The sequence below is a fragment of the Cantharellus anzutake genome (genome assembly GCF_015039405.1).
Source record: "Cantharellus anzutake strain C23 chromosome Unknown EI90scaffold_138, whole genome shotgun sequence".
Taxonomy (NCBI): domain Eukaryota; kingdom Fungi; phylum Basidiomycota; class Agaricomycetes; order Cantharellales; family Hydnaceae; genus Cantharellus; species Cantharellus anzutake.
In genome coordinates, this window is record NW_024067088.1 from 53,959 (window position 1) to 196,379 (window position 142,421).

Here is a 142,421-nt window from a genome sequence, read left to right on the forward strand (position 1 = left end):
CGATGAGAAGGGAGCGGACAGCAAGTTCACCCATTAATCCCTTCTCGACTAAACCCGCAAGACACAAATCCTTGCTCAAAGTCTCCAGGACTTAACATAACCGTCCCTTGGGCGCATAGGGATGGTACAATAACCGTGCAGCGCCCAAAGCTAAATCGGTTCTGATGGCAAGTGTGTAAAGAATTGTGTTGGCATCCGAGACGCCCGTGAGAAGTCTCATATGATGGGAGATGCTCCGCTCGGCTAACTTGGCGGCCTCAGCACCCACCAGAACAATATCGAGACAAAGCCGCTGCGAAAGCACAGCAAATACATGGTCCTTGTTCACAGCATCGAACCCTCCGAGTCCAACATCAGCAGTGGTGAGCTTGTAAGCTGCAACGTTGATCTGTTCATCGCCTGACCTGGGCAGCATTGCGCGCCACCTAGCAGAGTCGAGTGAGTAGTTGTCCTTGTAATTTGGGGGGAAGGGACGTATATCGGCTGATATGCTCCAGTGTTTTGAAATGACCCATCTTGGTGGGAGTGGAATTTCGGCCTGCTCACTCGCGTACTGATCGAAACCAAGAGCAAAGTAGGGGGGCTCTAGTCTTTGTCGTTCCTCTCTGATTCTTGTGGAAATCACTGTGCGAAATGATAAGCCCTAGCCAGGGAACTATGGTAAACACTCACTGCCTTGAGGACGAGGTGCAAGAGACGTTAATTTTGTCCCCATAAACACATACCACTTTTTCTGTAGCTAAACAAATCGACAATTCCAGTAGAGAACAAGAACGGGATTTACTTCTTTGGCTCGTTCTATCACTCTTTCAAAGAACTTCACCCGGAAATTTCTTATGCCCTTCCCCTCCATTCCCTGGTGCCAACGGCCAAGGACCTCTTCCCTCGTGCAATTCCCATCACCAAGAATACTTTCGAGCAAGGCTAACATGGTCTCATGTACAGCTGCAAGGAAACCAGCGATACCCGAAACTGCGCTGATACTCAGGTAATTATGAATCTTGAGCTCATCAAAATAGTTGCACACGGGCCCGTCCGCTAACGGGTAACCCAAACTACCGGGGGGACGCAGACATATAGGGAGGGTAAATATTCGTGAACCAACCTAGAGCAAAAAATGATCATATTTCCTTTCAGGATCGGGGGGACAAACACACCTCCGTGATTTCCCAGTGCCAGAGCTTTGGACTATGGAGATGGATTTGGCATAACGTAGTTAGTTGAGGTTGCCCTCCTCCCAGTCGTTCGGTCAAGATGCTTGATGAAAGAGAGAGAATAAAACGCGCATGGTATGCGGCAGCAAGATCTGCCAGTGACAACTAATCAGAATTCTGGAGAAGATTGTGATTCTCAGACTCGCCTTTTTCGACCTCAAGCCTGTGTACAGAGACACATACGTATGGAATGAGGCCGGCGCGGAACAAGCGTACTTATTGTAATAGTAATGAAGGGCTTCCCCACTGGGTTCTGCGAGTGATAGCTTCACATACGCTATATCATCGATTGATAATCATCAGTGCCCGACGGAGTGCTGGTTGGTACGCACCATATCTGATCAAGGGATCCCATTTCCTCTGTCTGAGAGCGTCTGCGATCAGATCCTTACATGTTCTGCGCTCAACGTCGCCGTGGCTTTCCATAATCGACGCCAGCTTGGTTTCTGGAATGACTTTCACATCCGCCTGTACCAGGCACAATGAAAGACCAGACATGATGCCACAAAAGAATCCACTCCACGCCTCATGGTCTGCGCCTAGACAAGACTCCTGGCTCTATGACTTCGTGGCTGGTGCCACGAACCTCTCGACGCTAAGAGTGTGGGGACAGACTTGAGCAAGAAGAGAAAATGAGGGACAAGATCACGGCTAGAATAGTCGAGATGAAAACTAGAGAACACTCTATTAGGCTGTGACCTGTGTTGACCCCATGGGAGATGAAACAAGACGGTCCGTACGTCCGAACCATTACAGGGAGTCTCAAACCTACATGAGGAGGCGATGGTCTAACCTAGTAATCAATTGTCAAGGTATAGAAAATGAACATGAGCAGCACACCTTGGCGCATGAATCGGGAAGTGAATTCCAATTAGCGGCTTCAGCATGTGGGAGTGTACTCAGGAATTCAAGAGCCTGAATTCAATCGGCTAACGTGAGCGCTCTTGAGAAGCAGATTCTTGGAAATCAATGTCTTGGCAAGTGTCTACTTCTACCAGGTGCAGAAAGGCAAGCATGACGCACAGGCACATGTCCCGGGAAATTAGATCAAAATATGGTCAACTTGTCATTTGTCAGGACAAATGGGCAGATCACGATTATATAATTCCCCATATGACAAACGCCACTTTGCGGCTTTTGGGTCATTGGCATTCCGAATCCTAGCTGCAATGGTAATAGTTCATCAGGCGGTGAAGCGTGCAAGCATTCTTCCACGGAGCTACATTAATTCAAGCCTGGGTGTTATGTTCGGACCCCAACATGTCCGTACAGTCGCTGAAATGAAATAGCCTTATCTGGCTCATCACACGGGCCCCGCTCGTGGCTGTTCAGTTCGGAGGATTCAGTGAGTCTGGTGTTCTCCGACATGTCTTCCGTCTAGCTCAGGCCCGTCATCTTTCTTCCCCGCAGCGGTGGAGGGCTCAATGTTGCTTTTGCTCGACTCAAATTTTCAGTTTCAATAACTCTATCTGCTCCAGCAGATGACCGCCCCCACGTTACACTGTGGGAAGTAAATGGCCGTAAAAAACCATTTTTGGTCTGGTTTTTGACCATCTACCACTGTTTTCGTGCCTTGCGTGCTGCCCATACGCTTGCCATATTTCTCTTGTTTGCGCTCCAATCACACCGCCTCACCGCCTCACCGCCCTACCTCCCCCACCGACGGTGATCATGCGGTACCGCCCTCCCGATTACCACATGCGCTCGCACACTTGGGTTTGGGGCGGTTGGAGTGGACCTCAACAAATTCTTGACTTCCAAATGCTGGCCTTCCCCGTCCAGAGCGCTTGTTCTCAATTTCCGATTCTGTTGTCCGGCTCCAACCAGCACTCTGGGAGTGTGCATCTTGATGTTCTTAGGTTTCTTCATATCTCTAGAGCCGAGGTGAACTAACTTGCGCCTGGCGACTACCCCCGGGCCCCTCATTAGCATTGAATCTCCGCACACGCCAATCTTCTATAAAGAAACAGCGTTGCGTATCGCTTGTGGCTTTGGACTAGCATGCAGTAGTTTTAAGCATTGGAGTATTCACTATCTGTCCAAGCCTTTCCGTCATGCTCCACTCTCCATCTCTTGTCAACTATAGACCTCTGTAATCCAAACTTGTTGTCCACTTGCAACGATATTCTTCCCTCCAAATTACTGACATATATTTACCTTGGCTGCGGCCAACGACCGGCTTTGTTATGAAGGCCCAGAAAAAGTACAACCGGGGAGTTCCAGGACAAGATGAATACCGCGCTGGGAACGATTGACTAGCATGGAATCTTGCAGTCCGTTGACGGACCAAGAGATGCATTATGGGTCTGCCACCCACTCGGATACCCCATACGGATCGTCAATCTAGGCTTCCTTCCACTTGTGTCTACTAGGTTACAGATGGGCCTGCATGCAGCGCGTTATGTAGGGCCCGTGTTATCGGGATGTATTATTTTTCCCGGGGTAGTACACGTTACTTACCTATAAACCTTCATAATGCTTGTCAAGATTTCATGGTGGGAAAAATGCCTGCGGAAATACGTGGTGGAAGTGTTGCTATGGCTCAGGGGAACGAAGTACACGAATCCCAACAGTGATGATACAATGGCTTTGCTCACCGACCGGCATGAACCTGCTCCATGATATATCGAGATGTAAATAGACGCCCACAATTCGAACAGCTTCCATCATAATTCTTATGACGCTCATTGCAGGGACAGCTCAGGGATTGGAGCGAGTTACTTTTAGTGCACGATTCAGGAAATGAATCCCAACTATATTAGCGGCTTCAGCAGGTTATAATCGAACCCAACCAAAAAGTCCGAGGACAATGAGCAAATCAAGAATTCAAGAGCAAATGTACGTACAAAGACCAATGAATTCGGTCGGCTATAAGCGCTAGCGCTCCGGAGAAGCAAATTAAACAAGTGTCTACCAGGTGCAAAAAGGCAATGCACACCATATGGGCATGTGTTTCGGGAGATTAGATTGAGATATGGTACAAATGCGCAGTGCCAGTGTCGACGCTCTACATCAGGATTATTTGATTCCCCATACGATAGCATAACGCCGCTTTCGGACTGTTGGCACTCCGAACCATAGCTACAATGACAGCAGTTCATAATTTGATCAACGGGCCAGAACTTTCGAACGAGGAAGAAGGGAACTTCTGAGACCACCGCCGCACGAGCCAGTTCCCTCAAGTGGGCAGATGGATAGGATGTAACGAGAAATTGCATCGCGCGCATTCTCGGAAGCGAGATGTCGTATTTCCATTCGGCTGTGTGCCTACCGTATTCAAGTTTCCAATGAACTGCCAGAGAGAACTTAAAAGCCACAGGAGTGCAGTGCTACACTCAAGAATCCCTTACATAACCATTGTTCTCCAACTGTATCGGTTAGATGCCATCACGCGCTATCGATAGAACGGTGCGCGCTTTACTTGATAGAGGCAAGAAGCCAGCAATACAATCCCAAAGTGTAGTCGGTTCGCGAGCGCTACGTCCATCGCACCCAAGTATTTCAGCAGACTTTATAGACTCAATTAAAGTCAGAAAGGACAGGCGAACTGCCGTTAGGAACAAGGTCAACATAGAACACGGGCAATTGCGCAGAGAGATCGTTCGAGTATCGTGAAGGCCAGTCCACCACCGTAAACTGAATGACTGAGCGATAGAAACCTAGAAGAGAACACTCCCAGATGGCGAGACAACTGGTGGGTCCGACTTGTTGGTGTCCCACCCAGCATCTGATATGGAGGTGGTGGACAGACGTATCTGGCGGACTGTGCCCAATACACAAGTTGGGGCGCGTGGGAGCCAAGTGAAAAATTCTGCCTATGTCATCTGAGTGTGGAGAAAAGAATCGTAAATTGGTGCCAAAGGAAAGGACCAAGGGTGCGAATAATTCAACTGGTGACGGTGTCGGACGGGATCCACGTGTGCGATTCTGGCACCCTATCTTGACTAGTAGGTCAACGAAGGCAAGAGCACACCGGAATGCATGTGTATACTCCACAAATGGCGAGAGACATGGGCGATTGAGAGTCGACAATTGTAAGCAAGCAGCAATGGTCCGATTCGATTGTGATCATTTTCTAGGGGATATAAAAGTAACATGGGCTGCATACCTTGACGAGCACACCCTGCCACGCACTTACGTGCATCAGGGGTCAGCAGTGTTTCCTCCCTCGGCTTTTCCTCTTGATATTATACTATGGGACTCATGATGAGATCGGTGATTGCTCGCACACCTGTCAGTTTCGCGCTAATGAGTACACTCGTGTGCCAGTCGGACTGAGTTAACGAGAACAGCCGATGAGTACATTAGCGGAGAAAACATCTAGGCCTGCCACTCACCCGGATACCTTGCGCAAGACACCAGGATCGTCAATGCAGGCTTCGTTCCATTTCCTTCGGCGTATCGATTGGATTCCAGACTGTCCCGCACACAGCGCACTATACAGGGGCCATGTCATTAGGATCGATTATCCCTCCGGAATACACATAACTTACCCATCAAGCTTCATAATGCATCTCTTGTTCCGTCAACGTGCCACAAAATTCCATGCTAGTCAAGTTGGGAATCGTTCCCAACGTGTTATTCATCTTGTCCTGAAATTTCCCGGTTGTACTTATTCTGGGCCTTCGTTAATCAGCTCAACAAAGCCGATCGTTGGTCGCGGCCAAGGTAAAGTATGTCAGCAATGGCGCTCATCAGAGGGAATCATATCGGTGCGAGAGTGGACAATTCCAAGAGCTTGAATTTGCAAGTGCATTCCCCCGGAATTCAAACAAAGACGATGAGACAAGAGAGAGAGGATCACGACGGAAAGGCTTGGACAGGTAGCGAATACTTCAATGGCTAAAACTACTGCATGCCAGTCCAAAGTCACAGGCGATACATAATGCCGTTTCTCTATATATAGAGGACTGGCGTATATATGTGGAGATTCAATACTAATGTGGGTACGGTATGTGGGGTTCATCGCCACTGGCCTGAGGCGCAAGTTACTTAGTTGTCCTCTAGAGATATGGAGAAACCCCAAAACGGCCATCAAGACGGACCAGACAGAGAGCGCTGGTTGGAGCCAGACGACGGGACCGGAAATTGGGAACAAGGGCTCTGGACGGAGAGGTCCTTGCATGCAGTCACCTAACTGACTGACTCATCACGGGATCAATGTAGGTTCTAAGTATCCAGCCTCGACGCTTTCAACCACCAATGCCCCTCCAAGGACAAGTCTTTGGTCTCGGATTGGTCATCTTTCTTTCCCGCGTGGCGCTCAAGACCACTTTGCTCAACTCAGGTTTTCAATTTGAACAACCTCCTTCTACTCCAACGATTGCCTCCATATGGTCTTGAAAGGTTGGGAGCCACGGAAGCGAGGAGTCATTCCTATCTCCCTATCTGTGTAGATGACTCGTATACTGAATAATGAATCACAGAAGCTTGCAGCCCAAACTTGTTCACTATCCCGTTGGTGGAGAGATCCGCACCCGCTTCCCAACCTCCAATAGAATTAACTCCGAATCTTCTGTGCACCCATCCGATCCCCGTTACATTAAAATAAAGTCCGGGCCTCGGAGGATTCATTTCCCCATGCTTTGTGATTTTTGGTGCCATTACATTGACGTCATATGCTTTCACGCGAATTTCTGGTCGTCATCAGGCCGCCCCAGCTTATCTGGATATGAAATTCCGCATTGTCCGACCATTGTTGGAGGCCATTGCATTCTACCGCAGAATAAGCCAGGGCCATTCACTTCAACTGAAACATAAAAGAGACACCAGCACAAGGACGGTAAATGAGAGCGAAGATGATGAGAGTAATTACCATTGGGGCGCAGGCGTCGATCTGCAAGCATTATACGGATACGACATTGAGACGATACAACGCTTCGCCAACCATGCAAAACGAGCCCAGATATTCGAAAGAGTCCTTAATCAATACAACAGCGGGGACGACAAGTCACACTGTATGTACATAACGTACTCTTGTGAACGCCTTGACGCGCAATCAACCAACGTACTAGCACCAGGACTTCCAAGCGACGACAAAGCAGGCCCTTCATGTTCGGATCCGGGTCTGAGCAGATGTCCTGTGGGTCTGAAACTCATCGTGTAGGCGTGTGGCGCAATCTCATAAAGGAGACATCAGATTGGCTTCCATTAGGGTATGTGCATAATGTCTGGCGCGGCGTACTGGCACTAAGGTAGTGTCACGGTGGTCCCCAATGTAGTGATACAATGGCTCACCCTCGCAACCGCGCTGGCTACCTCACGGCTTTGCCACTGGCGTCGATTTCCGGGTTGCCAATGCTAATATTAATATGATTCTGAAATTGACAAAGAGTTCACCGTCGGAGCAACATACCTCCTCGTGCTGACCACCCAGCGAAAATAATTCGCAACGTTGGATCGGCTGAACACTACATGACATCGACTGAGGTGTCCCAGCCAGTGATAAGCCTCTGCAGATGTGAAACAGCAAAGCGTAATTGTGAGAGCGCCAGGACTGCCGCGGCGAAATATTCTAGCAAAGACCACGTAATCGATCACTCTGCAGGAAAAGACAAGACCAAAATTTCAAACGGAATAGGTCATAGAAAGGAAAGGGACTGCTCATGTATGGCGAGAGACTAGATGCCCTGTATGTACCATCGCAAAACGGACGACGTATCGCTGAAGCCAGAAATTAGCCACCACTCCCCAGACATTCCCGGTGGTATCCAAGCCAAATCAAATCAGAAAAGTGCCCTAGATGCGTTCAGGAAGCTGCCACGAAAATAGAAATGCATTCGGGTACTGAGCCTTACTGTTTCTCGTTATGCAGAGCGAGAATACTATGTGTCTACGATTATGTTATACTATCCTATGTGGGGGATGAAAGACGTCCAGGATGTAGTTCGGTAAAGGCCCGGGGGTGGAGATCGCAAAGACGTAAATGTGAGAGTGAACAGGATAACCCGAACAATAGCAAAAAAAAAACGCGGAGAGAATTCCGGAGGACATGTGTATCCCTCTACCCTTTCCCATGGCCCATGCAAAAGGGCCAGGGCTGACAGTGATAATTATCGCAAAAATGCGCCACAAAAGTTTCTCCGCACGCGTCGGAAACGGAAATGACCAGGCAAGACAATGAACCCCACCAAAAACGACACCAGTGATTCCAAGTATCCATGCAGGATTTAATGCCACGATCTTCGCCGCAAAGGAAGTCGGATTTGCGGGTAGTACTTGATCAGTGATGGCATCAGAATTTAAGGGATTGGGGTGAGTCTCTTCCGTTACATGGATGGGGAAATGGACGTCCAGTGGTTTATGCCACCACAAAGCACAAAGAAGGATGCTAAGTGCCGCATAGGCAAAAGTCATCGTTTCCAGTTGCGACCTGGGTAGATGACTTGCCCACCGTCCAACATACTGAATGGTGAACCACAGTAACTGGAGGACGATAATGGATTTTGCAAAAAAGTTGCCTTTACTTCTGTCGAGGATCTGCTCCCTTGTTACTGCGACCTTTCTATCATTTCCTGACTTGTCGATTATGCCGGGGTATTTCTCAAAGAAAGTAGAAGGATCTTGACTTTCATGCAGCTCCACTACCTCTTGTGTGAAAGAGTCGAAGAAGCCACCCATAGTAACAAAATATGAATGGATCCTTGTGAAAGATCGATGTCAGGAGCTTCAACTGAATTGAATTCAGCGCAAACCTTGAATTCCAGCACACTTTTTTGATATTTTCCACGCCGTGGAAAACTCAGTCCATGCAACCATAACAACCACCTCCGGCAAAACCAACGTCATCATCATTTGAATCTTACGAGATGATAGCGGTTGGGGCTCCCAAAGTGAATGTTGCTTAAACAAATCTGGATGAATTGCTGTCCAAACACAAGCGAATATCGTAAGGAGGCAGCTGTATACTATGCTCCACATAGTCCGACAGTGGCGCAGATCGTTACACGCATCCGAGTAATTTATGGAGAAAGCTGTACTGTTGGGCGGGGGATGTTGAGAGATAGGTGCGGCATGGATGCTTTGCGTGAGGATAAAGCTGACGAGAGCGGTTGTCATTGTGACGGACATGATGAAGGTTTGGACACTCAGCTTGTGAACTTTATACCGCAGCGGGACAAGGCAGTATAATGCTTCATCGAACACACGGCTTCTAGTGTCCGAACAAACATTAGTAAGGATTCCAAATCCAGCTCACTCTCACATACTGCAAGGGGAGCAGGTGAAAAAAGCAACCTCATTGTGGAGTGTCTAATCCGAATTAACTTTGTTGATCAACTGATAAGATACATGCGATCAGCGAGTTCAAAAGACCACTTCTGAAAGTCCATGTGGACAGCCAGTACTCCCCTCAAGCGGGGAGATGAATGGGATGTTAAGTGAACCGAGGAGGCGTCTTGCGAGAGCGAGTTGCTCTCGAACAGAGCAAAACTATGAGAATGAAATCGTATCACGCGAGCGCGCGCATTCTCGGAAATTAAATGCCGTACTTCCATTCGAAATAACATGCTGCCGTGCGCTAGCCTCGAGGCGAAGTACTTAAGTTCCCAAAGAACCTTCCGCAAAAGCCACAGGGGTGCGGTTTGTCAATGGCATGTTCAAAAATCCCTTACCCAAGTTAGAAATAACAGAATTGAACTACCATTGGGAACAAGAACAAGATCGATCACAGGCTATTGCCCAGAGATCGTCTGAGTACCGTGAGGACCAGTCCACCACCGTAAACTGAACGACTGCGCGATAGAAACCGAAATGAGAACACCCCAGATGCCAAGACTGCTGGTGGGTCCGACTCGTTGGTGTCCCACCCAGCGTATGGTATGGAGGTGGTGGACGCGGACGTATCTGGCGGACTGCGCCTGATACTGCGTGGGAGCCAAGCGAAAAATTCGGTCACACATGCCATCTGAGTGTGGAGAAAAGTGATGCCAAAGGGATTCGAAGAACTCCACTGGTGCCGGAGGGGATCCACGTGTGCGATTCTGGTCCCCCATCTTAAGAGCACGCCGGAATGCATGTGTGTACTCCACAAATGGCGAGACGTGGGCCACCGGGAGTCGACGATTGTTAGCCAGTGGGCTTTTGGACATCTGATGATCGATTGGACAAGGTGAATGCATGGCCAAATAATCCGGCGTGTAGCAATGGTCCGACCCGGTTCTGATCGTTTTTCCAGGGGGTAGAAAATTAACAGGGGCTGCACACCTTGTCGAGCACACGCCACGCACTTGACGTACATCAGAAGTCAGCAATGTTCCCCACCTCACTTTCTTCCCTTGAAAATTGTGTTATGGGACTCAAGTTTCGCGCTAATGAATACACTCGTGTGCCAGTCGGACCGAGTTAACAGCGGAGAAAACATCCAGGCCTGCCACTCACCCGGATACCTCACACAAGACACCAAGATCTCAATGCAGGCTTCGTTACATTTCCTTCGGCGTATCGACTGGATTCCAGACTGTCCCGCACACAGCGTGCTACGCAGGGGGGGTGTTATTGGGATTGATGGAACAACACATCACTTACTAGTACCCGTCAAGCTTCGTAATGCATCTCTTGTTCCGTCAACGTACCACAAGATTTCATGCTAGTCAAGCCGTCAATCGTTCCCAGCGCGTTAATCATCTTGTCCTAGTTGTGCAAGTTCAGGGCCTTCGTTCATAAATGCAACAGAGCCGAGCGTTGGCTCCAGTCAGGGCAAAAATTTTCCATCAGCGGTGAGGAAGTATGAGTGGACAATGCCAAATGTTTGGATTCGCAAAGCGCATTTCCACAAGCAGATCGAGAGTCGAACTAACGCAGACTAGAATAGAATAATACTCAGTCTCGCGGTTGTGAACGCAATGAGAACTGTAATTGGATATCTACCTAGAATAGAATAATACTAGGTGAAGGTTTTAGAACAAGTAAACGAGTGAATATGATAAAAGATATACCGACCTCAGTCTCGCGGTTGTGAACGCAATGAGAACTGAGGACGTCAGCGAAGAAAACATCGAGCTTTTAAGCGTCGATTAATCGAGTGTAACAGGAGTGAGGATTATTACAAATAAAGGAAAGTGAGGCGACCAACAGGTCGGAAAAAGGAAGATAAATGCTAAATAAACATGGAATGATCAGACAGTAGAGACCGACTAGAAATAAACCTAACATCAATCATCGGGCGTCTCACCGAGATAATGTAGGTCAGGTATCCTTGCGCTAAACGTCGAACCAACCGTTGCTGTCTTACAACACGAACATGACAGAAGATCTTAGGCAGCCACTGGGAAAGGGGCACTCAAACTACTGGAAGCCAGCCAAAACCACGTAACACTGCCAATGTCAATCCTAAATAGGTGAATGCACAGACAAGGAGGACAGCCCAAAGGACCGCGTGACCCAAGGGGATGAGGGGGTTCCGGGGGTCAGAGACAAAATGGCAATTGCTTATGCGGCCCGCTTCCACGAGCACCAACGCATGCAATGGTGGGAGAAACACCTGGGGGAATACGCGGTGGAATTCGAAGCGAGTCAGAAAAAAGGGAACGAATCCCCCCCGTGACGATACAGTAGCTTCAGGCAGTGATTGCTCACCGACAGACATGTTAAGGTCCATCGAGAAAATGTAACTAAAGGCCCACAATCCAAACATCTGGAAGGGTTGCATGCTCGTTGCAGCGACAGCCCAGGGATGGAGCGAGTTGCCTTTACAGCAGGGGACAGAAAAATCTGCCGGTTGGGATTTCAACGTAAGTGATCTGAGTGGAGTCACCCGCTTCCAAAATTGGCATGTTTTGAACATTTTAATGGAAACCCCAATGGCACTGTGGAACCCCCCTAAATGTGGTGCTCAGATGCTAGCGGTACTGCGGTGACAACCTCCATCTTGTCCAGCCAGCATGGGGAAACATCTTGAGCCCGGTGCAAAAGATATCTTGGTCTCGCTATCTTCGAGGCTGACTCAACAGGAGATTGCCCAGGTCTCGGGAGTGTCCGAACGCACTGTTCGGAAGTTGCTTGCTGCTCCCTATGAGCATCGCCGTTGCCAGGATGAGACACGAGGGCGACACCGAATGCTTAGTATTGGAAATGGCGAGTCACCGGAGATATCCGGGACATATGTGGAGGATAATGTGGAGGATGTGACTAAGCGCTTGCGTAAATGCCGCGCATAGGAAGCTCCGGATTGCCGATGCATAGTATAAATATGGGTGCTTTAGCACCATATGTTCTTTAGTTACAGTTTCTCTTCTCATTTCTATATTACATCTGGATTGCGAGTGAACCGCTGAAGTGGGTTGCCATATATGGAACTCCGGATTTACAACACTTAGTTTTCATGCAGTGAATGTAACTCTGAAAGCTACATCTACATTGACTGTTCTGGCTCACAATCTCAAGTTCCTCGACAGCCTCATTGAACAAAAGCCGGATTTGTATCTCGATGAATTACAGGCCACACTCAGAAATGAGCTTGAGATCGAAACAAGTACCCGGACAATTTCCAGAGAGCTACACAGGCGTGGTCTCACCCGGAAGAAGGTTTGTCTTCCCCCACCCGACTCACTTTCAAAGTCTAAGTACCCATTTGCCAGCTCCAGAAGCCAGCAGCTGAACGCGATGAACAGCTGCGAGCTGATTTCAGGAGGTATATGAGGGCAACTTACCACGCAAATCAACTTGTCTTTGTTGATGAGACAGGGGTAAACCGTCACACATCCTCGCACACATATGGCTGGGCACTGTGTGGAGAGAGAGTGTGCCGACGCGATTTTTTTGTGCGTGGTACCAAGTTCGTACTGAACCTCTATCTGGGAACTTTGATGCTTAACTTTTACTCAGATACTCTGTTCTTCCTGCGCTGTCAGTGAATGGAATCATTCATGTCGATATTCAGAAAAACGCGTATACTGCTGAATCATTCAACAACTTTATTGCTTCAATTCTTATTCGCATGAACCCATATCCCCAGCCACAATCTGTCCTGGTTATGGACAATGCCTCAATTCATAAGTCTGAGGCACTTGCAGAAATGTGTTATGAGCGGTGCGCATGGTTTTCAACTTAGACTCAGTAATACTCAAGATATTGCAGAGGTGTCAAGCTTGAGTTTCTTCCTCCCTATTCCCCCGACTTCAACCCAATAGAGGAGGCATTTTCAACAATCAAGCAATGGCTCCGGAGGAACCGAGACTACGTTGATAATGAATTTTCGTCCGAGTCATTCCACCGAGCAGCAGACCTGCTCATAAGAGCCGTCTTCTCTGTGACCACTCATCAAGCGCGCAGATGGTTCCATCATTCAGGTTACCTTTAATGACTTCATTTGTTTTGCTATACTACACTATGCGCAGAAACTATGTACAATATACTTTGTGTGTGCAGAAACTTGAATATACAGAGTGAGTAGAAAGTTGGAATACACATGAAGTTCTCAGAAATTTGTCGTCAGTAGACACTCATATGGTACATTGGAACCATTGCAGAAAATCACCATATTTCCTCCCATGGGTCATCAAGTGGTTCATCATGAATAATTTCACCGGATGCGTCATCGGACGCAAAATCAGAGCCAGAATCAAGAAGGTGTGTCACTGGTGGTGAGCATAGTTGAATGCACGCATTTGGAGAGCTTGAATCAGAGGAAATTTCGATAAGTGGGGGTGAGCCTGGCTTGCCCTGGTGTTCTGCACAAGAGCAAGGTGCGGTGCGTGAGACCGACGGGGTTTGGGGGACACTTGCATGTTGCGAAGTTGAAGCATGTTTGATTGGACTTGGAGAAAGATCAAGAACATATGTGCGAGTCTTTGGACTCGGAGTCGCTGGGACAAGAATGACTGGCCTATTCTCCGAGGCAGCAGATGAGCGTGGGAGAAGAGTTTGATGACGACCCAGGGGCTGTTTAGCCTCTTTGAAGTGCTTTGAGGGCACTTGTTTCTTGGGAATAACCTCACCAAGAGGCTTCCTGCGCTTGGCCAGCATCAGTGTCGGAGATGGAGGGGTAGCAGATCGTGGCCGCCTCCGGGTGTGGGAACCACCCTGTACGGGTTTGAGAGGTGAAGCACTGAAAAGATGGCTCTTGGGTGGCTCAGTAAAGGAAACTCCTTTGATGCCATCAGTCTATGGAATTGGTCAGTCTCAGTGGGAAGGCATATGAGCGTGAAATGAACATGCCATTGCTCTTGCCCAGACAGTGAGTGCCTCATCACTGACAAGCAAATGGCGGAACTCCACAGCAGGGTGACGATAGCAGTGTTGTGCACAAGTGTGGCACCAGAGCCTCTTACAGAGTTCTTCATAAATTGATTGATGTGTGGACGAGTGCTGCATGACGGTCGAGGCTGTGGCTGTGCGGCACTTCTTGATCGCCACGCATTTAAACTCCTTTTTGACTGCATCCTGGAGCCACACATGGTAAGACTTGTGTAGTATATCTATAGCACAGTAGATTAACCTTGTTAATAATGCGTAATTTCTTCGACTTGTATGCTCGGGATTGAATATCACGCTGAGCCTCAATTGCACGAGCAAAATCTTTCACATCATGAATCCGAGTGAAGATGCATTCCTTCTCATCAGACAGACGATATCCAATCTGGTGGACAGAGAGTTCCACCTTCATCCTGCCTAAAATCTCGTCAAGCACTTCTTGCGCTGATTGGGATTTCGAGTCAGGAAGATAGACTGTTTCATTCTCTTTCTTCGGATCCATCGTGTTCAACATGAATTGATACTCGAATTCTAAACAAAAGTGAGCTTGAAAAGAGGTAGTAAGATGCTGGGACATACCTTTCGCGCCCTTCTCATTAAGTTTCTCTTTTTGTTTTCCCTTTAACTTGTTGTCCTTCGATGCAGCTGCTGGCCCAGGGGCTGACCCCACTGCGGGTGGTTCAGTGTGGGATGAAGGCTGATGGATTGCACTGGCATATGCGGGCGCTGGATTGAGCACAGTGACAGGACCCCATTGACCAAGATAGATGGGGGCATTGGACGCGGGTGTCTGAGTTGGAAGGGGGTGGATGGGTTCAGCGGAATATGGAAATTGGCCACTATCTTTTGCAGCAATGTATGCCTGAACACGGGCGCGAACAGGATCATCGGGTGATTTGTCTTCCCCTGGAAATAAAAAGCGTCGCCAAGGGTCAGATTAGGAGGCTAAGGGAACCAGACTTACAATTGTTGGGGATCCTGACTGGCATACCGGTAATGTCGCCACCACCATCTGAGAGAGCATTCAAGGTAACTTCTGAATCATCCGGAAGATAGTCAAGATGTCCATTTTCGATAAAATTGTAAACCGCTTCTTGACGGCTCTTTGGCAATGGTTTATCCTGAGTCAAGCCTAGAAGATAGGCCATATTCCAGGTACGTCGCTGGTCCTTGTTCTTGACATAGTAAGCCTTATCGAGCTGTCCAGTGTTCGACATTGTAAGTAGCTGAGAACAGAGCTAGCCTCCAACCCCGCTGTCATTCCACATGTCTTATATACCATGCCGGGCATCGTTCAGCTCCACAACACTCAACGTCATTGCCATTTAACTTATTCTAGGGTGGTGACTATCACCATCATTGCCGAGGGTGGGGACCCCGGCGTTGAGCTGTTCATCCAAATAAGGAAACCCCTTTTGTGAGGCCACGATCTTGCCAACTTCTTTAGGCAGATGATTGACCTGCCCCACTTACCCGTTCGAATCGCAACCGGCAGATTTTTCTGTCCCCTGCTGTAGTGCATGAGAATGCCAATTAGCGGCTTCAGCATGTGAGAGAGTACTTTATTGTGGGGCCGCTTCGTTCAAATGAATGATATCAACCCCGAAGACTTGCACGATAAGTAGAGGATCCTGTCGCCTCCACTGTGCAAATGCCGATGTCGGAGAAAGGCAACACCCGCTCGTGGCTGTTCAGTGTGGAGAAGGTTCAATTCAGTGGCTCCAGCGTTCTTCTCCTCGGGCCCGTCATCTTTCTTTCCCGCAGCGATGGGAAAATGTTATTAGAACTGTAGTACATGCTCTAGTCATCAGGACCCGACGTCCATTATCTATTGGGAAGAAAACACAACGCTTCGAAGGCACTAACCAACAAGCAGCCTGAGAAGGGAGTAACTAAGGAACGACGTTGGCCAGTGGAGGGGCGACAGCAAAGCACCAAGCGCCAGTGGCGGCCCTTTGGTGGCAGGTTCTTTGAGCGGGCCGGTGAGTCACTTCAACAAATGTTACTTTGTTCGACTCAGATTTTCAACTTCAAACCACTCTATCTGCTCCAATAGATGGCTGCATACGCGTTGTTGGTGTGATATCGAGAATCTCATGGTCTCTTTTTGCAAGGGAAACGTTGTCAGAGCGGAAGTCGCCGCATATGTACACCAAAATTCATCCCATTGCTTGCTCCACCATACCTAGTACATAGAGGATGCCACACTTCACGTCATCACAGCACTCCATCCAATCTATAATCATCGTCCTGCTTTTTGCACGCCCACTAAACCGACATCATTTCTCCAACGCAGACTGTCTGGTTTCTTCAACACGAGCGTTACAGGGGGGTAGCCCCCCAATTCCTACTCGGCATTCAGTGGACAAATCCCATTCTCGTGTCGCCCCATCCATATAGGGTGGACAAGACTACTAGCAAGATGGACCTTGTGACGCACAAGGCCCAAGACTAGTTCATTCATTCACTAGGTTGAGCAGTAGCGTGGAGAAGTTGGATGTTGTTTCTTTTCGTCAGCATATGGTAAGTAGCATTGCACAATATCGAAGCTGATTCCAGTGTAACCAAAGATTCACCGAAGCTCATGGCACATGCACAAATTTCGACAGGCTAGCAATATTCCCCACCGATTCACATCGCGCACGCTGCTGTGTCCATATTCCGGGTTTCGGACTTGGTGCACCGAACATGGAATGAGGGCCTTGCGACGACGTGGCGTTGGCTCTCTCTCGCCTCGAGTCTTTGCAAAGGGATGGTGGCGTGTTACGACGTTCAGCGTTTCTGATCCTGGCTCCGTCTCAAACTATGAATCCCTTTCCATTTCTACAAGTCCACTTTCACACCGCCTTCGTTGAGGCTTTGAATGGTATACCCCTCTTCGACTCAGCCTCACAATCTATCATCCAAACTTTGAGCTGCTAGATGATCACGACGACGAGCTCGCACTACTGAGCAGCCAACCAATATTCACTCAGCCGTTGCACATTAGATCCGGCGATTCATACAGTTTTATTGCCTCTAGACTATCTGGGTTGACCTGAGAAGGAATAGCCTTCCATGCCGATGGGTGTCACAATGCGACGGTGAAGGATGTAGGGAGTTGATAGGCAACTAGTAGCTAGTTAAAAAAGGGGAAGGCAAGGACAAAGGGGGATAGTATGGCGAGAAGTCTTGTAGAGGAACCTCATTCGATCCGTGCGTTTGTGGTGATGGTGCAGGATAGTTGTGATGGACGCATCTGGTGTATTTGTGTCCGAATACCACTAGACTGTTCTTGTTATGGAGAGCAACGATACTATGTGTCTACGATTGCGTTATCCTAGGTGGGGGATGAAAGATGTCCAGGATGTAGTTCGGTAAAGATCGGGGGGCGGAGACCGTAAGGATGTAAGTGTGAGAGTGAACAGGATAATCCGAGCAAAAGGATAGAATTGTATGGGGAGGGCTCCAAAGAGCATGCTTATCACATCCCCCCTTTTCCATCTTGCCCAGCCCCATGCATAAGGGCCAGGGGTCACGGTAATAATTATCGCAGAAATGCGCCACAAAAGTTTCTCCGCACGCGTCGGAAATGGAAATGACCACGCGAGGCAATGAACCCCACCAAAAATGATACCAGTCACTCCAAACATCCATAAGAGTTGCATATTCATGGTCTTCGCTGGATTGGAAGTCGGATTTGACGCGGTCTCCGTTTTCGACAGTCCCTGATCAGTGATGGCATCGGAATTTGGGGGATTGGGGTGAATTTCTTCCGTCACAGGAATTGGGAAATGAACATCCAGCGGTTTATGCCACCACAAAGCATAGTCAAGGATGCTAAGTCCCGCATAAGCGAGAGTCATTGTCTCCAGTTGTGACCTGGGTAGATGACTTGCCCACCGTCCAACATACTGAATGGTGAACCACAGTAATTGGAGGACAGCAATGGACTTTGCAAAAAAGTTGCCTTTACTTTTGTCGAGGATCTGCTTCCTTGTTACTGCGACCTTTCTCTGACCTCCCGACTTGTCGACGATGCCGGGGTATTTCTCAAAGAGAGTAGAAGGATCTTCATCTTTGGTTGGCTTCACCATTTTTCGTTTGGAAGAGTCAAAGAAGCCACCCATCATCACAAAGTATGAATGGGTGAATGACCATCCTTGTGAACAATCGGTGTCAGGCTTTAACTGAATTGAGCCTTTTTGCCATTCAGCGCACACCTTTGATTCCAGCACACTTTTTTGATATTCTCCACGCCTCGGAGAAGTCAACCCATGCAGCCGCAACCGACATCTCTGGCACAATCAACGTCGAAATCATCTGGGTGCCACGAGAATTCAACAGGGCGAGCAACCAATCCGAATATTCATTAGGCACATTTGGATGGATCGCTGTCCAGATGCAGGCAAATATCGTAAGGAGGCAGCTGTACACCATGCTCCACATAGTCCGACAGGTGCGCAGATCGTGACAGGCATCCGAGGAATTTATGGAGAAAGCTGTACTGTTGGGTGGGGGATGTTGACAAATAGGCGCGGCATGGATGCTTTGGGTGAGGATGAAGCTGACGAGAGTGGCTGCCATTATAACGAAGATGATGCAGGTACAAAGGAAAAATGGACACCAAGCCTCTGAGCTTTATACCACAGCCGGACGAGGTAGACCGATTCTAGCATAGTTTCTGCAGACACGTCGTAAGGATTCCAAATTCAGCTTACTCTCGTATACTGCAAGGGGAGCAGGTGGTTGAAGCAACCTCATTGCGGGATAGATGAATGAATGTTAGGTGAACCGAGGAGGCAACATGCGAGTGCGAGTTGCTCTCGAATGGGGCAAAACTAAATAGGTATGTAATGAGAATGAATTGTATCGCGTGGGCACGCATTCTCGGAACTGAAATGCCGTACTTCCATTCGAAATAACATGCTGCCTGCTTAGGACTGGTCCCGAGGCGAAGTACCAAGGTACCAAAGAACCGTCAGGGCGATTCAAGGCACACATTGAGTCAGACAGTGCAGAGGAAGGCCTGGAACCAGTTAACCTCAAAGACGATACTGTACATACACGACCAACTACCGGATGGGGTTGGAGCGTCACGCCGGGAGAGTAAACCGGCTGCTCCTGATGAGGTGTGACAGACAACCGGTGATAGCGGTGCATGTGCGACATCCGCAACAGCGGTATGTGCGTGAGAGTGACGGTCTCCGATGGTGAAGTCAGTCTTAAATCCGAATGAATTTCAAATCATATTATAATAAATAATTATACTCCGTTTTTGGGCTACTTTCCCAAAAATTGAATCAAATGCACAGCCACACCTTGGCTCCCAAAAAAAAGCGTGACAATGGGACAACAAACCGGATCCCCGGTGTCACGCGTCACAAACACGGACTTACACCCGGACCGCAAGGCTCGCGTCACGCGTCACCGGTAGTTGGTCGTGTACGTACAGTAAATTGGGTCATTAGTAATCAGGATAGTTACTACTTGGTGCGTAAACGTCTTGATTTGTCATGGATGATTACTGCATGCTCATATGTCTACGCATTGGTACGATTAACAATCCACTTGACTTTCCTGGCTCGTCGCACCGTTCTTATTGCCCCCTTAAGTATGATCGGCGACATGCAAGAACGATTGGCGGAGAAAATTTGTCTTTCCCCCGCACACCCGATTACATAGACTAGAGTGCCCTGGGATAGTAAGTAACTGGTGGAACGGCTGCATGACGCGCGCGCAGCAGAACCCGCTGCTCTTGATTCTCATCTTGCACGTTCAGTTTGGCGAATCGGAATTTTTGCGAGGGGGCCAGTTATTGTAGGAATTATCGTTACTACGCAGGTAATGTACGTACATAATGTGAGTCAAAATGAAAAAAAGAAAGAAAGATAGAAATAGGAAATCGAGTAGGCAAGACTCCAGCCTCTATCACGAAGTTCGGTGCCCAGAACGCCAACCTAATTTTGCACGGCATCACCTCAAAATTTCCACGTCCACTTATTTGGATCCCCATGCCTCAGCATCCAAGATCCGGACTCCACAGAGTCAGCAAAACCAAAGCAGATCATTACGCAACCGCTTATTCACCAGAAACCGACTGTCCTATGAGCATTTTCCTCGCAATCTAATTATCATAGGAGGAGTTGAGTGCATGCAGGTTTTTAGGAGGGGGGGAACACATTTAGAGCCCGAGTTCGCATACCGAAGGATCCGATTCGCAAACCAAATTCAAAGCGGTTGGCGGCGCGAATTGTGTGGGGTATTGAGCACGAAGTCGCGAATAGCTGAGCAGATCAAGCTTTTCTGAACTTCAGATCTAAACAAGAAACCATAGCGCGCGGGCGCGCATATCTGGAAATTAAACACCGTGTCCCGATTCATTGGTACTTGGAACAAATACACGCGCTGCACCAGCCTCAAGGCAAGTAAATCCCATATCTCAGGGACTGCCGGAGAAAGGTAAGCTGCCCAGAGAGTCCCTGTTTAATCAACGCAACTCAGGAACCGTCGCCAGTCAGCACATGCCACCACGACTTTCAATTTTCAAATCATCAGGGCCTGTAGACTTTCGCTCGGTGTAAGGGCACAGGTGTCATTTTTCTTTAGTTGCCAAGTAATCCCCTAGTTGCAGCCACTACGGAGCAGACCTGTAGAGTATCATCGGATCCATTCATTGTCAAGATGGGCCGAATCCGGAGTCAAGTATCTCCTACTACGTATATCGTATCTGGCTCATGAAAGCCGGCTACGTGACCCCAAATGGCGACGGCTCTTCTCGGAGGGTAATATCGTCAGCTAGATGCTATCGCGCTCTATATGTGTTGCAGTACATGCTGCATCGGAAGATGAATGACAGAAGACAGCGATAGGTTGGCACTACAATCCCAAAGTAAAATTGGTTCCTAAGCGCTAAAGTATCTTAGCAGGCTTCATGGAATTCCCTCTAAGTTAGAAAAAAGGGATAGGATAGAAAAGGTGGACTACCATTAGGAACAGGGCCCCAGAAAATAAGAGTACTACGGAAGTCGGAACACATCTCAGAGTTCGTCCGAGTACCGCGAAGACCAGACTGCCACGCTAAACTGGATGACTGACTGATAGAAACCTAAGAGAGAACGCTTCACAGATAGCGAAACTACCGGTAGGTCCTGGGGTCCAAAAAGGATCTAAGGGTCTGAGCGACTTAAAACTATTTGCCAGTGCCGGGAAAAATCTATGGGTGTGATTGTGGTACCCAATCGCGATGGAGAGTCGAGGATTGTTAGCAAACGGGCTCTGGACACCCAGATGATGGAATACATATACTTGAGCTCCATAGTGCATCTCTTGTTCCGTCAACGCATTATAAGATCTCCAGCGCGTTATTCATCTTGTCCTGGAGCTTCCAGGTTGTGCAAGTTCTGTGCCTTCGTTCATAAACGCAACAAATCCGAGCGTTGGTTCCAGTCAGGGCATTCCTCTAGGAAACACAAGCAGATCGAGAGTCGAACATGATAGAAGAGCCTAAGGAGGCGCTGGGAAAGGGGCGTTCAAACTACTGGATGCCAGCCAAAGCCATGGCCGATACGTAACACTGCATCTTAATGGAAGACTAGGTGTGGGGAGATTAATGCTGACGACCTGGCGCTTGGTTCTCATCTGGAGATATGAGGAAACGCAAATACCGCCATCAAGATACACCCAGACGGAGCAGAGTCCCAGACTGCTGGTTGGAGCTGTGCAACACAATTGGAGCAAGGACTTGTGGACGAGGTGCTGAGACGTTCATGATTGGAGGCGATCAGTGTAGGAAAGGTCGGATGAAGATTTGTGATTCTGTACATGTGCCAATCTCAATCCTAAATAGGCGAATGAAAGGACAAGGAGGGCAGCCCAAAGGCCGGCGTGAACCAACAGGATGAGTGGGCTTCGGGGGTCGGAGACAAAATGGGGGGGAGAAACACCTGTGGAAATGCGTGGTGGAATTTGAAGCGTTTCTACATGAGTCAGAAAAACATCGATAAAATGCAATTAAACGCCCACAATCCAAACATCTGCATGCTCATTGCAGGGACAACCCAGGGATGGAGCGAGTTGTCTCGAGTGCATGTGCATGAGAATGCCAATTAGCGGCTTGAGCATGTGAGAGAGTACTTTATTTGTGGGGCGCTTCATTCAAATGAATGACATCAACCCCGAAGATTTGCACCCTAGGGGCGACCAGGGAATAATTCAGTCGCTAGCGCGTTTAGAAATCAATGTCTTGGCGAGTGTCTTCCGGCAGCAAAAGGCGAGTATGAATGCACGCCGCACAGGCACATGTCCCGGGAAATCATTAATAAAACTTGTCATTTGTCATGCTCAGGACAAATGCACAGTGCCGACGCTCTACATCAGAATTGTTTAATTCTCCATGTGACAGCGCAACGCTATTTCGCCGCTTTCGAATTGTCGTTGTGGTAATCCGAATCCTAGCTGCAATAGTAGTCGGTGAAGTTGCGAGTGTACCAGCAATTTCCCGCAGAGTTTCGTGTTCGGTGTCTTTTGACAAAGAGCCTAATGAAAAGCCGACAGAGTCACCGAGTTCTATCTCGACAGATTTCCTGTAAGTCTCGAATAAGAGAGGACGAAACATGAACAAAGGAATTTGACTACTACCAACCATAGTCAAATCCGAGTCGGCAGAGCGAAAATGAGGGTTTCAGGGTTTGAAAGCCGTACTAGATGAATGGTGAAGGCAGTGCTGCTCCACAGTCTTGCCAACACCGGAAAACCGCTGGGTGCGCATTTTTTGCAGATTGGATACGGGCAACAACGGTGCCGGCATACAGAGCACACTTCCACACGAGGAATCAGCTTATGTATTCAACCTCGGTTGTTCTTTGGTTGTTCTTACATTTCCCAGCTTTATTATTCCATTCGTGGGGCCTCCACTGATCACCCTGCGGCCATTCATAAACGAACTGCGACATATGCATTCCATAATCGGGCAAAGGACCGCTCGGACCAACGAGTCGTAAGACTGGTCTAATAGAGGCTGGTGACCTGCCTATAAGACCGGTCTGACGGTTGAAACCCAAGTCTTAATGCTCATGCAACGTATGGAGAGACACGGCATTTCGCCCACGCTATGTGCATTCATTACCTTGTTAGTTTCGTTCTGTTCGAATGGACCTGAAATGACACGTCACAGCCTCCCCAATGCATCTGTGTCTCCGTCGGTCTGTAGCATAGCCCAATGTAGTATAAATACACATTAGCTAGGCATTTATCCGTCTCGTCTCACCTTAAGTCGCGCTTTATAACACGAGTCTAGCCGCTGCGCGCTGCGTCCATATCGGGAAAGTCATAACAACATATGTATCTCACATGACACCATCCTCGGCACCATTCCCTTGCTTCAGCGAGTTGACATAGAAAATCTGTGTGTCCGATTGTTGGATAATGACGCGGAGGGTAATGTGATTGTCCAAAAATGGCAAAAAATAAATGGTGAGCGTCCAGTGAGCTCACAAACTAGGTGTCCAAATCTTCATTATTGCACCTCAGGCTGCATCGTCTTTGTTACAATGGCAGCCGCTCTCGTCAGCGTTATCCTCTCCCAAAGCATCTATGCCGCACCTCTTTCTCAACATCCCCCACCCAATAATACAGCTTTTTCCATAAATTACTCGGATGCGTGTAACGATCTGCGCAACTGTCGGACCATGTGGAGCATGGTGTACAGCTGCCTCCTTACGATATTCGCTTGCATCTGGACAGCAATCCATCCAGATGTGCCTAAGCAATATTCAGCTTGGTCGCTCCGATTTAAATCTCGTAACATTCAAATGATGTGGACGTTGGTTTCGCCGGAGGTGATTGTTGCCGCTGCATGGGATGAGTTCTCTGAGGCGTGGAGAATATCAAAAAGGTGTGCTGGAATTCAAGGTTTGCGATGGCAAAAAGGACTCAATCCAGTTGAGGTCTGACATCGATTTTTCACAAGGATGGACATTCACCCATTCATATTTTGTTATTATGGGTGGCTTTGTCGACTCTTCCAAACGAGAAGCGGTGATACCAACCCAAGACGAAGATCCTTCTACTCTCTTCGAGAAATACCCCGGTGTAATCGACAAGTCCGGAGATCATCGAAAGGTCGCAGTAACGAAGGAACAGATTCTCGACAGAAGTAAAGGCGACTTTTTTGCAAAGTCCATAGTCGTCCTCCAGTTACTGTGGTTCACCACTCAGTATGTTGGGCGGTGGGCAAGTCATCTACCCAGGTCACAACTGGAAGCGATGACTCTTGCCTATGCAGCACTTAGCATCCTTGTTTGTGCTTTGTGGTGGTATAAACCACTGGACGTCCATTTCCCGATCCATGTAACGGAAGAGACTCAAACCATTCCCTCAAATCCTGATGTCATCACTGATCAAGTATTGCCCAAAACAGGAACAGGGGATGCCGCAAATCCGTCTTCCTCCACAGCGAAGATCCTGGAGACAAATCCCTTATGGATACTAGGAGTCACTGGTGTCATTTTTGGTGGGATTCATTGCCTCGCCTGGCCATTTCCGTTTCCGACACGTGCAGAGAAACTTTTGTGGCGCATTTCTGCGATAATTATTACAGTGGGCCCTGGCCCTCTAGCATGGGCCATGGAAAAACAGGAAAGGGATGAAGGCATAAGCGCGTTCCTTTTAGGTCTCTCCATGCTTTTTTATCCTATTGCTCGGATTATCCTGTTTACTGTACTGGCACGACCAACAACCGGTCGAGGACCTTGGATTGAATTGAAAATCAACACGATTGAATTGATTAGCAGCCTCCGGCAACTCCCGGAGGCCGTGGGAACCGGTTGTTGGTCGTGCCAGTACAGTACTCTCACATTTATGTCTTTGCGATCTCCACCCCCCGGCCTTTACCGAACTACATCCTGGATGTCTTTCATCCCCCACCTGGGATAACCGTAGACACGTAGTATTGTTAATAAGTAACAGTAACTCTAGTATTGGGACAAAAATACACCAGATGCATCCCTTGCAGCTTGAGCTTGTGAGCGAGAACTTAAGTGCAACCGGGAAGTTTCAGATGAATAACGCACTGAGAGCGATTGACAACTTGACTAGCATGGAATCTTGTGGTACGTGAAGCTTGATGCGTAAGTGGTGTGTATTCCGGAGGGATGATCAATCCAAATAACACGGCCCCTGCAGACTGCATAGCGTGCTGCGTGCAGGACAGTCTAGAATCCAGTCGATGCGCCAAAGGAAGTGGAACGAAGCCCACATTGACGATTCTGGCGTCTTGCATGCGTGAGGTATCCGGGTGAGTGGCAGTTTCTCCGCTGGCAATCATTGGTTGTTCTCGTTAACTGACGCACGAGTGTACTTATCCATCAGCGCGAAACTGACAGGTGCGTGCATGAGTAATCACCGATCCCATCCTGAGTCCCATAGCATAATTGGAAAAAGTGAGGTGAGAAACATTGCTGACTTCTGCTGTGCGTCAATTGCGTAGTGTGTACTCGTCAAGGTATGCAGCCCATGCTAATTTTATATCCCCTGGAAAAATGATCACAACCGAATCGGACCATTGCCGCACGTCGCCCTGTCCAATACATCATCAGAGTCTGCTCGCTAATAATCATCGACTCTCGATCGCTCATGTCTCTCACCATTTGTGGGGCAGTGTGCTCTTGCCTTGGTTGACCTACTAGTTAAGATAGGGTGCCAGAATCGCACACGCGGATCCCGTCCGTCACCAGTACTCGAGTTATTCAAACCCCTCGGTCCTCTCCTTTGGCACCAATTTACGATTCTTTTCTCTACACTCAGATGACATAGGCAGAATTTTTCGCTTGGCTCCCACGCACCCCAACTTGTGTATTAGGCACAGTCCGCCAGATACGTTTGTACTACCGTGTTCACCGCCTCCATACTATATGTTGGGTGGGACACCAACAAGTCGGACCACCGGTAGTTTCGCTATTTGGGGAGTGTTCCCTCTTAGGTTTCTATCGCTCAGTCATTCAGTTTACGGTGGTGGATGGCCTTCATGGTACTCGACCGATCTCTCTGGGCAATTGCCCGTGTTCTATGTTAACCCTGTTCCTAACGGCAGTTCGCCTGTCCTTTCTAACTTAATTGAGTCTCTAAAGTCTGCTGACATACTTGGGTGCGATGGATTTAGCGCTCGTGAACCGACTACACTTTGGGATTGTATTACCAGCTTCTTACCTCTATCAAGAGAAGCGCGCACTGCCTTATCGATATCAGGCGATGGCATCTAGCCGATACAGTAGGAGAACAATGGTTATGTAAGGGATTCTTGAGCGTAGCGCCACATCAATTTAACGAATCGCACCCCTATGGCTTTTGAGTTCTTTCTGACAGTTCTTTGGAAACTCAAGTACTTTGCCTCAAGGCCAGTGCATGGTAAGTACGCAACCGAATAAAAATACGACATCTCATTTCCGAGCATGCGTGCGTGAAGTGATTTCTACCTTTTTAAATTTGCTCTGTTCAGAAGGACCAGAAGGCATCTCGCATAATGCCATCCTCAGTTTGCTTGCTCACTTGCCATCCTATTCATCTGTTCGCTTGAAGGGGCTGGCTCCGCAGTGAGATGTTTCCTGGAACTTCTATGGGGGTTTCTTGGTCGTTCGAAAGTTCTGGCCTTTTGAACTCGCTGATCGCATGTGTCCTAGCCATGTGTTCGATGAAGCATTGCACTGCCTCGTCCCGCTGCCGTATAAAGCTCACAAGCTGGGTGTCCAAATCTTCATTGTACCTGCATCATCTACGTTACAATGGCAGCCACTCTCGTCAGCTTTATCCTCGCCCAAAGCATCTATGCTGCACCTATCTCCCAACATCCCCCACCCAACAGTACGGTTTTCTCCATAAATTACTCGGATGCGTGTAACGAACTGCGCACCTGTCGGACTATGTGGAGCATGGTGTACGGCTGCCTCCTTACGATATTCGCCTGTGTTTGGACAGCAATCCATCCAGATGTGCCTAAGCAATATTCAGCTTGGTCGCTTGGGGGTCGTAACGCTGGAATGACGTTGATTTCACCGGAGCTTGCTGTTGCGGGTGCATGGGAAGACTTCTCCAAGGCTTGGAGAATATCAAAAAAGTGTGCTGAAATTCAAGGTTTGCGCTGATATGGCACAATTCAGTTGAAGCCTGACATCGGTTTTTCACAAGGATGGACACTCACCCATTCATACTTTGTTCTTATGGACGGCTTCGTCGACTCTTCCAAACAAGAAGTAGTGAAGCCAGATGAAGATGGAAATGAAGATCCTTGTACTCTCTTTGAAAAATACCCCGGCATAATTGACAAGTCGGGAGATCATCGAAAGGCCGCAGTAACTAGGGAACAAATCCTCGACAGAAGTAAAGGCAACTTTTTTGCAAAGTTCGTTGTCGTCCTCCAGTTACTGTGGTTCACCACTCAGTATGTTGGACGGTGTGCAAGTCATCTACCCAGGTCACAACTGGAAGCGATGACTCTTGCTTATGCGGCACTTAGCATCCTTGTTTATGCTTTGTGGTGGTATAAACCGCTGGATGTCCATTTCCCAATCCATGTGACAGAAGAGACTCGTCCCAATCCCCCAAATTCCGATGCCGTCACTGATCCAATACTACCTAAAACGGAGAACGCGTCAAATCCGACTTCCCCTCCAGCAGAGACCATTGAGGCAACTTCCTTATGGATATTTCTTGTCACTGGTATCCTTTTTGGTGGGGTTCATTGCTTTGCGTGGTCATTTCCATTTCCAACACGTGCGGAGAAACTTTTGTGGCGCATTTCTGCGATAATTATTACTGTGAGCCCCGGCCCAGTCGCATGGGTCATTGAAAGACGGGGGAACATTATGGTTGCATTGTCTGGGGCTCTCTCCATGCTTATTTATCCTGTTGCTCGGATTATCCTGTTCACTCTCACATTTACGTCTTTGCGATCTCCACCCCCCGCCCTTTACCGAACTACATCCTGGACGTCTTTCCTTCCCCACTTAGGATAACATAACTGTAGACACATAAGACTCTAGTGTTGGGACATAAATGCACCAGATGCGTTCATCACAACTATCACCACAAACGCACCGATCAAATGAGGAGCCTCGACGAGACTGCTTGCGGCCACTCCTTCTGAGGTCAACCCAGATAGTCTGGATCTGGAGGCAATAAAACTGTGGGATGTGTCGGATCTAGTGTGCAACGGCAGAGTGAATATTGGTCGGCCGGCTTGGTAGTGTGAGCTCATCGTCGTTATTATCTAGTAGCTCAAAGTTCGGATGAAACAAAGACTGGAATACCCTTCAAAGCCTCAATGAAGGCGGTGTGAAAGTGAACTTGCAAAAACGGGATTCATTGTTCGAGACGAAACTAGGATCAGAAAGGCTGAAGGTCGTGATAAGCCATCATCCCTGGGAAAAGGCTCGAGACAAGGAAGAGTTAGTCGTTGCAAGGCCCCCGTTCCATGTCCCGAGCATCAAGTCCGAAATCCGGAATATGGACACAGCAGCGTGCGCGATGTGGATAATTTCTGGCCTGTCGAGCTTCTGTGAATCTTTGGTTACACTGGAATCAGCTTCGATATTACTTACCATACGTTGACAAGGGGGGATACCATGTACTTCTCCACGCTGTTGAATAGGTGAACTAGTCTTGGGCCTTATGCGTCGCAGGCTCCACTCCGCTGGTGGCCCCGTCTACCCTGGATGGTCGGGACAAGAGAAGGGATCAAATGCGATACATCCACTGAATGGGCATTGGGGGAGTCCCCTCCGTAACGCTTGCATCGGAGCACGTATGGTATGCCAACAGTCTGCGTTGGAGAAATTATGTCAGTTTGCATGTAAAAAGCAAGAGGATAATTATAGATTAGATGGAGTGCTGTGAAAAGAAATATAGGAGGATGGCGGGAACGCGGCATGAAATGTGGCATTCTCTGTGTACTGAGCAAGCAATGGGGATGGATTTTGGCGTACATATGCAGCGATGTTTGCTCTGACAGCGTTTCCCTTACAAAATGAACCAAGAGATTACCGAGACCACACCAACAACGCGGAGGCGGTCATCTGTTGTAGCAGATAGAGTGGTTCAAAGTTGAAAATCCGAGTCGAGCAAAGTAAGATTTGTTGAAACTCACCCACTCAAAGCACTCGTCACCAAAAGGCCACCACTGACACTTGGCACTTTGCTGTCGCCCCTCCGCTGTCCGGCGTCGTTACCGTTGTTCCTTGCCCTTGCGCCACCTGAAGTCGTTGCCATTGTTCCTTCCTCCTACCTTTACTCCCTTCTCAGGCTGCTTGTCGGTCAGCGCCTTCGAGGCGTTGTGTTTTCTTCCCTATAAATAATGGGTGTTGGATACTGCTGTGCGTAACGATTAGAGCACATACTGCAGTACTAATCACATTTCAAACCATCCGTCGCTGCAGGAAAGAAAGCTGGCAGGCCTGAGACGGGAGAGTTGCTGGAGAAGAACACTGAGGTCTATTTAATATTACGAAGTCATGGAGGCTGGAGTCCTGCCTAACACTGAGGTTCGAAAGCATCAAGACTGAGCTACTGAATTGAGCCTTCGAACAACCACGAGCGGGTGTTGCCTTCGACATCCACGCTGGAACAAAACTCTCTACTTCCCGATCTGGAGTCCTCAAGGTGGTGGCATGAGTGTCTTTCAAGTGCCCTGCTGCCCTTGCGTTTACCCCTTCTTCGTTCAGCTGCTCTCCAATTGCAAGCAGGTCTGCACTAGCTTGGTGAACAACTCAATTGCTGCAATTCGAACCAAACTTTCCATCACGTTAGTGCGGTAGACACTGCTACGTGCACGCATTTTGGGCCTCTCCGACGCTCAGCTTCATATTCAAATACGTCCCTGTATGACAGCTTGCCAAGCACGCCCAGGGCGTGGTGTCAACTGTCCTAATTCCATAAGCTTTGGACACTACCAAATAAAGATGTCCAGACCAGTGTCTACAGGCGATGTCAATTCTTAGCCTGCTATGTCTCCATCATCCGCTTTGCGATATAGCCCATAGGTGATCTTATAATTCGTGATGATCGAGCGATTTACAAGTCAGCGCTTGTGTCTCACGTTGCTCAGGTTGCCCTCGCGCCTTCTGTGAGTTTACTTAATCAGTCAATATGGTGCTGGTTGCATCGCCGAGGTCAGAAACCATGCTGCAGCACAAGGAGTCGGAGCGATAAGCTAGATGACCCACTATTCATTTCGGCACCGAACACGCTGTCCAAACATAACACCTCGAATTTATTGCCAATGTAACTCTGCGGGAAAATGCTAAGCACGCTTCCAACTGGTGAGCTACTATATACTACCATTGCGGCCGGCGTTCAGAACGCCATAGCAATTTGCTCTGACAAGTTGACCGTATTTTAATTTGATTACCCGGAATGATTCATACTTGCCTTCTTGTGGCTGGTTGACACTCGCCAAGACATTGATTTACTTCCCCGGAGTGTTGGTGCTAGCCGACTGAATTCACTGGCCCTCATATGTACGACAACCCTTGAATTATTGATTTGCTCGTTGAGCTTTTGTGGGAGGGTTTGACATAACCGTCAAACTCGGCCAATTGAATTCGCATACTGAGCAAGTCTTCAGGGGTTGGTGTCATTCGTTTGAACGAAGCACCAAGTAAAGTACTCTCTCACATCATCAAGTCGCTAATTGGCATTTTCTCGATGAATCTCAACACTTGAAGGACAGACAAATATCGCGTAATACGAACAATCTCCTACCCAGAACTTTGACAAGCTGCGCGGCGAATAACTCGATTGCTGCGGTCAGTATGGAGTGCACTGATTCACTTGGCTGTGACACTATAAATGGACGTCCTGTACTGTACTCATGCGCCAGTCATCTTGTGGTACGTTGATGGAACAAGAGACGCCTTATGAAGTTTGATAGGTAAGTGATGTGTATTCCAGACAAATAATGCATCCCAATAACACGGCCCCTGTATAGCGTGCCGCATGCGGGCCAGTCTGGAATCCAGTCGATACGCCGAAGGAAATGGAACGAAACCTGCATTGGCGATCCTGGCGTCTTGCCTGAGGTATCTGGGTGGGTGGCAGCCTGGCAGGCCTAGGTGTTTTCTCCGCTGACATCGGATGTCCAGATTCTGCTCGCTAACAATCGTCGATGATTCTCGATCGCCTATGTCTCTCGACATTTGTGGAGTATACACACGCATTCCGGCGCGTGCTCTTGCGCCAATTCGTTCACCTACTAGTTAAAATGGGGTGCCAGAATCGCACATGTGGATCCCGTCCGGCACCAGTACTCGAGTTATTTCGAACCCCTATGTCCTTTCCTTTGGCACCAATTTACGATTCTTTTCTCCACACTCAGATGACATAGACATAATCATTTCGCTTGGCTCCTGCTGGCACGCGCCCCAACTTGGTGAGTATTAGTCAACAGTCCACCAGATAATGTCTGTACTACTGTGTCCACCGCCTCGATACCATATGCTGAGTGAGACACCAACAAGTCGGACCCACCGGTAGCAGTCTTGCCATCCGGGGAGTGGTCTCTCTTAGGTTTCTATCGGTCAGGCATTCACTCGAACGATGATCTCCGAGCAATTGCCCATATTCCATGTCAACCTTGTTCCTAATGGCAGTTCGCCATTCTTATTCTGTGACTTGTGTAAGTGATCCTATAATGTCTGCCGAGATGCTTGGGTACGATGGACTACACTTTGGGGCGACTTATCCCCTCTATCATTTACCATTAGGAGGGGTATACATTGCCCTATCAATAGCCATCTGACCGATATGGCAGGAGAATGATGGTTATGTAAGGGATTTTTGAGCATAGATAACAATGGTACCCTTGTGGCTTTTGCATGTTACATAAGCACGAAATGTGTTATTTAGATGGTATTTCATTTCCGAGAATGCGCGCGCTCATGCGTTACGAATTACCTCTTTAGTTTTGCTCTCTTTGAGGGCACCTCTTCGGTTCACCTAACACCCCATTCATCTGCCCGCGGGAGTACTGATGGGTTTTTTCTGGCCTTTTTGAACTCGCTGATCGCATGTATAAGTATATCCAATTAGACGATCAACAAAAGTTGAACCAGACACCCCGCTTCGATCACCTGTTCCCCTGGCAGTATGCGAGAGTGAGCTGAATTTGAAATCCTTACAAATGTTTGTTCGGACACTAGAAGCCGTGCGTTCAATATACTGCCTTGTCCCGCTGCGGTATAAAGCTCACAAGCTGGGTGTCCAAATCTCCATTGTGCCTGCATCATCTCCGTCACAATGGCAGCCGCTCTCATCAGCTTTATCCTCACCCAAAGCATCCATGCCGCACCGATCTCTCAACATCCCCCACCCAACAGTACAGATTTCTCCATAAATTACTCGGATGCGTGTAACGATCTGCGCCACTGTCGGACTATGTGGAGCATGGTATACAGCTGCCTCCTTACGATATTCGCTTGTGTTTGGACAGCACTCCATCCAGAAGTGCCTGAGCAATATTCGGCTTGGTCGTTTGAGCGTGGTTCTCGTAACCTTGAAATGATTTTGACGTTGGTTTCGCCGGAGCTGGCTGTTAGGGCTGCATGGACTGAGTTCTCCAAGGCATGGAGAATATCTCAAAAGTGTGCTGGAATTCAAGGTTTGGGCGCTGAATTCAATTCGATTGAAGTCCTGACATCGATTTTTCACAAGGATGGACACTCACCCATTCATATTTTGTTATTATGAGTGGCTTCTTCGACTCTTCCAAACAAAAACTAGTGAAGCCAGATGGAAATGAAGATCCTTCTACTCTGTTCGAGAAATATCCCGGCATAATCGACAAGTCGGGAGGTCAGAGAAAGGTCGCAGTAACAAGGGAGGGGGTCCTCGACAGAAGCAAAGGCAGCTTTTTTTCAAAGTCCATTGTCATCCTCCAGTTACTGTGGTTCACCACTCAGTATGTTGGACGGTGGGCAAGTCATCTCCCCAGGTCACAACTGGAAGCGATGACTCTTGCTTATGCGGCACTCAGCATCTTTGTTTCTGCTTTGTGGTGGCACAAACCACTGGACGTCCATTTTTCGATCGATGTGACGGAAGAGACTGAGCCCAATCCCTCGAGTTCCGAAGCCGTCACTGATCCAGTACTGCCCAAAACGGAGAACGCGTCAAATCCGATTTCCCCTGCAGCGAAGATCATGGAGGCAAATCCCGTATGGATATTTTTAGTCACTGGTATTATTTTTGGTGGGATTCATTGCCTCGCATGGTCATATCCATTTCCGACGCGTGTGGAGAAACTTTTGTGGCGCATATCTGCGATAATTATTACTGTGGGCCCTGGCCCTTTGGGGTGGGCCTTAGTCAGCAGTGCAAAGAGAAGTGAGTCCCTTTTAACTCTCTTCATGCTTTTTTATGCTATTGCTCGGATTATCCTGTTCACTCTCACATTTACGTCTTTGCGATCTCCACCCCCCGACCTTTACCGAACTACATCCTGGACGTCTTTCATCCCCACCTAGGATAGCATAATCGTAGACACATAGTATTGTCGCTCTGCGTAATGAGAAACAGTAAGATTGTAGTATTGGGACAAAATACACCAGATGCGCCCATCACAACTATCCCGCACCGTCACCACAAACCCAACGATCAAATGAGGATCCTCTACGAAACTTCTCGCCACACTATGCCTTTTCGTCCTTGCCTACCCCCCTTTCAACTAACCACCTATCCACTCCATACGTCCTGCAGGGTAGCATCCATCGCCATAAATAGCGATTCCTAACGTCAACCCAGATAGTCTGAGGCAATAAAACTGCAGCATGTGCCGGATCTAATGTGCAACAGCTGAGTGAATATCGGCCGGCCGGCTTGGTAGTGTGAGCTCGTCGTCGTTATCATCTAGTAGCTCAGAGTTTGGATGATAAATTGTGAGGCCGAGTTGAAACGAGGAGGGGGAATACCATTCAAAGAAAGGCGTTGTGAAAGTGTAAGGACGGGATTCATAGCTTCAGACAGAGCTAGGATCGGAAAGGCTGAAGGTCGTGATACACCATCATCCCTTTGCGAAGGCTCGAGACAAGAAAGAGCCGAAACACCATTTCATGTCCAGTGCATCACGTCCGAGACCCGGAATATGGACACAGCAGCATGTGTATCATGAGCTTTGGTGAATATTTAGTTGCACCGGAATAAGCTTCGATATTGAGTAGTCCCACTTACCGTACGTTGACAAAAAGGAACGCTATTGAACTAGTCTTGGGCCTTGTGCATCGCAAGCCCCGTTCCGCCAGTAGCCCTGTCCACCCTAGATGGATGGGACGACACGAAAAGGGATCAAATGGAATTCGTCCACCGATTGCCGAGTAGGCATTGGGGGAATTCCCCTCCCGTAATGTTCGTATCGGAGTATGTATGCCAACAGTTTGCGTTGGAGAAATGATGTCAATTTAGTGAGCTGAAAAGAAGTTGTGGCGGGAGTGTGGCACAAAACGTGGCATTCTTTGTGAACTAGGTATGGTGGATGAATTTTGGTGCACATAGAGTGGTTTGAAGTTTAAAATTTGAGTCAAGCAAAGTAACATGTGTTGAAGAGACTCACCCGCTCAGAGTCAAAGCACCCATCATCAAAGGATCACCACGGGCACTTGGCACTTTGCTGCCACCCCTCTGCTGTCCGACGTCGTCGCCTTCGTTCCTTTCTCTTGTGCTGCCTGACATCATTGCCATTGTTCCTTCGTCCTACTCCCTTAGTTTACTCCCTTCTCAGGCTGCTTGTCTGTCAGTCAGTGCCATCAGGTGCCATCATTGCGCAATCGAGGCGTTATGTTTTCTTCCCGATAAATAATGAATGTTGGATCCTGCGGTGCATAATGACTAGAGCAAGTACTGCAGTTCTAATAACATTTTTTAACCATCGCTGCGGGAAGATGACTGGTCTGAGACTCTCAGTGAGACTCTGGAGCCACTGAATTGAACCTTCGAACAGCCACGAGCGGAAGTTGCCTTTCTCTGACTTCGGTGGTGATCAATAGGCAGCAAACATCTGGGTATCTTTCTGGCCTTGCATCAACTCCTTTTTCACTCCAGTTGAAAGAAGCGGCTCTGTACTAGTGCTTGCAATTTGAACCAAATTCCTATTGTCTCCATCATTCTATCACTTTAGTCGGTAGATCGACGCTGCTACGTGCACGTGTTTTGGGCCTTTCCGACGCTCAGCTTCATACGTCCCTGTATGACATCTTGCCGAGCACACCCGGGCATGGTCAACCTCCTTAATTCCATATGCTTTGGACACTGCCAAATAATGTGTAGACCATGTCTAGGGAGTGGTGTCACGGTCGATTCTTACCCCGCTATGTCTCAGATCTCAGTATTCATGATGATCGAGCGATTTGCGAGTTAGTGCTTGTGTCTCACACACGTTGCCCTCATGCCTTCTGTGGGTTTAATTACTTATTGTGGAAAGGGGCAACTTAGAGCTGAATGAGTCCCACTACTTCATTCGCGTGACGATATGCCCACTGGACACGCTAGGGTCCGAACATAATACCTAGGCTCGAATTATTTGCCAACGTAACTCTGCGGGAAAATGCTGGCACACTCGCAACTTCTAGTGTAGCTAGGGTTTGGAACTCCAACGACAATTCGAAAGCCACGAAATGGAGTAGCGCCGTTACATGGGAAATCAAATAATCCTGACGTAGAGCATTGGCACGGCGCATTTGTCCGGACAAGTGACAATATTTTATTTACATAACGATCTGATTCCCCGAAACATGTGCCTCGACTGGTTAACACTTGCCAAGACATTAATTTCCAAGGGTTTGGGATAACCGTCCATGTCACAACTCAGTCAATTGAATCCACTGGTCGCGCATGCCGTGCAAGTCTTCGGGGTTGATGTCATTCATTTGAATGAAGTACCCCACAAATAAAGTACTCTCTCACATGCTCAAGCCGCTAATTGGCAATCACTTCTCGATTCATACATGCGCTAAAAGCAACTCGCTCCAACCCTGGGCTGTCCCTGCAACGAGCATGGAATCCTTCCAGATGTTCGGATTGTCTTGCCGTTAAAGAGAGGCTGGTCACCTGCCTCAGGCTATCGGGTCATGGGCGTTCAATCACACTTTCCCGATGGACCTCAACATGTCTGTCCGCGAGCAATCACTGAACCTGAAGCCGTTGAATCGTCACTGGGGAGATTTGCGTACTTCGTTCCCCTTTTCTGACTCGCGTAGAAACACTCCCACCGCGCATTTCCGCAGGTATTTCTCCCGCCATTGCATGTGACAACGCTTGTGGAGCCAGGTCACATTTTTGATTGCCATCGACCCCTGAATTAACCTCCTCATCCCCTTGGGTCACGCGGTCCTTTGGGCTGCCCTCCTTGTCTTTGCATTCATCCTTGCTACACTGACCGCCTACAATCACGGGCGTCTCAGCCCCTCATTCACAAATCCTTACTTCAATTCCGTTGTACAGTACTCTGGGACTCTGCTCCGGTGTATATCTTGATATCTCTAAATGAGATCCAAGTGCCACCCGTTTGTCAGCACCAAATCTCTCCACACCTAATCTTCCGTGAAAATACAGTGTCGGCCCTGGCTTTGGCTAGCATCCAGTAGTTTGAGCGGCCCTTCCCCGCCCGCCCAAGCCCCTCTTTCATGTTCGACTCTCTATTTTGTCAACGGTGGGCCTCGGCTTGTGGAATCTTTCGAATTCAAACATTTGGCATTGTCCACTCGATATACTTCCTCACCGATGATGGCAAATTTTTGCCTCGACTGGAACCAACGCTCGGCTTTATGAACGAAGGTCCAGAATTGGAAGCTCCAGGACAAGATAACTAATGCGCTGGGAACGATTAGGTAATCTTATAACACGTTGACGGAACAAGAGTTTGATTATGGAACTTAGTAATGTATTCCATCATCTGGGTGTCCAGAGTCCGATTGCTAACAACCCTCGACTCTTGATCGCCCATGCCTATCATCAGATGAGTTATCCAAACATGTTCTGGCATGCTCATACCTTTGTTACCCTTAGGGTTGGGTACCGCAATCACAGTACTCGTAAGTCTCGTCTGACACTGGCAAGTAGTTTCAAGTCGCTCAAATCCTTGGATCCTTTCTTGACCCCCAATTTACTATGATTCCTTTGCACATGATCAGGCATGTGTAAGCAGAGTTTTGCGCTTACCTCCGATGCACCCCCAGCTTGGTGTCGCGGCTCTTTATATATCATAATCCGCCAAATATGTCTATACTACCGTGTCCACCTCCCCGTACCATGTGCTCGGGGGACGCAAACAAGTTGGACCTACCGGTAGTCTTGCTGTGAAGTGTTCCCTCTTAGGTTTCTATCGGTCAGTCATCCAGTTTAGGGTGGTGGTCTGGTCTTCGCTATACTTGAATGATTTCTGGGACGTGTTCCAACCTTCGTACTCTTATTTTCTGGGGCCTTGTTCGTAATGGCAGTTCACCTATTCTTTCTAACTTAGGGGATTCTACGAAGCTGCTGAGATACGTGGGTACGATAGACTTAGCGCTCGCGAACCGACTATACTTTGGGATTGTATTACCAACTTGTCGCTGTCTTCTCTCATTCATCGTCCAAAGCAGCATGTACTGCTGTACCGATAGAGCGCGATAGCATCCAGCTGACAGTATTACTCTTCCAGAAGAGCTGTCGCCATTTGGGGTCACGTAGTTGGCTTTCGTGAGCCAGATACGACATACATAGTAGGAGATGCCTGACTCCGAATTTGACGATGAATGGATCCGACGAATTATGATACTCTACAGGTCTACTCCGTAGTGGGTACTACCTAACTCGTGATCTCATTGCTGCAACTAGGAATTACTTGGCAACTAGAGAAAAGCGACACATGTGCCCTTACACCGGGCGAAAGTCCACAGGCCCTGATGATTCGAACGCCGTAGTGGCATAGGCTGACTGGCGACGGTTCCCGAGTTGTACTGATTAGACAGGGACTCTCTGGTCAGCTTACCTTTCTCCGGCAGTCCCTGAGATCGGGGATTCACTTGCCTTGAGGCTGGTGCAAGTCCAGCACGTGTATCTGTTCCAAGCATCAATGAATCGGGACGGGGTATTTAATTTCCAGATATGCGCGCCCGCGCGCTATGGTTTCTTGTTTAGATCTGAAGTTCAGATAATCGATTGGACTGAGTGGCCCACAACTACCTAAGCTGCTTCTGACGTCCTTGTTTGCATGAACGTTACGGTTCGACATTCGCCTCCCGATTTAGGGACAAAGGCAGCTTGTCCCACCTAAATGGAGGATGAGACGAATCAGAAGAGGGCCTTTTTGGATGGCAGGGAGGACAATCCCAGCGAAGGACTCCATCGAAGAAATGGTAGCTACTCTGTGACGGTATGAATGGGCGTGCATGCAGACATGATTTTCAATTGAACTATGACACGCGTACTCCATAATTGGGCAGATGTCCACTGAGTTTAACGGTCCCTAGGACCTAATAATGTTGTACTGTGCATTCTAGTAGGAAGGTCTTTGCATGTAACACTTCATTAGCTAAACGAATCATCCCTGAGTTTCTCTGACAGTTCTTTGATACCTTAGTACTTCGCCTCAAGGCCAGTCCATGGTAAGTACGCAGCATCTTATTTTGAATGGAAGTACAGCATTTCATTTCCGAGAATGCGCGCGCCCGCGCGATATGATTTTCCTTTTTAGTTTGGCTTTGTTCGAGAGGATCTGAAGGTGACTCGCATGATGCCTCCTCGGTTCACCAGCATCCCATTCATCTGCCCGCTTAAGGGAGTACTGGCTCGACAGTTAGATATTTCACAGAATGTCCATATAGACTTTCTTCCTTTTTGAAACTCGCTGATCGCATGTATCCTATCAGATAATCAATGAAATTGGTTCGGATTGGAACCCCTATTAATGAGACACCCCGCAATGAGGCTGGTTCAATCACCTGCTCCCCTTGCAATTGCGAGAGTGAGCTGAATTTGGAATCCTTTTGAATGTTTGTTTGGACACTAGAAGCGGTGTGTTCGATGAGTCATTACACTGCCTTGTCCCCCTGCGGTATAAAGCTCACAAGCTGGGTGTCCAAATCTTCATTGTACCTGCATCATCTCCGTCACAATGACAGCCGCTCTCGTCAGCTTTATCCTCACCCAAAGCATCCATGCTGCACCTATTTGTCAGCATCCCCCACCCAACAGTACAGCTTTCTCCGTAAATTACTCGGATGCCTGTAATGATCTGCGCAACTGCCGGACGATGTGGAGCATAGTGTACAGCTGCCTCCTTACGATGTTCGCTTGCGTCTGGACAGCAATTCATCCAGATGTGCCTAAGCAATATTCGGCTTGGTCATTTGGGGAAGATTCTCGCAGCATTTCAATGATTTTTACGTTGGTTTCGCCGGAGGTGGCTGTTGCGGCTGCATGGGAGGAGTTCTCCGAGGCGTGGATAATATCAAAAAAGTGTGCTGGAATTCAAGGTGGGGGCGCTGAATTCAATTCAGTTGAAGCCTGACATCGATTTTTCACAAGGATGGACACTCACCCATTCACATTTTGTTATTATGGGTGGCTTCTTCGACTCTTCCAAACAAAAACTAGTGAAGCCAGATGGAAATGAAGATCCTTCTACTCTGTTTGAGAAATACCCCGGCATAATTGACAAGTCGGGAGGTCAGAGAAAGGTCGCAGTAACAAGGGAGGGGGTCCTCGACAGAAGCAAAGGCAGCTTTTTTGCAAAGTCCATTATCGTCCTCCAGTTACTGTGGTTCACCACTCAGTATGTTGGACGGTGGGCAAGTCATCTGCCCAGGTCACAGCTGGAAGCGATGACTCTTGCTTATGCAGCACTCAGCATCCTTGTTTCTGCTTTGTGGTGGTACAAACCACTGGACGTCCATTTTTCGATCGATGTGACGGAAGAGACTGAGCCCAATCCCTCGGGTTCCGAAGCCGTCACTGATCCAGTACTGCCCAAAACGGAGAACGCGTCAAATCCAACAGCGAAGATCATGGAGGCAAATTCCATATGGATATTTTTAGTCACTGGTATCATTTTTGGTGGGTTCCATTGCCTTGCATGGTCATTTCCATTTCCGATGCGTGCGGAGAAACTTTTGTGGCGCATATCTGCGATAATTATTACTGTGGGCCCTGGCCCTGTGGCGCTGACCGCGGAAAGATGGCAAAAGGGTACTATAAGTAGGTTTGGTTTAGTTCTCTCCACGCTTCTTTATGCTATTGCTCGGATTATCCTGTTCACCCTCACATTTACGTCTTTGCGATCTCCACTCCCCGGCCTTTATCAAACTACCTCCTGGACATCTTTCATCCCTCACCTAGGATAACATAATTGTAGACACATGGTAATATTGTCGATCTGAAACAGTAACACTCTAGTATTGGGACAAACATGCACCAGATGCGCCCATCCCGCACCGTCACCACAAACCCACCGATCAAATGAGGATCCTCTACGAAACTTCTTACCATACTATGCCTTTTCGTCCTTGCCTACCCCCCCTTTAACTAACCACCTACCCACTCCCTACGTCCTTCACCGTTGCAGGGTGGCATAAAAGGCCACGCCTAACGTCAACTCAGATAGTCTGGAGGCAATAAAACTGCAGCATATGCCGGATCTGATGTGCAACGGCTGAGTGAATGTTGGCCGGCCGGCTTGGTAGTGAGCTCGTCGTCGTTATCATCCAGTAACTCAAAGTTTGGATGATAAATTGTGAGGCTGAGTTGAAACGAAGAGGGGAATACCATTCAAAGAAAGGCACTGTGAAAGTGTAAGGACGGAATTCATAGCTCTGATAGAGCCAGGATCGGAAAGGCTGAACGTCGTGATACACCATCATCCCTTTGCAAAGGCTCGAGACAAGAAAGAGCCAAAACACCAGTCGCCGCAAGGCCCCCCATTCCGTGTCCAGTGCATCACGTCCGAGACCGGGAATATGGACACAGCAGCATGTGTATCATGAGGTTTGGTGAATATTTAGTTGCACCGGAATCAGCTTCGATATTGAGCAATCCCACTTACCGTACGTTGACAAAAAGGAACGCTATCCAACTTCTCCGCGCTATTGAACTAGTCTTGGGCCTTGCAAGCCCCATTCCGCTAGTAGCTCCGTCCGAAGGGATCAAATGAAATTCGTCCACCGATTGCCGAGTAGGCATTGGGGGACTTCCCCTCCCGTAATGTTCGTATTGGAGTATGTATGCCCACTGTCTGCGTTGGAGAAATGATGTCAATTTTAATGAGCGTGTTAGAGTGCCGTGAAAAGAAGTTATGGCGGGAACGTGGCATAAAATGTGGCATCCTTTGTGCACTAGGTACGATGGATGAATTTTGGTGCACATAGAGTGGTTCAAAGTTGGAAATTTGAGTCAAGCAAAGTAACATTTGTTGAAGAGACTCACCCGCTCAAAGCACCCATCACCAAAGGACCGCCACTGGCGCTTGGCACTTTGCTGCCACCCCTCTGCTGTCCAACGTCATCACCTTCGTTCCTTCCTCTTGTGCTGCCTGACATCATTGCCATTGTTCCTTCGTCCTACTCCCTCAGTTACTCCCTGCTCAGGCTGCTTGTCAGTCAGTGCCATCATTGTGCCATCGAGGCGTTGTGTTTTCCTCCCAATAAATAATGGATGTTGGATCCTGCGGTGCATAATGACTAGAGCAAGTACTGCAGTTCTAATAACATTTTAGCTATCGCTGCGGGAAGATGACTGGTCTGAGACGAACACTGGAGCCACTGAATTGAACCTTCGAACAGCCACGGGACGAGCGGAAGTTGCCTTTCTCTGACATTGGTTTGCGCAAGTGGATCTTATACTTCTCGATCTGGAGTCCTGTCCCGGTGGTGATCAATAGGCAGAAAACATTTCGGTGCCTTATCGGCGTCTTGCTGGCCTTGCGTTGACTTCTTCTGCATTGCAAGAAGCGGCTCTGTACTAGTGCACCAAATTTCCTATTGTCTCCATCATTCTATCACCTCAGTGCGGTAGATCGACACTGCTACGTGCACGTGTTTTGGGTCTTTCCAATGCTCAGCTTTGTATTCAACTACGTCCTGTATGACAACTTGCCGAGCACACCCGGGCATGGTCAACCTCCCTAATTCACTGAGAGAAGCGATTCCATGACATTGTAACGTGATAGGTCAAGATTTTGCGAAAAGTCCTGACCATTGTGCGATTATTGGAAACAAGACATTGTCCGTTATCATGTAACTTCGCGGACTGCTACCTTCAGGCTCAGTGGAATAGGATTTTTATCCTGATCTTTTACAGACCGGTTCCACTGTTTGCTGGAGGCGGGACAGAGCCGGATTTTTATCTCATGGTAGACCAGACAAAGTCGCAATTCGGAAGCTGGATGTAAATTTGATTCGTAGCTAGGTATCCTAAGCATACACAATGGATTTTTGTCAGAGTTCGTCTTGTTGGGGAGCGTCTACAGTCAGTGAGTCATCCGTGAAGGCGGTGCGGGCCCAGGAACCGCTCCGGTCAACAATCGCCCATTGAGGATTCGTGGTGCCAATTTGGATGCGACCCACCACTGCTGTGAGGTCTTTGGGGTTGCTCAGCACACAAAGCCGTAAGTGATACAAGATGATGTATTTTACGGTGGTGTGTAAGCGGTTACCCGGAGGTTCCCGCTTGTCCACGTGACTATATCTATCTAGTTTACATGTGACTCGGGGTTCGGGGCTATTGCCCTGACATTCTCCCCCCTTGCGTTGCATATGCGACGCATACAAAGTTGATAGTGAATAAAAACAGAATTTTAATAGTTGGTTTACATTGAGTTTGGAATTATCAATGAGTGTTTCTGTTGTCGCCACTTTAAAGTGGGCGATTTTGTACATGTTGGTGAAAGGAAGAGAAGGGGTTTGAATGAGTGTGGGCCGTTACTTTGAAGTGAACGGCGATACATTGGTATCGCAGGGAGAGGAGAAAGAAGTGGTGGAGTTTGTCGAAAATGGATTTCGACCCAAAGGTTGTATTTCTTTGGTGTTCCTCACTTGTTCTGTGAGGGTTCGTGTGTAAGTGGTGTTTACACACGAGCGGTGGTGGGTGTGGGTCTTTTGGCGGAGTGGAGATTTCCGCAATTGTTACTTGCGGTTCCTCGCATACAGTATTGTGTGCGGGGCCTCGAGTTGGGGGGGTGTTTTCACGGGCGCCTCGATGGCGTATTACCATGTCACTCTCCCTTCTCTCAAGGGTGGATTCATTGCCCCGGAGGAGGGTTTTCCTCCGGGTTGTTCATCTGGACATCCGATTGCTGCGTCGGATGCGATGACGTAGCCTGGGCTACATTGTCGGGCTGTGGGCTCGACGAAGTGGGTGCTCCCTGGGTGGGAGCGGGTTGTTGTGTTCCTGAGCTGCTTGGCTCAGGTGTAGAGTACGGTAGGTTTACCGTTCTTCCCGTGGGGAAGGATGGTCGTTGGGCTGGTTGTCCAGCTCGGAGACTTGCGTCTCTTTCCCGGTATTTGGAAGCTTTCGCTTCCCGCTCCGCCGTTCTTGCGGCACGTTCCTCAGGAGTCCTGAGTGGTTTGAACTGGGACTTTAAGTAGGCAGCTTTGCCTAGACTTTCCCAGGAGATTTTTCCCTTGTTCTCCAGGGAATTATATTCCTCCGCGAGTCTTGCGATGCTCGGGAGTCCCAAGAAGTATTTCTCGGTTTCCTTCGCTTTTTCGCGAAGGGTTCTGTGTACCTTGCCGCTTTTGAAGGCGGCTTCAGCCTGTTCGTACCAGTGTACGAATTCTTTCCCACTCACGCTTGTCCACCAAGCGTATGCGGCGTCATGCGCCGCTTCTGACCCCGCTATTCTCCTCATGGGGAAGTTGGGGTCGATTGTTATGTCGACTGGAGCTTCGACTTTGCCGAACTCGTTGAGTTCGGCGGTCTCGTATAGCATGTGGACACTTCCCTGCAGGGTGGCTTGCCCATAGGGTGCTGAGGTACTCAGTGGCCCGCCGCCTCTGGCAGTGGTCCCCGTTTTAGGGTCTGCCGTCGGTTGCCTACCACTCTCCCTCTTCCCCTCGACATGGGTTTGCCCCTCTGAGGGCGGGCCTTTATGCAACCCGGACAGGGTCGCCTGCCCATGGGGTGGCGGGATAGTCGGTGCCCCACCCCTTGATGCGCTAGTCCCCATTTGGGGTCGCGCCTCATGAGGCCCGGAACCGTATCCCCTCCCCCTGACCTGGGAGGCCCCCGTCATGATGGGTTTGGCAGCGAGGTCTGCCAGTGCGCATGCCTCTCTGAGCTCGCGTTTCAGTAATTCGATCTCCCTTTTTTGGAGATCGACTTCTCTCTCTGCGTCTTTCAGAGAGTCAAAGATGCCCTCAGCATCTCTTCGTGCTCTATTGTATTCGCGCCTCCAGTGGGCGCAATGGTCGCAGGCGTCTTCTGACGCCCTCGAGTTATTAGACCGTGCCCGCTTGGACGGTCTGGACGAGGAGCCGCTGTCGCTCCCTCGTCTCCCTCCTACGAGGGACTTCATTTCTTTCAGCTCCTCACGGAGTTGACCTGTCTGAGCAGCTACCGCTGACGCGATGGCTGATTCCCAGCCTGCATTTGGCTGGGGCGTTGTTGGACCTGGGCCGAATTGGCTAAACCAGGGGTTGATCTGGCCAGGGAAGTTCCCTGGGGAGTATGCCTGGGGCTGCAGCAGCAAATGCTGCCCCTGGAATGGCGCTTGTTGCGCCATCGGTGCAGTTTGCACCGCGTATGGTTGGAAGCCTCTTTGGGGAGGCTGGGGGTGTGCGATGCCTGTTGGCAACGTGGATGGTTGATGGTTCGCAGCACTCATTTGTGCTGCGTGCGTCGTGTAATCCATGGCGCTTATCTGCGCCTGGTGTTGTTGTTGTTCCGGGGAGCCTTGCTCCCTGGGTTGTCGTATTTCGATATCCGGCGGTTTGTTTGGATCGAACCGAGGGTTGCCTCCCCCAGAGAACGACATCTCGTCGTTATGTTACTCGTGGCGGTGGGAGGGGTCTTCGTTCTTGTGTGCGTGGGATTCGCCACGGTTGTGTGTTCTTTTGCACGTGAGCCTGTGGTTCACGTGGTCTAGGTGAGTTGCTTGCCTAGCCCATGTGATTTCTTGTACATGGTGTGGCTGTCTGGGCGAGTTACTCGCCCAGAACTTTCCCACGCTCTTGGCTGTGGGCCATCGTCCCTCGGCTTTACTTCTTCCGCCTCCGTTTTTGGGGGCGTAATAATGCCGAGAGTTCCCTGTCTTCTTTGATAGGGAGTTTTTCTGGTTCCCTTACATTTTGTAAGGTGAGGTACTCGTCCAGGTGGACAAGGTCGTCGCAATTTCCTAGGGGTTCCCATGTGGTGTCCCCTAGTTCCCATTTAACCTTAAACCAGAGTTCGTTGTGAACCCACGCGTGGTTTAGGATTTCGCGAACTACTGCTTCGCGATCAGGGTCTTCCCCGAAATTGTAGAATATGTTTACTTCCCTATTTGGGAAGGTTTCCTGGTCATTCGGCTCGTGAGGTGCTAGCCGGGATACATGGAATCTTGGGTGGATTCCGCGTTGTTCAAGTTGTGGTGGCAACTTGAGGACGTAGTTGGACGTTTCTGGAAATGTTTCCAGGATTTCATAAGGCCCTATGTATAGGGGCTTTAGTTTTCCTGCCCTGCCTTTGGGTAGGTTCAGCTTATCTGTGGATAAGTATGCGAGCTCGCCTTTTTTCAAAGGCGGGTCCGGGCGTCTTTTCTTATTCGCCTGGATTGTTTGAGCAGCGCGATTATGTATTATCGCGTCGTGTGCTGCCATGAGGTTTTCCTTCGCTTTTTGAGCAAAGTCGTTTATTCCCGGGTAGTCCGAGAGTGGTGCTGTTAGGCACATTTTTGGCATATGGCCGTAGATTAATTCGAACGGGGCAAATCCTGTCGATGTGTTCGAGCTCGCATTGATCGCGAATTCCGCCATCGACAGTTTCGCTGCCCAGTCGCGTTGGTCTGGTCTAACCATCGCGTGTAGTATTTGTACTACTTTTTGTATCATTCTTTCCGCTTGGCCGTCGCCTTGCGGGTGGAATGCAGTTGTGAATTTCAACTGTACACCGAGTATTCGGTGTAGTTCGCGCCAAAATTTTGACGTGAATTTCGAGTCTCGATCTGATATGATCGAGTGTGGTAGACCGTGGAGTCTTACAACTTCACGAAGAAATACGAATGCTAGTTCTAGTGCGTTCGTTGTTGTTTTTATTGGAATTAGGTGGACGTTGGACGTCAACCTACAGATGATTACCCAGAGGTAATCATATCCCAGGCTTGTTGGGAATGGACCTGTGAAGTCCATGGCTATTGATGACCATGGTGCCTCGGGGGTCGGGAGTGGGTGAAGCATTCCGGGATTTCTCCTGGTGCTTTTCTTGGTTGTTTGGCAAGTTCCGCAAGACCTGCAGAACTTGTGGGTATCTTTTCTCATCGACTTCCACCAGAAGTGTCGACGGAGGGTTTCCACTGTTTTCTTGGATCCTAGATGTCCAAGTGTTTCGTGGATGCTCTCGAGGATTATTCCCCGAATGGACTTCCTTTCGTAGTTTCCTTTCGGGACTACTATCTGGGTCGTTCCTCCTTCTCCAAGTCGGGTTATCAGTCCGTCTTTTACGGAGAAGTTTTTGAAATTCCCCGGGTTCTCTAGGATTTCCCGGTGGATCTGGCTTTTCAAGTATCCAGATTTTATTGCCTCAATGAGGTCTTTTTCTTCGAATTGTTTTCGAAGGTTCTTTTCTGGAGTTATGATTTCTTCCAGATTTTGGGCGCTCCCCCCTAGAGTTTCCTCTAGGTTATCGCTCCCCCCTAGAGCTTCCTCTAGGGTGTTTTTCGCACGTATCGCTGCGAGTCTCTTTTTCTCTGAGTTTTTACTCAGGGTACTGCTTAGTAGCAGTTCTTCGTATTCCTCGATTCTGTCGGGAATGATATCTTCTGCATTTTTGTCCAGGTGGATGTCCGCTGACACATAATCGTCGAAATGCAGATCCTCGTCCGTTGACGAGTCGTAGTATCTTGAGAGTGCATCTGCCACTTTGTTTTTGTGGCCTTCCACGTATTTTATTTCGCAATTGAAGCTTGCGAAAAAGGCTTGCCATCTCAGGTGTCTTCCTGAGTTGTGGTTTTTCGCTTTGAAATATTCCAAAGCTTTGTGGTCTGTGATTACTGTGAATTCACGGCCTCCCATGAGGTCGTCTTGCCATCTCATGAGCGCTTCGAGGACACCCAGTGCCTCGAGCTCGTAGGCGAAGTACCTACGTTGTGTGTTGGTGAACTTTTTGGACATGAATGCGGCTGGGCGGCAAGTCTGCCACCTTTCGCCTTGTCCAATTAATGCACCCATGCCCGCTGGGCATGCGTCTGTTATGACCCAGACGTGGAGTTTGGTCCTCTCTTCTTCTGAGAGGCTTTCCGGTGGGTTCCACTGGACGGGCTTCAGGATCGGAGCCCTACATGCTAGACGTTTGATTTCGTCGAAGCATTTCTGGTGGAGTGGTGTCCACCTGAATGTCTGCTTGTTTGAGCAGATTGTTTGCAGTGGTCCTGTGTAACCGCTGACGTTTGGCATGAATATCGATAGATATTCTACCATTCCCAGGAATCTTAGGACTCCTGTGTGGTCTGCTGGCTCTCGCCAGTTGCGGATTTTTTCCATTTTATCCGCTTGAGCGTGGATGCCCTGTTCGTCCACTCGGCTTCCTAGAACGTCTAGGATTGGGGCAAATGGCTGGAATTTTTTCCGGCTTATGTAGAATTTCGCCCCTTTTAGGCGAGTGAATAACCACAATAGTGCTTTATTGTGGTTTTCCACCGAGCTTGTGCTGGTGAATATATCGTCGAACCAGACGTGTAGGCGTCTGCCTACTTCTCCTCGTAGTTCCCAGGTCAGTGTGCGCTGGAAGGTGCAGGGAGCGTTGCAGTCTCCTTGCTGCATCGTGTTCGAGTTGTACGTCCCGTGGGGCGTGGAGAATGTCGTCCTATGGACGTCATCTGGATCCACGCGTATTTGTTCGTACGCGTCCGACATATCGATCTTTGATCGGTATGTTGCTCTGGCAACTGATTCCTGGATCAGTCGCATGTCTGGCATTGGTGTGACGTCGAGGATCGTGTTTGAGTTACGGTTCCTCGCGTCTATTACCGTGCGCAAAGATCCATCTGCTTTGCGGATGCACAGTAGCGGGCATGCTCGCTCGCTGTTCGCGGGATACCACCATCCTGCTTTTACATAGCGATCTATTTTGGTCGCTAGTGCTTCCTGCAGTGCTGCGGGACATCTCGGGGTGTTTTCCCGAAATTTCTTGTTCGGATCCTTCAACAGGATTCGATGGTTCACTTCCCTCAGGGGAGGCATTTCTAATGGCGCTGGCGCCATTACGGTTTCAAATTTTTCTCTCCACCACTCCCTGAGTATTTCGAACTCGGGGTTGTTCATGGAGAGACCTTCCAGGTGTGGTACGTCTGGAAGTTCTAGTCCTTCTGGACTAGGATTGGGCCAACCTTCAGGGTATTTTCTTGTGATTACCCTGAGGTGTGTTTCAGTCCCGCCTCCCTGTCAGGGGGCTTCTTTTTTGGTTGTTCTCGGGCTCTTGCTCAAGTTTTCCCTCCGTGTGATCTCGTCACACGGTCTTCGCTTATTCCAAGGGTGTCTATGTTGCCCTTGTTCGCCGTTCTCACTTTGTGGGACCGGAAGTCTAAGCTTACCTGGTTTTTGTTTAACCAGGGGGCGCCGAAGATGGCGTCGTACCTGTCGATGTTAATTACATCGAAGTAGTGTTTTTCTACGTGGCCGTTGATCTCAACGTCCACGTTAGTTCCGAACAGGATCTGTGATCTTGTTCCTTTCGTCCCCATTTGGAGGACGACTGGGTTCTCCAGTTGAAGGATTGGGATGTGGACCGCGCGGACAAAGTCCGGCGATAAAGCGTCCGTTTCGGCTCCACTATCGAATAGCGCATAGGCTTTTATGCCTGCTATTTTTATGTGAGCCGTTAGCGTTCTCTTTGTTGAGAGCGGTCTGTTTACGGGGTATTTTCCCGCGTCTTTTGAGATGCGGAATTTCGCATCAAATAAAGGGGACTGGGTTTCGATGGACTTTTGGTCCTTCTTCCCTTTGTCCTTGTTTTCCTTGGGTACTTTGGTGTATTTCCCCAAGGTGTCTTTTCTTGGTGCTTCCACCAAGGCTTTGGCGACTTTTTCGTCTGCCGTGTTTTCTAACTGGTGTGCTACAGCCAGTTTGATTTTATAATTTATGTCATCGTGGTCGACGACTGACATTGGGCCCATTCTTATGGTCCCAACGTTGACTTCCTCACCCTCTGAGTCAGGTGAGTATTGAGGTCCTTCGTATGGGTCCTCCACTTCGAAGCTTGATGCTTCGGAGTTACCAGAGTTGTTCTCTGGTTTCTCATCTGATGAGCTTTTTGACTCTTCATCTGTTGAGTTCGCGATTTCCATGGCAGCTATACGCCTTGGTTTTTCATCGCTCGTTATATTGTGTCTTGGGCAATCTTTCGTTTGCCCTATTTTGCCGCATTTGCCGCAAATTGGAACTGACTTTTGGTCAGTTTTCCTCGAGTTTTTCGAGGATGTATCCTCTTTCCATCTGGGTTTCAGCTCTTCCGCTTTCTTTCCTGACGGGAGGGCTTTGCCGCGGCTCGTTGTTGCCGTGGTGGTTGTTCGGGTATAGTACCCTGATTTGTAGGCTGAAGACATCTTCAGCCCGTCAATTATCTCGTCTACACGAGATATTGCTTTTAACATCTCCTCGTTTGAGGAGAAGTCTGCTCTGATTCTATCATGAGCAATCATTTCCCTCTTCCATTCGAGGGGAATGTAGTTTAAGAACCTGGCGTTAAAGGACGCCTGGTCTGGCGGCGTCACCATTTGGGACGCTGCTTTTGACAGTTCTAAGTAGAACTGTTTTAGGCCTTTTTCCGCTTCGTATTTGACGTTGCGGTATTTCTTTGTCGCGTTCAACGCGGCGGAGGCTTTGATGAAGGTTCTCATCAATATGTTGAGAACCTCGAGGAACATGCCCTCGTCTCCTCTGAGGAGAGTTTCGTCTCGGAGTCTAATTCCGAGGTCAAATGCGGGTCCCCCTAATCCACGAATCAAGCAGTCCAGGTGGACTTCGTCGAATTGGGGACCTTTGCATCCTCGCGAGGCGAGGAATCCCAGTAGTTCTGTGAACCACTGCCAGAACGATTCCATGTCGTTCTCCCCTGACCATTTCTTGTCAGGGAATGCCGGCCCATTCTTTAGGGCTTCTGGCTTCACTCCTTCTGGGTAGGGAGTGAGTATTCTCACTTCGGCCATTCTTATGGCCTTTTCGTACCATTTCTCCAGGTACTCTTCTTGCTCCCCTGCCTTCGCGGGGTCGCTGTCCAATGGAGATCTCTCCTTTGGGGGGGTTTTTGCTGGGGGGAATCTTTCTCGCAGCATTTCTTTGGTTTCAGGCGAATTCGCCTGAAGTTGTATTTGTATTCTCTCATTGTTTTGAGAGGGTATGAATGCGTTACCTCTCTGTTCGAGAGGTCCGTCATAATTGGATGTTTGGCCGAACCTTTGGTACGTGCCAATTCTCCTTCTGATCTCTGAACGATGTCTTCTCTCGGCATCGTCTTCTCCTATCCTTGGGAGAAGGATCTCCTTAGCGTCTCTGTCGAGTCGCTGGTGATATTCCAGTGTGCTTTCACTGGTGGTTCTTTTCGTGAATTTTTCACGAGTTCTATTTATGTCCTGGACCGTGGTCCAGGGGTGTTTATTTGTTTCCTCACTTTTTTGTGAGGAGTTTATTTCCTTCAGCAAATCTGTTTGTTCGCTGATTTTTTCTGTCAACGCGTCGATTGCGTTGGCCATTCTTTCTAGAGTTATCTCTAGACGAGCCGTGCTATTATGGTTCGTTTCCTCGATCTTTTTCTGGATCGAGTTTATCACGTTTATTATGCGCGATTCCTGGTTTTCCAGGAGGAAGTTTGGTTGGGCGAGCAGTGACTCTCCCCAGTTGACATTTCCGCTTCTGGGAGTTCCAGAATGGGTTCTTGGAGTGAACACTCCACGCTCGCTTTGTTTTGGCGAGGCCGTTGCGGAGGGTGCTTCCCTTTCATAGAGGGGTCTGTTCGCTGGTTTCTCCTTATTTTTACGTAAGGCTTCCTCAGCGAACTCCCTCATTTCAGTTCGCCTCCTCCTCATTATCTCGGAGACCTCCTCCGAAGTTGGCGACCTTGCCTTGTCTGGCATGGTGCGTGGGGGTGTAAACAGCAGAGGCTCTTTTGGAGCTTCCGCGCTCTGAGAGATCCTGCTCTCAGGGCGTATCTTCGCGCCTTCTCGGGCTTTCAGCCTGAGAAGAAGTTGATCTTCACTTTCCGTCCTCCATTCGGACGGAACCTGGAACAAGTCCAGTAGTTTTTCGGATAGCCGACGCGGGGTTTCTTCCCTTTGTTTCCCTTTGTCTGCCTTTAGGGCTTGACTTGGGGACGTGATTGGGAACTCTAGGGGATAGTGGGGCCCTGGGGTTTCCTGCGGCTCTATCCGATCAGCTTTTTGGGCTGATCGTTCAGCGCTTACGCGTTTTTCGCGCAAGTCGATTACCTCGTGAGGAGGTAAGGGATCTTCCCCAGCTTGGGTTAGATCGGTTTGTTGTGGAGTTCTGGGGGTATTTTGCCCCGCACTTACTCCACGTAAGTTTCTAAAGTCTTCAGGGACCAGCCCTGAAGTGGTTGATTTTCCCGGATCGCGTTGATCCTCGTCGTCATCTGACGACGGCTTTTGGTTTGAATCTCCCATGCTGGGAGATTGCGGTTTCTTAATAAACCGCTCGCTTCTTTTTAACGTCGCTGCAGATGCGACCTTGCCCTTGCGGGCGTGTTTAGGCGCCATAAGCGCTTCCGAATCAGATGTTGAGATTTTATAGTTGTGGGTTGTGTTGTAAAACACACCTCATGCACTTAAAAAAGTGTGAGGTCTTTGGGGTTGCTCAGCACACAAAGCCGTAAGTGATACAAGATGATGTATTTTACGGTGGTGTGTAAGCGGTTACCCGGAGGTTCCCGCTTGTCCACGTGACTATATCTATCTAGTTTACATGTGACTCGGGGTTCGGGGCTATTGCCCTGACACACACTCAATCATATCAGATCGAGACTCGAAATTCACATCAAAATTTTGGTGTGAACTACACTGAGTATTTGGTGTGCAGTTGAAATTCACAACTGCATTCCACCCACAAGGTGACAGCCAAGCAGAAAGAATGATACAAAAAGTAGTACAGATACTATGTGTGATGGTCAGACCAGATCAACGGGACTGGGCAGCGAAGCTGTCGATGGCAGAATTCACAATCAATGCAAGCTCGAACACATCGACAGGATTAGCCCTGTTTGAATTGATCTATGGCCACATGCCAAAGATGTGCCTAACAGCACCACCCTCGGACTACCCGGGAGTAAACAACTTTGCCCAAAAGGTGAAGGAAAACCTCATGGCAGCACACAACGTGATAATACACAATCGTGCTGCTCAAACAATCCAGGTGAATAAGAAAAGACACCCAGACCTGCCTTTGAGAAAAGGCGAGCTTGCATACTTATCCACAGATAAGCTGAACCTACCCAAAGGGAGGGCAGGCAAACTAAAGCCCCTGTATATAGGGCCTTATGAAATTCTGGAAACATTTCCAGAGACATCAAACTACTGTCAGGGCACACACCCTGACTAGCCCGGACCCGGACCCGCATCCGGACCCATGCCCGGACCCACATGCATGCTCCGCCCCGCATGCTCCATGTGCCGCATGCTCCGGGCCCGGTTCCCACTTCTCATGTGACTTCCGGGTATCCCCGGAAGTTTTCGCCATATTGGGCCACTGTGGGAAAGTGAGAAGTTAACCTTTTTCTCACTTTCTTACCCACAGTAGGCAAGTGTATCTTACTTGCCTTTTATCTTATACACTTTCTTACCCACAGTAGTGTTATGCCCTGAGATGGGCTGCTGTTACAGGTTAGCCTGTGGGCCATAGAGAGGGGTCATGGGGACCCGGGGTCCGTCCCCTGACAACTACATCCTCAAGTTGCCACCACAACTTGAACAATGCAGAATCCACCCAAGATTCCACATATCTGTCAGGGACCGACCTGGGGTCGAGAGCGCCCGGGTGTATCGCCCGAGGCTGAGGGTCCGGTAGGTATGACGCGGGCCCGCGTAGCAGCGGGCCCGAAGCAGACAAGGGTCCCTGGCCACTAAGACTAAAGTGGGAAATGTGTTATTGTCATTATCAAGGGAAGTGTAAGCTACTTGCCTAAAGTGGGAAATGTGAGAAGAAGGTTGCTTCTCAGTTCCCACTTAGGCTGTGTTTATATACATGTGGTTGAAGGCCACGTGGGAAGCGCCACGTCATCCGAGCACACAGCCACCTCCGTCTGGGTACCTCCGTAAGAGGTCCTAGGAGCGTCCGGTGTGCGGGGGGTCGTCCGGTGTGTCCGGGTTCGGGCGCGTTACGCTGCAGCCGGGTCAATGGTACATTGATACAAAGGAAGTCGTCCGTGTGATAAGAAAGGAATAAAGAGGAGAGAGAATAGAAAAGAAGGAGAGGAAGGAAGGGAAGGGAGAAAAGGGGAAGAGGGGGGAGGTCAGGAGGAGTGGATGGTGGGGCACCGGGTTAGGTGGGGCCGGGTCAGGCGGGCGTGCCCTGACAATATCCCAGCTCATGCCTCACAAGCCAAATGACCAAGAAATCTTCCCAAACAGGGAAGTAAACATATTTTACAATTTCAGGGAAGACCCTGATCATGAAATCTTAAACCATGTGTGGGTTCATGATGAACTCTGGTTTAAGGTTAAATGGGAGCTAGGGGACACCACATGGGAACCCCTAGGAAATTGCAATGACCTCGTCCACCTGGACAAGTACCTCACATCACAAAATGTGAAGGAACCAGAAAACCTCCCTATCAAAGAAGATAGGGAACTACACCCCCAAAAACGGAGGCGGAAGGAGTAAAGCTGAGGGGCGATTGCCCACAGCCAAGAGCGTGGGAAAATTCTGGGCAAGCAACTTGCCCGGACAGCCACACCATGTGTTAGACATCACATGGGCTAGGAGCAACCTACCTAGATCATGTGAACCACAGGCTCATGTGCAAAACCACACACACAAGAACCTAAACTCCTCCCACCACCACAAGAAACAAAACAATGAAAATGTCGTTCTTGGGGGGAGGCAACCCTTGATTTGACCCGAACAAGCCACTGGACATCGAGATACGACAACCCAGGGAGCAAGGCTCCCCGGAACAACAACAACACCAGGTGCAGATAAGTGCCATGGACTACACAACACATGCAACACAAATGAGTGCCACAAACCACAACCATCTGTGTTGCCAACAGGCACCGCATACCCCCAGCCTCCCCAAAGGGGCTTCCAACCATATGCGGTGCAAACTGCACCGATGGCCCAACAAGTGCCATTCCAGGGGCAGCATTTGCTGCTGCAGCCCCAGGCATACTCCCCAGGGAACTTCCCTGGCCAGATCAACCCCTGGATTGGCCAATTCGGCCCAAGTCCAACAACACCTCAGCCAAATGCAGGCTGGGAATCAGCTATCGCATCAGCGGTAGCTCCACCAGGAGCTGAAAGAGATGAAGTCCCTCATAGGAGGGAGACAAGGGAGCGACAGCGGCTCCTCATCCAGACTGTCCAAATAGGCACAGTAAGCACGAGTGGAAAAGAATTCATACACTGGTATGAACAGGCCAAAGCTGCCTTCAAAAGTGGCAAGGTACATAGAGTCCTTCACGAAAAAGTGAAGGAAACCGAGAAATACTCCTTGGGACTCCTGAGTATTGCAAGACTCATGGAGGAGTACAATTCCCTGGAGAACAAGGGAAAAATCTCCTGGGAAAGCCTAGGCAAAGCTGCCTATATAAAGTCCCAGTTCAAACCACTCAGGACTCCTGAGGAACGTGCCACAAGAACTGCAGAGCAGGAAGCGAAAGCTTCCAAATACCGGGAAAGAGATGCAAGTTTCCACACTGGACAACCAGGCCAGTGACCTCCCTTCCCCACAGGAAGAACGGTAGACCTACCATACTCTACACCTGAGCAAAGTAGCTCAGGAACACAACAACCCACTCCCACCTGGGGAGTGCCCACTTCGTCGAGCCTACAGCTCAACAATGTAGCCCAGGCTACATCATCACATCCAATGCAGCAATCGGATGTCCAGATGAACAACCCGGAGGAAAACCCTCCTCCGGGGCAATAACTCTACCCTTGAGGAAAGGGAAAGTGACATGGTAATATGCCATTGAGGTGCCTGTGAAAACACCCTCCCCAAACTCAAGGCCCCACACACAATATTGTATGCAAGGAACTGCAAGTAACAATTGCGGAAATCTCTACTTCGTCAAAAAAACCCACATCCACCACCACTCATGTGTGAACACCATTTACACATGAATCCTCATGGAACAAGTGAGGAACACCAAAGACATACAACATTGGGTCGAAATTCATTTTTGAAAAACTCCATTACTTTCCTCTCTGCGATACCCATGTATTGCCATTCACTTCAAAGTGATGGCCCCACACTCATTTATTCCCAAAAAATTTTTTTCTCTCTCTTTCACCAACATGTACAAATCACCCACTTTAAAGTGGCAACAATAAAACACTCATTGATAATTTCAAACTCAATGTAACTCATTTCTTAAATTTTATTCTCTTCATCATTAACCTTGTATGCATTGCAAATGCAACACAAGGGGGGAGAATGTCAGGGCAATAGCCCCGAACCCTGAGCCATATGTAATTAAAGATACATATAGTCATGTGGGTAAGCGGTAACCTCCGTGTGCCCTGACACCATCACAGAATGAACATTCATGGCCATTTGGTTGAGGGCAACCTGTAAAGTCAGGCATAACGCATTCCAAGTAGGCATTCAACACTCAAGTGCCACAGTAGATTTGATTTAGCTCATGCAGCACGGGGTCACTGCTGCCAGAGACAAGGATGACAGCGCAATGCAGACCAACCGATGTGGCCACATTGACTTCATCATCCATTTTTGGAATTTCACAGCGCTGCCGCCTGCATCCTCTGTAAACTCGAGCTTCTTTTGCTCATGCCGAAATACGAGGCTACAGGCACACTTGATCCATTCCTCTGAATCTTCGCCACCATGGCTAGTGATAAGGGTGTGATAGGCAGGTGTGATGATCGTTTTTGTATATTCAGAAGTGGAGACATTCTGTTGGAAACCACCTCGGCCTATAGCAGGCATTTGGTGTAATGGTAACATGCCAGCTTGGACCAATGCAGAGTTCTGTGGTTCGATTCCCAGAATGTCCAGACTTTTAGGTCTCGTGACCACCTAAACTTCCAACACATTCTTGGGATCCGGGTTTGGGTGCTCCACAAGGAAGTGAGTCTGGAAAGCATTCCATGCGTTCCCTTGGTTTTGATGATGCTTCTCTGAACAAATGAGGTTGGCGAGAGCAAGGACGGAATATCCGGTTTTTGGACTTCACAAACATATCAACCTCCCTCAGGAAGTGCTGGGTAATTTCCTGAACATCAGGAAACTGTCATATCCATGCATACCCGATCCCGACCCGACTTCCGGACCTCCACCCTCTTCACCTCCGGAGTCATAACCTACCGCTGCCGTTCCGATACTCACCTTCGGTCCTGACAACACACCTCCTTCTACCCCCCCATTCCACCTCTACTCCTCCTTACCTCTCCGACCCTATCTCCGTCCGCTCCGATACTCACCTCGGACCGAACACCGCCCCTCACACCACCCTCCTACTACTCCTCCTCCTCCTACTCCGCTCCCCCTTCACAACACCTCCACCCTCCTGTCATCCTCCTACACTTCCCCTGTCCGCTCTGATACTCACCTTCGGACCTGACAACCCTCCTTTCCGCCACTCCTTCCCCATTACCTTTCCCCTCTCTCCTCCCTCTGGTACTCCTCCGCCACCCTTCCGCCAAGTTACGACCTTCCACCACTGTCCCGTACTTCGTACTCAGACACCGCTCGTACCTTTGCTCCGAGCCTCTGTCATAGTCCCTACCTTGGACTTTGACTCTACCTCAGTCTTAGTCCATTGCATTGGTGACCTCATACTACGTAAACACCATTGCCAATATCCCTCAGACTTTCAACCCCGCCTCCGTAACCTCTGTAAGCTCCGCAACCCCCGAGCTTCGTGGATCGCCTGTAATGTATCTCTCGTGTTTACCCCTCATCCCTATTTGGACTACTGCTTCTTCCCATTCTAGCCAGTTAGTCATCACCCCCACTTCTCCTCATCCTCCTGCCCCTCTGGGCCTTGCCCTCCCTACCTCCTTTCGGACATATCACAGGTCCTGCCTTATGACCTTCGGTACCGCTCCGCTCCTTCTTCCCTTTGTTCCCATTCGGACGTCTTCGTTCCGATTCGGTTCCCCTTTGTTTCCTTGTGCTTTTGCCCCCTCCATTATATATATCGGCGCTTGTACATACTTGTTTTGGTTCAGTCCGAAATCGACCTGAAATGCCCCCTAGAGACTTCCTGCTCACCTACTGTGAAATTAAGGACCAAATGGACAAACAGCAATGGCACAGCGCTCCACTTGAGTCGCTGAGGCCAAGGTCCCTCCACGCTAAGTCTCTGATTCCACTCCGGAGTCGTCTGTATCAGCCCCGTTCTAACAGAAACCCCCAAGGCCGATTGAGGTGATTGAGAGCAATTCAATTGCCCAATCCTCCCAATCTGTCGACTACTCTCAACCCTCTCAATCATCACAATCGTGAGTCCATTGTTTGCATCACACCCTCCCAGCCCAGCACCTGTCAGGGCAATAGCCCCGAACCCCGAGTCACATGTAAATTAAATACATATAGTCACGTGGGTAAGCGGGAACCTCCGGGTAACTGCTTACACACCACCGTAAAATACACATACTTGTATCACTTACAGCTTTGTGTGCTGAGCTACCCAAAGCCCTCACACTTTTTTAAGTGTATGAGGTGTGTTTTACAACACAACCCACAACTACATAATCTTAACATCTGACTCGGAAGCGCCTATGGCGCCTAAACATGCCCACAAGGGCAAAGTCGCATCTGCAGCGACACTAAAAAGAAATGAGCAGTTCATTAAGAAACCGCAATCTCCCATCATGGGAGATTCAAACCAAAAGCCATCATCAGATGACGACGAGGATCAACATGATCCGGCATTAGCAACCACCTCAGGGCTGGTCCCTGAAGGTTTTAGAAACTTACGTGGAGTAAGTGCGGGGCCAAATACCCCCAGAACTCCACAACATACCAATCTAACCGAAGCTGGGGAAGATCCCTCACCTCCTCACGAGGTGATCGACTTGCGTGAAAAACGCGTAAGCGCCAAACGATCAGCCCAAAAAGCTGATCGGATAGAGTCGCAGGAAACTCCAGGGCCCCACTATCCCCTGGAGTCCCCCCTCACGTCCCCAAGTCAAGCCCCAAAGGCAGACAAAGGGAAACAAAGGGAAGAGCCCCCACGTCGGCTATCCGAAAAACTACTGGACTTGTTCCAGGTTCCGTCTGAATGGAGGATGGAAAGTGAAGACCAACTTCTTCTCAGGCTGAAAGCCTGAGAAGGCGCGAAGATACGCCCTGAGAGCAGGATCTCCCAGAGCGCGGAAGCTCCAAAAGAACTTCCGCTGTTTACACTCCCACACACCATGCCAGACAAGGCAAGGTCACCAACCTTGGAGGAGGTCTCCGAGATAATGAAGAGGAGGCGAACTGAAATGAGGGAGTTCGCTGAGGAAGCCTTACGTAAAAGTAAGGAAAAACCAGCGAACAGACCCCTCTATGAAAGGGAAGCACCCTCTGCAACGGCCTCGCCTAAACAAAGCGAGCATGGAGTGTTCACTCCAAGAAGCCATTCTGGAACCCCCAGAAGCGGAAATGTCAACTGGGGAGAGTCTCTGCTCGCCCAACCAAACTTCCTCCTGGAAAACCAGGAATCACGCATAATAAACGTGATAAACTCAATCCAAAAAAAGATCGAGGAAACGAACCATAATAGTACAGCTCGTCTAGAGATAACTCTAGAAAGAATGGCCAACGCAATCGATGCGTTGACTGAAAAAATCAGCGAACAGACAAACTTGCTGAAGGAAATAAATTTCTCACAAAAAAGTGAGGAAACAAATAAACACCCCTGGACCACGGTCCAGGACATAAATAGAACTCGTGAAAAATTCACAAAAAGAACCACCAGTGAAAGCACACTGGAATATCATCAGTGACTCGACAGAGACGCTAAGGAGATCCTTCTCCCAAGGATAGGAGAAGACGATGCCGAAAGAAGGCATCGTTCAGAGATTAGGAGGAGAATTGGCACATACCAAAGGTTCGGCCAAACGTCCACTTATGACGGACCTCTTGAACAGAGAGGTAACTCAATCACACCCTCTCAAAACAATGAGAGAATACAAATACAACTTCAGGTGAATTCGCCTGAAACCAAAGAAACACTGCGAGGAAGATTTCCCCCAGCAAAAACCCCCCCAAAGGAGAGATCTCCATTGGATAGCAACCCCGCGAAGGCAGGGGAGCAAGAAGAGTACCTGGAGAAATGGTACGAAAAGGCCATAAGAATGGCCGAAGTGAGAATACTCACTCCCTACCCGGAAGGAGTGAAGCCTGAAGCCCTAAAGAATGGGCCGGCATTCCCTGACAAGAAATGGTCAGGGGAGAACGACATGGAATCGTTCTGGCAGTGGTTCACAGAACTACTGGGATTCCTCGCCTCGCAAGGATGCAAAGGTCCCCAATTTGATGAAGTCCACCTGGACTGCTTGATTCGTGGATTAGGGGGGCCCGCGTTCGACCTCGGAATTAGACTCCAAGACGAAACTTTCCTCAGAGGAGACGAGGGCATGTTCCTCGAAGTTCTCAACATATTGATGAGTACTTTCATTAAAGCCTCTGCCGCACTGAACGCGACAAAGAAGTACCGCAATGTCAAATATGAAGCGGAAAAAGGCCTAAAACAGTTCTACCTAGAACTGTCCAAAGCAGCGTCCCAGATGGTGATGCCGCCAGACCAGGTGTCCTTCAACGCCAGGTTCCTAAACTACATTCCCCTCGAATGGAAGAGGGAAATGATTGCTCATGACAGAATCAGAGCAGACTTCTCCTCCAACGAGGAGATGCTAAAAGCAATATCTCATGTAGACAAGATAATCGACGGGCTGAAGATGTCTTCAGCCTACAAATCAGGTTACTATACCCGAACAACTACCATGGCAACCACGAGCCGTGGTAGAGCCCTCCCATCAGGAAAGAAGGCTGAAGAGCTGAAACCCAGATGGAAAGAGGATACATCCTCGAAAAACTCGAGGAAAACTGACCAAAAGTCAGTTCCAATTTGCGGCAAATGCGGCAAAATAGGGCAAACGAAAGATTGCCCAAGACACAATGTAACGAGTGATGAAAAACCAAGGTGCATAGCTGCCATGGAGATCGCGACCACAACGGATGAAGAGTCAAAAGGCTCATCAGATGAGAAACCAGAGAACAACTCTGGTAACTCCGAAGCATCAAGCTTCGAAGTAGAGGACCCATATGAAGGACCTCAATACTCACCTGACCCAGAGGGTGAGGAAGTCAACGTTGGGACCATAAGGATGGGCCCAATGTCAGTCGTCAACCACGACGACATAAATTACAAAATCAAACTGGCTGTAGCACGCCAGTTAGAAAACACGGCAGACAAAAAAGTCACCGAAGCCTTGGTGGAAGCACCAAGAAAAGATGCCTTGGGGAAATACACCAAAGTACCCAAGGAAAACAAGGACAAAGGGGAGAAGGTCCAAAAGTCCATCGAAACCCAGTCCTCCTTGTTTGATGCGAAATTCCGCATCTCAAAAGATGCAGGAAAATACCCCACAAACCGACTGCTCTCAACGAAGAGAACGCTGATGGCTCACATAAAAATAGCAGGCATAAAAGCCTATAGTGGAGCTGAAATGGACGCTTTATCGCCGGACTTTGTCTGCGCAGTCCACATCCCAATTCTCCAATTGGAGAACCCAGTCGTCCTTCAAATGGGGATGAAAGGAACAAGATCACAGATCCTGTTCGGAACAAACGTGGACGTTGAGATCAACGGCCACATAGAAAAACACTACTTCGATGTAATTAACATCGACAGATACAACGCCATCTTCAGCGCCCCCTGGTTAAACAAAAACCAGGTAAGCTTAGACTTCCAGTCCCACAAAGTGAGAACGGTGAACAAGGGCAACATAGACACCCTTGGAATAAGCGAAGACCGCGTGACGAGATCACATGGATGGAAAACTCGAGCAAGAGCCTGAGAACAACCAAAAAAGAAGCCCCCCTGACAGAGGTGGGATTGAAACACACCTCAGGGTAATCAAAAGAAAATACCCTGAAGGTTGGCCCAATCCTAGTCTGGAAGGACTAGAACTTCCAGACGTACCACACCTGGAAGGCCTCCCCATGAACAACCCCGAGTTCGAAATACTCAGGGAATGGTGGAGAGAAAAATTCGAAACCGTAATGGCGCCAGTGCCATTAGAAATGCCTCCCTTGAGGGAGGTGAACCATCGAATCCCGTTGAAGGATCCGAACAAGAAATTTCGGGAAAACACCCTGAGATGTCCTGTAGCACTGCAGGAAGCACTATCGACCAAAATAGATTGCTATGTAAAAGCAGGATGGTGGTATCCCGCGAACAGCGAGCGAGCATGCCCGCTACTGTGTATCCGCAAAGCAGATGGATCTTTGCGCACGTGTCAGGATCCGGACCCCAGCTGGGAGTGGCCGGAGGGCGAGGCTGGGTGTGGGTGCTGGGGTACTCTCCCCAGGTGCTAACTCCTCGAAGTCGCTGAGGGGACTGGCCTCAGCCTTCACAGGGAATGAGCTGCTATTCATTGAAAAGCGGGTAAGTACACTTGCCTTCACAGGGAATGAGCTGAGAAGAAGGGTAAGCTTCTCAGCCCCCTGTGAGGCCGACACAAAAGGACCCTAGGAACTATACAGTTCCCGCTTGCTGCCGACTTTCCATAACGGGTGTGACCCGTGGGAAAGTTCTGGGCGAGCTGCTTGCCCAGAATGTTCCCACGGTTGTGGCTGTACATTTCTGGGCGAGTCGCTCGCCCAGAACGTTCCCACGGGTTCGCGTGCACGCGTCATTATGTGAAACAGTGGGGGGAAGGATAAGGGGAATGGGGAAATGTGAAGAGGGGGTGGTTAGGGAAAGGGTGAGGGTGTCTGAGGGTGAGTGGGGTCAAGGGCTGTGCCCTGACAGCACGGTAATAGACGTGAGGAATCATAACTCAAACACGATCCTCGACGTCACACCAATGCCAGACATGCGACTGATCCAAGAATATGTCGGACGCGTACGAACAAATACGCATGGATCCAGACGACGTCCATAGGACGACATTCTCTATGCCCCATGGGATGTACAACTCAAACACGATGCAGCAAGGAGACTGCAACGCTCCCTGCACCTTCCAGCACGCACTGACCTGGGAACTACGAGGAGAAGTAGGCAGACGCCTACACATCTGGTTCAACGATATATTCATCAGCACAAGCTCGGTGGAAAACCACAATAAAGCACTATTGTGGTTGTTCACTTGCCTAAAAGGGGCGAAATTCTACATAAGCCGGAAAAAATTCCAGCCATTTGCCCCAATCCTAGACATTCTAGGAAGCCGTGTGGACGAACAGGGCATCCATGCTCAAGCGGATAAAATGGAAAAAATCCGCAACTGGCGAGAGCCAGTAGACCACACAGGAGTCCTAAGATTCCTGGGAATGGTAGAATATCTATTGATATTCATGCCAAACGTCAGCGGTTACACAGGACCACTGCAAACAATCTGCTCAAACAAGCAGACATTCAGGTGGACACCACTCCACCAGAAATGCTTCAACGAGATCAAACGTCTAGCATGCAGGGCTCCGATCCTGAAGCCCATCCAGTGGAACCCACCGGAAAGCCTCTCAGAAGAAGAGAGGACCAAACTCCATGTCTGGGTCATAACAGACGCATGCCCAGCGGGCATGGGTGCATTAATTGGACAAGGCAAAAGGTGGCAGACTTGCTGCCTGGCCGCATTCATGTCCAAAAAGTTCACCAACACACAATGTAGGTACTTTGCCTACGAGCTCGAGGCACTGGGTGTCCTCGAAGCACTCATGAGATGGCAAGACAACCTCATGGGAGGCCGTGAATAGATACATATAGTCACATGGGTAAGCGGGAACCTCCGGGTAACTGCTTACACACCACCATAAAATACACATACTTGTATCACTTACGGCTTTGTGTGCTGAGCTACCCAAAGACCTCACAGCACCCCTCCCTCCATCATCATGTCGACACCAGGAAATGACGTGTCAGCCCACCGCAACGCGACCCATTCCTGGATTGACTACGGTTTCTGCCCAGCCGTGCCCAGTGACCCCACCCCCCTCTCCCACCACCTCTCTGCATCGTCCAATGACCCCACCACGACCGTGTCCGGCCATCCCACCATTGATTCCATGGCACTCGCGCCCGATCCAACAGCGCACGGCCATTCCACCCCCGATTCCATGGAATTCGCACCCGATCACGATGTGTGCATCGTCCCCAACACGCCATTTGCCCCTCCAACCACATCTGGCCCCTCCCCCACATCCATCTTCGACTCCAGCGCGCCCGGCAAACGCGTTGCCATCGTCGTTGTCGTCATCATTGTCGTCCCCGTCCCTCTCCACGCCCCCTCCCACGCCAAATCTGGCGCGTCTATCGACTCTGACACGTCCAGTACCACGACAGACGTGTCCTGTCCCCCCTTGGTCATGCCCACCGTCGAAATGGGCGAGTCTGGCGCCCATCCAGCCACACACGGACCCATTGCCGCTTCCCCCTCCCAATCTCCCTGGCCCACTGCATCCACTGGGTGAGCCACCACCCCAAGTCCACTGTCAGGGCCCTGGGGGCTGGACTGTGGGGGGCTGCTGGGTGGCCCATTGGAGTCTGGGGGGCTGGGACCCTCTTTTTTTTCTCTTTTTCCTTCTTTTTTTTTTATATTTTCTTAAAATTTTTCATAAAATTTATTTCTTAATCTAAACCTTGTGCCAAGCTTTCCCACCGGGTTTTGGTGCTGGCCAAGGGATTTTTTCTGTATTGTGGGACTTCTCACAACTCCTCTTTCTTTTCTTCTTTTTCTTTTTCTTTTTCTCTTGGACTATTATTGTCCTGCACAGAGACCCATAAGAGGCTGGGGGGCAATGTTATGGAAATGGGAATTTCCCATTTCTAGCCTCTTATGGGCCCTGTGTACTATAATATCACATGACATGTAAATAGTAACAACTTAACAAACAATTATCACCCAAAACACCCGATGTCCATGTTATTGTAAACCCCACTGTTACTGTCATATCCATCCCCAGCCAACGACTTCCAGTACCTCCGATCCCTCCGGTCTACCTCTGCTCCTTCTCCACTAACCTCAGAGCTCCCATATTCCGCAATCCCCTCGGTACCCCTTGATGGTCACCACCCCCTCCTTTCAATTTATTACCTATACCTCCCTAAGTACGGAGCCCTGAAGACTTCCGGACAGCTCCAACGCCCACTAGTGCACTCCCGCCTCCACTGGGCAATACACTTGCCTGCCCTGCAGAGCCCACCTTCAGGCCTATCCCTCCTTTCCGTTAACCCTGTAACCCGACTCGTCGGTAATATTCAGTCGGCTAATGTTTAACCCCGTTAGCTCCGCTCTGCTCAGCTCCGCCATTTGTGGACCCGTCTTTGCTGTAAGTATATATATATCCAACTTGTACATAGGTTACACTTCAGTAATAAAATTGACTAGAGTTTACCCCCCTTCAGTTCTGGTTGCCAGTTAGTAAGTTAGGGCACGGACGTGTTACTTGGCACAGCGCTCCTGGCATAAGTCGCTGAGGCCGAAGCCCTCCACCACGGAGACTTTCCCTCATCTCAACCTGGTCTCTGACAGTTACAACATCTGTGTCAGGGCAATAGCCCCGAACCCCGAGTCACATGTAAACTAGATACATATAGTCACGTGGGCAAGCGGGAACCTCCGGGTAACCGCTTACACACCACCATAAAATACACCATCTTGTATCACTTACGGCCTTGTGTGCTGAGCAACCCTAAGACCTCACACTTTTTTAAGTGCATGAGGTGTGTTTTACAACACAACCCACAACTACACAATCTTAACATCTGACTCGGAAGCGCTTATGGCGCCTAAACACGCCCGCAAGGGCAAGGTCGCATCTGCAGCGACGTTAAAAAGAAGCGAGCGGTTTATTAAGAAACCGCAATCTCCCATCATGGGAGATTCAAACCAAAAGCCGTCGTCAGACGACGACGAGGATCAACATGATCCGGAATTAGCAACCACTTCAGGGCTGGTCCCTGAAGGTTTTAGAAACTTACGTGGAGTAAGTGCGGGGCAAAATACCCCCAGAACTCCACAACAAACCGATCTAACCCAAGCTGGGGAAGATCCCTCACCTCCTCACGAGGTGATCGACTTGCGCGAAAAATGCATAAGCACCGAACGATCAGCCCAAAAAGCTGATCGGATAGAGTCGCAGGAAACCCCAGGGCCCCACTATCCCCTGGAGTCCCCCCTCACGTCCCCAAGTCAAGTCCCAAAGGCAGACAAAGGGAAACAAAGGGATGAGCCCCCGCATCGGCTATCCGAAAAACTACTGGACTTGTTCCAGGTTCCGTCCGAATGGAGGACGGAAAGTGAAGATCAACTTCTTCTCAGGCTGAAAGCCCGAGAAGGCGCGAAAATATGCCCTGAGAGCAGGATCTCTCAGAGCGCGGAAGCTCCAAAAGAACCTCCGCTGTTTACACTCCCATGCACCATGCCAGACAAAGCAAGGTCGCCAACTTCGGAGGGAGGTCTCTGAGATAATGAAGAGGAGGCGAACTGAAATGAGGGAGTTCGCTGAGGAAGCCTTACGTAAAAGTAAGGAGAAACCAGCGAACAGACCCCTCTATGAAAGGGAAGCACCCTCCGCAACGGCCTCGCCAAAACAAAGCGAGCGTGGAGTGTTCACTCCAAGAACCCATTCTGGAACCCCCAGAAGCGGAAATGTCAACTGGGGAGAGTCTCTGCTCGCCCAACCAAACTTCCTCCTGGAAAACCAGGAATCGCGCATAATAAACACGATAAACTCGATCCAGAAAAAGATCAAGGAAACGAACCATAATAGCACGGCTCATCTAGAGATAACTCTAGAAAGAATGGCCAACGCAATCGACAGAAAAAATCAGTGAACAAACAGATTTGCTGAAGGAAATAAATTTCTCACAAAAAAGTGAGGAAACAAATAAACACCCCTGGACCACGGTCCAGGACATAAATAGAACTCGTGAAAAATTCACGAAAAGAACCACCAGTGAAAGCACACTGGAATATCACCAGCGACTCGACGCTCAGGAGATCCTTCTCCCAAGGATAGGAGAAGACGATGCCGAAAGAAGGCATCGTTCAGAGATTAGAAGGAGAATTGGCACGTACCAAAGGTTCGGCCAAACATCCAATTATGACGGACCTCTCGAACAGAGAGGTAACTCATTCACACCCTCTCAAAACAATGAGAGAATACAAATACAACTTCAGGCGAATTCGCCTGAAACCAAAGAAACGCTGCGAGGAAGATTTCCCCCAGCAAAAACCCCCCCAAAGGAGAGATCTCCATTGGATAGCAACCCCGCGAAGGCAGGGGAGCAAGAAGAGTACCTGGAGAAATGGTACGAAAAGGCCATAAGAATGGCCGAAGTGAGAATACTCACTCCCTACCCAGAAGGAGTGAAGCCAGAAGCCCTAAAGAATGGGCCGGCATTCCCCGACAAGAAATGGTCAGGGGAGAACGACATGGAATCGTTCTGGCAGTGGTTCACAGAACTACTGGGATTCCTCGCCTTGTGAGGATGCAAAGGTCCCCAATTTGATGAAGTCCACCTGGACTGCTTGATTCGTGGATTAGGGGGGCCCACGTTTGACCTCGGAATTAGACTCCGAGACGAAACTCTCCTCAGAGGAGACGAGGGCATGTTCCTCGAAGTTCTCAACATATTGATGAGAACCTTCATCAAAGCCTCCGCTGCGTTGAACGTGACAAAGAAATACCGCAACGTCAAATACGAAGCAGAAAAAGGCCTAAAACAGTTCTACTTAGAACTGTCAAAAGCAGCGTCCCAGATGGTGACGCCGCCAGACCAGGTGTCCTTCAACGCCAGGTTCCTAAACTACATTCCCCTCGAATGGAAGAGGGAAATGATTGCTCATGATAGAATCAGAGCAGACTTCTCCTCAAACGAGGAGATGTTAAAAGCAATATCTCATGTAGACGAGATAATTGACGGACTGAAGATGTCTTCAGCCTACAAATCAGGTTACTATACCCGAACAACTACCACGGCAACAACGAGCTGCGGCAGAGCCCTCCCATCAGGAAAGAAAGCGGAAGAGCTAAAACCCAGATGGAAAGAGGATACATCCTCGAAAAACTCGAGGAAAACTGACCAAAAGTCAGTTCCAATTTGCGGCAAATGCGGCAAAATAGGGCAAACAAAAGATTGCCCAAGACACAATATAACGAGCGATGAAAAACCAAGGCGCATAGCTGCCATGGAAATCGCAAACTCAACAGATGAAGAGTCGAAAAGCTCATCAGATGAGAAACCAGAGAACAACTCTGGCAACTCCGAAGCATCAAGCTTCGAAGTAGAGGACCCATACAAAGGACCTCAATACTCACCCGACTCAGAGGGTGAGGAAGTCAACGTTGGGACCATAAGAATGGGCCCAATGTCAGTCGTCGATCACAATGACATAAATTATAAAATCAAACTGGCTGTAGCACACCAGTTAGAAAACACGGCAGACGAAAAAGTCGCCGAAGCCTTGGTGGAAGCACCAAGAAAAGACGCCTTGGGGAAATACACCAAAGTACCCAAGGAAAACAAGGACAAAGGGAAGAAGGACCAAAAGTCCATCGAAACCCAGTCCCCTTTGTTTGATGCGAAATTCCACATCTCAAAAGACGCGGGAAAATACCCCGCAAACAGACCGCTCTCAACAAAGAGAATGCTAACGGCTCACATGAAAATAGCAGGCATAAAAGCCTATGCGCTATTCGATAGTGGAGCCGAAATGGACGCTTTATCGCCAGACTTTGTCCGCACGGTCCACATCCCAATTCTTCAACTGGAGAACCCAGTCATCCTTCAAATGGGGACGAAAGGAACAAGATCACAGATCCTGTTCAGAACCAACGTGGACGTTGAGATCAACGGCCACGTAGAAAAACACTACTTCGATGTAATTAACATCGACAGATACGACGCCATCTTCGGCGCCCCCTGGTTAAACAAAAACCAGGTAAGCTTAGACTTCCGGTCCCACAAAGTGAGAACGGCGAACAGGGGCAACATAGACACCCTTGGAATAAGCGAAGACCGTGTGACGAGATCACATGGATGGAAAACTCGAGCAAGAGCCCGAGAACAACCAAAAAAGAAGCCCCCCTGACAGGGAGGCGGGATTGAAACACACCTCAGGGTAATCACAAGAAAATACCCTGAAGGTTGGCCCAATCCTAGTCCGGAAGGACTAGAACTTCCAGACGTACCACACCTGGAAGGTCTCTCCATGAACAACCCCGAGTTCGAAATACTCAGGGAGTGGTGGAGAGAAAAATTTGAAACCGTAATGGCGCCAGCGCCATTAGAAATGCCTCCCCTGAGGGAAGTGAACCATCGAATCCCGTTGAAGGATCCGAACAAGAAATTTCGGGAAAACACCCCAAGATGTCCCGCAGCACTGCAGGAAGCACTAGCGACCAAAATAGATCGCTATGTAAAAGCAGGATGGTGGTATCCTGCGAACAGCGAGCGAGCATGCCCGCTACTGTGCATCCGCAAAGCAGATGGATCTTTGCGCATGGTAATAGACGCGAGGAACCGTAACTCAAACACGATCCTCGACGTCACACCAATGCCAGACATGCGACTGATCCAGGAATCAGTCGCCAGAGCAACATACCGATCTAAGATCGATATGTCGGACACGTACAAACAAATACGCATGGATCCAGACGACGTCCATAGGACGACATTCTCCACGCCCCACAGGACGTACAACTTGAACACGATGCAGCAAGGAGACTGCAACGCTCCCTGCACCTTCCAGCGCGCACTGACCTGGGAACTACGAGGAGAAGTAGGCAGACGCCTACACGTCTGGTTCGACGATATATTCACCAGCACAAGCTCGGTGGAAAACCACAATAAAGCACTATTGTGGTTATTCACTCGCCTAAAAGGGGCGAAATTCTACATAAGCCGGAAAAAATTCCAGCCATTTGCCCCAATCCTAGACGTGCTAGGAAGCCGAGTGGACGAACAGGGCATCCACGCTCAAGCGGATAAAATGGAAAAAATCCGCAACTGGCGAGAGCCAGTAGACCACACAGGAGTCCTAAGATTCCTGGGAATGGTAGAATATCTATCGATATTCATGCCAAACGTCAGCGGTTACACAGGACCACTGCAAACAATCTGCTCAAACAAGCAGACATTCAGGTGGACACCACTCCACCAGAAATGCTTCGACGAAATCAAATGTCTAGCATGCAGGGCTCCGATCCTGAAGCCCGTCCAGTGGAACCCACCGGAAAGCCTCTCAGAAGAAGAGAGGACCAAACTCCACGTCTGGGTCATAACAGACGCATGCCCAGCGGGCATGGGTGCATTAATTGGACAAGGCGAAAGGTGGCAGACTTGCCGCCCGGCCGCATTTACGTCCAAAAAGTTCACCAACACACAATGTAGGTACTTCGCCTACGAGCTCAAGGCACTGGGTGTCCTCGAAGCGCTCATGAGATGGCAAGACGACCTCATGGGAGGCTGTGAATTCACAGTAATCACAGACCACAAAGCTTTGGAATATTTCAAAGCGAAAAACCACAACTCAGGGAGACACCTGAGATGGCAAGCCTTTTTCGCAAGCTTCAATTGCGAAATAAAATACGTGGAAGGCCACAAAAATAAAGTGGCAGATGCACTCTCACGATACTACGACTCGTCAACGGACGAGGATCTGCATTTCGACGATTATGTGTCGGCGGACATCCACCTGGACAAAAATGCAGAAGATATCATCCCCGACAGAATCGAGGAATACGAAGAACTGCTACTAAGCAGTACCCTGAGTAAAAACTCAGAGAAAAAGAGACTCGCAGCGATACGCGCGAAAAACACCCTAGAGGAAGCTCTAGGGGGAGCGATAACCTAGAGGAAACTCTAGGGGGGAGCGCCCAAAATCTGGAAGAAATCATAACTCCAGAAAAGAACCTTCGAAAACAATTCAAAGAAAAAGACCTCATCAAGGCAATAAAATCTGGATACTTGCAAAGCCAGATCCACCAGGAAATCCTAGAGAACCCAGGGAATTTCAAAAACTTCTCCATAAAAGATGGGTTGATAACCCGACTTGGAGAAGGAGGAACGACCCAGATAGTAGTCCCGAAAGGAAACTACGAAAGGAAGTCCATTTGGGGAATAATCCTCGAGAACACCCACGAAACACTTGGACACCTAGGATCCAAGAAAACAGTGGAAACCCTCTGTCGACACTTCTGGTGGAAGTCGATGAGAAAAGATACCCACAAGTTCTGCAGGTCTTGCGGAACTTGCCAAACAACAAAGAAAAGCACCAGGAGAAATCCTGGAATGCTTCACCCACTCCCGACCCCGGAGACACCATGGTCGTCAATAGCCATGGACTTCACAGGTCCATTCCCAACAAGCTTGGGATATGATTACCTCTGGGTAATCATCTGTAGGTTGACATCCAACGTCCACCTAATTCCAATAAAGACAACAACGAATGCACTAGAACTAGCATTCGTATTTCTTTGTGAAGTTGTAAGACTCCACGGTCTACCACACTCGATCATATCAGATCGAGACTCAAAATTCACGTCAAAATTTTGGCGCGAACTACACCGAATACTCGGTGTACAGTTGAAATTCACAACTGCATTCCACCCGCAAGGCGACGGCCAAGCGGAAAGAATGATACAAAAAGTAGTACAAATACTACACGCGATGGTTAGACCAGACCAACGTGACTGGGCAGCGAAACTGTCGATGGCGGAATTCGCGATCAATGCGAGCTCGAACACATCAACAGGATTTGCCCCGTTCGAATTAATCAACGGCCATATGCCAAAGATGTGCCTAACAGCACCACTCTCGGACTACCTGGGAGTAAATGACTTCGCTCACAAAGCGAAGGAAAACCTCATGGCAGCACACGACGCAATAATACATAACCGTGCTGCTCAAACAATCCAGGCGAATAAGAAAAGACGCCCGGACCCGCCTTTGAGAAAAGGCAAGCTCGCATACTTATCCACGGATAAGCTGAACCTACCCAAAGGCAGGACAGGAACACTAAAGCCCTTATACATAGGGCCTTACGAAATTCTGGAAACATTTCCAGAAACGTCAAACTATGTCCTCAAGTTGCCACCACAACTTGAACAACACGGAATCCACCCAAGATTCCATGTATCCCGGCTCGCACCTCACGAGCCGAATGACCAGGAAATCTTCCCAAATAGGGAAGTAAACATATTCTACGATTTTGGGGAAGACCCCGATCGCGAAGCAGTAGTTCGCGAAATCCTAAACCACGTGTGGGTTCACAATGAACTCTGGTTTAAGGTTAAATGGGAACTAGGGGACACCCCTAGGAAATTGCAACGACCTCGTCCACCTGGACGAGTACCTCACCTTACAAAATGTAAGGGAACCAGAAAAACTCCCTATCAAAGAAGACAGGGAACTCTTGGCATTACTATGCCCCCAAAAACGGAGGCGGAGGAAGTAAAGCCGAGGGACGATGGCCCACAGCCAAGAGCGTGGGAAAGTTCTGGGCGAGTAACTCGCCCGGACAGCCACACCATGTACTAGAAATCACATGGGCTAGGCAAGTAACTCGCCTAGACCACGTGAACCACAGGCTCACGTGCAAAAGAACACACAACTGCGGCGAATCCCACGCACGCAAGAACGAAGACCCCTCCCACCACCACAAGTAACATAACGACGAAATGTCATTCTCTGGGGGAGGCAACCCTCGGTTCGATCCAAACAAACCGCCGGATATCGAAATACGACAACCTGGGGAGCAAGGCTCCCTGGAACAACAACAACACCAGGCGCAGATAAGCGCCATGGATTACACGACGCACGCAGCACAAATGAGTGCTGCGAACCAACAACCGTCCGCGTTGCTAACAGGCACCGCATACCCCCAGCCTCCCCAAAGAGGCTTCCAACCATACGCGGTGCAAACTGCACCGATGGCACAACAAGCGCCATTCCAGGGGCAGCATTTGCTGCTGCAGCCCCAGGCATACTCCCCAGGGAACTTCCCTGGCCAGATCAACCCCTGGATTAGCCAATTCAGCCCAGGTCCAACAACGCCCCAGCCAAATGCAGGCTGGGAATCAGCCATCGCGTCAGCGGTAGCTGCTCAGACAGGTCAGCTCCGTGAGGAGCTGAAAGAAATGAAGTCCCTCGTAGGAGGGAGACGAGGGAGCGACAGCGGCTCCTCGTCCAGACCGTCCAAACGGGCACGGTCTGATAACTCGAGGGCGTCAGAAGACGCCTGCGACCATTGCGCCCACTGGAGGCGCGAATACAACAGAGCACGAAGAGATGCTGAGGGCATCTTTGACTCTCTGAAAGACACAGAGAGAGAAGTCGATCTCCAAAAAAGGGAGATCGAATTACTGAAACGCGAGCTCAGAGAGGCACACGCACTGGCAGACCTTGCTGCCAAACCCATCATGACGGGGGCCTCCCAGGTCAGGGGGAGGGGATACGGTTCTGGGCCTCATGAGGCGCGACCCCAAATGGGGACTAGCGCATCAAGGGGTGGGGCACCAACTATCCTGCCACCCCGTGGGCAGGTGACCCTGTCCGGGTTGCATAAGGGCCCGCCCTCAGAGGGGCAAACCCATGTCGAGGGGAAGAGGGAGAGCGGTAGGCAACCGACGGCAGACCCTAAAATGGGGACCACTGCCAGAGGCGGCGGGCCGCTGAGTACCTCAGCACCCTATGGGCAAGCTACCCTGCAGGGAAGTGTCCACATGCTATACGAGACCGCCGAACTCAACGAGTTCGGCAAAGTCGAAGCTCCAGTCGACATAACAATCGACCCCAACTTCCCCATGAGGAGAATAGCGGGGTCAGAAGCGGCGCATGACGCCGCATACGCTTGGTGGACAAGCGTGAGTGGGAAAGAATTTGTACACTGGTACGAACAGGCTGAAGCCGCCTTCAAAAGCGGCAAGGTACACAGAACCCTTTGCGAGAAAGCGAAGGAAACCGAGAAATACTTCTTGGGACTCCCAAGTATCGCAAGACTCGCGGAGGAATATAATTCCCCGGAGAACAAGGGAAAAATCTCCTGGGAAAGTCTAGGCAAAGCTGCCTACTTAAAGTCCCAGTTCAAACCACTCAGGACTCCTGAGGAACGTGCCACAAGAACTGCAGAACGGGAAGCGAAAGCTTCCAAATACCGGGAAAGAGACGCAAGTCTCCGAGCTGGACAACCAGCCCAACGACCATCCTTCCCCACGGGAAGAACGGTGGACCTACCGTACTCTACACCTGAGCCAAGCAGCTCAGGAACACAACAACCCGCTCCCACCCAGGGAGCACCCACTTCGTCGAGCCCACAGCCCGACAATGTAGCCCAGGCTACGTCATCGCATCTGACGCAGCAATTGGATGTCCAGATGAACAACCCAGAGGAAAACCCTCCTCCAGGGCAATGAATCCACCCTTGAGAGAAGGGAAAGTGACACGGTAATACGCCATCGAGGCGCCCGTGAATACACCTTCCCCCAACTCGAGGCCCCACACACAATACTGTATGCGAGGAACCGCAAGTAACAATTGCGGAAATCTCCACTCCGTCAAAAGACCCACATCCACCACCGCTCGTGTGTAAACACCACTTACACATGAACCCTCACAGAACAAGTGAGGAACACCAAAGACATACAACCTTTGGGTCGAAATCCATTTTCGACAAACTCCACCATTTCTTTCTTCTCTCCCTGCGATACCAATGTATCGCCATTCACTTCAAAGTAATGGCCCACACTCATTCACTCCTTAAACCCCCTCTCTTTCTTTCACCAACATGTACAAAATCGCCCACTTTAAAGTGGCGACAACAAAAACACTCATTGATAATTCCAAACTCAATGTAAATCAACTATTAAAACTCTGTTTCTATTCACTATCAACCTTGTATGCGTCGCAAATGCAACGCAAGGGGGAGAATGTCAGGGCAATAGCCCCAAACCCCGAGTCACATGTAAACTAGATACATATAGTCACGTGGGCAAGCGGGAACCTCCGGGTAACCGCTTACACACCACCGTAAAATACACCATCTTGTATCACTTACGGCCTTGTGTGCTGAGCAACCCTAAGACCTCACAATCTGTTACATTAATTGTAACACCTTCTCAATGTCACGGCCCCCTCCTGCTATAGAAATGGGCCAATTAGGCCTATTTTTATAACAGCCTGTTACTATGATTGGGACTGTGACCTGGCCCCAAAGTATCAAGAAGGTGACCAAGTCTGGCTCAATGCCCAAAACTACATGACTGACCACCCGACCAAAAAACTGGACCACAAGTGGCTCAGCCCCTTCAGAATCACTAAAGTCATCTCCCCAGCTGCCATCAAGCTCCAGCTTACCACTTGACAGAAGGGAATCCACCTGGTTGTGTCCGTGACGAATATCAGGCCACACCACCCAGATGGCATCACAGAGTGACCTGCTGACCCATGCCCAGGCCCAGAACTTGTAGAAGGAGAAGAAGAGTATGAGGTCAAGAGGATACTGAACTCTAAGTGGCTATGCTGGAAACTCTGGTATCTGGTAAAGTTCACTGCCTGGCCAAACTCTGAGAACCAATGGCTCCAGCAAGACCACTTAGCCCATGCCCCTGACTGGATCAAGGAATTCCACAGGATGCACCCCCAAGCTCCAGGGAGAGAGAGAGAGAACCACCTGGCTGCTTCAAGGCAAAGTGGCTTAAGGAGGGGGTGATGTCAGGGCACACCCACCTGACCTGGTACCCCACTATCCACCGCTCCTCACCTCCTCCCCCTCCCCCTCACCCTCTTCTCATTTCTGTTTCCTCACTTTCTTCCTATTTTTACTTCCTCTTTATTTTCTACATGGATGACCTTTCTTTGTATCAATGTACCATTGACCCATCTGCAGCATGCCCATGACACACTTGACCTGGGCACCTCGGGCAACTTCCCGCTGTGCCCAGCATGTGTGCTCGCACTGGATGCCCTCAGGATCTCCCATGGAGACACCTGGGTGGTTACAGCTGTGTGCAAGGGTGACGTGGCATCTGTCATGTGACCCAAGCCGCATGTATATAAACATACCTGAAGTGGGAACCGAAGAAGTAGCCTTCTTCTCAACTTTCCACTTCAGTCTGAGTGGCTAGGGACTACTGTCCCATATCAGGCTTGTCAGTATGCATGCCCGATCTGCGCCCCACCAGACTCTCAGCGCTGGATGCTACACCCAGGCCTCCTTGACCCCAGATGAGTCCCTGACACACTGTCCTTGAGCGAGGACTGAGCCCTGATAGCAGAAGAAGGGTTCAACCTACTTCTATCCCCCCCGATGTCGCTGGAAGATCAGATAGCAGAGCTGACTCACCAGCTCCAAGATCTCCAGGCCCAGCTGGCCACCCAAACCTGACCCATGGCCCCAGCCCCAGTCCCTACACCCACTCCGGCTTGTAAGCCACCCAAAGTAGCCACCCCTACCCCCTTCTCCAGGTCGCAAGATGACCTAGACTGCTTCAAGGCAGAGTGTGGACTCTACATGAGCATGCACCATGCCGAGGTTCCAGATGAACACAGTCAAGTCCTGTTTGTCAGGGGCTGCTGGACCATGGGCCACCCAATGCATCAACTCCCTCCTCGCCCCAGGTGCCCCAGGCATCACCTTTGATGACTTTGCCCAAGAGCTGGACTCCATGTTTGCTGATCCTAACTGCCAGGCTACAGCCCAACAAAAGCTGGCCTCACTCTGACAGGGGAATGAGTCCATGGACAAGCTGATCCAGCAGTTTGAGCTCCATGGGCCAATATCACAGATGGGAGACATTGCTCTAATGGACCGGTTTGAGCAAGCCCTCCACCCACACCTCTGGGAGAGCATCTACCACCTCCATCCGATGCCTGCAACCTGGGCTGAGTGGAGACACGAGGCCTCTATCATCATGACTGCCAAGCCCTCCCTCATCTGCCCCCCCAGCGCTGCCTACCTCCACCCCTGCCACATCCCAGAAGCCAGACCCTCAACCTATGGACCTGGACTGCATGCACTTCCCCTGCATTGAGCAAAGGGGCAGTAGGCTCTGCTTCAACTGCAACCAACCAGGGTGTCATATCCTGGATCTTCCACCTCCCTCTGCCCTATCCCTACATGACTCCTATGACCTCCACCAGCCCTCCCAATCTCTCTCTGCTGCCTCTGGTCGATGCCAACAGCCCTAGGACTACCTCCTCCCTCGACTCTCTCCTGCTCTGCCTCCCATCTACATCTGCATCACCTCTGGACCTCCACCACCATACCACCACCTCCTTGGACACCTTGTTCAAAGGAGATGTGCCTGCTCGTTGTTGATAAATCTCAACTTGCCTATCCACCCTCCTTCCTACCTCCAGTCTCTGCACCTCCAGTGCCTTCCCATTCCTATTTTACCTCCGGTCTTGATAATCTTTATTGTTTTATCATTTGATATTTTCTACAACCCCAATCTTCCGGACTACAACTTCCGGGCTCCGGACCTTTCCAGAAGCCTTTTCTCTGTAGTTCCCTGCTTGTTCATAGACGTTTCCAGACCTTGCCATTCAGTTGGCTTTTAATTCTCTCACTCCACAAACCTCAGACGTAATTCAGGCTTTTCACCTATTCCTTATTTGTCTTGAGGATTCTTTCTATTTACTTCCCCTTCCCCTTGGTAACCTTTGTTTACCTTCGGATCCAAGTGTTTCCACTATATGTACCTGCATACCCCTCTAGTAAATAGTTTCCCCCCAGTTATAATATAAACAGTCTTGAGCCCTCCAAAACCTCCTCCAGGACATCTATTGCGTCCCACTCATCTGCTGCTCCAAAGAACTGAGTAACAGGCACTCCTAGAGATGCCTTGGTATAAAACCCAAAAGAATCGCATGACAAACGATTGACCCTCGCTAATGCCTCCTTCGTTAAGTAGTGAGGGGGGGCTTCTGGCCCCCTTCTGCTGGTGGCCTCGGTTCCTCCATCGCCAGCTCCCCTGACAAATTGGGGACAACGAGAACATACTGGGTGCAGCGCTGTAGGAGAAATAACGGTCACACTATGGAAACCCATTTTGGAAATATGCCAGATAAATCACACAACCTCATACGACAAGTAGATATGAGAAAATAGAAGGACCTGAATTTTTACGAATTATTATGACTATACACGATAAATCGAAAGAAAGAAAAATAGCAAAGATACTTCAAGCTTACCATCAACGAGACGGAATTCTCGGGGGAATTTATAGCAAATATCAAACCAAGAATTAGGACAATTGACCAAGATTTGACTATAAAAACAATCAGAGAACCTCCACGGAAACTACTTTCCCACGTCCTCACACGTAGCCAAGGATGGAAGTACCACGGAACAAGGATTCCTCAGGAACTAATGCAAAATTCAAAGTCGTGTCTATAATAGGAAATGTAGATGTCCCCCAAACGGACCCAATGAAAGTAATTACAGGGGAAACTACCCATAAACGACGGAGATATGACTAAAACTCCTGCAAAACGAGGACAATGTCTAAAAGGCAAGCGCAAAGATTAACCAGTAACGACCGAGACAAGCTTGATAGCCCATTAGAAAGGAAGGGATCTAATCTTAATCCTCCCAAATTTTCATAATAAAAGGATCATGCATTAATGAGATATCCAATAACGGGAATAGCGACATCAAAAGTCCGAGCTCAGGGAAAAGACGATGTTTGCGTAGGATCCATAATTAAAACATACAACGAAATTTACACGGGAATTATGAAAAATAGGGAACTATAGTTATGCAAATTTTCAGCCCAAACGGTCGAGCCGTTGTGAAGTTATACCCATGACGGGAATATAGAAATCCGCATCATGTGTAATGACACATGAGGGTGTCAATGCGCAGGGAACCGGCTGTTGGAACCGAGATCCGCACTTCGGCAGATCGTGAAGACCAATTTCCGTCCAAACAAGGAAGAGCCTGGTCACCACAAAGCACAGAAAGTGCAAAACAACCTTAGATCATGAGGGAAAAATCTGAAATAAATCACAGAAGCCCATATGAAAGAAATGAACACCTGCACATATCATAAATCCTGAACAATTAAACGGAAATGGCGCCCGCATACAAACGACTATGGGAACGATGCACGTGATTACCGAATGTGCGTGCGAACTTTTGCTAACTCAATGAATACCAGGAAATAGGACACAACCTTAGGTGGGAATAAATAAAAATTTATGACACCAAGAACGTGAGAAAACATCCAGAAATGAATGAGATACAAGGACATGAAGTTAGAAACCTGAAAACGCGTGGGAAGACAGCTTTAAGAGGTCCAGAGTCCTAAATAAAATACATAAAAATATGATATCTCCAAGGACGACCTACTATAACAACGAACAATACATATGGAGGATTAGGATGTGATAATACAAAGGGGAATCAGGGAATATGAACGAAATTCACGAAAACCACTAAACTACAATGGACCATGGCGGGAATTTTAGGGAATGATGTTCTAATGAAGTGTCATATCCATACAATCCCGACCTCCGCTCCGGGCTCCCGGAACTCCGAACTCCGACTTCCGGAGTCCTACTTCCCTTCCGTCACTTTCTCCTTGCCGACTCCCAAGAGGTTATCCCACCTCCGGCTCGGACACCACCTTCGGTCCGACTCCGGAACATTCCGGGTCCGACCCCAACCTCGACACCTTCCAGACGAGTATGCAACACCTATGCTCCTGACTCCGGGCCTCCGCTCCGGAATCCCGTTCACATCTCTGTCTCTGGAACCTCCGGTCTTAGCTCCGACCTCGGACTTTGACCCCACCTCCGCTTATACCCATTGTATTGGTTAGCTCATTCCATTTAATTACCTTTGCCGGAGTTTAACTTCCGAGTTCAGACTTTCCAGACTTACATCGGACCTTGCAACTATTGCATTGCTCCATTCAGTTCCGCTATTCTCCCTCATTCCTATTTGGGCTACTGCTTCCTTTCTATTCAGTCAGCTAGCCATTCCCCACTCCCAACCTCCTTCCTTCCTCCTTGGGCCTTGGCCCTTCACTCCTCCTTTGGGAAACACCATTGAGTCAAACCCTTGACCCTCAGTGTTGTCCCCTCTTTCAGCTCCCTTTGTCTCCTTTTGGAGTACCCTCGCTCCTTTTGATTCCAGACCCCTCCTTATATACAATGTACATAGTAACTTGTAACCTCAGTCCGAAATCGGCCTGAATTCCCCCCAAGAGACTTTCCCTCTGCTAGATCCGAAATTAGGGACCCCCAGGACAACCAGCAATGGCACAGCACTCCGCTTGAGTCGCTGAGGCTGAGGTCCTTCCACGCTAAGTCTCCGATTCCACTCCGGAGTCGTCCGAATCCACCCGGTTCTAACAGTCAGGTCTGAAGGTGAATATCAGAATGGGCGGCGGTAGGGTAGGACTCCAGAGGTGGTGAAGATGGGGGTCTGGGAGTTGGATCGGGATCGGGTATGTGCAGATATGACAACTTTCCTGTGTATCGATGTACCATTGACCTACCCACAGTGCACATACATGTCAGGGGACGACTCCCGGGTCCCCATGACCCTCCCCTATGGCCCACAGCCTCAGGTCTGGCCAGCCCTATCCAGGGCACAATCTACTGTGGGTAAGGAGATGAGAAGGAGGCTAACTTCTCATCTTCCCACAGTGGCCACAATATCAGCAAAACTTCCGGGGATACCCGGAAGTCACATGAAGGGGTAGGAACCGGGTCCGGAGCATGCGGCAGAGCCCCCATATTCTGCAATCACCTCCAACTCCCTTGATGGTCACCACCCCCTCAATTCAATATATTACCTACACCTCCCTAAGTACAGAACCCTGAAGGCTTCTGGACAGCTCCGATGTCCACTAGCACACTCCTGCCCCTGCTGGGCAATTCACTTGCTTGCCCTGAAAGCCTACCTTTGGGCCTATCCCTCCTTTCCGTTTCTGGGTTATAGCCTGCCATTCCACTAACCCCATTACCCGACTCGTTGGTAATATTCAGTTGGCTAATGTTTGACTCCATTAGCTCCACTCCATTTGGCCCTGCCATTCATGGGCCTGCCCTCACTGTAACTATATATACATAACTTGTAGATAGGTTACACCCTAGTGATAAAATCGACTAGAGTTGATCCCCCTTTTAGTTCTCGCTGCCAGTAAGTAAATTAGGGCATGGACATGTAACTTGGCACAGCGCTCCTGGCCTGAGTCGCTGAGGCTGAAGCCCTCCATCATGGAGACAACTCCTTCATCTCACTTCCGGTCTCTAACATACATAGAGTCACATGGCTAAGTGGCAACTTCCGGTTACTGCTTAACACCATTGTAAATATACACACCATTGTATCACTTATGGTCTGGTGTGCTGAGCAACCCCCCTGAGACCTCACATGTTCTGTGATCTTAGTATCAGCAGGATGAGTGTCAGATACACGGCAAGGAGGGCAGTGTCCCTAGACCTTTCCCTGGAAGGAGGCTGGAGGTAGAGAATGGGTGGAAGGACTGTGGCCTCAGCGACTTGGAGAGGAGCACTGTGCCTATGTTTGGTAACGCTTTAGGAGTCTGGTCCTTAACTTCAGAACAGAGGGCACCAACTCTGGGGGATAGTCTCATCGATTTTGCACTAAGGTGCCATCAACTACAGTACAGGACTTATAACATAATAGAAGACAAATGGGAACAAAGGGGAAAACCCAAGGGGGACTTACCCACTTGCCGGGTCAGCGAGCTCATGAGAGAATTGCCTTATGGAGCATTGTGGAGTGGGTAGGTGAAGGGTGGAATTAGCGACAGCTACTGGAGAGTGGGAAAACCTTTGTGGAGTGGGTGGAGGTAAGTGTCATGGCCCCACAAAGTCCTTGCCCTTCTACCACTTCCAGCATCTGCACCCCCATTCTTGTGCCCGTTGTTTGCACCTGTTATTTGCACCATTGTCCATCACTCAGCGGTGCCGATAGTGGTCCCCATCTACAGCCCCGTAGCGGCACCTCCTTCTTTCTCCCGCTACCACTTGAGTTCCTCAGCCATTTGGCCGATACCGTTTTATTCCTCTATTGACACTCAGTTACTCCTTTATTGACATTTGATTTATTTGTATATTGACATTCTGATCCGCCACCATATTGGCACCTAGATTGTCAGCTTATTCATTCTGCCTCCCAACTTCACTGTCCTCTGTTCCATTCATTTCTTCTGTTCCATTTCCCTGGTCCTTTTAGTTTTGTCGCACTTTCCTGCTCCCATCCTGCACCGGACCGGCTGGCCCCTTCTCTGTTCTCTTTTTGTACTTATACTTGTAGTTTACTGTTGATGTACCTCAGTTCGAATATCAACTAGAATCCCCCCCCCAAGTATTCTCACCTTAAGTTCGCCTCTCAGTTCCATCTCTGCTTAAGTCAACGTTGCAAGAGGGCTAGCGGCTCTCTATGCCGACTAAGCTCGTGGGGCCAAACTCTCCTAAACTCTCTACTTTCTCTCTAAACTTCGCTTGACTCTCAATCCTTAAACTCCGTGTGGGTTCTCCGGGATTTCCGCAAGGTCCGGGCTCAGCGTCCACTACTCACTCGTTGTGAGCTAGACAGCTGCCCTTATTTCTACTGTTGGAATTCCACTCACTCACTCCAACTCTAGCGCGTCCTAGCACCTTAGAGAATTTGGGGGAGGGGAGAACTTCTATTCCAAAATCCGGTATGTACAGGATATAAGGAACAATTATTTTTAGAATAATTGATGAGAAATATTGGTACCATATGGCACCTGCATACCTTATTAGGCAAAGTAATAAAAAAGGGTAACAGTAACAATAAAAGAATATCAATCAATATCTGAAATGATGGCAAAATATGAAAATAAGAGAAAATAAGCGATATCTCAATGGATTTACGGAATTAAGAGCCTAAATTGGAAATGTAGCCGGAGATAACTCTCACGCAGCCAATGAGCATTTTTACCAATTTATTAGACGCCGTGGGAACGAGTGAGGCTGGAATTCTGGGTTGCCGCCTGAGATTCCCACGCCCGCACATGCCCGTGACCTGCTGTGCCTAACTTCTCCAACACGGAACTCCGTCAAATCTCCACCGATTGGGACGTTCTTGGTATCGTCAGAATCGTACGAATTAGGACTATTTTTGGATACCAAATTTGTACCGAGTCGTCGCGTGAATGAAAGTTGTTTTCTGATCGTGGAAGTGGGTATCCGAGCCGAGTCTGTGCGTGGGCGATTATCCCGCCTACAACGTCACCACAAGGTACCTCCCACTAACTTGAAATATGGGACAGCCTAGAACGCGTGGCGCAATGCTCCAGCCAAGTCATTGAAGCTGAAGTCCCAACCACCACGATGCCTTGCAACGGAGTAGCTCATTAGCTAAGTGTCCACTCATGCCACCATACTCCACTCCGCTTCCTGTGAATACCTCGAATACAGTAAGGCGGAGTTGGTATGGATATGACAATGAGTTCCACAATTGCTAGTGGCTTGGGCCTGGGCTGACCATCCTTCAGGTATAATTGCTCAACACCAGAGCTGCAACACATGGGGCACCTGGAGGTGCTTGGCCATTTATCACCTCCTCCATCAGTTTCCTGGAACTGGACACAATCAAAACTCAACAAGATCAAATGAGTGGTGGCTCCTAGCATATACATACCTCCCTGTTAAGCCTTTTGGACAGTGAAAGTGATTCCAGTGGGCTTACCATTGACTCTACCTGTTGACTGGCAGTGACAGCAGCTCTTGAATTCTCACAGATTTTTTTTGTCAGAGAATCTTGGTCCTCCTTTGCATTTAGGATGGCCCCATGATGGAATTGAAACAGCAGGGCTATGGGTCTCACTGGGAAGAGATCTAGAAAACTCCTTCCATGGTCTATAGCCTGCAGGACTCCCGCTGACCAGGGATGTGGAATAGAGGTAGAGCAGGGACTTTGGCTTTGAATGCATCCATTGCGAGATCTTAGCGAGGTCCGAGACGAGAATTTGGACTTGTTTGTACTGTAAACATGAACAAATATTTTCCGCCCGAAGTCCCCCATCCATTCATTCAAACTGTATTGATTAGGTCACCCGTGGCAACCGTGAACCCTTTTCTAACTGCGACAACCATTCAGTAAAAATCCGCATTCATGAACCGAGGTTTGATTCCAGCCTCTCTATAATATTACGAAGTCATAGAGGCTGGAGTCCTGCCTAAGTGCAATTGCAGGAGGCCCCTTATAGAAAAACACCCTATCAGATAGGCTTAACAACGCAAAATGGGTACCCAATTGAGCCCCGGTTCTGTAGGTTCACTGTGCACGTCCACACCTGCTAAAGAGCAGCAAACACATAAATGACTGGGTACAAGAAGCGGGAAAATCAGATTCTGAAGCAGGTCATGCAGCTGCCAAGTGCCACAGGCTCAAAGATTGTAACCTCAAGCCCGGGGTTCCAATTGGCACGCCCCAAACGTCTCCGACAGCATGGCTAATTAAGGCACCCTTTAGGACGGAAGGAGGCACCAGATATTCCTTGTGAGCTAACTGAATGGCTAACGCACTCGCAACCTTAGCAGCTGACAGGCCAGTGCCACTCGCGAACTTCTGCGCGTTCGGGGCGCTGATATAAGGAACTACAAGACGGATGCCCTGGGCAAAAACAGTGATGAAAGCTCCATAGTTGGACCACGATACCATTTTGAAACAGTCCTCGATAGCGCCAATGGTGTTAGCCCCAGGAACAGAAGTAGGACTGAATAATCCTGTGTCCATTCCTCGGTTCCCTGCAGCGACTACAACGTGCAAACCATGGCTGATGGCAGTATCGATGGCTTCGTTAATGGCTAAATTGTAGTCGAAGGTAATGGTTACCAGTAGGATGGAATGGTGGCCAGACGATGCGGATCGTTGGACAACCCAGATGACGCCATCGATTACCTTGGACAGAGGTCCCACGCCTGCATCGGAGACAACCTTGACCGAATAAATGTTGGCCCCGGTCGCCTCGCTATACGGGTTCCCCACTGCTATCCCGGCCATCATTGTGCCATGACCATTGACATCATTCGGGGAGTAATCACTACCGGTCTGCACTCACAAGCAGGTATGGGTGAACATATATGACAGTGCATAAAGAGAGATACGCACATAACCATCATGTGCACGGCCGCCAAAGCAGAGGTGCCCAAAGAAGATACCGCTATCGAACAAATAAATATCCACTCCACCCCCATTCCCAAGTGGACCGTCGCGTCCTCCGAGTTCACCTGGGTCATCCCTTATTTCGGCTGGGACATCGTTGCACTCTGTCGCACACCCCTCATTCGCTTCGTGGAGGTCATCGTAAATGGAAGCTATGCCATCAGCTTCGACATATTTAACTTCGGGGCAACCGAAAATGCGAGAAAGGGGTGCTCCAATTGCGTGTGCGGAGTAGCCATTCAGGACTTCGAAAGTTAGCCTATCTTCGAGGGGAAATTCTCAAATATCAACTTACGTTCATACCGGTGATTGATTGAAAATTCTGACCCAGGGCTTCGGGTGGATATCCGAGTGATATCCTCGATATGACGTTCTATATCTTCGCCGGATTTCAGCACGCTAAGCAATGAGTCAGCCAGTATTATGCTATCCCATCTGTGGGACGTACACAATGTACGAGTCTGGCTTTACTGGACCCCTCGGCTTGGTACGAACAGAAGCAGCAAGGGCCGTTGTGATAGTGGAAGCGAATATAGTAATGGGAATGACCCTGGTTGAGAACTTCATTGGCTGACTGGTGAGAGCACAAGGAAGACTGAGAGGACGTCCGAAGAGCCATATATGTAGCATCAGCCCAATGTGAAACCTGGTTTTCGGCCTGGTCTGCACAATATACAACCTGATGGTAGACGGGCTGGTCCTGGGAAGTCATAGGGTCCTGCCCTGAAGCGGCAGAACTCTTCTTGCCTTGCGGGTTTAGTCACCATCAACGTTGCCGTCAGCTGAGACCTCACCCGAGTTTCTCAAATTGTTGTGCCTTTTTTTCACATTTGTCCACAATCGCACCGCAAATTGTGAATTCAGAACCACCGATTTACACTGCAGCGCTCGATATCGGTGGGATTTTAATCACATATCAGTTGGGAGACTGGAAAGCAGAATTTTACACAAATGTTACATCTCTCATGTAGCATACAAAGTCACTGCAACTTTTCGGAAGACAAATGCGGTTTCAATTCGGTATCTATACACATCCCAGGGTTGCTGAGGCTGGGACAGAAACGAGTGGCTCAGATTCGGATCAGAATCCGCGGATTTCAGAAGTTTGGAACCCATAACCGCATCTAGCAATTAGAAATCTGCGGATATGCATTAGGAAAACCCCAACACCGATTGAAGTGATTGAGATCATTTCGTTGTTACTGAAACTGCAATCAGCCGATGTAGATTACAATACATTGTGCTTTTATTCTATAGTTCCTCTTTCAATCCTCTCTGTGTACGCATGCAATCCAACATCTCTATGGACTCGTTTGCGGACGAATGCGGTGGGTGTCCGTCTCCACTTTCTCTCCATTCTCTTATCACTTTATCCTCAGCGATTTGGTCTCAAACGTTTTTAACTTCCGCCATATTGGCGTATTCTCATCTACTAATTGTGGATGCCCTGGCTTTTCTGTGAATGGTTTGACTGAGAATCGTCTTTGTGTTGGCCTACTTCGTCACCCCTTTTGGGGTGATTGATATCAATCCGGCTTTCCAGCCTGTGTCAATCTCCGTATCCAATTTCCCTTTTATGATCAGTACTATCGAACTGTATTCAATGTGGTCTTGTCTCCATCATGTCCGGTTCAACAGCGGAAATTGATTTGCCTGGCTTTATGTCTTTGCAGCTCGGCAGACTCCAAACGCTTAAACAACGAGAGTGTGCTTCGCATACTCTCCCATTTTCGACACATTGGCTCCTATTATCCTCATCATAAGAACATCTGTGAATTATTGGAATCCTTGGCTTATTCAGATCTTTGTGCTCTGTGTTTCTTTCACCACATTCCTTATCTCCAGCCCCTGCCTCTCAATCGCGAGCAAATGCGTTCTCAGTTGTTTGCTCACATCGCGTCTGTCACTCCCCCTTCTGCTTCCGAACCTAACATACGCTGTCGGCCGCTCATGATCACCGATGGTAATGATCACTATCAACTCACTCGGTTTCTGTCCGACATCTCTGAATCCGTTGTACATCAAAAATTTCTTCACAGAGTAATGTCTCACTTCCACATCCCATGCCCCCCACATTCCTCCGTGGCATCGTTACGACGTTCATTGCTTCACCTTTTTTACTTCAATGTCCGCAGCTCCTCTCGTGCCACTTATACTCCCCCTCTTGCCGCGGCCAATCAGTTAGATGATATTTATCACAATTGGCGCTTGCAATGTGCGTTACGATGGCCCTCCAGAATTCCTGACCACTGTAAAACCGAAATGGTGAAGCACTTTTTTGCGTTATTATCCTCTCGCTCATTGACTACTACAGTGTGCGCAGTGTGTGGGGCTGCAATGCTCTCGTCAGCGATGGTTCCAGAACAGCCTGATCAGCCAGGGGAGAGACCCTATAGGGTATCAATTTTGCGTTGTTATACATACCCTAGGGGGTCTCCCAATATGGGGGTCCCCCTATGGCCCCTTCTATATAATTATGAATATATTGTTATCAAATGGGGGTGGGCCCCTATTTTATATTGTAGCAGAGTCATCTGAACTATTGTTATATTCTTATGGACTCATTGTCTGTGCACATTGCTGGCTGCTGTCCAGAAGGGTGTCAAGACTGTTTCCCACGGTCCAGACACATTTTACATAGAAAAATGCAAAATACTTTTTCGGATGCGAGCCTTTTGGGATAACTCAATGTCTGTGCTCATGCTGACCACTGTCTAAAGGGGTGTCAGAACTGTTTCCCACGGTGTCAACACACTTTACACCAATGAATAGCCCATTTGAATAGCTTCCAAGATATATGATTTGAGACTAAATTGACCAACAGATTATTGAAAAAAATACTTTTTTAGACAAGACTGAATCCTGCAGACATGTCTTCTGAAATTCATGGACCCACCAGTTAGGCAGATTATTCATGACATTTGCACCACTATATGTACATACCCTGGGGGTCTCCCAATATGAGGGCCCCCAGATCCTTTTACAATTGTATTGCTATCAGTATGCCCAGAATTTACCTGTGTTGCAGTGCTCAACTATACACTCAATTGCAGAATTATGTTTACCCCCCTAAGTAACATATGGGGGCACCTAGGGGCCCCATACTGATAGCAATACAATTGTAAAAGGGTCTGGGGGCCCTCATATTGGGAGACCCCCTAGGGTATGTATCAGTGCAAATGTCATGAATAATCTGCCTAACTGGTGGGTCTGTGGATTTCAGAACACATGTCTGCAGAATTCAGTCTAGCTCAAACTCATGTCCAAAAAAGTATTTTGCATTTTTCTCGATAATTTATTTGTCAATTTAGTCTCAAATCATATATATTGGAAGCTTTTCAAATGGGCTATCCATTGGTATAAAGTGTGTTGACACTGTGGGAAACAGTCCTGATGCCCCTTTAGACAGTGGTGTTAGAACTGGGTGAGGGTGGATGATTCTGGAGGGGAACCGGAGACTTAGCAAGGAGGGACCTTGGCCTCAGCGACTCAAGTGGAGTGCTGTGCCATTGCTGTTTGTCCATTTGGTCCTTAATTTCATAGGTGGTGAGCAGGAAGTCTCTAGGGGGCATTTCAGGTCGATTTTAGACTAAGTGTCAGGGCCTGGCCTCCGTCCAGGGGCGGCCCTACCTCAGAGCTGGACACTTGCAGTGTCCCAGGTAGCCAGGTGCTGGATCCTATCCCAAGCTCCTCAAACTCACTAAGCGGGGATTGAGTTGTCATGTATTATGGAAGGTAGCTACAACTTGCCTAAGTGTCATATCCATACAATCCCGACCTCCGCTCCAGGCTCCCGGAACTCCGAACTCCGACTTCCGGAGCCCTACTTCCCTTCCATCACCTTCTCCTTGCCGACTCCCAAGAGGTTATCCCACCTCCGGCTTGGACACCACCTTCGGTCCGACTCCAGAACATTCCGGGTCCGACCCCAACCTCGACACCTTCCAGACGAGTACACAAACCCTATGCTCCCGACTCCGGACCTCCGCTCCGGTATCCCGTTCACGTCTCGTCTCCGGAACCTCCGGTCTTAGCTCCGACCTCGGACTTTGACCCCACCTCCGCTTATACCCATTGTATTGGTTAGCTCATTCCATTTAATTACCTTTGCCAATATTCCGGAGTTTAACCTCCGAGTTCGGACTTTCCGGACTTACTCCAGACCTTGCAACTATTGCATTGTCCATTTCAATTCCGCTATTCTCCCTCATTCCTATTTGGGCTGCTGCTTCCTTTCTATTCAGTCAGCTAGCCATTCCCGACTCCCATCCTCCTTCCTTCCTTCTTGGGCCTTGGCCCTTCATTCCTCCTTTGGGAAACACCATTGAGTCAAACACTTGACCCTCGGTGTTGTTCCTCTTTCCATCTCCCTTTGTCTCCTTTTGTCCTACCCTTGTTCCTTTTGATTCCGGACCCCTCCTTATATACAATGTACCTAGTAACTTGTAACCTCAGTCCAAAATCGACTGGAATTCCCCCCCAAGAGACTTTCCCTCTGCTAGATCCGAAATTAGGGACCCCCAGGACAACCAGCAATGGCACAGCGCTCCGCTTGAGTCGCTGAGGCCGAGGTCCTTCCATGCTAAGTCTCCGATTCCATTCCGGAGTCGTCCGAATCCGCACGTTCTAACACTAAGTGGGGATTGAGTTGAGAAGAAGGGTAAGTTTCCCTATTCCCCGCTTGGCTGCTATAAAAGGAAATGTACTGTACAGTTCGTAACATGACTATGGGTAGAAGCCGAGCATGTTCCCGTTGAAGGAGGAGAACAGAAATCCTATAAAAGGCGTGTGTGTGTGTGTGTGTGTATTCTCGATATTTTACTTCCCAGACAGGCTGCCCGATTAAGGCGCCAAGGGGAAGGGGCGAGGCCCAAGGCATATTATCATACATGTTTCTATACTCAAGTTCCACATGATTCTAAGCTCCCGGATAACACCAACATCGTTCGCCAATGCCCGGATTCGCGACTGAACAATCCAACTTCTTCTGAATTGTGACAGTGGTAGACCGTATCACATGAGCCTGTTGTGCTGCAGGTGATCCCCTATAGAACGTCTGGGTCCATGCCAATTGAACTCCTAACTCCTGGCCGGTTGTGCCCATGAGAGGCCCTTTTCGGGTAGTGAATAGAAGACTTAGTCATATGATATGAACCTTTTCTATACTCAATGTAATCGGTAGTGGAGAAGTTGGTGATCAGGTGATCATGAGACCGGCTCCTCGGCTTGTTGGCCCGACGCATAAACACGTGCCTCTTGAGTCTTTGGAGAACCGCGACCTCCCAACAGGTGAGTCGAACCAACGTCCTCTCAATCGGCAAACGCCAGCGAGAGAGTAGATTGGCGGGTGTTACCACTATACCACCACTCCTCCTCCTATAAAAGGCTGTTCTTTCTTCTGATACTTATATGTTAGTATTGGTACTTTAACTCAACCACTGTAGCGTTTTGGTTGCTTTGTGTATTGATATTTGTATGTGTTACTGATTATTTGTGTGTGTATGAAACTCTCAGGGTTCAATTCACTTGTCTACCTGATTGTTCCACACGAAAATCATGCTATAGACCTACTATTTTCAGTCGTTTCACCTCTGTCTTGTCACTTTTAACTCGGAGCGACTCCAACCGACTTGACTCAATGTCACTATTTCTTAACTTCTTCTTAACTTTTTACTGAGGGTTGATCACTTTTACTCAGATGTGATCTGAACTGCACACTTATACTAATAAAACTTAATTTTTATTAGGACGCCTTATGACCTATGAGCCAGAGCACATAGGGGAGAGGAGTAAAGAAGGAAGAGGGGTCAGACCAGAAAATGTGGTCTTTTATACCTTTCCTAAGGGCTCTGTTTTCACATGTCACTTTACTATTTACATTGCTGAGTAATCTTATATTGAGCTTAGTAATCCTCTTATGTAAGCGATCAGCATCCCATTCAACTTCTAGAACTTTCTGGAAGTTTTGGTGTGGGAATTAGCCGATTGCATTGCCTAACACCCGTCATGACCTTATTTACCCTTGTTTACTCACTTTATTCTAAGTCACATGTCATGGGGTTATTTGTTAGCTTAAGGGTATAGCTTTCTGTTGATATAAACAACAGTAAACTATGAGGATTATTCATGAAGATATGAATTTCTCAAGATTTAATTTTGAGGTTCTCCAGATTGCTTTGGCATTAGCTCATCCATTTTCCTACAATTAATTCTGGATAAATTATGCCTTGTTTCTGGACTCGAACTCTTTAGTTTCGCATTTCTAGCTCATCCGTTTTAACCACAAACTCAGGATGTTTGAGCCAGTCTTCTCTGCAAGTGTGTTTTAATCTTGTTAAATCCGTTTCTCCCTCAATTCTTCAGATTTTAACATAAAATCTTTTTGTACACAGACCTATACTTCAACTCTTTAAGACCGACAAAGATTCATATTTTTCCCTATTTTCCTCATATAAATATTTCCAATTCTTTCATCTTTTCCTTGTACCTAACCATTTTTCATTATGTGAATGCCTTGATTTTCTTCCGATTTCTCTTTGTCATTCGTTTCGTACGTTCGTAAAAATATTTTCCCACGTTACCACGAATTTCTAATATTTTATTTGATACAGGAAACCTTGTTTTTATTTTCATGTGGGTTTATTTGCTGTTTTTCTTCATTTTCTGGACCATCTTTTAATTCCCAGACTTGAAAGTTCGCGTAGATACTCAATCCATCGACTCTGTTCTTCAGTATTTTTTCGATATTTTATTTCAATTCATTTTGTTGAGTTATGATTTTATTCCTATTTTTATTTCTGGTCCGTGGAGGTTGTATGATTTTTGTCCAATTTTCTGTGATGGTTTCTGGTTGTTTTAGTGTTGTAACTTTTATATTCCTACACCGTGATGTGGAAAAGGTGTCACATGGGTTAAGGCGAGTTGCTCACCTTGACCCACGTGATTTTTCCCACGGGTTCGCATGTGGGCTGTAGTTGTGAAAGATGGGAGGATGAGGGAAGTGGGGGGAGGTTTAGGGAAGGTGGTTCTGGGGTTGTATGGTCAGGTGTGGTTGCCCTGACACTAAGGCCTCAAACAAGTATGTCAAGCACCAATATATATAATGGAGAGGGCAAAAGCACAAGGAAACAAAGGTGGTCCGAATCGGAATGAAGGCGTCCAAACGGGAACAAAGGGATGACAGAAGCGGAGCGGTACTGAAGGTCATGGGGCAGAACCTGTGGTACATCCGAAAGGAGGTAAGGAGGGCGAAGCCCAGAGGGGCAGGAGGATGAGGGGAAGTGGGGATGATGACTAACTGGCTAGAATGGGAAGAAGCAGCAGTCCAAATAGGGATGAGGGGGAAATGCGAAAGATACATTACAAGCGGTGAAAGTACCAAAGGTGATCCATGGAGCTTGGGGGTTACGGAGGTGGGGTTGAAAGTCCAAGGAATATTGGCAATGGTGTTTACGTAGTATGAGGTCACCAATGCAATGGACTAAAGCCAAGGTGGAGTCAAAGTCCGAGGTAAGAACTATGATGGAGTCTCGGAGCAAAGGTACGAGCGGTGTCTGAGTATGAGGTATGGGACAGTGGCAGAAGGTCGTAACTTGGCAGAAGGTCAGTGGAAGAGGGCCAGAGGGAAGAGAGAGGAAAGAGGAAAGTGGAGAGGAGTGGAGAGGAAAGGTGTCAGGTCTGAAGGTGAGTATCGGAGCGGACGGGCGAAGGGTAGGAGAATGATGGGAGGGTGGAGGTGTTGTGAGGAGGAAGAGCGGTGTTCGGTCCGAGGTGAGTATCGGAGCAGACGGAGATGGGACAGGAGAAGGATGGAGGAGTGGAGGTGGCATGAGGGGTGTGGTGTGGTGTGGTGTCAGGACCGAAGGTGAATATCGGAATGGACAGCAGTAGGGCAGGACTCCGGAGGTGGTGAAGAAGGAGGTCTGGGAGTCAGGTCAGGATCGGGTATGCATGGATATGACAAGTGGTCAGCATGAGCACAGACATTGAGTTATCCCAAAAGACTCGTCTGAAAAAGTATTTTGTCTTTTTCATCGATAATTTATTGGTTAATTCAGTCTCAAATTATCTATCCAACTATGTAAATGTGTCTAGACTGTGGGAAACAGGCTTGACACCCCTCTGGGCAGCAGCCAGCAATGTGCACAGACAATGAGTCATGGGTTAAATGACCACAAAATAATAACATAACAATAGTTCAGATGACTCCGCTACAATACAATAATTTCAATTGTGGGGGGCCCCCAATACAAAAGAGCCTCTAGGGTGGGTTTAGCAATGCAAAATCGATATAGGGTCCCACCCCTGGCTGAGCAAGGTGTCCTTGTCATGTTGTGTCCCAATGGAATTGTCCACACTTCAACCTCCAATGTCTTGGTCTGGATGTGCTGCAAATGCAAACACACTTTAAGTCATGGTCATTTGCCTAATACTGCATTGGCTAACAATCTGTTCTTCAGTCCCATTCCTCCCCAATTAACTGGCCCATCAACATGCCAAATCCTGGATTATCCATTTGTGAGATGGATCCATATTGAATGCTCATTCCATTGGCCTGGCTGCACCCTCTTTCAATTCTACTGCTCAACATGCATTGAAAGGGCATATTATCGTTTTCCCTGTGAATGTCAAGATGACGTTCCTTAGGATAGGTCCGATCGCTATCCAGGTGATGCTGTCAGGTGGAGCTTGGTGTTCCAGGTCATCCGATGGTGGGTCAGAGACAGACTGGAGGTGGGGCGGAGCTCTGAGGGTGATGGGGTGTTGAAGGGACTCAGCTTCAGCAACTCAGAATGGAGTGCTGTGCCTGGTACGTTCTCATTGTCCCCAATTTGTCAGGGGAGCTGGCGATGGAGGAACCAAGGCTGCCAGCAGAAGGGGGCCAGAGGCCCCCCCCCCTCACTACTTAACAAAGGAGGTGTTAGTGAGGGTCAATCATTCGTCACGTGATTCGTTTGGGTTTTATTCCATGGTGTCTCTAGGAGCGTGTCAGGGCACAAGCCCTGGGCCCCCATTACATGTAGTCCCGTTGTAGATTAGTGTCACATGACAGGCGACGGGTTGAAACCGATCGCTTATCACCCCGTAATACCCACACCTTTGTGACACTTACGGCCTGGTGACCTGAGCGAGCCCCACAGACCTCACACTTTTTTAAGTGCATGAGGTGTGATTAAAACTAATCTACACATCCTTTTTACATCTGTTCCGGGGACAGCACCCGACATGGCACCGTCATACCCCCAAATGGGGAAGCTCGCATCTGCAGCAAGAACAAAGGGTGGCTTTGTTAAAAAGCCACTGTAGGAGAAATAATATTCAAAGAATAAAACAATGATCTATCAGAATAGTCAACGAACAGGTGACAAGTTCAGACGTTTAACAGATCTCATGATCTTTATGAGACTGGACAGACATTAGATCATTATAAATTATCTACACCCATGTAGTATGAGATTTAATCTACTACAATCATGCCTAGAACTTGGCATAGGTGTAATATTCAAAGAATATAACCCTACAACAAGAAAATAGCACATAGACAGCAGAATAAGAAGGAACATTGGGAAAGAAATGTGAATATCTCGGGAACCAGTAAACTTTTGACTGTAATCTTTTTACCATTTGAAAGGACTGTTTCTTAACTTTATCCACGGTTTTGTTTCATTCTAAAAGCTTCAAAACTGACGGAGATATCGCTCAAACGGCGAAACACCTTATAATTCATATATATTTATTTGCTAATTCTTACAAAAAGTAATGTGACTCAAGGGAAATATATTGGCGCCCGGAAGTCTGGCGGACCAAATACCATATGATAGAGTATTCCCCGGCGCGGGCGGACAGTTTTTGATCGCATCAAAAGAGGAGAAAATGCTAAAAAACCGGATCTTGTATATTTTCCCATGATTCATCAAAACTTTTTGATTTTAAGCTCAAATAAATCGGAACAAAAGAATGATTGATGATCTGGATCTCGGATCATAAGCATGAAGTGATTCAGAAGTCCGCGGATCGGTTAATTAATTGGGAAGGCTCTAGAACATTAGTAATGATGCGGCTTCACAAAAAGGGGTCAATTAGAGAACAGTCTAGAAAGTTCCTTTATAGCCGAGTCATTTCTAAAGATAACTGTTCGTAATTAAGGCGGTGTAGAGCATAGCTTCAGCGCTACAAGATCCCGCTAAGATCGGCCCAAAAGACAAAGAAATGAATTACTTATTGCTGAGTCATGTCCTAAGTCCATTATTAAGCTTACACAGCCCAAGCCCCTATATCATTCTAGAACTATCTATAATACAAATGTAGCACATGTAACTAGTGCGAGGCGTGGGAGTAGAGAGGCCTCTGAAAAGCATAAAAGGCCGCCGCTTCTGCCCCCTCTCAAACCTCAGGTAGAAATAAAAGTTTAATTCTCCTCACCAGTGGTTGGTTCATTTGCTCCAAAAGATAAAAGCAAATATTAGTTGTTAGCTAATATAAAACTAACACGTCACTCTAAGCGTGAGTTAGGGTCAGTTAGACACAGCTGAACAAAAGTGTCATAGTGAGAATTAGTGAGAATTTGGTGGAGGGACTTCTTAATTGAATAATCTCTCAGCAATTTTTGGTTATCACACCACAGGAGAAAAGTGAGCGATCCTGAACCTGCTAGATAACTAGCACGCACTCTAAGCGATAGAAAGAGCAGTTTGGTCACTCCTGTATTGAGTAACATTTATTGCGGAATTATTTTATTAGCAGTTTTCCTTCAGTAAATTATCAGGAAAATCACATCCTACTGAAAAGTGGTAAATATAGGTGTAATATTGACTAGAAATCATAGTAAAGTCAATATAGAATTTTATCCATAGACGATCTATACGTCAGGTGAGATCGTTGGGGGGTGTTTATTGTTGTTTAGACAGTGAACAATCATATATTTGGCAACCAAAACACGGTCAGTATGCAAATCAGCACAAACTCTAATATCGTTATTGGACGTAGGAAACTGGTTACATAAGGTGATCCAGCTCCGCTCCTTCACCGCAATCTCCCAATTTGGGAGATAACCTAAACACTGCGTCATCGGATGATGACGAAGACCTGCCACATATTGGTAGGACCTCAGGGACAAACCCTGAGGATCCCAAAAACTTACATGGGGTAAATGTGGGGAACAATACCCTTAGAACCCCATGTGGCAACATGATCTCTCCTAGAAAGAGAGAGTTCTCACCACTGGGTGAGGAGGCAAACATGCGCACACATAAGCGCGTGGCTGCCACACTAACAGCCTCAAGGGCTGGGTCAGACATGCCAAAAGAAGTCCCTGAGCCCCACTATCCTCAGGGAACCTCTCAGGTGCAAGACACTGACAAAAAAAGCAGTAACTCCTGCTGGCGCAGGGGCCGTTTGTGGCCCCAAGCAATGTGGAAAAATTGTCCACATCGTCTCGAGTCACCCACATGACATCCAGCTTGCAAGATTGCAGCAAGCCGGTTCACTCCCAAGTCTATTTGACTGGGAGTTACACAAAACCATCAAACAATCACTCCCACTGGCACAGGGAGCTGTTTTTGATCCCAAAAAATGTGGAAAAATCTTTCACATGTCCAGCATCGTCTCGCATTAAACGCGAGACGTCCAGATTGAAATATAGCAGCAATCTGGTTCACTCCCCAGTCGATGCGACTGGGAGTTGTCATAAACAACCAAATGACCATTCCTGCTGGCACAGGGAGCCGTTTGGAGTTCCAAAAAATGTGGAAAAATCGTCCACATCTACAGAATCGTCTCGCGTCAGCTGTGTGTCAGGGCACACCCGCCTGACCCGGGCCCACCCGGGCCCACCCGGCCACACCACACCCGCTCCCCGCTGTCTATCCCCCTCCCCCTCCTTCCTCCCTCTCCTCCCCTTTCTTTTCCCTCTTCTTTCCCCTTGTCTTTATTTCATTCTTCTCACCTTCCTCTTCCTGTTTATTTCTTTCTATCTACACGAACCACCTTCCTTTGTATCGATGTACTATTGACCCATCCGGCCCACACACCCCGGACGGCTTCCCACTGTGCCCAGCACGCGTGCATGCAGCGGACGCTCTCGGGATCCCCCACGGGGACACCCGGATGCCTGCGGCTGCCCCCGAGGATGATGTGGCACCTGTCATGTGACTCAAGCCGCATGTACATAAATGTACCTGAAGTGGGAACCGAAGAAGTAACCTTCTTCTCACATTCTCCACTTCAGGTAAGTAGTATAGTTTTCCCCTCTAATAATAATAACACATTCTCCACTTCAGTCTGAGTGGCCAGGGACCACTGTCCCGGATCGGGCCCGCCAGTACGCACGCCCGCTCCACACCCCGCGACGGCCTCAGTACCGGATACTACCCCCGGGCCCTCTCAACCCCAGACGTGTCCCTGACAGCAGAAGAAGGTTTTAACCTTATTTCCCCCGCCTCCCCCATCTCCCCAGCCATGGTGTCAGAAGAACAGTATGACGACCTGCTGGCCCGCTTCCAGGAGCTCCAAGCCATTGTGGAGAGCCAAACCCGCAACCACCCCCCACCCGCACCTGCACCCGCACCCGCCCCTGCACCCGCGCCCATACCCACACTCGCGCCCAGACCCAAACCACCGAAGGTCGCTGCCCCACTCCCTTCTCGGGAGCCAGTGAAGACCTCGATCGTTTCAAAGCCGAGTGCGGGATCTACTTCCATGTCTGCGCAGCCAAGTTCCCCACCGAACTATCCCAGATCCTCTTCGTCCTCTCCTACATGAAGGGAGGACCCGCAGGGGCGTGGGCGACACAACGGACAATCACCCTGTTGACAGCCACCTCCCCCACCATAACCATGGACGAGTTCAACATGGAACTCGATGCCATGTTTCAAGACCCGAACCGGGAGGCCACAGCTCGGCAGAAGTTGGCAGTCATCCGCCAAGGGACTGACTCCGTGGATAAGGTCATCCAGGAGTTCGAGATATTGGGACCCGCCTTGAGGCTAGGCGACGTTGGGCTGGTCGACCGGTTTGAGCAAGCGATTAACTCGCGGCTCAGGGAGAGTATATACCGCCTCTGCCCCATGCCCACCACTTGGACTGAGTGGAAGCGCGAAGCCATGCTTCTGGACAACCAGTGGCGACGTTTCCAAGCCACCCAACCACGCGCACCCCCACCTAGACCCCCATTCCACCAGCTCGACCTCCGCTGACCGCGACCCCATCCCAGACCCGACCCGCGCAGACCCCCCCACGACCTGCTCCCGCACCTCCGCCCCCCACCCCAGCAGCCTGTCATATCCATTCCCGGCCATCGACTTCCGGTCCCTCCGATCCCTCCGTTCCAACTCCGCTCCTCCCTCACTAACCTCAGAGCCCCCGTTATTCCGCAATCCTCTTGGTACCCCTCGATGGTCACCACCCCCTCATTTCAATTTATTACCTATGCCTCCCTAAGTACGGAGCCCCGAAGACTTCCGGACAGCTCCGACGTCCGCTAGCGCACCCCCGCCTCCGCTGGGCAATACACTCGCCTGCCCTGCAGAGTCCACCTTCGGGCTCATCCCTCCTTTCCGTTTCTGGGTTATTGCCTGCCTTTCCGCTAACCCTGCGAACCAACTCGTCGGTAATATTCAGTCGGCTAATGGTTAAACCCCGTTAGCTCCGCTCCATTCGGCTCCGCCAATTGCGGAACCGTCTCCGCTGTAACCATATATATATCCCACTTGTACATAGGTTACGCCCCAGTAGAAAAATCAACTAGAGTTACCCCCCTAGGTTCTAATTGCCAGTCAGTAAGTTAGGGCACGGACGTGTCACTAGGCACAGCGCTCTTGGCAGAAGTCGCTGAGGCCGAAGCCCTCCACTACGGAGACATTCCTTCGTCTCGAATCTGGTCTCTGACACAGCCCGTCCTACACCAGGGACGGGCCCCCAGCCGATGGATCTTGACAGGTCAAGGACTGACCAGAGATGGTGCTACAATTGTAACACCCCGGGTCATCTTGCGCGAGAATGCCCACACCCCAGGGTCAGCCGAGTACGATGTCTCCACCCAGAAGACCTGAGAACACTGATGGAAGGGCTGAAGAGGCAGTTGACCGAAGGGACAGAGACGGTGGAGGGGGAACCAGAGGAAGAACCTCAGAGGGATTTTCAGGCAGGCGACCGGTAAGGGATGCGTCCCGGCCGCCCGTAGAAGATAGCTCGTGTAAATACTGCAGCACGCGTAAGCCAACGCCAATGCCAAAGTTTCACCGAGTCATCGTGAAGAAAAAGAGGAGAAACGCATCCTCCACCCGTGAGAACAAGAAGACCCCAAGGGCAGCAACGCCCAAGGTAGCAGTCTCCCCCCCAGCCATTTACGTCCTTTCCAAGCAGTCCCCCAGATCTCTTAACCTCACAGTGAAACTGACCGCCCTAACCTCCCTTGCGTCGGTATCTGTATCAGCCCTCCTGGACTCAGGAGCCACCGGGAACTTCGTAAGCCCCGAGTTCGTCCGAAAGCACAACCTAGAGACAACCCCCCTTCCCCAGCCCATTCCCGTCCGTAATGTCGATGGAACCCCGAACGAAAATGGAGCTATAACAGAAGAGCTAGAAGCCCTCCTGACCTTTGGGCGACACACGGAGCGGGCACGCTCCGCGGTTGCAAATCTCGGGCGCCAGTCCCTCATCATAGGACACTCGTGGTTGCTGCACCACAACCCAGAAGTGGACTGGGTACGACAAAGAGTCGTCATGTCCCGCTGCCCGTCCTCCTGCAGACAACCGCGAATACAAGATGATCAGGACCCGGTACTGGAGCCTGGGGATGGGATCTACGCTGCTATCATTCCCCCAAGCTGGGGCCATGACCTGAGAGCCACCACGACCCCCTCGCAGCGGATGGCCCAAGAGGCCCGCGACCCGGAGGCTGAGCCTGCGTCGTTTGAGACGCTAGTACCAGAGCACTACCAGGACTTCCGGGATGTGTTCTCCAAAGAAGCCTTTGACCAATTGCCCCCCCGGAAGCCCTGGGACCACGCTATAGACCTGGTACCGGATGCCAAACTGCCCAGGGGGAGGACCTTCCCACTCTCGCGCCCGGAACAGAAAGAACTGGACGAGTTCCTACGCGAGAACCTACAGAACGGGCGCATACGGCCGTCCAAATCCCCCATGGGAGCACCAGTCTTCTTCGTCAAGAAGAAGGACGGGTCCCTACGCCTGGTCCAGGACTACAGGAAGCTGAACGAGATCACGGTGAAGAACTCGTACCCGCTCCCCCTCATCTCAGACGTCCTCGCCCGCCTCCGCAACGCCAAATACTTCTCAGCCTTAGACCTACGCTGGGGGTTCAACAATGTCCGGATCAAGGACGGAGACGAGTGGAAGGCGGCATTCACGACCAACCGGGGGCTGTTCGAGCCCATGGTGATGTTCTTCGGCCTGTGTAACTCCCCGGCAACCTTCCAGACCATGATGAACGACATCCTGAGGGATTTCATCGACTGGGAGGTTGTCATCTGTTACATGGACGACATCCTGATCTTCACGGCCACCCTGGAGGAACATCGAAGGGTCGTCCGAGAGGTCCTAGAGACGCTGAGGAGAAGGAGGCTCTTCCTCAAGCCAGAGAAGTGTAAGTTTGAGCGAACCCGGATCAAGTACCTGGGCCTCGTTATCTCGGAGGGTAACGTCGCGATGGACCCGGTGAAGATCCAGGGTGTCCTCGACTGGCCCCCCCAACCAAGGTGAAAGAAGTACAATCCTTCCTAGGATTCGTAAACTTCTATCACCGGTTCATCAGAGACTTCTCTGAGAAGGCCTGCCCCCTTCACAGGCTGACCCGGAAGACCCAAACCTGGAACTGGGGCCCGGATGAAGACGATGCCTTCCGTGCCCTCAAGGAAGCCGTCACCACAGCCCCCATCCTCTCTTTCCCTACCGACCACGGCCCCTTCAGGCTCGAGTGCGATGCATCCAACTTTGCAACCGGCGCGGTCCTCTCCCAGCTCCAACTGGATGGAGAGTTCCACCCGGTAGCATTCATGTCCAAGAGTTTCACGGATGTAGAGCGCAACTACGAAGTGTACGATAAAGAGATGCTTGCAATCGTCCGAGCCCTCGAGGAATGGCGACACTTCGTGGAAGGTGCTGAAGAGAAAGTCGAGATCTACACCGACCACCGTAACCTGGGCTACTTCCGGACGGCCCAGAGGTTAAATCGACGTCAGGCCAGATGGTCCCTTTTCCTCTCCCGCTTCCATTTCACCCTCGTCCACCGCCCAGGGAAGCTCATGGGGAAACCAGACGCACTCTCTCGCCGCGCTGACCACCCGAAGGGAAGGGACGACAATGAGGGGCTGACCCTCCTCCAACTGGCCTGGTTCGAGGCCCGTGCGACGGAAGCAGTCTCAGTGGAAGGTGAGGAGGCGGATATCCTAGAGAGGGTACGAGGAGCGAGAGATCATGACGAGCAGGTGGTAAAGGCCATGAGGGAACTGGGAGAAGGAACGTTAAGGTCGGACGAGTGGGAGAGACAGGGAGAGTTGGTCCTCTACCGAGGCAGGGTGTATGTTCCAAAAGACCCACAACTCCGCCACGATCTGGTATGGCTACACCACGACGTGCGGGTGACGGGACATCCAGGGCGATGGAAAACCCTAGAGCTCGTCTCCCGCGACTACTGGTGGCCTCGGATGGCAGAATATGTCGGGCGATATGTACGTGGATGCGACACCTGTAACCGCGTCAAACCCTTCCCTGCACGGAAGGTTGGGAAGCTCACCCCAAATAAAGTTCCCACCCACCATTGGCAGGTGATCTCGGTAGACATGGTGGGAGAGCTCCCAGAGTCAAAAGGTTATAACGCCATCCTAGTTGTAGTGGACCGTCTGTCCAAACGCATCCACGTGATCCCCACCGTGACATCCGTGGACTCGGCTGGTATCGCCCGGCTCTTCCTAGAGCACGTCTGGAAGCACCACAGGCTCCCGGAAGAGATCCTTAGCGACAGAGGGAGCACCTTCGTCTCGCGCTTCTCAAAAGAACTTGCAGATCTCCTGGGGGTCAAGCTAACCCCCTCAACGCCCTACCACCCCCAGACTGACGGACAGACAGAGCGGGTTAACCAGGAAATCGAGGCCTATCTTCGGGTGTTCGTCAACCACCGCCAGGACGACTGGGCGGACTGGCTCCCACTGGCAGAATTTGCCTACAACAACCGCGTCCACTCGTCCACCCGTCGAACCCCCTTCGAGCTTGACACCGGGCAGCATCCCAGGATGGGGACGGAGCCCACACGTACGTCCAAGGTAGAAGCCGCCGACACCTTCTCGTCCAGGATGATGAAGATGCAGGAAGAGGCGAAGGCGGCCCTGGAGCATGCAGCGGACGAGATGGCCCGCTACTACGACCGAGGTCGAGAGACAGCCCCCAAGTACCAGGAGGGTGACCGAGTCTGGCTCAGCGCCCAAAACTATACGCCTGACCGCCCGACCAAGAAGCTAGACCATAAGTGGCTAGGCCCCTTCAAAGTTGTCAAGGTCATCTCCCCGGCTGCCATCAAGCTCCAGCTCACCGCATGGCAAAAGGGAATTCACCCAGTCATATCTGTGACGAACGTAAGACCCTACCGCCCGGACGAGATCGCAGAACAACCCCCCAACCCCCGCCCGGGCCCAGAACTCGTAGATGGAGAGGAGGAATATGAAGTGGAAAAAATACTGGACTCAAAGTGGTTATGCCGGAAGCTCTGGTATTTAGTAAAGTTCGCGGGTTGGCCGAACTCAGAGAATGAATGGCTCCCCCGAGACCAACTAATCCATGCCCCTGACCGGATCGAGGAGTTCCACCAAACACACCCCCACGCCCCAGGGAGGGAGAGAACGAACCCCCTGGCCGCTTTGAGGCGAAGCGGCTTAAGGAGGGGGTGATGTCAGGGCACACCCGCCTGACCCGGGCCCACCCGGCCACACCACACCCGCTCCCCGCTGTCTATCCCCCTCCCCCCTCCTTCCTCCCTCTCCTCCCCTTTCTTTTCCCTCTTCTTTCCCCTTTTCTTTATTTCATTCTTCTCACCTTCCTCTTCCTGTTTATTTCTTTCTATCTACACGGACCACCTTCCTTTGTATCGATGTACTATTGACCCGTCCGGCCCACACACCCCGGACGGCTTCCCGCTGTGCCCAGCACGCGCGCATGCAGCGGACGCTCTCGGGATCCCCCACGGGGACACCCGGATGCCTGCGGCTGCCCCCGAGGATGACGTGGCACCTGTCATGTGACTCAAGCCGCATGTACATAAATGTACCTGAAGTGGGAACCGAAGAAGTAACCTTCTTCTCACATTCTCCACTTCAGGTAAGTAGTATAGTTTTCCCCTCTAATAATAATAACACATTCTCCACTTCAGTCTGAGTGGCCAGGGACCACTGTCCCGGATCGGGCCCGCCAGTACGCACGCCTGCTCCACACCCCACGACAGCCTCAGTGCCGGATACTACCCCCAGGCCCTCTCGACCCCGGACGCGTCCCTGACACTGTGAGACGTCCAGCTTGCGATATAGCAGCAAGCCGGTTCACTCCCCAGTCTATGCAACTGGTAGTTGTGCAAATCGATCAAATGGCAACTCCTGCCAGCACAGGGAGCCATTTGTGATCCCAAAAAATGTGGAAAAAACTTCCACATTGTATACATTGTCTCACATTAACTGTCAGACATCCAGCCCGCAAAATCGCAGCATGCTGGTTCACTCCCCACTCTATGTGACTGGGAATTGTGCAAAACAATCGAACAACAACTCCTGCTTGCACAGGGAGCTGTCTTTGATTGTAAAAAATGTGGACAAAACCTCCACATCGTCGTTACCGTCTTGCAACTATAGTGAGACATCCAGCTCGCCGCCTAGGCGTGAGCCGGTTCAAACCCCAGTCTATAAGACTGGGAATCATCAAAAACCCTCATGGGATGACCCCCACTTGTGCAGGGAGCCAGTCCTGAGTGGAGGAAATGTGGAAAAAACTTCCACACCACCGACACCATCTCACAACCACTGTGAGACACTCAGCGCTCTGTCTGAGAACGAGTGTATACACTCCAACATGGATATAAAGGCCATGTCATCCAGATCGACACAGACTCACAGGTTAAGCTCACTTCCGGACTGTCCTCAGATGGCCTTGGACCCAGCGTGGACACAGCAAAGGGACCAGGTGCAGGAGGATGGGGAAGCTCCCCGAAGTCGATTGTCCAAGAAACTTATGGACTTTTTCCAGGTCCCATCCGAATGGAGGACAACTTCGGATGAGGTCACTGAAGTCTGTAGGAGTGCAACGTGGCAGAAGAAGGAGCCTAGTAAGGAGAACCCACAAATGAGCAGGCAACCATCAACACCAGGCCCCATCTTAGGCGATAAATGGCCCTCCTCAGTCACTTCACCCAGGCAAAGGATAAGTGGAAGTAACCTTCCGCAAAACCCCTCCAGTAATGCTGGAGAGAACCAAACAAACCCTCGTGAAAACTTCACAAGGAAAACTTCCAGTAAAACATTGCTGGAGGACAACTGGCACCTCGAAAGATGGTACCACAAGGCCACACGGATGGCCAAACTTCTAACTTTCACCCCGCACATAGACAGGGTGAAGTGGGACTGGTTAAATAACGGTCCTACTCGACTCCCTGACACGAAGTGGTCAGGCGAAAACAATACAGAAATTTTCTGGCAGTGGTACACCACACTGCTAGGATTCCTCACAGCACGAGGATATAGAGGTGCACACTACAATGAAATCCATCTGGATTGTCTCATTGGTGGATTGGCAGAGCCTGCACTCTCACACGGACTAAAACTCCGTGAAGAAGCCCTCCTTAGAGATAAAGGGGGGAAATTTCTTGAAGTTCTCGAAATTTTAATGAGGACATATATCAAGGAGCTCACCACATTGAAGGTGATGGAAAAAATACTGCAATGTAAAGTACAATGCAGGAAAAGGACCCAGACAGTCCTACCCAGAACCATCGCTTAATGCTAGGTTTCTGGAAACATCCTCCCTGAATGCAAGGAGGAAATAATCAAAATGGGATTCTCCTCTTTCGAGGAGATGTTCAGAACAACATCTCGCATGGACGAGATGAAAAACAGGCTGAGGATAGCTCCAGCCTACAGGCCAGAATGCTACACCAGACCTGAAACCACCACGACCACAAATCGCAAAAAGCCCAACCAGACGGGAAAGGAGAAACACGCAGAGGCAAGAGCCAATGTGCAAGACCCTAAACCCAAATGGAAAGGCAAATCCTCCCTGAAGCAGTCAGGGAACACCGACCAAAGGCCAGTACAAGTACGCAATAATTGCAGAATACCAGAGCGGACAAAGAGCCGCCCTGAGCGCCAGTTAGTAGGAGACAGAAACCCAAGGCATAGGATCGCCAGGGAAGTCGACTACAAAACAGAAGGCAAAGTTGGAGACGACTCCGAGGAAGAAGAACCAGAGAATATCCCTGGTGATTTCGAAGTGGAGGACACCTCCAATGACTTCGAACCAGAGGACCCAAACAAGGGACCTCACTACTCGCCCAGAAGAAAGGGCGAGGACATCAGTGTTGGGACCATAATAATGGCCCCAAGATCCGACGTCATTGAAAACAATGACGAAAAAAATACACTAAAACTGGCAATAAGCCAGACCAAAAAAAGAACTACCAACTCTTTGGTGACGACACCAAAGAGGGATTCCCCTGAGGAAAGTCACTCAGAAGACAACACCCCTGAGGAAAAAACCTCGGAGGGAGACCCACTGAAGGAGGACCCTTCGGAAGAAACCACCCCGGAGTCTCCAGAAGAAGACAAGCTCTGGGTGGAGTTTATACTCGGCTAGCTAGCAGCCACAATCTGCCCTCTCCCCAGTAGAAATACTGGGCTGCATCACACACGATTGGCCAACAAGGCCAATCAGCCCTCCTCGTACCTGAAGGAGGACCAAGAATTGGCAGATAAGATCAAGTAGAGATCATAACTCCCACTTGTGCAGACAACCCAGTCCGCACAATCTTGCCACCAACTATTGGCAGCCTTCCTCTCATACCGAGAGGTTTTTGAAGGTCTACCTGACCATCGACCTATAGTAATATGGTATAGTTTAACTCCTCAGACTGAGGAGACTCCATTGTGTCTGGAAGTGCTCCAGGCCCTCTTTTTTTTTTTTTCTTCTTCTCTGGCTCTTTCCTTGGGAAGGCCATAAACACAGTGAATGAGAAAGTCACCGATGCTTTGGTAGAAATACCAAAGAAAGAAACAACCCAGTCCTAGCTCAGAGGAACTGGAACTCCCAGATAAATACCATCTGGAAAGCAATTGCTCAAGGAACCAAACTCCTTGAACTCGCAAACAGGGATAAAGCTGAATAACTCGGCCCAACCTATGCGATACTCATTTTAAATCCATTTTAATTATAAATTTGCTCTGTTTTGAGCAATACAACTTTTGTACTAATTTCCAAAGTCCTAATGCCCCTACAGCATTGGTTTCTCAGACTTTGGTTCTCTATTCCATCTTCTTCATGTTGCAAGTGTGTGACATTGAATTGCGTCGCAGAGTGTGACACTTAGATGTGTCACAGTGCGTGACAGAAATTCCTGTCATGCCCCCAACCGAGTAACTTCAGGTAAAGCCAAGCAACTCAGCTTAAGTCACCTGACATTCATCATGGTGTCAAATCAAAAGGGCAACTGTGTGGTCTCAGGTTTAACCCCACTTATCAATGGCAGGGAAAAACTCGGATAAACATCTGAGGGATAACAATAGGGGAGAAAACATCCCTAATACAATTCCTTGATAGGGGAATTCAGTTTGCTTCCAGTGCCAGCCTGAGACCTCTGGCTGACCACAAACGCAAACAGATCAAACTGGCATTAGAAGACCAGTTGTAAGGAGTCATCATAGGCATCATGCCTATGAACCCGAGATACTCTCGAGACCAAATAACCTAGAGGAAGCTCTAGGGGGGAGTACCCAAACCCGGGAAGCAACCACATCCCAACAGACTTGGGATATGATTCCATCCAAGGAATTGTCCACAGGCAGACACAACAACGTCCACCTGATCCCATTAAAACAACCATGAATGCATTAGAACTAGCATTCATGTTTCTTCATGAAGTTGTATGACTTCACAGACTACCACACTCGATCACATCAGATCAAGATTCAAAATTCACAACAGAAAGTAGTACAGATACTACACGCGATGGTCAGACCAGATCAATGCAACTGGGCAGCAAAGCTGTCGATGGCAGAATTCGCAATCAATGCAAGCTCGAACACATCGACAGGATTTGCCCCGTTCGAATTAATCTATGGCCACATGCCAAAGATGCGCCTAACAGCACCACCCTCGGACTACCCAGGAGTGAATGATTTCGCCCAAAAGGCAAAGGAAAACCTAATGGCAGCACACGATGCGATAATACACAATCATGCTGCTCAAACAATCCAGGCGAATAAGAAAAGACGCCTGGACCTGCCTTTGAGAAAAGGCGAGCTTGCATACTTATCCACGGATAAGTTGAACCTACCCAAAGGGAGGGCAGGCAAACTAAAGCCCTTATACAATAGGGCCTTACGAAATTCTGGAAACATTTCCAGAGACGTCAAACTACATCCTCAAGTTGCCACCTGTCAGGGACGCGTCCGGGGTCGAGAGGGCCCGGGGGTAATGCCCGGCACTGAGGCCGTCGCGGGGTGTGGAGCGGGCGTGCGTACTGGCGGGCCCGATCCGGGACAGTGGTCCCTGGCCACTCAGACTGAAGTGGAGAATGTGTTATTATTATTAAAGAGGAAAACTATACTACTTACCTGAAGTGGAGAATGTGAGAAGAAGGTTACTTCTTCGGTTCCCACTTCAGGTACATTTATGTACATGCGGCTTGAGTCACATGACAGGTGCCACGTCATCCTCGGAGGCAGCCGCAGGCATCCGGGTGTCCCCGTGGGGGATCCCGAGAGCGTCCGCTACATGCGCACGTGCTGGGCACAGCGGGAAGCCGTCCGGGGTGTGTGGGCCGGACGGGTCAATAGTACATCGATACAAGGGAAGGTGGTCCGTGTAGATAGAAAGAAATAAACAGGAAGAGGAAGATGAGAAGAATGAAATAAAGAAAGGGGAAAGAAAAGGGAAAAGAGGGGGGAGGAGAGGGAGGAAGGAGGGGGGAGGGGGATAGACAGCGGGGAGCGGGTGTGGTGTGGCCGGGTGGGCCCGGGTGGGCCCGGGTCAGGCGGGTGTGCCCTGACACCACCACAACTTGAACAACACAGAATCCACCCAAGATTCCACATATCCCAGCTCGTACCTCACAAGCCGAATGACCAAGAAATCTTCCCAAATAGGGAAGTAAACATATTCTATGATTTGGGGAAGACCCCGATCGTGAAGCAGTAGTTTGCAAAATCTTAAACCACGCGTGGGTTCACAATGAACTCTGGTTTAAGGCCAAATGGGAGCTAGGGGACACCACATGGGAACCCCTAGGAAATTGTAATGACCTCGTCCACCTGGACGAGTACCTCACATTACAAAATGTGAGGGAACCGGAAAATCTCCCGATCTAAGAAGATACAGAACTTTCGGCATCACTACGCCCCCAAAAACGGAGGCGGAAAAAGTGAAGCTGAAGGGTGATCACCCACAGCCAAGAGCATGGGAAGATTCTGGGCGAGCAACTCGCCCAGACAGCCACACCATGGGCTAGGCGAGTAACTCGCCTAGACCACGTGATCCCCAGGCTCATGTGTAAAACCATATGCAGTACAAACTGCACTGATGGCACAACAAGTGCCATTCCAGGGGCAGCAATTGCTGCTGCTGCCCCAGGCATACTCCCCAGGGAACTTCCCTGGCCAAATCACTCCCTGGATTGGCCAATTTGGCCCAGATCCGACAACCCAGCCAAATATAGGCTGGGAATCAGCTATTGCATCAGCGGTAGCTGCCCAGACAGGTCAACTTCATCAGGAGTTGAAAGAGATAAAGTCCCTCATAGGAGGGAGATGAGGGAGCGACAGCGGCTCCTTGTCCAGGCCGTCCAAACGGGCATGGTCTGACAACTCAAGGGTGTCAGATGATGCCTGCGATAATTGCGCCCATTGGAGGCATGAATACAATAGGGCATGCAGAGATGCTTCGGCATCTTTGCCTCTCTGAAAGACACAGAGAGAGAAGTCGACCTCCAGAAGAGGGAGATCGAGTTGTTAAAACGCGAGCTTGAAGAGGCATGCCCACTGGCAGACCTCGCTGCCAAACCCATTATGATGGGGGCCTCCCAGGTCAGGGGGAGGGGATACAGTTCCGGGCCTCATGAGGTGCGACCCCATATGGGGACTAGCGCACCAAGGGGTGGGGCACCGACTATCCCGCCACCCCATGGGCAGGCGACCCTGTCCGGGTTGCATAAGGGCCCGCCCTCAGGAGGGCAAACCCATGTCGAGGGGAGATGGGAAGACGGTAGGCAGCCAATGACAGACCCCCAAAAGGGGACCACTACCAGAGGCAGCGGGCCGCCAAGGACCATGACACCCTATGGGCAAGCCACCCTACAGGGAAGTGTCCACATGCTTTTCGAGATGGCCAAAGCCAACAAATTCTCGGCCCAACCCAAGCTGAGAGCAAGCTATCACCCCCGGTGATAGTGGACAACACAAGCCAACTCCGAAAGGAGTTGGATGAGACAGAATCCCTCATGAAAGGGAAACGAGAGAGTGAGACAAGCTCCTCACTCAGGCCATCCAAATAGAGACAACCTGATTACTCAGAGGTGCCAAGAAATGCTTAGGAGAACTGTGCCACCCAGAGGCAGGAGTACAAGATTCGCATAGAAGTGCAAAGGATTATGTCAGAGACCAGGTTGAGATGAGGGAAAGTCTCCATGGCAGAGGGCTTCGGCCTCAGCAACTTATGCCAGGAGCGCTGTGCCAAGTAACACGTCCATGCCCTAACTTACTAACTGGCAACCAGAACTGAAGGGGGGTAAACTCTAGTCAATTTTATTACTGAAGTGTAACCTATGTACAAGTTGGATATATATATATAGTTACAGCGAAGACGGGTCCGCAAATGGCAGAGCCAAGCAGAGCGGAGCTAATGGGGTTAAACATTATTAGCCAACTGAATATTACTGACAAGTCGGGTTACGGGGTTAACGGAAAGGCAGGCGATAACCCAGAAATGGAAAGGAGGGATAGGCCTGAAGGTGGGCTCTGCAGGGCAGGAGAGTGTATTGCCCAGCGGAGGCAGGAGTGCGCTAGTGGACATCGGAGCTGTCCGGAAGTCTTCAGGGCTCCGTACTTAGGGAGGCATAGGTAATAAATTGAAAGGAGGGGGTGGTGACCATCGAGGGGTACCGAGGGGATTGCGGAATACGGGAGCTCCAAGGTTAGTGGAGAAGGAGCGGAGGTAGACCGGAGGGATCGGAGGTACCGGAAGTCGTTGGCCAGGGATGGATATGACAGATTACCTCTCTCCAAAATGAAGAGAAACCGATTTCCAGAAATCGAGGAACTTGAATGTGAGCCTGAGCTCACTTGCGCACGGGCAGAATCCCACTGCCAAGTCCACCATGATGGGGCCTCCCAGGTTAGGGGGAGGAGATGTGATATTGGGTCTCAGAAAGTGTAACCCAGACAGGGACTAACACAACTGGGATGGGATACCACAATTCTCGCTACCCTGTGGGTAGGTGACCCTGTCCGGACTGCAGAGTGGTGCTCCAACAAGAGCACAGACCCAGATTGAGGGGAGGAAGGAAGGCAGTAGGCAGCCAATAGCAAACCCCAGGCTGGGACCACTGCTAGAGGCAGCGGGCTGTCAAGTACTTCGACACCCTATGGGCAAGTAACCTTGGTGGGAGGCATCCAATGCAACAGGGAACCATTCAACCGAGATAAGATAGATCTTGGTCCAAAAATCCTCACGAACACTGGGGAACACAGCATGGGAGCTGTGGCAAGAGGCAACAGCCTCCAAACAGCACCGGAACAAAGTTCCAGGGACTCATGCTGGCCATGAAGTCGAACAATCATTTGCTCCCAAACCAGGAGCAACTAGTACCCTGTCAAGCTCCGCACTTGGCAAGGTGGCTCTAACCACAGAAAACCATCCAGCTAAACAGCCAGATAAACAAACGAAAATCCAGAGCACAAACTTCTCTGGCAAAGTGGAAACCACTCCACTCTTGCAAAAATGCAAGAACTCGCACACAAAACAGTATGCGAAGCACTGTAAATAATATTTTACAGACCTAAATTATCAATTTGAGGAGGAAACACAGGCTGAAGATGCAAAACATCTTTGGAGAATTTCCCATTGGGAAACCCGATATTTTAAGGACTTATCCCTATGTATAACACTGCCCACTTTAAAAGACATTCACTCCTTTTCCTTTTTTTTCTTTTTATAACTTGATGTACAATGTTGCCCACTTTAAAGTGGCAAACACATTCCTTATTCATTATTCCTTTTAAGCTTAAACTTTCCTTTTCTTTTTATCTTGTATGCATCGCAACTGCAATGCAAGGGGGGAGAGTGTCAGGGCACAAGCCCTGGGCCCCCATTACATGTAGTCCCATTGTAGATTAGTGTCACGTGACAGGCAACGGGTTGAAACTGATCGCTTATCACCCCGTAATACCCACACCTTTGTGACACTTACAGCCTGGTGACCTGAGCGAGCCCCACAGACCTCACAGAGTGCCTGTTACTCAGTTCTTCGGAGCAGCAGATGAGTGGGATGCGATAGACATCCTGGAGGAGGGTTTTGGAGGACTCAAGACTGTTTATATTATAACTGGGGGAACTATTTACTAGAGGGGTATGCATGTACATATAGTGGAAATAATTGGATCTGAAGGTAAACAAAGGTTACCAAGGGGAAGGGGAAGTAAATAGAAAGAATCCACAAGACAAATAAGGAATAGGCGAAAAGCCCAAATTACGTCTGAGGTTTGTGGAGTGAGAGAATTAAAAGCCAGCTGAATGGCAAGGTCTGGACATGTCTATGAACAAGCAGGGAACTACAGAGAAAAGGTGTCTGGAAAGGTCCGGAGCCCGGAAGTTGTAGTCCGGAAGATTGGGGTTGTAGAAAATATCAAATGGTAAAACAATAAGATTATCAAGACCAGAGGTAAAATAGGAATGAGGAGGTACTTGTCAGAGTCCGCACGTCAGTTCGTGTGTAAGAATCTCCCCGGGAAACTAGTCGTTGTAAAAGCTGGGGGGCCAACCCAGCTGGCGATAAGGCCTTATATACATGAGTTCCGCAACTCATAAGAGCGCGGCTACACTGGGAACACATGGTAGCCGATAGAGAAGCGACATGAAATAGGAGAATAGATCATGCAGATAAGGGGGCGATAATGGGTGAGGGATGACGCGATAGCGGAAATAGCGCATTGAATACAGCCTGCGTTCTAACTACGGCAAATCACACGCAGATATCGACTTACGGGTACTCAACCTATCCGGATAGAGGTCCGGGCCGGCCGGATAACCATCTGTGCCCTGACAGTACTGGAGGTGCAGAGACTGGAGGTTGGAAGGAGGGTGGATAGGCAAGTTGAAATTTATCAACAACGAGCAAGCCCAACTCCTTTGAACAAGGTGTCCAAGGAGGTGGAGGTATGGTGGTGGAGGTCTGGAGGTGATGCAGACGTAGGTGGGTGGCATCGACCGGAGGCAGCAGAGAGGGCTGGTGGAGGTCATAGGAGTTATGTAGTGATAGGGCAGAGGGAGGCGGAAGATCAGGGATATGACAGCGAAGCCTGAAGCTCTGGCACAATTTCTGCCTCTGGCTCTGGAAGATGTCATTACCCCTCTGTGTGTCATCTTCATGGGCTATAGCCCCCCCTTGAAAGAGTGGCTGTTGAAGAATGCATGGCCATTGATAGTGAGACAGGAAAAGTATGAAGGGTGCTTGAATGGCTTGTCTGTCATAATCCACAGAGCTGTAAGTGATACAATGGTGTGTATTTTACGGTGGTGTGTAAGCAGTTAACTACCCTGACTAGCCCGGACCCGCTTCCACCTGCCGCACTTCCCGCACACGCACACACTCCACACGCCGCATGCTCCGGACCCGGTTCCTACCCCTTCATGTGACTTCCGGGTATCCCCGGAAGTTTTGCTGATATTGTGGCCACTGTGGGAAGATGAGAAGTTAGCTTCCTTCTCATCTCCTTACCCACAGTAGGCAAGTGTATTCTACATTGCCTTTATCTATTCATCTCCTTACCCACAGTAGAGTTGTTGCCCTGGACAGGGCTGTTCATAGGTCAGGCTGTGGACCATAGGGGAGGGTCATGGGGACCCGGGAGTCATCCCCTGACAGATGGGCCACGACCAACCACACGTCACCGATGGAAAAAAGCACCAACTGCCTGAACCCACAAAGAAGCAAGATTACCGAGCCATGTGTTCTGACTATCTCATGCAGATGATGAAGCAAAATTCTCTCTACCCCGAGAATGGCAAGCATATTGACTGGAAGAAGCTCCCTTTCAAATTTCAGGCAGCCAACATTGCTCTTATCAACTGGCCTGAAAGCCAGGACTGGAAGTTGTTGTTTTGGGATGGGGGCCAACCCTTCAAGCTTTCAACCATAGTGTGTATGGCAAGAATGATGGGATCATTATCAGTGTGACAGGCCGTGTCTTGGTTTCTTTCATAGAAGCAAACCTGGGGCCATCTTTGGGCACTGGAGACAACATAAGCGACAATGGTGATCATGGTGATGAGAGAAGTGGCACCCCTTCCATAGTTGCTTCTAGAAACTTCACCCCACCCCACCCTCCAACTCCTGCCCCTGCCCCCACCCAGCTGGGAAACAATCTACCTCGTCAAAAAAACGGCCCAGGCTTGTGGCCCAAAATGACTTGACAAATTCCCCCAGCCCTGTTTCCACCGATATGGACTGGCAGCCACATCACCCTGCACAGCAAGCAGGTTCGAGCCATTGTGAAGCAGCAGCGCAGCTGCTTCCGGGTGCAACGTCACAAGGGAACTCAGCGTTGGCCGGAGCTTATCCATTCTTTAATACTGGAGCGATTCCTTTTGTTAGCCATGGTCCGGGATTCAACAATGGCTGGCCTCTGTTCAGACACAATGGATACAGTGCTACTTTCGCAGGACTACCCATGTCTAATCTTGAAGGTGCCCCAGTCACGAGTTTTGACACCTTTTTGAACACTCATGATCCCTCATCAGGTTCCTGATAGTAATCCTAAATCCACCCCATGCTTTGTGACGTCGGAGGTCGCCGGAGGTCATGTGAGAATCAAAAAAAATTACATAATAACAATGAAATGTGTTCGCAGTCTGATTCCGGATGCCATTTTGTATGTAACTATTCATATTTATGATTGAACGGTGTTGCCGTGTCAGTGAGGCTTTGGCCTAACAGCTAGTGCTGTCTGTGTGTGTTGTGTTGTGTTGAGTGTGTAGGGCTCTGGTTCAATTCACTCCTGCTGTGGTCTTTTTGGTTTTTTGTTTTTTATTGCATTGGGTGTTTGGATATTATGTTTAGGGTGTTTGGGTGTTGGGTTCGGGGGTTGGGTGTCGGGTTCGGGTCAAGGGTTGGGTGTTTGGGTCAGGGGTTGGGTGTTGGGTCAGGGTTGGGATTGGGATTGGCGGTTGTGTATTGTGGGTATATGTGTCTATTTGAAAATGCCGCATGGGGGGTTTGGGTTGGGATGAATAATTACAAACGCCTCGCAAGCTGTCAGGGCACGGACGGTTATCCGGCTGGCCCGGACCTCTATCCGGATAGGTTGAGTACCCGTAAGTCGATATCTGCGTGTGATTTGCCGTAGTTAGAACGCAGGCTGTATTCAATGCGCTATTTCCGCTATCGCGTCATCCCTCACCCGTTATCGCCCCCTTATCCGCATGATCTATTCTCCTATTTCATGTCGCTTCTCTATCGGCTACCATGTGTTCCCAGTGTAGCCGCGCTCTTATGAGTTGCGGAACTCATGTATATAAGGCCTTATCGCCAGCTGGGTTGGCCCCCCAGCTTTTACAACGACTAGTTTCCTGGGGAGATTCTTACGCGCGAACTGACGCGCGGACTCTGACACAAGCTCGGCCAATTACACTTCAAACATTTTGCTCCTGTATATACCTCTAGCTAGAACTGAAATGAATTTTCATTTTCTATGTCTGTTTTTTGTTTGGGCACATGACCTCCGGCGACCTCCGACGTCACAAACCATGGGGTGGATTTAGGTTTAGTGGTTCCTGATTCACGTTGCTTTATCAGATTTCGTTCACACTTTTATTTTGATTTCTTGCCGCCGAGTCGACAGCTGCTGTTGCGCCGACCTTTAGATTATCTGGCGTTTAATGCTCAACACTTTCAGGTTGCCCATGCACCATGTCATACTGTACTCACACGACCAACTACCGGTCACGCGTCACAGAGACCTCCCGGTCCGGTCGAAATTCAGGGTCTGTCACGCGTCACAGCCGGTTGGCGGTTGGGTGTTTGGGTGTCACGCCAGTTTTGCTGAGGCAAGGTGGCTGTGCAAGGCAATTCAAATTTTCCATTTCTGGAATGTATTTACATTCAAAAACGGAAAATTTTCGTTTGGTCTTCCAAGTTTCTTGTGTGCCTTGCTCGCATTCCACGGCCAAGTTCCTGCTCATGAATAGGCACAGGGAGTATGTGAACCTTGTAAATTTGTTTGGAGGACTGGAAGTGTAAACTGGATAAATTCAGTGACAGACAAGTTCCCGTCTGGAAAGTAGGATCCAATAAAATCACCCGGGATGTCGCTATATGAGATAGTCTCATCCGTACACAAAGCAATGCGGTGTGCAAGGGTAAAACCGTTCATGGGGCGGTGTTTTCAAATGTTTAAATTTTAAATTCAAGGTGGTTAACAATTTAATATAAGTAATATAATTCGGACAACTCCGCAGCGCCCTGCCGGTTGGGTGTCACGCGTCACAACGAGTTGCCGGTTGCCGGTTTATATCACGTGACAAGTCACGTGGCTGACTAAGCCGGTAGTTGGTCGTGTGAGTACAGTATATTGCTCGTTACTTTCCCCGTAATGTACATACATTTGCGCACGCACGTAGAATATAACAATGTGATGTGGTCAGACAGCGCTGAGAATGCGGAGGACGATCTCCACGAGTTTGTAGACATTTCGGGAGGCACGGAACGTTCTACTCGTCTAAATCAATACAAAAACGAAAGTTCAACGGGTCTTAGAACGTTCCATAGGTATTACACCTGTTAGGTTAGAGATTGAAAGTTCTATTTGGCTACCTAACAAGGCCTTCTAGCTGGGTGTCCGTAGTGTTCCAGAAAGACGCGGCGCGCAAGGCTACTTAGGGACTTGACTCCCTCTTCGCAAATTCAATTTTTGCCCATGGTCAACAAGCTCCTTTTGAAGAAGGATCTAAAGTAACCCAGACTTCTGTGGATGCCCTTAAGGCGGTCGACACATCTCGTTCTCTGGCGACTTTCGTAGATTAGTTCATTTTCGATGCGACCAACTTGGATATTGGGTATCTAGGGTTGCGATGGAAGCTTAGCCTGTGCAACGCGGTAAATTATTGGAGTCTACCAACTCACGACTGAACCTGCTGGTGCGGTCCCATGTTAACGCAGCTACGCTGCCGTTTGTATGGCAGATAGGCCAAAGGATGAGGTGATGGTATATCAGCACAAACTCTGTCGTTGGTACACACGTTGTATGGGGCGTCCTAAGATTGGCAAGATATGGATGACTCTGTAGAGGTCTGAGTGGGTCCGCTTGGCAATAACTCTACGGAGGCAACTTTCAAACCCGAATCGGTGTTTCCTAGATCCAGTGACTAGTCCCTCATTTGAGCCATGCCGTACCGACCAAGGATTACAAAATAAAACCTGCCCGCGCGGCCATCTAGACCGCGGCGACCAAGTATTGGTGCTTTGATACGAGATTTGGAACTTCGCTAGTGCCCACAGGTGCCATGACTTTCCGCTGACCCCAGTTCAGTTTCCGAGTGCGAACGAGTGGGTGCGCGCGCTGAATGTCCAGTGTCACAATTCAAGTTATGATATTTCTGCTAATTTCCTCATGGCAGGGCACTCCTACTGGACAAGACGGGAATCTGGCCAGTACAACCACAAACACACCATACTGTAGACGACCAAGTCATCCAAACTAAGCCCTACGATTCGCTAACTGGGACCCGATTGGTAGTTCCACGCATGCCGTAATCGTTCCCTTTGGTATGGGGTAAGATTTGGAAGATGAGCAGGTTTCCATCTTTAGGTCACAGATCCCCTCCCAAGTTGGAGGCCCAAACTTGGACAAGGCCAAGTTTACTGCCCTGCAACAAAGGGTTCACCACCCCAACCACCAAATTTGGGCATGAACACGTTGACGTTTCGCGCGTGGTTTCAAAGGTTTTCAAATGAGGGCACCCCTTTGATGACCAACGATACAACATGTACACAGTAATCCAAACGAGATTTTTTCGGGACACGGACGCGTTAGGAGATGCATAATCGATCAACGTCCTTGACTCGATGTGTGTTGCGGCTGCATAGGAAGAGACTTGCACTACCCGTATTCCCAGAGCAGGGTACTTGCCGTGTTAGGCGGCGTGGAAATAACCCCGACGACCAGCTTGGGTTCTTGAATAGAAGGCGACCCGAATAGGGAATCTGGCTTACATAACCCATCCTGGTCAAATGTATATAAACCTCGCGTTCGCTAGCTAGGTCCTCTTTAGCTTTCCGCTAGTGATTCATTAAGTAAGTTCGCTAACCTTTGAGCTTAGTTATCGGCTCCAACCGATCTTGAGGAACAGCAAATTGGAAGCAGCCGAAAAACCCAGAAGGCGCCACCACTTATGATGAATGTCTGGTGCATCCTCATCGATCACTGTAACAGGCCTACTGGAGAGCCGTTCCTGGTCAAAGTGTCTTCTACAGACAATGTCGCTCGCTTGAAGGAGATGGTCAAGGATAAGGGGTCGTTTCTTCTTCGCACGATTGATGCGTACATGCTCGAAGTCTGGAAATGCACGGACTCGACAGTTAATTTCCTCGATGCAAGTCATGAAGTGCTTGAGGAGCGAGTCAGCAAGGCGTTCTATGACGCGAGGGTGGAAAACCTCAGTGTGAGACAGGTGGTGGCAGATTTGATCATCTCAGATAGAGAGGCACTGCTCGTGCGGTCGCCCCATCTGGTGCCAGATACAGGTACGCAGTACATATACTTCTGGCCCGTTATTGTTTGTTTACACATTATGACTTTCTCGTGTGCTCCGCCGATACTCAACAGTCTATCGTATCTCTGAGAACGATTCACGCTACGGCAGCTTGGCTGCCATCCGCAACTATCTCTGGGGAAACGAGGCTCATTTGCGTGAAGTTATTACTCGCTCCTCGATCCATGTACCCGACCTTGATGTCAGCTACAAACTTCAAGAATCTGAGACAGAGGACTTCACGATGGATGATGCTACGACGAACACTGAGGCACTGTTTTACGACCTGCTGAAGATCCCGAAGGTGTCGTGGCATACATCCGAGGTGCTCGACATGAGGTTTTATGTGCGGGACGAATACCATGAACTCGATGCATTCGTGGAGGAGCGGAGGCAATCAGACGTCTCTGGGAGCCGTCACTCTGTGCCCCGCAGACCAATTTTGCTTGTTGGACAGCCTGGAATAGGTACGTGGGTTTGTACTGGATTGTCGTTGCACTGTGCGACTAATCACGCTCCTAAAGGCAAGACTGTCTATTTGACATACTGTCTCGTGAACCGGCTCGTACAGGGAAAGCCCACTGTGTTTTCCAAGTCGCCTTTGACACGTTTCGCCTTTCTCAGCTCCGGCGTTTACATGGTTCCACGCGATTCCTTCGAATATTGGCAGGATCCCGAGCTCTCTGCAGCTGACAAGAACGTCACGGACGGCCTTATTCTCTGCGATTTCAGTTGGGCCGAGAAGGTCGGCACTCTGTTGCAGCGATGGAGAATGTTGGTAGCATCGTCGCCCAAGCTACAGGAGGTGCGTGGATGGGTAAAGGAAAAGAGTGCGGTCAAGTTCTACATGAAAACATGGAGTTGGCGAGAAGTGTATGTGTCTCGGTGAGTCAGTTGCGTGGATAGGGAGGCTTAGTGGGACTGATCTCTCCCAGCCATTATGCCATAGAGCATAGGGCCGGAGACGAAGCTTGGCGTATTGCGTTCATACGATACGGGGGTTCAGTGAGGTATCTATTCAATCGTCTGCAACAAGAGATAGATAGAGACCTCAAGATAGCTATCAGCGGGTACACCCTGACCGACCTCTTCCAGCAAGCGGTGGTATACGAACCCGAGACATACAGCCCCAATCTGCTACAAATCAACCCCCTCCTGGACACGCATGGTGCTGTCTTGAACCGATCAAGCCCACGCACGGACATCATTTCCCCCTTCATCTTCACCGAATTCATGAAAAGCAAAAGATTTGAATTGGCCGACATTCCAGCCTACTATTTCTACAGTTGTATGACGAACTCTACAACCTCCACAGCCAGTCTGTTGTTCGAAACTTTCGGGCATGTCTATGTTGTCAAAAACACTAGAGATGCCCTTCGCGTACGAGCCCTCGAAGATGGCAGTGAACAACAATTGCATTTGGAACATATCGACCGAGAAAAGGGGGAGGTATTCTCCGATTTCCCATTTGATGAGCCTCCTGATGATGATGATGATGATGATGGGATTAACAACGATGGCAAGGAGGTCCGTCGTCCGGACGCAGCCAAGTACTACCAGCCGGTTTCTGGCAACCTCGCAGGCATCGACTTGTTCGCTTTTGAAAGGGATAAGGACCACACCATCACTGGTATTGTCATGTTTCATTATACGATCTCTCCTCAAAACCCGGCAAATACGAAACTCATCAAAAAGCTTTGGGACGTACTGCAGAAACAACACAAGGGGGCTTGGCAATGGAAGCTCGTGTTTGTCGTCCCAAAAGCTAGGAACCGGAAGACATTTAGTCAAGACATGCCCACTCAGGCCTTGACGACAGCGGTGTCTCAATTTGTGCTGGGAATCGATCTGGAGGATTTGTGGGAGGCAATGCGCAGTTCAAGCTGATGATGAACAGTACTCGCCATCTCCACACTACTTCCATGTGAACTGTATTAGCTAAACATAGCGTGAAATCATCAATGCAATTGTCGTTGCAGTCGAGATTCCCCATAAGGATTTTGAATCGTTCGTATCGATCGATAGCTTGCCACTTGGCATGGCATGTCGTATATCTGGGATTTGCACTTTGTCAAGGACATGACGTAGGCATGCCGTGCATGCTAGTTGGGGGATCGCCAAGGGACGTCAGAAACCATGCTGCAACACGGCAAGTTGGAACGCTGTTTGGTTTCGGCGACGTACGTACCGGACGCGCCAAGGGCAACATACCCAGGCTCAAATTTATTGCCGACGTAACTAATGGTTGACCCTCTTGCAAATGATTTCCGGATTTCTTTTCTCGGGTGCACTGGTGCTAGCCGACTCAATTCATTGGTTCATGCGCATGTACGTACGCAGCTCTTCGATTTGTGGCTGGGTTTGGCATGTCGTCAACATCACATGCACAACCCCACGCATGGTCTCGGGGAAGTCTTCCCAGTTGAGGTCATAGTAAACTGAATGAAGTGCCAGATACTCGCTTAACACTCATTTCCTAATTCATGCAACTCGCTCCAGCCCTGGGCTGACTTCCTCTGCAACGGACGCCATAGGAATAAGACGCCCGATCCAGACAAGATCTATGAGTGCAGTTAACTTCTAGTACCCTATCTTGGGTAGGAAAACGAGGGAAAGCACACCAGATCGCATGTGTATACTCTACAAATGGTGGCAGGCGTGGGCGATCGACTCGGAGAGTTAATTGTTAGCCCAACGGGCTCTCTATTCCAATAGAGGCTGGCCACCTGCCTAAGCGGGCTCTAGACAGATAACCATTGTTTTCCCACACTAGATGCTATCATGCGCTACCGATAGAGCAGTGCACGCTACTCATGATGGCAAGTGATAGAAGCGACAACTCGGCAATACATTCCCAAAGTGTATTTGGTTCGCGAGCGCTATAAAACCCATCGCACTCAAGGATCTTATTATATAATCACTAAAGTTAGAAAGGACAGAATAGACCCCCACTAGGAACAAGGTTAACATAGAGCACGGGTAATTGCCTAGAGATCGCTTGAATACCGTGAAGACGAGATCACTGCCGTAAACTGACAGATAGAAACCTAAGAGAGAACACTCCCCAGATGGCAAGACTACTGGTGGGTCCGACTTGTTGGTGTCCCACCCAGCAGCGTGGAGAATAGAAATCATAAATTGGTGCCAAAGGAAGGGAGCGAGGGTTCGAATAACCCGACTGGTGCCGGACGGGATTGATTCTGGTACCCTATCTTAACTGCTAGGTTATCGAAGCCAAGAGCGCGCCGGTATGCATGTGTGTACTCCACAAATGGCAAGAGACGTGGGCGATCAAGAGTCGACGATTGTTAGCGAACAGAGTCTGGACAACCGATGATAAATTGGACAGGGTGAATGCATGACCAAATAACCCGACGTGCGGCAATGGTTCGATCTGGTTGTGATCATTTTTTCAGAGGACAGAGAATTAACATGGGCTGCATACTTTGATGAGCACACCCTGCTATGCACTTACGTGCATCAGGAATCAGGAATGTTTCCCGCCTCACTTTTTCCCTTTAATATTATGCTATGGGACTCATGATGGGATCGGTGATTTCTCGTACGCCTGTCAATTTCGCGCTCACGAAGATATTCGTGTACACAACTGATGATTATCAGCGGGAAAACATCCAGGCCTACCACCCACCTTACGCAAGACACCAGGGTTGTCAGTGCTTCGTTCCATTTCCTTCGGCGTATCGACTAGGTCCCAGACTATCCCACACGCAGTGCGCCATGCGGCGGGGGCCATGTTATTGGGATATGTACATTATTTTCCCGAAATCAAATACATATTACTTACCAAGCTTTATAATGCATCTCTTGTTCCATCAGCATTCCCCAACCAGGAATACAAACAGAGGTCTATCGTGGCAGATGGGGATTTATGATTTCGTATACGTACCAATGTCAACCTCAAACGTATGGATATTGATGGGGAGCGGGAATCCAGCACAGCCCAAAGGACCGCGTGACCCAGGGGATGAGTGGGTTTCGGTGCCGGGACAGAGTGGGGGAATATGGCGATCACTAATGCGACCTGCTTCCACGAGCACTAACGCATGCAATGGTGGGGGAAATGTACGTCCGCGGAATTGCGCGGGCGCAGGAATTTCCACGTGAGTTGGAAAAGATACGCGAATCCCGCCCTGATTTCTATTCCGATAGAGGCTGGTATCCGGCCTGGTTGTGATCGCTAACCGATCGACATGTGGAGTGATGAAAACGTACTCCACGATATGTTCATGAGGTACATCGAGAAAATGTATCATTTGCCTAGGTGTCCAGGAGACTGGAGTGCGAATTGGCGCCATATTGAAAGACCATGGAAGCCTGAGAGAACTCCAGGAGGCGGTGAGACTGCCAACACTTTATGAAAGTGGTTGGCATAGGGCTACGGATATGTCCAGCTACGCCTAAAGCATATGCGCACACATAATGCAGCTACAAAGTCAGAGGACAGACCAGCAGGCTACAAGCAGATAATGCAGCAGCACACAGTAAATAATGGCCACGATATCGGCCATTCCAAAAAGAAAAGCAGCGCGAAGGGCTCAGTGATTAAACTGTTGCACACATTCCCTAGGAAGCCGAACCTCATATTCAAGACAAACGTGCACATGTAACATGCACAGTCAGGCGAAAAAGCGGAACCAGTCATTGAATCTCCTGCTGGCTGTCGGGAAAGACTTAAAAGAATATCTGTTCCATGCGGGACGCCACTGATCACAACAGAGGCCTTCGCTTAACGGCGTCCTTACGCTACCCGCGCTTGACTATTCTATATGGTCATGAGCGATAAATGAGCTGCATCCCAGATGGCTAAGGCTAATCAGTTTACAACGTACTTCTTGTACCTTGGGATTGTCTCTGTGTGTTCTTGAGCCTAAGGTTGTGTCTCCACGCCTCTCTTCTGCGTTTTCGGTCATCCTGGCACTCCTACTCCCGAACTGCATTGCCCGTTTCCTACGAGAAGCAGCCTTCACGAGCCCCAAGCTCCTTGCTGCCTCTCTTAGAAGGAGCTTATCACCAACACCGTTCATATCCATCGTAGGATCCATCTTTAGGAAGACGGGTACAGAAGCAGCAAAGGCCACGAACGACAAATCTAAGAATGGATACCGCGTTTCTCGGGCGTTCGATGAGATGACACGATCATCTCTTCCTAGGTTCCTGCTTGGTAAGCGGTCAAGATCGAACTGAAGCTGTCGACATGAGGTCATTAGCAAGGGAAACACCAAAAAATGGGCAATGGAAGGTCACTTCATCCAAAAGTGCAGGCCAACTTCCGGTCATGAAAGATAATTTGTGACGAGAATAACCCCCGAGCAGTTCGTCCGAACCTAGGCCACTTAATAAGACCCGAGCATCGCATGTGTAATCTACGGTGCGAGTCTTTCGCCCACTCCCTTCGGAAGCGTTTGGATCTACAACGTCACGAATCGTGCCAACACCTCGAGAGGCAAAATATAGCGCTAACGCCAGACTCTATTAATGCCCGACATAAAGCTGGCATTTCAACATCACCATTAACTTGTACTCACGAGATCCATCACCGTTCTGGACGGGAACATGAGGTCCTCGACATGCGACCGGGTCCTGGAGGATTCCTGTTTAATCCACGGTAAGGGTCCGGTGACGCCAGCCAAGTCATTAGTTTTACCTCAAAGCTGACATTGATCTCTAGCTGAATAATGGAATGGGTGATTGGATGAACCAAAAAGGATTGGTACGGACAAAATTCCACCTTCGACCTGGACACAAGGTCCGAAGCTCCTCGACCCCCTCGAAGCCTGTCACGCGATCCGGCACAAGGTATATGTTCTCTAAACTGTCCACGGTCTTATTCCCTCGGGCTCGTTTCTTATTTTCAAGCTCCCGAGGATTTTCAAATGCCACGTTGAGAAGGTCAATGGGTTCATCTAGAGGCAAATAACTAATCTGCTCCTGAGTAAGATGGACAGACGATCGTCATTGCAACATACCGGTGTGCAAGAAATGCCACGACTGCAGAGTCAATGCCTCCTGAGAAAAGAACTGCAAGACGAGCCTGACCCGCACTACATGGAGGTCTAGAAACTGAGGTGAGCAGGGTGATTGGAAGACGCCAGGAGCGAAATATGTACATGTTTGTCACTTGCCGCTCAACAGCCTCCGAAAGTTGTCGAACAAATTCGTCAACTGTTTCCCGGAACTGATCAAAATAGACGTCTGATATTCTGGCATTGGTAGTCTTAGCTTTGTCTTCGAATGGAAGACAACGGTTGAGACTGTGCCGGGCTCGCTGTGTCGGGAGATAGAATCAGTGCTCGCGGAGCGGAATCATGACACCACAATGTGAACATACAAAGGCTGAGGGCGTCGACAGATCTCGATCAAGTGATTCTACGTGAATTCCTAAGTCTTCCTAATCATGCTCAGAGAATATCCCTCGTCTGGAATTGAGGTTTTCCCTTACATGGAGAGACAGAACACTCAAATCAATGCAATATAGATGTTCAGCAGAGACCTCATCAAATGATTCGATCGATGGGCTGCCGGGGCCAAGTGATGTGGATGCAATGGTGTACCAGGGGTAATTAGGGGTCGGAGCTCGAGTCAACAGCGAACGACGTCCCATAGGGTCTCGGCCAAAATACAGCTTACGAGTTGAGGACTGATCGCCAATAGCAATTAGACCCAAAAAGCCAACGAACCACACGGACTGCGTGCCTGGAAGAAAGCAAATGCGTACGGCCCCTCTAACCGCGCGAATACAGCAGTTATATCGTTCCCCGGAGCCCTCGTAAGCTCTTGAAAGAGTTTGGACCCATCGTTCTCTTCGCTATTAACCTTCCCGGGATATTATTATGAGGATTGCCCCGAATACATTTTGTTCTCACTGGTATGCCTTGGAAGATCTAGACAAACTTGGATAAGGATACTAGATGGCGGTGTTTGGAAAATGTACCTCTCCATTCCAACAGAGAACGTCACCAGATTCGTTCTCATGAGGTTGATCGACAATATGGTCGCCACGAAGATGTAACACGCTAGCGAATAGATCAAGTTCCCACACGACGCCTTCAGATGTGAGTACGGATCTCCTCAAAGTCCTGCAACTATCTGGTCCTGTCATCTTGGATATGAATTTGTACAAATGAGGGTATCATAACAAAACTGACCCCTGGGCTCGTTGAAAGTGCGCAGAGCGCGGAATTCAGCGTCACGCTTGATTTCTGTAGCATTGCAACCTAGAGACACAACGATACCACACATACCCAACGTGCCGATCGCCTCAGTTCAATCGGCTAAATCCGTCAGAAGGTAGTCGCTTACGGATGATATCTTTATTAGTTGTAGACCCCTTGTCATCACCGTCACTATTATATATGGGGGTGTCTAGTGGGCTGAAGCATCTATAGTATAGGGGGATGTCTACGGGGGGGGGGGGGGGGGGGGGGGGGTTAGAACGGAGGAAGTTCATCACTCTTTACACCTTCCCCTGCTCCCAATGCTAGTTTCTCCAATAGACCGTACGCTCTCTCAACAACGTCATTTACGACTACATGATCCACCACTTGCACCTTATCCTGTTCCCCTTGCGTCTGTGACACTGCCGCAGTACCCTCATCAGTAATAGGAACTCTTCCTGTGCGGGCATAAAATATCTCGTCCAGAGCGGCGGATAGACGTGCATTGAGTGCTTCATTCGTTTCGGTGCCGCGTCCAACGAGCCGAGAGCGCAGGGCATCAAGAGAGGGCGGTGATATAAAGACAAAGACTGGGTTCAGGTTGGGATGTTTCTCCTTAATGGTTCGCACACCCTACGCGTTGGGAGGATTATTGTTTTATCAGTTAGGAGAAATAGGCATTGTGACAGAGCTCAGGACCTACCTGAGCGTCAATGTCTAGAATACATCTCCTTCCCTTCTCAGCGACATCCTGTACGGCCTTGACAGTCGTGCCATAAAGGTTTCCAGAAAATTGAGCATGCTCTATGAAAGCCCCCTGATCAACGAGCGAGAGGAACTGCTCTCGTGTCGTGAAATGATACTCTTTCCCGTTCGTCTCGCCTGCTCTTGGGGATCTTGTTGTATCTATAGCTAGACGTCAGCACCCTTTTGCAAGTGACCATTGAGCACTGTAGGGGGCAGGAACGAGATTTCTTGGTGCTACTACTCCTCCCGTTTCCAACCGCAACATCTGCACATTAAATGGGTGCTAACGGAGAATAGGTACTAACGCGAAACACTGAACCCAAACTTATCAGGATGATCAGCAAACAATTTCTTCAAGAGGGTGGATTTGCCTGTTCCGGAGGGCCCAAACACGACAAGAGGTCTGGAGAACGAGCCAGTTGAAGGCATTTCGTTACCGAAAATGACGAAGATGGAACGAGATTGGTGATGTGATCAAAGATCAACGCGCGATCGAAATGAAATCTTATCAACACACGGGTGGGGCTGTGCTCTATCCCCCTTCTCGAGAAGCCGTGTAAATGGGAGTCACACTTTGGGTCTTCGCTTCGAAAGTCTGGATTTTGAGTACTGGTCTGACGCTTGTCCAGTGGCCCTGTGACTGATAAGCATGTGCCTCAGCGCTTCTTCTGATCAGTTTCCCACGCAATTTCATTGCAGTTAGCGCTATGCCAGGAGTTACAGCGCCGTCTAAAGTATTCGTCACGGGAGCCAGCGGTTTCTTAGCTAGCTGGATCGTCAAGACGCTCCTTGATCGCGGCTACCGCGTCGTGGGCACGGTTCAATCTTCACTTGATGGGGACTACCTTAAGAGCTTGTTTGGTGATGAGTTCAACTACGCTGTGGTTCCTGACATAGGTCTTGTAATTCTTCATGAATTCATGATTGAAAATTTACTAATACAGTATATTGATAGCCCAATGCATGCGATGAAGTGGTCAAGGAAGCGAATCCGGACGCAATTATCCACACTGCATCTCCCTGTGTTCTGAATACTGAGGACCCCCAGTGGCTCATCGATACGGCTGTGAAGGGGACATTGGGACTTTTAGAAAGCGCAAAACTATTTGGGTGAGCGATTGTGCTTGACGAGTAAGGGTGGCTCTCAACTCTTTCCGATGACAGTGCAAATGTCCAGAGGGTCGTCATTACCTCTTCAATCTCTGCGGCCACGGAACCAAAACAGACCTCTGTGTACAATTTCACGGAGGTTAGTCTCCGTTGAGAAAGAATAAACGGAAACCGTTGGGCTGGCGCCCATTTCTTATCTGCTGCTGGCGCATCCACAGAGCGACTGGAACACGTACTCGCCAAAGATAGTTGATGAACAAAGGAAGAATGCCCCAGGAGTTCATAAGTATCGAGCTAGCAAAGCTCTCGCCGAGCGTGCGGCGTGGAAATTTGTTCAAGACAATGAACTTTCCTGGGATTTAACGACCCTCTTGCCCAGCATGGTCAGTCCCCATACATATTCGCTCGGTCTCCCTGTGGCCCATGCTCACGTACTTCCAGGTATTTGGGGTACGTCTTGGGCGTAATAGGTTGCATAATATGCTAACTCGGATCAAATTTCACACCACTCCTAGCCTGTTATTCATAAAGTGAGTTCAAGGGTTCGATGCGACCCCCGATTTTGCCAATAGGACTCTTCTTTTCCGAAATTCCATTACAGGTGAAAGACCTTGCATCTCTGAATGCGTCATTGGCTGCGTTCCTGGACCAAATCCTTCACCCGGGAAAATCTCCTGCCCTTTCGACTAGTTTTGTAGACGTCCGCGATGTTGGCGAGGCGCATTTCCTCGCTCTCTCCCACCCAGAAGCTGGTGGGCAGCGATTTATCGCGTCTGCTCGGGAGTTTTACTGGCAAGAAATTAGTTGAGTGCAAGGTCAAGGTTTCTTGTCCAAAGAAAGCTGATGTTTATGACCTTCGTTACTGGTATAGCTAATGTTCTTCAAGGGGAAAACATCAATGTCCCTAGTTTCAACGAACGCGAAGATACGAGCATCTCCCAATCACTGACAATAGATAGTTCCAAAGCGCAGCGCGTTCTGGGACTGAAGTTTCGTTCATTAGAGGAGGCTGCCATCGATGCATACAAGAGTCTCAAGGAACGCTTTCCCAGTGATATACCTTGAATCACAATGGGGGTTGGGATGTGTGACAGAACAAATAGGATGTCCACTAGTGGCATTTTGGGATGGATTCCTTATAGAAGCACCAAAAAACCTTCTTTATGGTGGATCCAAGCACAGCACTCTGCATTGTACGTATCAAGTGTACACAATCAGTCTACAACATTGAAACGTGGGCTGAAGAGTTTAGGCTGCGTGCTCTCTGTGTCGGGGTAGAAGCGCGTGGTTTAAAATAATCAAGGTTTAGACCTGACTTAAAAATCGGCATTCTATGAGACATTATAATTGGTCATTCTCGACGAGCTCGCCGCAAGTCATGTATTTGTGCGTGAAGTGATCACTCCACCCTAAATGCAAGAATTATCAGCGGCACAGAGGGAGTCAAGGGGTTACTGTAACCATTACCTCTCATGTTGTCCCTAAACAAAAGGGTACCAAGAGGGTCAGAAACTGGATAAACGGGACACTTCGCGAAAAACTACCTTTCGCTATCAGTGAGATCCGTCAGTGGATCAATTGGCGCGTCAACTGGGGTCAACATTTCTATAAACGCTCCTCATTAGGTCAAACAGAGTGGGAGTTGGTTAAGTTACCAACCTAGATCAAAGGATTGCTTCGCCATTCCTCTTGATGCATCTCGTCCGGCGAAGTTACCATACGGCCCATCTACAGATGAGAAAAGCTGATGAGCTTAAACAGCGCTTAAGCGCACAAATTGGAGAAATTTGCGTGCCCGGCCCGTAAAACGTCTTCCCAGCTGTCACATCATATACCACACGGTCGATAGCTAACAATATCTTCGGATTCTTAGTCCCGTTAAACTCTGAGAGGGTTATAGGCGAATATTTCTTGAACAATGTTGCAGGAGGGTGCGTTTTTGGCTTCCACACATAAGCCTCTTCGTAAGACGTCGGAACCGAGGATCCGGAGTGGACCGACGATCGAGGGAAGAGAATATCGTACGTAAGGTATGCGATGGGCAGCCAGAGAAGAACGTTGATAGGTGTCTCCTTCAGCGTTGACAAGATGTAATCCATTGCAAGAGTTACCGGAGTTGTGAAGAACCTGTTGGGGGACTGACCAAGATCACATGTCAACAAAGTGTGATGAATTGCGTGGCGAGCTTGGAGTTGGAAGACTAGAACTGGACGCGAATGAGCGCTCTTCCGCCGACATTCCTTTACCCTTCTGCAGTCGAAGAGGCAAATTCAATCTCATACAATGCTAAGCGTGCTAAAATAGCGCGTCATTCACCATGCTCTGCCAGTGGTTGCACTTGTCTTGGTTTGCACCCCCCTCCCGGGTGGCAGGCCATGGCGGACGATTCAGAAGATGTTGGGATTGTGTTGGATATGGCAGAGTTCTCTGAGGAACTTACAGACGAAGGCCACTTGAAAATTTGTGACTGCGGACACTCATTCGAGGATCATGGCTGCGACGATTCCATAGATCTGGAGGAATTTAATCGAAGAGCTCGAGCCGCAGTCAGAATCGATGAGTTGTTAGAGGTAACCGTCGTTGGTAGTTCATCCAAGTGGTGTATAATTTCTCGAATTTTTCAGAAAAAGGGACAACTTCTAAATTTCGAATATACCGACGAGGATATCTTATCGTTACGAAAGTCAGTTATCGGAAATGAGGGTGCTAACTCGTAGCTCACTTACTAAACTCTAGGCAAATGAAGCGCCCCTTGGATCTCTCTGCCATGGACATTGACATTCCTCTAGGTACGAATCTCGAACTCCCGAAGGACATCCCCCGCACCACTTACAACGCCATAGACGAATCAGATGCAGACTCGTCGTCCGGACTCAGCGATGCACCTATGAACGGCACTGGTGAAAAGGACCTGCTTTCAGCCTCTTCATTTAGCGATGACGACGAAGATGTGCCACTTGCGTCTCGACAACCCACCTCTGACACTCGAGCCCAGAAACGCCAAGCTGTTGATAGCATAATGATGGGTGTTGATGAGGAGCCCGAAGAAATTGTTGATGACTTGGATACGGAATTGGGACGCGCCGTGGGATTGGATACGAGCCTGGTTGGTCGGCAGTCAGGAAAGACAGAATCGCACCCCACCCTCGCACTACAAACTTCCGACAGTCCCGAACATATAGATGAGGCTGCAGCTGCGGAGGACGCCAAGGCTAAAGCCAAAGTGATCAACTCTGTTGAACGGCGAGACGAGAAACAGGAAGTTGCGCGGCTGGCAACCGGAATCGCAATCGACGCAGCCGCGGCCCCTACTGAGGCAATTACTGTCTTCATGAAGCAAATGTTGGAGTCTCACAGACCCCATATTTAGTCGCCCCAGAAACGAGAACGACCATCCATCATAGAAGAACGCGAAGGAAAAATCAAGTTTGAAGTAGTTGTGAATGATGGGTCCCCAAGATCGTCTATCATCCTCACGGGCCTTAAGTGCCTCTTCCAGAAGCAGCTTCCAAAGATGCCGAGAGAGTACATAACACGATTGGTCTTTGACCGTAACGCTGAGGCGATGGCTGTGGTGCAAAAGGGGCTGAAAGTGGTAGGCGGCATTGCCTACAGACCATTTCCACATCGCACCTTCGCCGAGATCGTGTTCTTTGCAATTTCTGGTGTTTATCAGATTAATGTGACCTTTCATTACCTTCGCGGTGACCTGCGCTGACACTTCCTTCGATTAAGGGATACGGTGGCCATCTGATGAACCAGTTCAAATCTTACATGAAGAAGAATATGCCGGAGATAAAGCACTTCCTCACGTATGCGGACAATTATGCAATAGGATATTTCAAGAAACAGGTACGACAATTATTGTTGCACGCGTAACCGGGGATGACGCTGTTGACGCTGCTACAGGGTTTTACGAGAGAGATTACCCTACCGAAGCACCTATGGATGGGATACATCAAGGATTATGAAGGTGGAACCCTGATGCAAGTGTGTTTAGCTCCATTAGAGTCTCTTCGATTCACTGCAACCACCTGGAACAACAGTGCACAATGCTTCCGAAAGTAGATTATCTCGAAGCTAGAGGAATGCTACAATCTCAAAAGGAGGTACTGCATTTTGTAACGTGCTATGTACACAAGTTACTGACTTGCTTCGATTTCAGGCAATCTTGACCAAGATACGGCAATTATCGAAATCCCATATCATTTACAAAGGACTCGACGTCTTCAGGAACGCACCAGAGGGATTCAAGATCCATCACAAAGACGTTCCTGGTCTTTGTAAGCGCAATTCAGATTCATATCTCTCGATGTTAGCTAAACACGCTAACTGCATCAGGCGAAAGTGGGTGGACACCCGAGATGGATGCAACGTATGTTCCCACAGCTTCGGCGTACAACGTCCCGGGCATCTCATTGAAAGCTCAGGCTTCTCCGACCCGTACGGAATGCGGACCACACTGCCATGAGGAAGCTGTTGAGTGAATTACAAGGGCACGCCGATGCTTGGCCGTTCCTTTTGCCTGTGAATAAGAACGAAGTGACAGACTACTATGATGTGATCAAAAATCCTATGGGTGCGTGGTTTCTGTTCACCTTCGCTTCTTTACCGGCTAATCGGGCTCCGAATGAGTAGACTTCAGCACAATGGAAAAAAAGTTGGAAAACGGCGGATACGCCGACTTCGATTCCTTTGTTGCAGATGCCCAGCTGATATTCTCCAACTGCCGTGTGTATAATTCCGAGAACTCGGGATACGCTAAGAGGGCCAATCGGATGGAGAAGTTCATGAAGGAGTACCTAACTAAGGCCGGTCGAGGTTGACCATCGAATTCCCCTAACGCGTCCGTGTCCCGAAATCTCTCATTGTGTACACCTTGTATCAAAGGGAAGCCCTCATCTGAAACCACGCGCGAAACGTCAACGTGTTTATGCCCAAAGTTGGTTGCGAGTGTCGTTGGGGTGGCGGAACCGTCTGCTGCAGGGTGGTAAACTCGGCCTCGTCTGAATCTGGGCCGCTAACTTGGGAGGCAATCTGTGACCTGAAAGACTCGAAAAATGATACCTGCCCTACAAGGTGTATCTTCTAAATCTCACCCCGTACCAAGGGATCGATTAGCATATGTAGAATTACCAATCAAGTTCCAGTTAACAATTAGTTTTTATGCCTATGGTGTGTTCGTGGTTGTGCTGCCAGATTTTCGTCTTGTCTATTGCGCAAATGTCAACACATCTAATCCTGGATACATGCACACCCCGCGGATATATATATTGGCATGCCGTGATCCCATCGAAGGCAGGGCGGCTCGTGTCTGTGGCGTTCGTTAGAAGACAACTGCGCTGTAGGAGTGCCCTGCCATGAGGGAATTAGCAGAAATATCATCGCTTGTGAAACTGGCCGCTCGTCCGCACTCGGAACCTGAACCGGGGTCAGCAAGCCTACCGCACGCTGGAAAGTCATGGCGCCTGTGAAATTGCCGGTACCATGTAACGGAGTTTCAAATATCGTATCAAGGCACCAATACTTGGGCAGGTTTTATTTTGTAATCTTTAGTCAGTCACTATCGCAGACCCAATGAGGGACCGATCTGCACCCCACCCATTATGGCGAGAACTGCATTTATTGAATTCAAATTTGAGAGTTGCCTCCACCCCCTTGGCTCAGAGTCATCCATATCTTGAATATCTTGAGATCCCTTCCGATATTGGAACCCCCTACACATCTGACAAAATTTCAAAGACGTCATTGCCTTGGCCTTTCCAAATTAAAAAAAAAAACAGCATGGCAAGTCTTCGTGACACCAGTTTTCTCATTGATTCTCAATCAATACAATTCGACATGTGTAGCGGAAGGCTGAAGCCTTGGGCCATGGGTTAGGTCAAATCACCCAGATCTTCCGATTGTAGGGTATGTGCACATGGCCTCGATCTCGGCAAGAAGCTCGGCAGGTCCATCCCATAATTCGTAAATAGGACGACACCACATTGCGGAGTCACGCATCGTATGGGCGCCGACGGTTGACACATGCCCATCAGACAGTATAACAATATAACAATAAACAGTAAATCTTAGGCTTCTGTTGATCACCGGATCTTACGGAACATGAGGGAAGGAGAATTCATGGCTTCCAGTTGATTCATGGATTTGAAACAAGCGCTCACGGAATCAGTGTTCCGCAGTGTCGTTTAATCGACAAGATTAAACTTTTTCAATAATGCATAACTCTTCAAAGTTCATGTAAATCCTGAGACATGTAGCCCCTACATCTAATCGCCTTTGGCTGCCATGAAAACAAACAAACAATAGTTATAACTGCTTTGGGCATTTAATCTTAATCAGGACTAGGACAATAATCGACGAAATCCATATAGCTGTATGGCCAATTGGAAACGATTCCCTTTGCAATGGAAATTGCTCACAAGGGCTGGCCTGTGTATTTTAATTCAGGTATATTCCCCAGCTCATCGCAAAACAAGATGGGGAGCACCAGTGTTGCTTTTATTTTAAGTCGACCGCTGTCGGTTGCGATCGTGTTCTCTACCCTATCACAGGCTCATGCACAACACCATAGTTCATCAAAAAAAAAAACACCACCATCTCGAGGAAACCGTCCACTTCCAACGCCATTTTTCTGCATTCACTCACACTTAGAACATCCTTTCTGAGCACGAGAAGTTTTACGGAGGAATCGACGAATTAGAAAATTACTTAACTAGCTGCTTGCCTCTTGGCTCAGAATGGGGTACTGATAAAGTAATCGTCCTTTGACAAAGTAGCGGGAGCCGATATTCTTCAATATGATTGGCTGCACTGATTTTGCTCGAACTTCTGTCATGGGTTCGAATTCTGTCAGTATTGCAGAGACCCTGCGGCATGCTTTGGACGAACCTGAGAGAATAGTAAATGCTTCACACCCTAAGGCTCTGATGGAACTTGAAGATGAGCTGTATGGATGCTGATAGGCCCCAAAAATATTTACGAGGCCCGTGTGCATTATTGTCCATGTTTTGGCCATCAGAGGGCTTTAGCCGTCCCAGACATCAGGAAGAGGTTCTCTGTTGAATACTGTCTTCAAGGAATAACCCGGTCTACAATGTCGTGCCAAACTTAAGCCCATTACAGGCCATCAATCGCCAGATTGAAGAGAACCTGTATTTTTCAAGTATCCGAAAGCACTCACAAGAGCTCAAGCTGAGCATAAGAAGTTCCATGCTAGAATTAATGTGGCGCGCGCCTACTTAACTAGCTGCCCTTGGTACGAAGTGGATCATCCATGACACGACGATGAACGGAAAAAAAAGGCTCCCCAATTCCATTTGATGGCGCTCGCTGGCATTCCGTCATTGACTCATTCGTCATACCGCCACTATAAGCTGAGATGAGCTGCTTAGACCACGAAATGTGGGATTTCGGAGTAGTATTAAGCTGGGACATGACATCCATCAGCACCTCACAGGGCTCACTAGCCGATCTCGCCGGTTCCAAGTAGTTAGGCTTCATCGCGCTCCCACCCCACCCTTCGTCATATTCGTCATCTACCGGGAGTTTAATACCCAGACTCGAGGGTCTTCATGCATGCCTTGGTAGCATATGAACTGAGAGCCAGCGAGTCTGCTCTTATCGTGGTGGAAATTGTCACCGCGTATATATGATCCTGAGGCGGTTGACACCAGCTAAGCCAAGAGAAGTTCAAGCTGACTCCGGACCCTCCATTCCCGCAATAATCTCCGGGGACCAGGCTGGTTCGTCATCCATCTGCAAGGCCAAACCACCCGAGTTTTAAGCCGGACTTTAAGGCCAGTCCTCTCATGCGAGACTCATGCAACATCCAGCAGCGTGACATTACGGCGAACTCCCCGTCTCCGAATCCCAGTTTCTTCGAAGTTTCTGGCTTCTAACGCACTATACTATTTGGAGCTGGGGGTGCCTGCGACCGTCCCGGTATCCCTTAAGTCTTCGGCATCATGGTTTGCAATCAAAATAAAGTTGGTATTGAAGGGTGGGAAGTGGAATCGAATCACCACGGAGGTCGAGCATGTGTTACAACGTACAACCGGGCCCCCCCCAAGGCATGTTAACACCACATACAACGAGACGAGCAGGCAAGTCCACAGGGCCGAGCCGGTGACGGGTTCACCGATAATAAAATATTGCAGGACGGAATCAATGCTACCAAATTAATCATTTGATCTCACGGATGGACAACGACTCAAGCGCCCTGCAGCCATCTTGCACCGTGGGACAAAGTGGTGCACCTCGCGTAATTCTGACGGCCTTTCCGTAAACTTTTTACCGGCCTCGAAGCAGCCTAGCAGTGTGGAGTGTCGCAGACACAGTAGAACGAGCCGGAAGCGGCCTTGTTGTGCTTCAACCGGTGGATTGTGCTGACTTTCGAGCCTTCTCATATTTTTTGGTCAAGGAGTCAGGTACTCACTGAGTAGAACGCGTCCCTAGAAGCGTGCAGCGCTTTGCTTCTGCTGATTGGGCCGGCGGGCTTCGGCGACACCAAGCAATATTTATCCATATCAGCTTAACATTAATGCTCTCCACGTCATCTGCAAGCCTGTCCTGCCCGCCGAATCTCTCCCACGCGATGAATGCTTTTCTCAGCTTTATGCTCTTTGTGATTCCGTGTGCGGCATGGACAATTCCTGGCGTTGGTTTTGCCACTATGACCCATTACTACCTCCCCATGTACGGGTACGCCTATTCCAGATCCAACACAGACCTAATTTACCCCCAGGGGTGCTATAGCAGCATGTGGTTGCACAGCGGATTCAAGTCATTTCCCCACTGCTGCGCTCAGCTCCCTGGCATATGGTTCACTTAGTGCCTACGGTCCTGGATGTGGTAAGCGTGCCGCGATGGAAGGAACTGATTTTGCTAATGCTGGGGCTCGCTTAGGGCGATGTTTCCATGTACGACTTGTCAACACAATCGCCAGTGACCCAATATGGTACCCAGCCAACCCGCCTTCCCTGGTCATCAAGATAACTGACGAATGTCCCGACGGGGGACCATGGTGCAATGCGACTGAAGACTCTCCTAATGCGTGAGTGTAATTTGGTTTGGTCATTCCGAATCTCATCCATAAACAGAGCAGGACTGTTCATCAACTTCGATCTCGCATGGCAATCTCGATCTGAAGGTGAACAGCATGACATACCCTACGATTGGTTCCCTTCAAATGTCTCGTATTATGGATATGACGTCAGTTTGTCTTTTTGCCAAGGAATCTAAATAACGTTCCTTTGGCCAAACGTCAATAGGATTTTGGCGTTTGGAATGTCTCTTACACAGCCATCCCGTGCAAAGACAATTGGGCAGGCTGGAACCATCGAGAAGCGCTTGGAAGTGTATCGAACCTAGGGCCCGACGCGGTTTGTTGTCCAGCTGATCCGCTTGTATGTTCGTCCCACCTACCTCCACCCTGCACCTCCGTAACTTCACCCACAGACATATCCAAATACCACCTGCCCGTCACATTCAGATGGTGGAGTTGGACCCAACACAACAAATCATGCTGTGCCTAGAATATCTCCGCCAACACGGACGACTTTACCATTTATGCTTCCGATGCTTGGAATCACTCTACTCGAGGTCCTGAATGTTGTAGTATCATGACACTCGCTCCATATATGCGTGGACAACAATATACCCTTTTATTGGCGTCGGATTACCCTGTGATTCCATTCCAACGCCAAGTATTAGACACGAGGTAGGATAGAACTTAAGTACAGGGAAAAGATTTTCCTAACGTGCCTCTGCACGCCGACACCTGGGCAGTTGTCCAGAAAACATCCTAAGGTGCTAATTAGTACTCTGAGTCTTAGTGGCGTGCGGGCTATTAAGAAACAAGGATGTTCTCTGAAAATCCCTTCCGTCAAAGCAGCCTAAACGTGTCCTTCCAACCGTTCGCATATCGTTTCTGCAAGTCAGGCCTCATGCCGCTATAGTTGCCCATTGCCGCTCCTGATGCTTTTTCATCGCATGCCAGCGCCGCTGGTTGCATGTTCCACGCTTCACTTGCGAGTTATTGCATCACAAAGGGATTCGGTTTTTCTGTTAAATGGCCACTGGGGGTTGTTCGGAACAAGAACTCAGTTTTCCGCTTCGGAAATGGCATCTTTGTCGAATGGGCCACTCCTCTCAGCGCGCCTCAGGCCTGTTTTTTATTATTATCGACCTAGTCCATGTGAGTGGTATTCTCATCCGTCAGCGATATATAGGGCCCCTTAGCGACCTCCGCAGGAAGGGATTGATATTCGCAGGACATGGATCCCATATCGTCCCGCTTGTGCAGATGGTATCAGTGACCCTACTTCCGAGATTAAGTGCATTGCGAGCAATCTCTGGAGCCGCTCAGTCAAAGCCCCCATAAGCAAGAACATTGCCCTGTATAAGGAGTAAGGCTCGGTATCTAGAGCTGCCGTTTGTCCAAGACGCGTGAGGCGATTGGAACTATGATATTCGACTTAGCAATCTCGCATTCAGCCCAAGGTGAGCACTCCTACGCCATCTCTCTCTCTCTTCCCAAGAGCTAGAGAATGCCAATACTAGTGATGCTCAATCCTGAGTGCTTCCTTAGTATTTTCATCAATTGACCTTAAAAATCAGAGTATGCACTCCATACACCGAGGTCCCACGATGACCGTGCCCGAAATGAAGCTGTAATTAGCACGTCACACCCACTATTCCTCCCAGAAGATGGGGCGACGACGGTCGATTCACAGAGGGAATTGGCTCGACGAGCCTGAATTTCGGCTAGGCTTAGTGTTCGTTTTGACTTCAGACGGAGCCCCTTCTACGGTATTTCTAGCCTAGCCCCATGCCGCTCTCAGGACCCGACACTGCGTGTGACATAATGTCCTCTCATGAGCGGCCTGCAATTTAAATATTCAGGTTTGACCCATCTTTCATCCAAAAACTGCCGTCTTCTACGAAAACACATTACGTACAGAGTGCCCCCTAAGGGCGTCGCTTTGATACTCACCGTCCCATGGACGGAACATGGACGACTTTACCGAACACATGGGACCAAGACTGGAAGTTCGCAGATGCCAAAACAGGTCGTTGCAGCTGCTGTACTGTGATGTTGTGGTTCTCGACCTTCACAATCGATTCCCTGGGGTGGATCGGTCAGACAACGTTCAAGGATGAAGCCTCGAGACGTTAATTTGTGATACGAGATTAAGGGTGCCCCCAGCTTGATAATGAAAAGCACGAAAGGATACGTAGCATAGCGACACCGGGCGCGGAGATAAAGGGTGGGTGAGCAAGGTGATGGAGACACCCGCAGGATCTGCAATCCACTTCGCCTCCGAACTCAGCACGGCTGGGCTCGAAGAACGAACAAAACCTCATGTCTGGTCGTATAGCATCCCCATGTTCGTCGAATCCAAGTGCCTGGATCACGTTGGGGAGAATTAGCTACGTAGCACTTAGCAACAACGTATACGCCCAACATTGCAAATATTAGCTGGGACGAATCCTTTGTGGTTCAGTACGTAGTATCAACGTACGTTCATTTCGATAAAGACTGCGATAACGGTCTAGCGACGAAAACCACCCGGCGAGTCACGAAATTGAGCATGCAGGGAGGTTCCCTGAATTGCACCAATTTTTCATTACCGATAGTGATGAATAGGGCATCCATAAGTGGTGAAGATAGGGGCTTACTTGCCGAGTTTACTGAGCAATCAACCCTCACTGCCATGTGGTATCTGATATTGGAATTGCAGGAGCCTGGACTGCCACTAATAAAAGGGTACCTCGGCGGAGAATCCACATTACTACATAGTAGAAGCCTTGAACTATAGGGTCTTTAATGGATGGGTATGGCCATAAAAGATAGACATAATGAGTGCCTGGGCGATGATGCCGTAACAGTTCCTTGCAGTGGTGCCAGAGCACAACTGGACTCGCGACCAAACATGGCCACATTAGCCGAAGCGTGCTGGGCGACAGCCGCAAGGTCCGAAGTGGTGAGGAGCAGCATAGATCCTTATGCATAGGAAGGGACGCGACGGGGCCAACCAAAAACGCAAGTGCCGATCTGCCTAGTAGTGTCTACCCCCCTCCAACTTGAACACCAGAATCAAGGTCCAAAGAATTAAATATTAAATAACGGAAGATGGGTTGTAGCCTCAGATGCAAAATCTTCCTCTGAGTGCAATTGGGAGTAACCAATATGAGAGGTCACGCGAAACAATGAAGTCCTGACAGCGATTTTCATCAACTCTGCGTCCTTCAATTCCCTCGAGCGATGACGTGCTCGTGCTAGGGCCCATTCCTTAGCACTCCAACACTGCTGGACCTTGTGCAGTCACGCCGTGCAGCCGCGCGGAGTTGACCGAAATACATCCATATGGCCAAGCAACTTGTCATTCATCCAATCATTCACATCATTCAGAACAGTTTCTTGGCTGCTGTGACCCTACTTGATGTGACCTTACTTGATGGGTGTCGTGGTCATAGTTCCTAACGAGGAATACGACCTCTCTTTGTGCTCTGACGAACGTTTGAATGCATGGTCGAAACCCGGTACCGATATATTTTGGCTGCGTTCGGCAGTTCGTGTAGAAGAAGTTTTCTGTGTTCGGACAAATGTGCTGGATTGCGACTTGCAGACTGCATGCTGTCGTATCATGGGTATTCTGGGAGCCATTCCCATGGTCGCTTTGCTGGGGTGCAATGCCCCAGTCAAGGTAGCACATATACTTCGGTTGCTTGGGGTGTTTTGAAAGACCCTTGTGGCTAGTGGGCTGCCACGCTCCAATTGGTCAATGCCATATTTACTTATTGCGACTTTCAGCTATTGTATTGGTTCGAATTTTGTGCCAAGGTCCACAAGAAATGTCGGGGGACTCGGATCGTTGTTCATACTCAGACCGCTGTGTTTGCCTTTTCAACGATTCGGCTTGTCACTAATCGGGGGCCGAGTTGAGGATGCGAACGCGTTGAATGGTTTCTTGTGTGATTAGTTCCACAGGAGATTTGGGGAGGCCCTATCATGAGGGTTGAGGTCTCGTAGAGGTCGCTTTTCTGTCGGTAACTTCCAACCGAGGCTATTCCACTGTACGATTCGTGAAACTTGTGTCGTCCTGCTCGGTTGCATCATGCTGTATAATCGGGCCAGTACGTGGTTGCGGATTCGGCGGCCACTTTCCCTGGGCGAAACTTAACGAACTACCCCTCGGCCTACCCTAGGGTGTTCTATGGCTTGTGATGCGTCTCAGTTAAGGAATTTGTCCCCATCAAACTTGCAAATACGCGGAAATGTTATGCAGCCCCATCTCTTTGCACGGGCGACTTTGTTCTGGGCCGAATTGATTCGGGGAACGGACGACCCCAGTCCCCTAGTATTGATGGGCTAGTGCGTCTTGGACACGAGGCACATTCATTCTCCAAGTGTCATTAGTTTGTGCACAACTGCCGAATTGTCCCCTTACCATTATCCTGGAACTTGGCTACACTTCTGTGCAGTGAAGTAGCGGGTGGCCCATGCATTAACTTGTTAGGTGCTATCAATACGTGCTGAATGGAACGACTTCCTCTACGTGGCATCATTGCAGCACGGCACTAGTATCGGATACGCTTCCAGGAGGGGAAATGGAGGGGCCTGTGAACCTCATATATCTTGGAATTTCGGGCAAATTCTCTTCTAACGCAGGCATGAAGCAATCCGGTGATTTCCGGACGTCTCCGAACTTTCAACACCAAGATAACCAGAGTGTCTAATAACAAATGTTGAAGCCACCTCTTCCCAGCTATATTGCGCAGTCGGACCACCCTTCCGACCAATTCAGACCGGGTGTAGCCCGGGATTACATATAGCGCCATGACGTCGAAAGAGCATCTTGATTGGCTTCCCACCTATATGCGGACTTCATTCTGGTTCCCGAGACGAGGGAAACGTTTAATCTTCCCGTCTTCTATACCATTCCGATTGCCCAGGCTCGGGCTTTGTCCCCCACCATTGGCTGAGCTAGGTCGGCCTCTACCTATTTATTTATTTATCATGTCTTTTTGACACATCGAATGTATGGTCTGTCTGGCCACAGGGCCTTCGTGGGGCACCCGCATTTTTGTGGCAGGTATGAACTTGCACCACGAACTGCACAACATGGAAGTACGGTGCGTGGATGCATTGAGGATACCTTTCACGGGCGTCAGGTATTCCGTCGCTTCCGCCGACCGTATCGACACTCCGAATCTGCAATGATCGCCCGAATCCCTAGTTTGTTGTGGATAACTTCCCAAAAAAAATTGCAAGTCAACTAGCCCCTCAAACGAGTACCCTGTCTTATCTCTCGCTTGACCAGGCCGCGCGTGCAAGTTGTTTTCATTAGTGCATCTGAGTTGCTCTCTTCGTTTTCATGCTGCTGTTTATACACTTGGCACGTGCACCAGGACAGCCATACATGGTAAGTGCCATCCATGAATGCGTTGCTTTTATTGTTATTGATCGTGTTTTCTGGGGCCTACCTGCGCTTCATGCCGCGGCATGTTGAATCCCTTGTTCGCCTCTCAATTCTTGATGCCTCGGAGCTGCTGGACCCGCTTGAGTGTCCAGAGTTGCCACCCCCACAATTTCTAGTGACATATAGCATCCCGAATGGGGGGGACCACTAACCCCGCATAGCAATTTTGGATACCCTTGTCCTGTCTTCCCGTTTGGCAGCCTCACCGAATCGGCTCGAGCCGATGCAATCTGAATACGATAGGCGCCCAAGAGATATCGAGGCGCGCCCATTTCGCGTGGCAACTGTGAAAACATCATCCTCAAGCATGTGGCCTAGACACACCGATTTTGCGCGAAGTCGATCTACTTTGCCTAGCCTGATCCATTGGAAAATCACTACTACCATACCAAGTCCCACTTATTCGAGAATTTCGAACAAGAGGCCTGGCTTTCGGGGTCACTCCTTCCGAGGCTATTTTCAGGAAATCTCCGAAAATATGTGTGCCATGTATTTGACAGTGCGCACGCGAACCCTTAGCTCCTATTAAACGTTATCTTAATGATAAATCTTAGAATTGGTAATGTGTCGGAC

At 49.3% G+C, this 142,421-nt stretch overlaps 11 protein-coding genes and 1 pseudogene across 12 annotated transcripts; 6 read left to right on the forward strand and 6 right to left on the reverse strand.

Moving 5' to 3' along the window:
* Positions 1–91: 91 nt before the first annotated feature.
* Positions 92–2,245, reverse strand: EI90DRAFT_3294044 (uncharacterized protein; the record flags this gene model as incomplete). Its single annotated transcript, XM_039067410.1, has 10 exons — positions 92–624; positions 673–739; positions 785–1,105; positions 1,158–1,188; positions 1,431–1,491; positions 1,547–1,682; positions 1,801–1,809; positions 1,987–2,007; positions 2,055–2,129; positions 2,204–2,245. 10 exons carry the CDS (start codon positions 2,243–2,245, stop codon positions 92–94), a joined length of 1,296 nt encoding a protein of 431 aa, XP_038908789.1.
* Positions 2,246–7,947: 5,702 nt separating this feature from the next.
* Positions 7,948–9,540, reverse strand: EI90DRAFT_366202 (uncharacterized protein). The gene is made up of 4 exons (XM_039067519.1): positions 9,422–9,540; positions 8,926–9,366; positions 8,620–8,856; positions 7,948–8,544 (listed from the first exon to the last, which is right to left on the reverse strand). Exons 2-4 carry the CDS (start codon positions 9,282–9,284, stop codon positions 8,058–8,060), a joined length of 1,083 nt encoding a protein of 360 aa, XP_038908790.1. The 5' UTR covers positions 9,285–9,366; positions 9,422–9,540; the 3' UTR covers positions 7,948–8,057.
* On the reverse strand, positions 9,463–10,537 carry EI90DRAFT_3088864 (uncharacterized protein). Its single transcript, XM_039062278.1, has 2 exons — positions 9,704–10,537; positions 9,463–9,644 (listed from the first exon to the last, which is right to left on the reverse strand). The coding sequence occupies exon 1, from the start codon at positions 10,450–10,452 to the stop codon at positions 9,880–9,882; it is 573 nt and encodes a 190-aa protein (XP_038908791.1). The 5' UTR covers positions 10,453–10,537; the 3' UTR covers positions 9,463–9,644; positions 9,704–9,879.
* A 4,172-nt stretch (positions 10,538–14,709) lies between these two features.
* EI90DRAFT_3003519 (uncharacterized protein) lies at positions 14,710–15,811 on the reverse strand (the record flags this gene model as incomplete). The annotated part of the gene is made up of 3 exons (XM_039056358.1): positions 15,370–15,811; positions 14,985–15,311; positions 14,710–14,936 (listed from the first exon to the last, which is right to left on the reverse strand). Coding segments are annotated over exons 1-3 (807 nt in total), but the record flags the coding sequence as incomplete, so codon positions are not given.
* A 1,678-nt stretch (positions 15,812–17,489) lies between these two features.
* Positions 17,490–19,070, reverse strand: EI90DRAFT_366395 (uncharacterized protein). The gene is made up of 2 exons (XM_039067520.1): positions 18,608–19,070; positions 17,490–18,546 (listed from the first exon to the last, which is right to left on the reverse strand). The coding sequence occupies exons 1-2, from the start codon at positions 18,969–18,971 to the stop codon at positions 17,720–17,722; spliced, it is 1,191 nt and encodes a 396-aa protein (XP_038908793.1). The 5' UTR covers positions 18,972–19,070; the 3' UTR covers positions 17,490–17,719.
* A 4,577-nt stretch (positions 19,071–23,647) lies between these two features.
* Positions 23,648–25,395, forward strand: EI90DRAFT_366493 (uncharacterized protein). Its single transcript, XM_039067521.1, has 3 exons — positions 23,648–23,858; positions 23,916–24,279; positions 24,332–25,395. The coding sequence occupies exons 2-3, from the start codon at positions 23,936–23,938 to the stop codon at positions 25,317–25,319; spliced, it is 1,332 nt and encodes a 443-aa protein (XP_038908794.1). The 5' UTR covers positions 23,648–23,858; positions 23,916–23,935; the 3' UTR covers positions 25,320–25,395.
* Positions 25,396–27,084: 1,689 nt separating this feature from the next.
* Positions 27,085–28,411, forward strand: EI90DRAFT_3088889 (uncharacterized protein). Its single transcript, XM_039062279.1, has 2 exons — positions 27,085–27,512; positions 27,567–28,411. The coding sequence occupies exons 1-2, from the start codon at positions 27,164–27,166 to the stop codon at positions 28,391–28,393; spliced, it is 1,176 nt and encodes a 391-aa protein (XP_038908795.1). The 5' UTR covers positions 27,085–27,163; the 3' UTR covers positions 28,394–28,411.
* A 4,109-nt stretch (positions 28,412–32,520) lies between these two features.
* On the forward strand, positions 32,521–33,965 carry EI90DRAFT_3088906 (uncharacterized protein). Its single transcript, XM_039062280.1, has 2 exons — positions 32,521–33,030; positions 33,084–33,965. The coding sequence occupies exons 1-2, from the start codon at positions 32,670–32,672 to the stop codon at positions 33,893–33,895; spliced, it is 1,173 nt and encodes a 390-aa protein (XP_038908796.1). The 5' UTR covers positions 32,521–32,669; the 3' UTR covers positions 33,896–33,965.
* Positions 33,966–56,696: 22,731 nt separating this feature from the next.
* EI90DRAFT_t273 lies at positions 56,697–56,770 on the forward strand (annotated as a pseudogene). The gene has a single exon. The product of its transcript is annotated as a tRNA-OTHER (tRNA).
* Positions 56,771–83,969: 27,199 nt separating this feature from the next.
* On the reverse strand, positions 83,970–85,796 carry EI90DRAFT_3088928 (peptidase S8/S53 domain-containing protein). The gene is made up of 4 exons (XM_039062281.1): positions 85,554–85,796; positions 85,401–85,504; positions 85,052–85,350; positions 83,970–84,991 (listed from the first exon to the last, which is right to left on the reverse strand). Exons 1-4 carry the CDS (start codon positions 85,733–85,735, stop codon positions 84,302–84,304), a joined length of 1,275 nt encoding a protein of 424 aa, XP_038908797.1. The 5' UTR covers positions 85,736–85,796; the 3' UTR covers positions 83,970–84,301.
* A 4,094-nt stretch (positions 85,797–89,890) lies between these two features.
* On the forward strand, positions 89,891–90,103 carry EI90DRAFT_3088929 (uncharacterized protein; the record flags this gene model as incomplete). The annotated part of the gene is made up of 1 exon (XM_039062282.1): positions 89,891–90,103. A coding segment is annotated over one exon (213 nt), but the record flags the coding sequence as incomplete, so codon positions are not given.
* A 14,070-nt stretch (positions 90,104–104,173) lies between these two features.
* On the forward strand, positions 104,174–105,949 carry EI90DRAFT_3135499 (uncharacterized protein; the record flags this gene model as incomplete). Its single annotated transcript, XM_039064729.1, has 2 exons — positions 104,174–105,019; positions 105,104–105,949. The coding sequence occupies 2 exons, from the start codon at positions 104,174–104,176 to the stop codon at positions 105,947–105,949; spliced, it is 1,692 nt and encodes a 563-aa protein (XP_038908799.1).
* Positions 105,950–142,421: the final 36,472 nt, after the last annotated feature.

What these genes read in the sequence shown, in the direction of transcription:
- EI90DRAFT_366202 (XM_039067519.1), bottom strand. Translation starts at nt 9,284, where the DNA reads ATGTCCGTCACAATGACAACCGCTCTCGTCAGCTTTATCCTCACGCAA. An exon ending in GCGTGGAAAATATCAAAAAA is followed by an intron (nt 8,857 to 8,925) that starts GTGTGCTGGAAT and finishes ATCTTTCACAAG; the next exon opens with GATCCATTCATATTTTGTTA. An exon ending in TTACTGTGGTTCACCATTCA is followed by an intron (nt 8,545 to 8,619) that starts GTATGTTGGACG and finishes TGCGGCACTTAG; the next exon opens with CATCCTTCTTTGTGCTTTGT.
- EI90DRAFT_3088864 (XM_039062278.1), bottom strand. Translation starts at nt 10,452, where the DNA reads ATGTACGTCAAGTGCGTGGCGTGTGCTCGACAAGGTGTGCAGCCCCTG.
- EI90DRAFT_366395 (XM_039067520.1), bottom strand. Translation starts at nt 18,971, where the DNA reads ATGGCAGCCACTCTCGTCAGCTTCATCCTCACCCAAAGCATCCATGCC. An exon ending in AAAGTGTGCTGGAATCAAAG is followed by an intron (nt 18,547 to 18,607) that starts GTGTGCGCTGAA and finishes ATTGTTCACAAG; the next exon opens with GATGGTCATTCACCCATTCA.
- EI90DRAFT_366493 (XM_039067521.1), top strand. Translation starts at nt 23,936, where the DNA reads ATGGCAGCCGCTCTCGTCAGCGTTATCCTCTCCCAAAGCATCTATGCC. An exon ending in GCGTGGAGAATATCAAAAAG is followed by an intron (nt 24,280 to 24,331) that starts GTGTGCTGGAAT and finishes AATCCAGTTGAG; the next exon opens with GTCTGACATCGATTTTTCAC.
- EI90DRAFT_3088889 (XM_039062279.1), top strand. Translation starts at nt 27,164, where the DNA reads ATGGCAGCCACTCTCGTCAGCTTTATCCTCGCCCAAAGCATCTATGCT. An exon ending in AAAGTGTGCTGAAATTCAAG is followed by an intron (nt 27,513 to 27,566) that starts GTTTGCGCTGAT and finishes GTTTTTCACAAG; the next exon opens with GATGGACACTCACCCATTCA.
- EI90DRAFT_3088906 (XM_039062280.1), top strand. Translation starts at nt 32,670, where the DNA reads ATGGCAGCCGCTCTCATCAGCTTTATCCTCACCCAAAGCATCCATGCC. An exon ending in AAAGTGTGCTGGAATTCAAG is followed by an intron (nt 33,031 to 33,083) that starts GTTTGGGCGCTG and finishes ATTTTTCACAAG; the next exon opens with GATGGACACTCACCCATTCA.
- EI90DRAFT_3088928 (XM_039062281.1), bottom strand. Translation starts at nt 85,735, where the DNA reads ATGCTACATATATGGCTCTTCGGACGTCCTCTCAGTCTTCCTTGTGCT. An exon ending in AAGCCAGACTCGTACATTGT is followed by an intron (nt 85,505 to 85,553) that starts GTACGTCCCACA and finishes CTCATTGCTTAG; the next exon opens with CGTGCTGAAATCCGGCGAAG. An exon ending in GCCGTGCACATGATGGTTAT is followed by an intron (nt 84,992 to 85,051) that starts GTGCGTATCTCT and finishes TTGTGAGTGCAG; the next exon opens with ACCGGTAGTGATTACTCCCC.